The sequence below is a fragment of the Gorilla gorilla genome, chromosome 3 (assembly GCF_029281585.2).
Source record: "Gorilla gorilla gorilla isolate KB3781 chromosome 3, NHGRI_mGorGor1-v2.1_pri, whole genome shotgun sequence".
Lineage (NCBI taxonomy): Eukaryota > Metazoa > Chordata > Mammalia > Primates > Hominidae > Gorilla > Gorilla gorilla.
In genome coordinates this window covers 8,995,456-9,139,634 of record NC_073227.2, presented here as the reverse complement: position 1 = coordinate 9,139,634, position 144,179 = coordinate 8,995,456, and the positions used below count along the sequence as shown (strand labels likewise).

Genomic DNA, 144,179 nt, shown 5'->3' with positions numbered 1-144,179 from the left:
CTCCTTGGGGTGACAGCAGAAAGCCAGAGGGCTCCATGACGGAGCCTGGTCCATAGCAGCTCTCTTAAAACCTCCACGTTTACCAGAGAATCCACCTATTCATGTGCATTTCACACGGAGAGGCTTCAGCTGATACGAACTACATTTTGCCTTCTATCTGCTCTTGATCCTCAACAGAACACTTTCGGATCAATAAAAGCTGTTTTAAAATACAATATACTCCACAAAACAATCCTTCACCCCACCTGTGTGGTCATCGTCCTGTTTCTGGTGGACTATATGGTAGTAAGTGGCCAGACCACCTGGGGTGCGCTGAGAGCAGGGGGGCTTTTTGCCCCCCCACATGGGCTTGGCAGCGGCTTTGGGCAGCCCCCGCCCACACTTCCAATGGCACCTGGAGGGCTGTGCACCTCCACTGCCCTCCTCCCATCCTCCAGGGCCTGAGTTCAGCCTCTGTGCACCTGCCGTGGCCCCACCATGTTTTGCTAGTTTCCCTTTACACTGTCTGAACATCATTGCCTGATCTCTTTTCTTCATCTCCATTTTTTTTTTTGAGATGGAGTCTTGCTCTGTTGCCCAGGCTGGAGTGTAATGGCGTGATCTCTGCTGACTGCAACCTCCACCTCCCAGGTTCAAGCAATTCTAGTGCCTCAGCCTCCCAAGTAGCTGGGATTACAGGCGCCTGCCACCATGCCCGGCTAATTTTTGTATTTTTAGTAGAGACGGGGTTTCACCATGTTGGCCAGGCTGGTCTCAAACTTCTGACCTCAGGTGATCCACCCACCTCGGCTTCCCAGAGTGCTGGGATTACAGATGTGAGCCACCGCACCTGGCCTTCACCTCCATTCTTGATGCAACATTTTCATAGAACTCAGATCAGATCAGGTTACCCTAACCTTCAAGAGCTGTGCTTTTTCTGAAGAAGGAAAGTAAAACCTTGTGGGCTCTCAAGCCAACTTTTCAGCCTTTGCTTCAGGCACCTGGGAGCCAGGGAGGAAGTGGTAAATGGGTCCTGCCTCGTGGGTACCTGGGAAAATGGGTGTGACCACTGAAGCTGGTGGCCCCTGGGCAAACGCTGGGGGCACGAGGGGTGTGGTGGGGACGGCCCTGTGGAAGAGGGGATCCCTGAGATGGGCCTGGCCTTCTGGGACTGAGAAGGGGGATGAGGGATGGGACTGGACAGGTGGATGGGGACAGCAGGAAGGTGCTGAGGCTGAGGCCAAGGCCAGATGCACTTTGAGGGGATCATGTGTCTTTCTTGGAAGGTGACATGCACTGGGGAGGCAGGTGACTGACTGGAGGTGAATGCAGGGAGGCTGGGAAAGGGAACACAGCCAGTGCAGGCAGGACTTGTGGGAATGATGGAACAGTGGCAGCCACATGGCAGCCGACATGTCCGTGGCTCCAGTGCTCATGCCGTTGACCTGGTCTGTCCTCGCAAGGCCCGTGTTGCCTTATTTACAGAAGAGGAGACAGAGCTGCAAAGGGACTTACCCAAAGCATGTGTTCAGGTCCTCTGGCCTCCCAGCCCCACCCTGCACCAGACACAGCTGGCCCTCAGGGGAAGCAGGACCACAGGCCCAGCCTCATCCCCACCTGGTCGTGCATTTCTGTGCATTTTACAATAGTAGGACACTCTCAACTCTTTTCCTCAGAGGAGCATCCAGATGCTGTAAATGTCTGGTCCACACAGCTGTGCCTGACTCCTCCTCCTGGGTCTGGGCTTGCAGGCTCCGCAGCTTGGTAAAGGGGCATTAGATGCTTTCTCAAGGGGCTCCCAGAGGCCACACAGGACCATGCGTCGTCCCCTCCCCAGGGGCTTGGGAAAGAGACATCAGAAAGACAGAAGACAGTGCAGTGCCTGCATGCCTGCATCTTCAGCCTGCTGCCAGCCCCAGTGTCTCTCCCCCAGGAGTGGCAAAGCCTCACACCATATGCCTGGGAGAGGCTCCTTTGGGGCAGCCAGGTTGCCTGTGAGTATTTCTCCACAACTGGCCACGTACCCAGCAGTGTTGGGCAGGACATAAACTAGGCAGGAGGCCCTGTCCTCCAGGCCCACCAAGAACTCCCCAGGCCCCTCAGGTCACAGACAGCTTCACTCACCGGGCCTTGCTGTAGTCATCCTCAGCCACACACTGCACTCCAGCTCCAAGACCTGCCTGGGCACCATGTCCAGCCTCTAAGCCCTCCTAGGCTGTCCCTCCACGCACAGCATCATTTTCTGCCTTTTTATCTGGAAAATGCCAACATTTTATTCAACGTAAGGCCTGAGAGTAGCCTCCCCATGGAGTTGTCTGGACCTCATGTGCACACATTCCCCTGCACAGGAGCCTGTGGCAACCAGATCAGCCACTCCCTGAGAGGGAGAAGTGCCTAAGCTCCCAGCCTAACCCCTGGTCAGCCCCTGAGCTTCTGAAGGCAGGACTAGAATCTTCTTAACATTCTATCAACAGAACCAGCCATGCACATAAGATGCAGTTCATAGGATGCAGGGGGTAGGATGTACATGGTGGCACACAGGTGCTAAGATGTACCTGGCAAGATGCAGGTAGCGGGAGGTACATGGCAAGATGCAGGTAGCGGGAGGTACATGGCAAGATGCAGGTGGTGGATACATGTTGTAGGATGCAGGTGGTTAGATGCAGGGGGTGGGATGCAGTGGGTGAGACACAGGGGCTCAGATTCAGGGGGTGAGATGCAAGGGATGAGATGCAGGGGATGGGATGCAGGGGGTGGGATACAGGAGGTGGGAGGCAGGCGGTGGGATGCAGGGGGATGAGATGCAGGGGGTGAGATGCAGGGGGTGGGATGTAGGGGGTGGGATGTAGGGGGTGGGATGCAGAGGGTGGGATGCAGGGGGTGAGATGCAGGGGGTGGGATGTAGGGGGTGGGATGCAGGGGGTGGGATGTAGGGGGTGGGATGCAGGGGGTGGGATGCAGGGGGTGAGATGCAGGGGGTGGGATGTAGGGGGTGGGATGCAGGGGTGGGATGCAGGATGTGGGATGAAGGGGGTGGGACGCAGGATGTGGGATGAAGGGGGTGGGATGCAGGGGGTGGGATGCAGAGGGTGGGATGCAGGGGGTGGGATGCAGGGGGTGAGATGCAGGGGGTGGGATGCAGGATGTGGGATGAAGGGGGTGGGATGCAGGATGTGGGATGAAGGGGGTGGGATGCAGGGGGTGGGATGCAGGGGGTGGGATGCAGAGGGTGGGATGCAGGGGGTGGGATGCAGGGGGTGAGATGCAGGGGGTGGGATGCAGGATGTGGGATGAAGGGGGTGAGATGCAGGGGGTGGGATGCAGGGGTGGGATGCAGGGGGTGAGATGCAGGGGGTGGGATGCAGGGGGTGGGATGCAGGGGTGGGATGCAGGGGGTGAGATGCAGGATATGGGATGAAGGGGGTGAGATGCAGGGGGTGAGATGCAGGGGGTGGGATGAAGGGGGTGGGATGCAGGGGGTGGGACGCAGGATGTGGGACGAAGGGGGTGGGATGCAGGGGGTGGGATGCAGGGGGTGGGATGCAGGGGTGGGATGCAGGGGGTGAGATGCAGGGGGTGGGATGCAGGGGGTGGGATGCAGGGGGTGGGATGCAGGGGTGGGATGCAGGGGGTGGGATGCAGGGGGTGAGATGCAGGGGGTGGGATGCAGGGGGTGGGATGCAGGGGGTGGAATGCAGGGGGTGGGATGCAGGGGGTGAGATGCAGGGGGTGGGATGCAGGGGGTGGGATGCAGGGGTGGGATGCAGGGGGTGGGATGGAGAGGGTGGGATGCAGGGGATGAGATGCAGGGGTCAGATGCAGGGGGTGGGTGCAGGTGATGAGTGTAGTTGGTAGGGTACAGTTGATGTAATGCAGGTTGTGGGTGCAGCTGGTGGCTGCAAGCTTTTGTTGTAAGGGATGGGTGGGATGGACAGACCAGCTCTGACAAGGTAAGAGCTTTCTAAGAGCTCTCGATTGCCTCGTGAACTTGGAGACTTTCAACACTGGTACTGCCTCCTCGTATTCATTCACTGAGGGCACTAAGGAGGCACCTACTGTGTGTAGACCCAGCTTTGTTAGGTGACGAAGGACAACCTGGTCTGGCACAGGAGACTGACTTCGGCTCCTGCCGTTGTTGCAAATGTGCTTAATGCCCCAGTCCAGCACCCAGGTGATAGGATGGCAGCAAATGGGGGATGCTCCAGGGAGGGTGGGGATTCTAGGGAGGAGTGCGTGCACACCTGGGTACCAGACCGTGGCAGGTATAAAGGCAGTGAGGGGACAGAGCCCTGGCAGAGGAAGGGGAGAACCTCTGAGGGATGAGATGCCTCCAAGGGTCACTGAAGCTGCAGGGAGGAGAGGGAGGTGGAGGGTCCAAGAGATTTGTAGGAGCAAAAATGACTGTGATGTTGATTGGACAAGGCAGTGAGGACGTGTCAGGTGTCTGGGGTGACGTGATGGAACTAGAAGCAAGAATCACGACAACTCACGGTTCCATACCAACTCAGGGCTCCATACCAACTCAGGACTCCATACCAACTCAAGGTTCCATACCAACTCAGGGTTCCATACCAACTCAGGGTTCCATACCAACAACTCAGGGTTCCATACCAACTCAGGACTCCATACCAACTCAGGGCTCCATACCAACTCAGGGTTCCATACCAACTCAGGGCTCCATACCAACAACTCAGGGTTCCATACCAACAACTCAGGGTTCCATACCAACTCAGGGCTCCATACCAACTCAGGACTCCATACCAACTCAGTGCTCCATACCAACTCAGGGTTCCATACCAACTCAGGGCTCCATACCAACTCAGGGTTCCATACCAACTCAGGGCTCCATACCAACAACTCAGGGTTCCATACCAACTCAGGGTTCCATACCAACTCAGAGTTCCATACCAACTCAGGGTTCCATACCAACTCAGAGTTCCATACCAACTCAGGGCTCCATACCAACTCAGGACTCCATACGAACTCAGGGTTCCATACCAACTCAAGGTTCCATACCAACAACTCAGGGTTCCACACCAACTCAGGGTTCCATACCAACTCAGAGTTCCATACCAACTCAAGGCTCCATACCAATGCAGGATTCCATACCAACTCAGGGTTCCATACCAGCAACTCAGGGTTCCATACCAACTCAGGGTTCCATACCAACTCAGGGTTCCATAGCAACAACTCAGGGTTCCATACCAACTCAGTGCTCCATATCAACTCAGGGCTGCATACCAACGCAAGGTTCCATACCAACTCAGGACTCCATACCAACTCAGGGTTCCATACCAACTCAGGACTCCATACCAACTCAGTGCTCCATATCAACTCAGGGCTGCATACCAACGCAAGGTTCCATACCAACTCAGGGCTCCATACCAACAACTCAGGGTTCCATACCAACTCAGGGCTCCATATCAACTCAGGACTCCATACCAACTCAGGGCTCCATACCAACTCAGGACTCCATACCAACTCAGGGTTGCATACCAACTCAGGGTTCCATACCAACAACTCAGGGTTCCATACCAACTCAGGGTTCCATACCAACTCAGGGTTCCATACCAACTCAGAGTTCCATACCAACTCAAGGCTCCATAGCAATGCAGGGTTCCATACCAACTCAGGGTTCCATACCAACAACTCAGGGTTCCATACCAACTCAGGGTTCCATACCAACTCAGGGTTCCATAGCAACAACTCAGGGTTCCATACCAACTCAGGACTCCATACCAACTCAGTGCTCCATATCAACTCAGGGTTCCATACAAACTCAGGGCTCCATACCAACTCAGGGTTCCATTCCAACTCAGGGCTCCATAGCAACAACTCAGGGTTCCATACCAACTCAGGACTCCATACCAACTCAGTGCTCCATATCAACTCAGGGTTCCATACCAACTCAGGGTTCCATACCAACTCAGGGTTCCACATCAACTCAGGGTTCCATACCAACAACTCAAGTTTCCATACCAACTCAGGGTTCCATACCAACAACTCAGGGTTCCATACCAACAACTCAGGGTTCCATACCAACTCAGGACTCCATACCAACTCAGTGCTCCATATCAACTCAGGGTTCCATACAAACTCAGGGCTCCATACCAACTCAGGGTTCCATACCAACCCAGGGCTCCATACCAAGTCAGGGTTCCATAGCAACTCAGGGCTCCATATCAACTCAGGGCTCCATACCAACAACTCAGGGTTCCATACCAACTCAGGGCTCCATACCAACTCAGGGTTCCATACCAACAACTCAGGGTGCCATACCAACTCAGGACTCCATACCAACTCAGTGGTCCATATCAACTCATGGTTCCATACCAACTCAGGGCTCCATACCAACTCAGGGTTCCATACCAACCCAGGGCTCCATACCAAGTCAGGGTTCCATAGCAACTCAGGGCTCCATATCAACTCAGGGCTCCATACCAACAACTCAGGGTCCCATACCAACTCAGGGCTCCATACCAACAACTCAGGGTTCCATACCAACTCAGGGTTCCATACCAACTCAGAGTTCCATACCAACTCAAGGCTACATACCAACTCAGAGTTCCATACCAACTCAAGGCTACATACCAACTCAGGGTTCCATACCAACTCAGGGCTCTGCACTCCATCAGGGGCCTGGAGTATCTCAGGGGCCTGTACTACCTCAGGGGTTCGTATTGCTTTAGGGCCTGGCACTGCCTCAGGGATCTGTTCTGCCTCAGGGGTCTGTACTGCCTCAGAGGCCTTGACATTTTAGGACCTGTATTAATTTCCTGGGGCGCTGTAACAAACTACCACACCCTGGGTGTCTTAGAACAGTAACTATGGATTCTCAGCTGGAAGTCCGAGATCATGGCGTCAGCCAGGCTGGCCCCTTCTAGAGGCTCTGAGGGAGAATCTGTCCCAGGCCTCTGGCTCCTGATGGCTGCTGGCACCCTGGGCTTCCGTGGCTGGTAGCCACATTGTGCCAGCCTCTGCTGCCTTCTTGGGGGCTCTCTGCCGTGTGTCCGTGTGCCCTTCTCAGTCTCCTACAAAGACGCTCTTGTTGGATTTATGCCCATCTAATCCAGTGTGATCTGTGAAGACCCCATTTCCAAATAAGGCCATATTCTGAAGTTCTGGATCAAGAATTTGGGGGGACACCATTCAACCTGGTGCAGAGCTGAGTGGAAGCTCGAGGTTGGCATCTCCCTCATGCAATGCGGGTGCCAGGCTGGCTGATGTGGAGCTCAGGCGGCTGGTGGCAAGGACGCTGCCCTGTGGCTGGTCAAAGGCCCAGTCCATGGCAGACCACGGGTATTCACAAACCTGAATAGATCTGTCAGATGAAAAAAAAAAAAAAAAAAAAAAAGCTGAATCATTAAAAGTAGTTGCCTAAGGGGAAATACTTTCTGAAAATACATTTGGCTTATTTGCAAATATTTTCATATAACAGCCACAAATAACTGAATTATTTTGCAAATCCAGATGGGTGCTGTCACTCCCCCTCCAAACTGGCCGCTGTGCCACCTTCCAGGGGACTCCTCTCTCTCTGGGGGCCCCTCTCTTCCTGGGGGTCTCCCTGCCTCAGAGCAGCTGCAGGAGCTTCAGGGCTGGCCTCAATCCTGTTCATTTTAGGAGCTTTCTTTCTGCCTGCTCCTACCACCCCTAAAGTCTGTCCCCTCCCTACTGTCCTGGGCCAGCCAGAGGCCACCATTGCTGGGAGCCTCCCTGGAGCTGCCCCCTTGCTGCAGAGTTTCCCACAGCTGTCTCAGGCCCTCCAGGTGCCTGCACCTCCCCCAGCCCCCGTGGGAACAGGAATGATACTCCCAGAGAGTCTGTGGGGGCCTGCCCAGGAGGGCCCCTCCTGCCTTTTTAAGCGTAACTCGGGTTATTTTTTCCTTAAGTGCGTGACTTTGCGTTCTCCCACATTGAAGCTCATCTGCCACTGTGCCACCCACACACGCTGCTGCTGGAAGGAACCGCTCCGTGTGGAATTTGCTCCGAGCTCCTGTGGAGCCCACCCCACTCTCCCTGTCTGGCCCATCCCCACCCATTTCTCAAGGCTTCGCTGGGAACAGAAGGCTCCAAGGACTTTCTAGGCTCCAGGCGGCCATGCCTCTTGGTGCCTGTCACCTGCTGAAGGTTATGATACCGCATTTAACAAGCATTCATGGAAGGTTCTGTGTGAGCCTCTGGGATTCTGCAGTGAACCAGACAACACTGCCCGCACGCCGAGTGCACACCGACTTCATTGGCATCAGCACCACCTCATCAAAGCTAATTGTCCTGTGAGCATATCTCAGGGCAGACCCTGTTTGCCAAGGCTGTGGGTTAACTGCCTCCCTTATCCTGAAAACAATCGCTTTATAGGTGGGAAAATGGAGGCTTGGAAAACATGCTTCTGTGATCAAGGATGGAGCTGACAGCAGCTGTTGATTCAGGCGCTCTCCTGGAATCTGAACCCGGCCCTATTCCAGCTGCAAGGCAGGACCCAGGTTCTGTTCCCAGGTGGCGTTTGTGGGAGTTTGATAAGCCCAGGTAGTGGGTGAGCAGTGTGAAAACCACGACCTACCTCCAGACCTCTGGGTGCTTACATCTGCCTGCTCACCACCCCTTCAGGGTCCCCCAAGATGCCAGACTCAGACTTTCCCCCAAACCCGACAGCTTTCCCTTCTCTGCTAGCGGCTCCACCCTCCACCCATCCATCCTCAATCTGTCTCACACGCACTACACACACCTGTCCCTAAGACCTTCAACTCAGCGCTGTCTACTAACGAGTCTTTTTCATTTTCTTCATTCAACACCCATCAAACAGGTCGAGGACGCCAGGTGCTGGGACTCTAGGTGCTGGGACGCCAGGTGCTGGGACTCTAGGTGCTGGGACTCCAGGTGCTGGGACTCTAGGTGCTGGGACTCTGGGTGCTGGGACTCTAGGTGCTGGGACGCCGGGTGCTGGGACTCTAGGTGCTGGGACGCCGGGTGCTGGGACACCAGGTGCTGGGACTCCAGGTGCTGGGACTCTGGGTGCTGGGATGCCAGGTGCCAGTTATATAGGCGTTAAGAAGGAATTGCTTAGGCATATAGCAAGGGCATGGGAGTCCTTGGTAAGGCTTTTCTTTGTAATGAAAAGCAGCCCCAAATCATTTTCTTTTTTGGGGGGGTTGGGGGGGGGTTGAGACAGAGTCTCTGTCACCCAGGCTAGCTCAAAGCTAGTGGTTGCTGACTAGTCTAACTTAGAGTAGTCTCTTTTCCCCACAAGCTTCTTTAATTTTGAATTAGGAAAAATGTTGAGCATGTAGTACTGGACATAATATACACAGATGTACCTATCATTGAGATTCAGTTTGCATTGATATCAAAATTAAAATGCAAAAAATTTAAGTTATAATAGTTAAAATTTTCCCCCATATTTGATCCACATTTCCCTTTTATTTTTAAAGACGTAAACTTACAGGAGTAGCTAGAGCTTCCCCTTATCCTCCCCTGACCCTGTGGTCACCTCACGCCTGCGGCTGGCCAGGTGTTGGCTGTGGCCATGTTTCTGTGTTTGTGCCATCACTGTGTGCCTGTACGCACGATATTGTATTGTTTTGTATATTTGAAAACTTCAGATAAATGATGTCATATTGTATTTAATCTTTATGCAATATGCTTTTTTGCATTCAACATCACGTTTTTGAGATTCATTCCCGGTGATGCCTATGAATCTGGTTCATTCACTCTAATCAATACATCGTATCCCACCATGCACAGAAACTGCAGTTTATTTAGGATCCCGCTTCTGAGGCTCTCCGCGTATTTCCTTTTTCACGACTCTAATCAGCGCTGCAGTGGAAATCCTTTGACCTGCCTTCTGCTCACAGACGGGACTTTTCTCTTTTTTTTGAGACGGAGTCTCGCTCTGTCACCCAGCCTGGGGTGCAGTGGCACCATCTCGGCTCACTGCAAGCTCCGCCTCCCGGGTTCACGCCATTCTCCTGCCTCAGCCTCCCGAGTAGCTGGGACTACAGGCGCCCGCCACCACACCCGGCTAATTTTTTTGTATTTTTAGTAGAGACGAGGTTTCACCGTGTTAGCCAGAATGGTCTCGATCTCCTGACCTCGTGATCCGTCCGTCTTGGCCTCCCACAGTGCTGGGATGACAGGCGTGAGCCACCGCACCCGGCCCAGAGATGGGACTTTCTTCAGGTCCCACACCCAGGCGTGTGTCAGAGGGCATGTCTGCCAGGCACTGCAGGGTTGCTGTGCTCCGTGAAGGTCCCAACATACAACATCTGTGAGTCACACCAGCAGCACAGGGAACCCATCTCCTCCGCCTTGCTGAGCACTTGGTGTGATTTTGTCATTTGCTGGTGTGAGGTCAACCTTGCTGACCTCATCTGCGTTTCCACAGTTACTAGTGAGGCGTCTTTACTGATGGCTCAGTGTCTTCCTCTGTGTTCCTGTTCCTTAGCTTTAAAAACTGGTTTTCGGCCAGGAGCGGTGGCTCACACCTGTCATCCCAGCACTTTGGGAGGATGACGTGGGCGGATCACAAGTTCAGGAGATCGAGACCATCCTGGCTAACACAGTGAAACCCCGTCTCTACTAAAAATACAAAAAATTAGCCAGGCGTGGTGGTGGGCGCCTGTAGTCCCAGCTACTTGGGAGGCTGAGGCGGGAGAACGGCGTGAACCCGGGAGGCGGAGCTTGGAGTGAGCTGAGATCGCACCACTGCACTCCAGCCTGGGCGACAGAGCAAGATTCCATCTCAAAAAAAAAAAAAAAACAAAAAACAAAGAAAAAACTGGTTTTCTTTTTATTTTTGATTGACTTTTAGGAGTCCATGTCACATAATTTGGATACCACTCCTCTGGGTTTGCAAATACCTTATCCTGCAATGTAGTTGTCTTTTCATTTGGCAAAAAATAGATCACATTTTTTATTATTCCCTTTAAGGCCACACTTCCTGTTTCTTGCTTAGAAAATTCTCCCTTATCCTGATGTTTCCTTTTCTTGTAAAAGTTTTACAGTTTTGCTTTCATATTTAGGCCTTTAATCCATCTGGGAATTTATTTTTGTTTGTATTGTGAGGCAGAGATCTCATTTTATCATTCTCATTATATGTGTGTGTATCTACATCTATAGATATCCATATATGGGTCTTTTATAACTTTGTCCTTTATTGTATGACTGTATTGGGGTTTTCTAGAGGGACAGAATTAATAGGATAGATGTATATATAAAGGGAGTTTATTAAGGAGTCTTACTCACACAATCGTGAGGTTCCACAATAGGCCATCTGCAAGCTGAGGAGCAAAGAAGCCAGTCCGAGTCCCAAAGCTGAAGAACTTGGAGTCCCTGTTCGAGGGCGGGTAGCATCCAGCACGGGACAAACATGGAGGCCAGAAGACTAAACCAGTCGAGTCTTTCCATGTTCTTCTGTCTGCTTTTATTCTGGCCACGCTGGCAGCTGATTAGACGGTGCCCACCCAGATTGAGGGTGGGACTGCCTTTCCCCATCCACTGACTCAAATGTTAATTTCCTTTGGCAACATCCTCACAGACACACCCAGGAACAATACTTTGCTTGCTTGTTTATTTGAGACTGAGTCTCACTCTATCGCCCAGGCTGAGTGCAGTGGTGCGATCTCAGCTCACTGTGACCTCCGCCTCCCAGGTTCAAGCGATTCTCCTGCTTCAGCCTCCCGATGAGATGGGATTCCAGGCATGCGCCACCACACCCAACCAATTTCTGTATTTTTAGTAGAGACGGGGTTTCACCATGTTGGCCAGGCCAGTCTCGAACTCCTGACCTCAAGTGATCCACCCGCCTTGGCCTCCCAAAGTGCTGAGATTACAGGCCTGAGCCATGGCTCCCGGCCAGGAACAGTACTTTGCATCCTTCAGTCCAACCAAATTGACACTCAGTATTAACAGTCACAGTGAAGAACCAATTGTTCCCGCACCTCTTCTCTTTTATCACGTGTTGAGCTGATTATTTTGGCGCCTTTATTAAACCTATTATTTCTAAGCTGTGACCTCGTCTGTCACGTAGACGGAGAGTCCACATTTGTGCCGTTCTCCTCATGTGGCTTCATTGTCTCCTATGACTCCCACGTCTTTCTTCCTCACTCCCACGGCTCCTCCCACTCCCCACCTGCATTTAGGTAAGACAGTCAAGTGCCACACAGCGCCCTCCAGGACTCAGACTGGAACTGCATTGGGTTTGGGGTTGATTTGGGAGAATTCCATCTTGACAATTTTTAGTCCTTGCATGTTTGAATAGGCTTCTCTGTCCACTTATGAAGGTCGTCTTTGATGCTTTTCAATCAGGTTTGATAATTTTTCTCTGTCAAGGCCTTGCATGATCTTTGTTAGATCTTCCCTGAGATGCACCTTAGTTGTAAATCTTGTCTTTTTGTTTGTTTGTTTGTTTTTGAGACAGAGTTTCGTTCTGTTGCCCAGGCTGGAGTGCAATGGCGCGATCTCAGCTCACTGCAACCTCTGTCTCCCAGGCTTAAGTGATTCTCCTGCCTCAGCCTCCCGAGTAGCTGGGATTACAGGAATGCGTCACCACGCCCGGCTAGTTTTTGTATTTTTTTAGTAGAGACGGGGTTTTGCCACGTTGGCCAGGATGGTCTCAAACGCCTGATCTCGTGATCTGCCCACCTTGGCCTCCCAAAGTGCTGGGATTACAGGCGTGAGCCACCGCACCCGGCCTAAATGTTGTCTTTTTAAAAACCACATTTTGTATTTGCTTGTTCCTGGTTTATAGACTATTACTGATCTGGTTTGACTAATTTTGTACCCAGCAACATTGCTAAAATTTATTCTCAGTTCTAACAGGTTGTTTATTTTAATATCATCTGTGTTTGTTTCTTGCTTTCCAAACCCTCTGCATGTTTCTGGTCTAATTGTTCTTGCCAGGGTCTCCGACCTTGAAGAGAGGCAGGACGCAGGCTAGGTCGCTTCTGAGTTCAGTCGTTAGGATGGGGCTTGCCGGGGACTGTGGTAGATCTCTTTTAACAAATTAAGAAAATTTCTTTTTTTTTTTTTTGCTTTTCTTTTTTTAAATTTTTTAATTTTTTAATTTTTTTTTATTGATCATTCTTGGGTGTTTCTCAGACAGGGGGGATTTGGCAGGGTCATAGGACAATAGTGGAGGGAAGGTCAGCAGATAAACAAGTGAACAAAGGTCTCTGGTTTTCCTAGGCAGAGGACCCTGCGGCCTTCCGCAGTGTTTGTGTCCCTGGGTACTTGAGATTAGGGAGTGGTGATGACTCTTAACGAGCATGCTGCCTTCAAGCATCTGTTTAACAAAGCACATCTTGCACCGCCCTTAATCCATTTAACCCTGAGTGGACACAGCACATGTTTCAGAGAGCACGGGGTTGGGGTGAGGTCATAGATCAACAGAATCCCAAGGCAGAATAATTTTTCTTAGTACAGAACAAAGTGAAGTCTCCCATGTCTACTTCTTTCTACACAGACACAGCAACAATCTGATTTCTCTATCTTTTCCCCACCTTTCCCCCTTTTCTATTCGACAAAACCACCATCGTCATCATGGCCCGTTCTCAATGAGCTGTTGTGTACACCTCCCAGACGGGGTGGTGGCTGGGCAGAGGGGCTCCTCACTTCCCAGAAGGGGCGGCTGGGCGGAGGCGCCCCCCACCTCCCTCCTGGACGGGGCGGCTGCCGGGCGGAGACGCTCCTGGCTTCCCAGACGGGGTGGCTGCCGGGCGGAGGGGCTCCTCACATCCCAGACGGGGTCGTGGCCGGGCAGAGGGGCTCCCCACATCTCAGACGGGGCGGCCGGGCAGAGGCTGCAATCTCGGCACTTTGGGAGGCCAAGGCAGGCGGCTGGGAGGTGGAGGTTGTAGCGAGCCGAGATCACGCCACTGCACTCCAGCCTGGGCACCATTGAGCACTGAGTGAACGAGACTCCGTCTGCAATCCCGGCACCTCGGGAGGCCGAGGCTGGCGGATCACTCGCGGTTAGGAGCTGGAGACCAGCCCAGCCAACACGGCGAAACCCCGTCCCCACCAAAAAAGTACGAAAGCCAGTCAGGCGTGGCGGCGCGCGCCTGCAATGGCAGGCACTCAGCAGGCTGAGGCAGGAGAATCAGGCAGGGAGGTTGCAGTGAGCCGAGATGGCAGCAGCACAGTCCAGCTTCGGCTCGGCATCAGAGGGAGACCGTGGAAAGAGAGGGAGAGGGAGACCTGCGTTAACCTCAGCCTTGGAAATGGCTGTTTCCGGCTCCTGCCCTGGACTGCCCCGTCTCCTGCGTTAACCTCAGCCTTGGAAATGGCTGTCTCCAGAGCATCTTGTCTCACCAGAAACCCAGAAAAGTTTCCAGGACAATGAGGGCCGGGCAAAGGGCACAGAGGCCTCCTCACAGAGTCTGAAGGGGCTCTTGCTTCCTTTCCCAGGGCCAGCTGTGCTGCGGGTCAGGAGCAGGATGTGGCCGTGAGGCTGGAGAACTGAAGACGGCTGAATCTCGGCCTCAGCATAGCTCCCAGGGGCAGGCCCCAAGAGGGAAGAAAGGGCCTCAGCTTGTCCGAAGCATGGGCGGGTGGGACTCATCCCTCCTTTCTGGAAACACCAGCCCCCCTACTCAAAGCCCATGAGGAGCCCCACTCAGGGCCCATGCCTAGCAAAACTACACTTGCCCTCTTAAGAACGGCCCTTCTGTCTGCCAAGCGCTTAACTCGTGTCCAGTCTCAGCCTGGGCAACCTGGGAAGGGAGAGCCCTGCTCATGGAGGGGGTGAGTTACTGCCGGTGGGGCTGAGACATGGCGAACAGAAACCAGCAGGAATGAGGATACTATGCCTGGGGATGGATCTTGAGAGCGCTCGACCCTGTGTGTAGATGGGATGGAGATGGTGTGTGGATATGTGTGTGGATGTGTGTAGATAGGATGGAGGTGGTGTGTGGATATGTGTGTGCATGTGTGTAGATGGGATGGAGCTGGCATGTGGATATGTGTGTGCATGTGTGTAGATGGGATGGAGATGGTGTGTGGATATGTGTGTGGATGTGTGTAGATGGGATGGAGATGGTGTGTGGATATGTGTGTGCATGTGTGTAGATGGGATGGAGCTGGCATGTGGATATGTGTGTGCATGTGTGTAGATGGGATGGAGATGGTGTGTGGATATGTGTGTGCATGTGTGTAGATGGGATGGAGCTGGCGTGTGGATATGTGTGTGCATGTGTGTAGATGGGATGGAGATGGTGTGTGGATATGTGTGTGGATGTGTGTAGATGGGATGGAGATGGTGTGTGGATATGTGGGTGGATGTGTGTAGATAGGATGGAGGTGGTGTGTGGATATGTGTGTGGATGTGTGTAGATAGGATGGAGGTGGTGTGTGGATATGTGTGTGGATGTGTGTAGATAGGATGGAGGTGGTGTGTGGATATGTGTGTGGATGTGTGTAGATAGGATGGAGGTGGTGTGTGGATATGTGTGTGGATGTGTGTAGATAGGATGGAGATGGTGTGTGGATATGTGTGTGGATGTGTGTAGATGGGATGGAGGTGGTGTGTGGATATGTGTGTGGATGTGTGTAGATGGGATGGAGATGGCGTGTGGATATGTGTGTGGATGTGTGTAGATGGGATGGAGCTGGCATGTGGATATGTGGGTGGATGTGTGTAGATGGGATGGAGGTGGTGTGTGGATATGTGTGTGGATGTGTGTAGATGGGATGGAGATGGTGTGTGGATATGTGTGTGCATGTGTGTAGATAGGATGGAGATGGTGTGTGGATATGTGTGTGCATGTGTGTAGATGGGATGGAGATGGTGTGTGGATATGTGTGTGCATGTGTGTAGATGGGATGGAGCTGGCATGTGGATATGTGTGTGGATGTGTGTAGATGGGATGGAGATGGTGTGTGGATATGTGTGTGCATGTGTGTAGATGGGATGGAGATGGCGTGTGGATATGTGGGTGGATGTGTGTAGATGGGATGGAGATGGCATGTGGATATGTGTGTGGATGTGTGTAGATGGGATGGAGATGGTACATGCACATGTGTGCACGTGTGTAGATGGGATGGAGATGGTGTGCATGCATGCGTGTGTATGTGTGTGTGCATGCAAAATATGAGGCAAGATAAGGGAAAGTTTGTCTCTTTGGGGGAATTCACCCATGACTCAGGGTTTCTCAGCCCTGGCAAGGGTTACTGGAGTCATTACTGGGGCAGCTCCTGGAACCCTAGGAAATAGGCAGACCACCTGTACTGCCCAGTGCTACCAGAATTGCCCAGGCAACTTCCAGGGTGCCAGGAAAGGACTTGAAAGGCTCAGTGAGGCGGGCATGTTAGAATGAATCTAATATATGAGACCTGGGAACCCACCAGCTAACTCTGCACGTGGGGCCTAGAGGGCACTCCCTTCATGAACACAGGAGGGATGCTCCAGTTGTTGGGGGGCACTGGTTTTGCAGGGGTTGCTGTCCCCTCTATGGGCCAGAACTGGTGATAGGAGATGCTGCCCTAAGACGGGCCTCCCTGCATCACTGAGGTTAGTTTAATTCCAGAATTCTGGCTGAGCAGAGGCCAGGTGGACAACATTGTCATGAAAAGTAGCAAGAATGAAGTGCTCTGTAGGGAATGAAATGAACTGTGTGGCTTGTTCCCACCGCCTAGTGAGACAGATGGGTAGTCAACACACAGCTGTTGGCTGTTTCCCTGCTGTTGACGGGGAAAACAGGATGAAGCACGTGCATGGGCCGGCGGTCATGTGCCCCAAGTGTGCAACTCCCTGCACTGCACATTAATGCCCAGCTGTAAACATCCACTGTGGAGGACGCACAGAATCTGCTGGACGGGATGGGTCATTCTGTAAGTGTCAGCTAGCCACCCCAGTGCTCACCCAGTGGGCCCATGAACATGGCAGCCTCGATGGCAAAGAGGCCGTGCTTAAGCCTGACGTGGGCCCCTCTCACCCGTGCTGACGTGGCTCCTGTTGCAGAAGGTCCCATTCGTTAGCAGCAGACACTGAAGCTGGGCCCATATATATAATGTTTAAAGCAAAAATTATAAAACTGTATGGTGGGGTTTATGATGTATGTAGATAAAATATATATGATAATAATAGAAAAAGGGTGAGAGGAGGTTAAACAGAAACATACCATTCCAAGATTCCTTTATTTTACATGAAATAGCACAACATTAAGTGGGTTCTGGTAAATTGCATTAGATGTATAATATAATCTCCACAGCAGACACAAGAAATTAATGCAGAGTTTAGCTAAGAAGAAAATAGCAGAGGGACTTCTGATTTCTTTCCCAACATATAAGGAGCTTGGAAGTCGTCACTCCCATCCTCACAGAATAAAAAGGCTGGGCAGACTGAAAATCAGTGTTTCTCCTTAGATCCATCAGAGAATTGAGGTAACAGAGAAAACTGCTCCCCCGCAAATTAGAGACAGATGAATACAGGTATAAATTTAACAAAATAAGTACAAGTCTTATGTGAAAAATAAACAAAAGCATAAAGATTGAAAAGGAAGGAGTGAAACTGTGCCTATTCATAGATGACATGATTGTTTATGTAGAAAATCCTAAAAAATCATCAAAACTATCAGTGAAACTATGAGTTTAGCAAGGTCTCAGGATACAAGGCCAACATACACAAAAATCAATTGCGTTTTTATGTTCTGTCAACAAACTACTGGAAAATAAGAGATAACTGCATTTAAAACACCATCAAAAAATAGCAGAAACAATATCAGTAACAAACTTAACATAAGACTTGCAAATCTTAGGACTGAAAACTATAAAACATATATTGAGATAAATTACCAAAAACCCCACAACTAGATAAATAAATTGTGTTCACAGATTGAAAGACTCCAGGTTAAGTGCATTGTTTTCTCCAAGTTTACCTGTAGATTTAATGCAACCCCACTCATAATCCAGCATGTTTTTAAAGATAGAAATGGATAAGCTGATTGTAAAATTTACATGAAAACCCAAAGAACCTAGAAAAGTTGAAACAATCTTGAAAAAGAAGACTACAGCTAGAGGACTTTACTATCTAACTTCAAGACAGTCCAAAGCCACAGTAATCCAAATGGTCTGGTTCTGGCATAAGAAGAGACAAAAAGACTCCTGGAACATACCACAGAGTCCAGAAATAGACCCCACACTTTTTCCATCAATTGATTTTTGACAAAGAAGCCAGAATAATTCAATGAGGAAGGAAAAGTGTTTTCAACTGGTAGTGCTGAAATGGATGGCTATCTGCACTACAGTGAGAGGTGGGTGCGGAAAGGAAGAAAGAAAAAAAAGAACCTGAACATCCGTATCACATTATACACAAAAATTATTTTGAGATGCATTGCAAACCTAAATATAAAAGCTAAAACTGTAAAAATTTTAGAAAAACATCATGGGAATATCTTTGTGACCTGAACAAAGGTTTCTTAGATAAGACACAGAAGGCAATAACTACACGAGAAATAACAGATACATTAGCTTTAATTCAAAGGAAAACCTCTGTCATCAACAGACACCATTTTAGAAAGGAATACACAAGCAATAGATTGGGGAGAAACATTCACAAGAAAACCTCTGATGAAGAACTGGTATTCTGAATGTATAAAGAACTTTCATTACTCAGCAAGGAAAAGATCAACAAGCCAACTTTTAAAATGGTCAAAAAACTTGAACAGACACGTCACAGAAAAAGATGTACAAATGGACAATAAGCACACAGAAAAAAGTTCTCAACGTCATTAGTCATCAGAAAAATGCAAATAAAAACCAAGGGATAACATTATGCGCCCATCAGAATGAATAAAATTAAAAAGACGCAATGTTGGCTGTGACGTCGGCACTGAGAACTCCCACAGCCTGCTGTGAATATAGGCTGGCAAACCTGCTTTGGAAAGGCGCTTGGCAGTGCTCTCAGAATCTGGGCATACATTTACTACATGACCTAGCAATCCCAGTCCCAGAGAGTCTTCCAAGAAATGGGAAAACATATGTCCACAACAAGATGTGTATAAGAAAATTCACAGTGGCTTTATTCCTAACAGCCAAAAAACTGGAAAGAATCCAAATGCCCACCAGCAGCAGAATGAATAAACAAGTCGTGGTGTGTCACACAATGGAGTCTCACTTAGCTCTCGAAAGGAATGGAATTAGATTCACCTCACATGGTGAGAACCCACAGACACTATTCTGAGTGAAAGAAGCTAGAAGAGGAAGAGTACACATTGTCTGCATGAATTCACTTAAGTTCTAGAATGGGCAAAAGTACAGACGGTCCCCAACTTATGATGGCCGACTTAATTTTTCGACTTTATGATGGTGCAAAGGTGACATGCATTCAGTAGTAACTGTACCCACGCGACCATACTTTTTCACTTTCAGTACAGTATTTGACACTTAAAAATTTTTCTTTCCAACTAGTGTCAACACTTTGTTATAAAATAGGCTTTGTGTTAATTTTGTCCAACTGTAGGCTAATGTAAGTGTTCTGAGAATGTTTAAGGTAGGCGAGGCTAAGCTATGTTTGGTAGGTTAGGTAGGTTAAATGCATTTTCAACTTAGGATATTTTCAACTGACAATGGGTGTATTGGAACATAACCCCACTGTAAGTCATGGAGCATCTGTAATGTAATTAAAACAGTGGTTGTCTCTCGGAAAGACCATGATGGAATTTTCTGGAAGAGTGAAATATTCTACATCTGGAGAGAGGTATGAATTACATGGATGTATCCACTTGTTGAAATTGTCTGGGTTTGCTTTTTGCATTTCAATGTATATAAATTTTACCTCAAAAACTAAAAACTGTAAAAGAAATAATTGACTGGGAGGGAGGGAGTCAAAGGTGATACAAGAATGTCCACGTGTCGATTGCTGAAGGTGAGTAGTGGGTGCCAGGGTCTCATCACACTACTCTGTTTACTTTGTATATACTTCAAACATTTCCAGGATATAACTTTAAAAAAAAAGGATAAATACAGGTATGCCCTTTAAGAATGTCTCCTGGTTAACGTTTTCCTAGGATAATGCTTCTTTATTTTTAATACCTAAATTCTTAGGCTATATGCACCTCTCTATGCAACATTTCCCAGGCTTCTTTCTATAGAAAATTTAATTTATATCCTTAAAACTCAATAAATACCAACCTCAACATAACAATACGTGGGAAACATCCCTTGTTGCGTTCCAAATATAATTGTCAACACATCTGAATCTCTGTAGAAGCTGTGGGAGGTGCTGGTGCTGTGGGGATGCCCGGCCCCCGCTGGCAGACACAGAGCAATGATGTCATAGGCATATTAACCGTTTAGTGACCTGGAAGTGATGTTTTAAGCACTTTGCACCCTAACGTGATGTCGTGTTCCTTCCACGTGGGTATCTCACTTCTCAGTTACCCTTCAGGAAACTGGGAGCCTGCGTAGGATATATAAGCTAAGGCATTATCATAATTTTCCATTGAAGATAATGGGAAATAGATCCCCCACTGACATTTCAGCATGAAACAGTGGATTTTCAGAATGAATTACTGGTGCTAAGTGGGAGATGTCCTGTAAATAGAAAAAGATTTAGAAAGTGATAAAAATCTTAAGTATTTGGCTCAGGCATGGTAGTTCATGCCTATAATCACAGCACTTTGTGAGGCCAAAGCAGGTGGATCACTTAAGCCCAGCAGTTCGACACCAACCTGGGCAACATGGTGAAACCTCGTCTATACAAAAAAAAAAAAAAAAAAAACACAAAAATTAGCCAGGTGTGGTGGCGTGCGCTTATAGTCCCAGCTGCTTGGGAGACTGGGAGGTGGGAGGATTGCTTGAGACCAGGAGGCTGAGGCTTCAGGGAACCGACATCACACCACTGCATTCCAGCCTGGGTGACACAGCAAAACCTGTCTCAAAAAAAAAAAAAAATCTTAAATATTTGTAAAGTAAACACTAAATATTTGTACATTAAGAAACAATCTCCTAGAAAACTTTTGGAATGGAAAGAAAATCATGAACTATATAGAGAAAAATGAAAAGGAAACGTAAACTCAAAAAAAGACAAAGGCAAAAAACCAGAAGGGAGGAAGGAAAGCAGAAAGGAAAGAGGAAGGAGAAAAAAAGAAAGAAAGTACCAGGAAAAGCAAGTTAAGCACAAGGGGAGAAAATCAGTTTGGTTTTAGATTAGGTGCAACCTCAGGTAACACCAAGGCACGGCAATTTCTATCATGTCTTGAGGGAAGAAACTGCTGCACGAGAATCCTACAGCAAACCATGAAGATAGCCGACGGACATGACAGAGACGCAAACATGTAGGAGTCCAACATCCTTGAATGCTTCTTGAAAGAATTACTAGACAATAAAATCCATCCTGCAAATTGTCTTAATAGGAATTTAGCCGGGGAAAAGGACTAGGGGTGAGCAGTGAATCGTTTATTACAGAATTAAAACTGATCAATTGTGTAAATTACAGGACAAAATACACAATTTTACCAATTATAACTCTACAGAAAATTTGGAAAGTGGGTGAATGAAGGAAGAATGTGTGATAACTGTCATCTTTTATAGCAGGGAGTGAATTGATAGAAATTAAAGTAAGAAACAGTAATTTTCGGAATCAACATTACTCCAGTTTCTTAATTCGTGTGTGTGTGTGTGTGTGTGTGTGTGTGTGTGTGTGTGTGCGCGTGTGTGTGTAGCAGGGAAAGCTCTTATTGGCATCTTAAAGATCATTTAGTTGGCCAGGAGTGGTGGCTCACACCTGTAATCCCAGCACTTTGGGAGGCTGAGGTGGGCAGATCACGAGGTCAGGAGTTCAAGACCAGCCTCGCCAATACGGTGAAACCCTGTCTCTATTAAAAACACAAAAATTAGCTGGGCATGGTGACATGCGCCTGTAGTCCCAGCTACTCAGGAGGCTGAGGCAAAAGAATCACTTGAATCTGGGAGGTGGAGGTTTGCAGTGAGCCGAGATCGTACCACTGGACTCCAGCCTGGGCGACAGAGCGAGACTTCATCTCCAAAAAAAAAAAAAAGATCATTTAGTTATATATTTTGTTATCATTTGCAGAGAAGGGGTTGAGCTGACAGAGTCTTTAATGCAGATATTGTCCCAGAGATTAGATCTTGTAACACCCAGTAGTTTAAGTATATCCTAATGATAATGAAACTGCATTTTGTAATATTTCTTGAATAATAGGAGGAAAAATAAATTCTCAAGTCTTTGATTCTGGTGTTGCAAAGAGAAATAGCCATTTCATTATACGAGGATTCATGCACTGAATTCTTTCCAAACAAGATTATAATTCATTATATCAACATATACCAAATGCGGTTTATAGTGACCTTATAATATTTCCTAACTGAATAACTATCATTTCTTTATCATTAGAATTTTAATAGTCAACTTCCTTTTCTAAACAAACAAATACCTATAATTGGAAATGTGATAAAATTTGAGACTATCTGGGTGCCTTAGATGTAAAGGGCTTTTGGTTGTGATTGGAAAAAAGTGAATGGGCTGGGCGCGGTGGCTCACGTCTGTAATTCCAGCACTTTCGGAGGCCGAGGCGGGCAGATGGCCTGAGCCCAGGGGTTCAAGACAAGCCTGGGCAACACGGTGAAACCTCATCTCTACAAAAAAAACCCTAAATATTTAGCTGGGTGTGGTGGTGTGAGCCTGTAATCCCAGCTACTCAGGAGACTGAAGTGAAAGGATCATTTGAGCCCCAGGAGGTCGGAGGCTGCAGTGAGCCAAGACTCCACCACGCACTTTAGCCTGGGCAACAGAGTGAGACTGTCTAAAAACAAAAACAGTGAACAGCAGTACATCCTAGAGAAAGTGTGGAGGGGTGTGAAATAGGATACCCGGGTTGAAATCCGGACTCTAGCAGTCACTATCTGCGTAACTTTGATGCTCAAAGATATTTAAAAAGTTTCTCATTCTCTAAAAAATAATCTGCAGTTCTACTTTATTCAATGATTATTGTTAATTTACATAAGTATCAACATGCCTGATCCAAAGAAATATATCATCTGAATGTCTTCTCCAAGCACTTTTCCTATAATGAGCTTTATAGTTAGTATCAGAAAATTTATCACATCAAAAACCAACTATTCAATTCAATCTGTAATTTTCCACGGAAGACACTGATTTTTGCAAAAGGGAGAGGAAATAGTTGAATGGGACACCACTGAGTGGTCCGATGAGCATTTGAAAACGGGCATCACAACCACTGTGCTGGGGCTCCCAGTGACTCAGTATTTTGTTTCTGTGTATTGCCGTGTTTTTATTTATATGAATGTCTCTTTGTGGTCCTGCGAAAGTTGGAGGGTGATGTTTGGGTGGGGAATCCCCAAACTTGGAAATACGGGAACTACATTTACTTATGCTCAATTTTATCATGGGGAGGCAGAGAAAGATGGCAGAACAGACGGCTCTGCCGATCCCCCACCCCCACCCCCACGACGACACCAATCTAACAACTATCTACACAGAAAAAACACCTTCATGAGAACCAAAAATCAGGTGAGCCCTCATAGTACCTGGTCTTAACTCTGTATTGCTGAAAGAGGCACTGAAGAGATAGAGAAAACAGTCCTGAATTGCAGACGCCACCCGTCCCCACCCCCAGCAGGGGTGGCATGGTGCAGAGTCTGTGGGCACTGGGGGAGGAGAACACAGCAGTTGAGAGACATAGAACTCAGTGCCAGACCAAGCTCAGCTGACACCTGCCCACCGAGGGAGCATTTAAGCCATGCCTAGCCAGAGGGGATCGCTGATCACAGTGGTGGGGAACTTGAGTTCCTGCAAACCTTTAGCAACAAGAGCTACAGTGCTCTGGGTCTGTAAAGAAATTTGAAAGGCAGTCTAGGCCATAAGGACTGCAACTCATAGGTGAGTCTTAGTGCTGAACTGGGCCCACAGATAGTAGACTGAAGGGGCATGCAACTTACGGAGAAACCAGCTGGGGAAGCCAAGGAAGTGCTGGCCTCACCCCTCCCCTAATCCCAGGCTGCAGAGCTCAAAGCTCCAAAAGAGCCTCCTTCCTTCTGCTTGATGAGAGAAGAGGGAAGAGTGGGGAGGACGTTGTCTGGCATCTCGGATACCAGCTCAGCCACAGCAGGACAGGGCACTGGTCAGATTTGTGAGGCCCTGTTCTAGGACCTAGCTCCTGGATGACATTTCTAGACACACCCTGGGTGAGAAGGGAACCCATTTCATTTAAGGGAAAGACCCAGTCCTGGAAGCATTCATCACCTGCTAACTGAAGAGCCCTTGGGCCCTGAATAACCAGCAGCGACACCCAGGTACTACATTGAGGGCCTTGGTGAGCCTCTGAGAATTGCTGGCTTCAGGTGAGACTTGGCACATTCCCACCTGTGCTGCAGGGCGAAGCTCCTTCCGCTTGCGAAAAGCGGAGGGAAAAGTAGAGGACCTTGTCTTGTCCTTTAGGTACCAGCATCACCACAGAGGGGCAGAGCACCAGGTGGGCTCTCGGGGTCCCCAGTTCCAGAACTTGACTCTTGGATGGCATCTCTGGACCTGCTCTGGGCCAGAATGGAGCCCCCTGCCTTGAAGGGTGAGTCCCAGGCCAGGCAGCGTTCACCACAAACTGACCGAAGAGCCCTCAGGCCTTAAGGGAACGTGAGTGGTGGTCCGGCGGTACTCCCCAGGGCCTGTGGTGGTGGTGGCTAAGGGGTGAGGCTCCCCTGCTTTTGGAAAGGGGAGAAAAGAGTGGGGAGAACTGTGTCTTGTGGTTCAGTGCCAGCTCAGCTTGAGTACAATAGAACACCAGGTAGGCTTCCAAGGTTTTTGACCCTAGTTCCTGACAGCACCTCTGGACCATCCAGAGTCTGGGGGAACTCGCCACCCTGAGGAGAAAGACACAGGCCTGGCTGGCTTTGCCAACAGCAGATGGCAGAGCCCCAGGGCGTTGAGTGAACATAGGCAGCAGCCAGGGAGTGGTTACAGACCCAGTGCTGTGCTGCCTTCAGGTCTGACCCAGTGCCGTCAGTGATGTGGCCACAGGGGTGCTTGTGTCACTCCACCCCAGCTTTAGGTGGCTCAGGACAGAGAGACTCCATTTGTTTGGGAGAAAGTAAGGGAAGAAAACAAGAGCTTCTGCCGGGTAATCCAGAGAGTTCTCCTGGATCTTATTCAAGACCATCAAGGTGGTGGACAGTGTTACTGGGCTTGGGGTGCTCCCTAAGGCAGATAGAGCATAGATCACAACACCAAGTCCTTTCAGATACCTGGAAGCCTTCCAAAGGAGGGGTACAAACAAGCTCAGACAGTGAAGACTATAATAAATGTCTACCTCTTCAATGGCCAGACACTGAAGAACATCTACTAGGTTAGTGCAAAAGTAACTGTACTAGGTTAGTGCAAAAGTAACTGTGGTCTTTACTAGCATCAATACCATCCAGGAAAACAGGACCTCACCAAACGACCTAAAGAAGGCACCAGGAAGCAATCATGGAGAAACGAGATATGTCACCTTCCCGACAAAGAATTCAAAATAGCTGAGGAAACCCAATGCATTTAAGATGACACAGAGAAGGAATTCAGCATTGTATCAGATCAATTTAACACAGAGATTGAAATAATTAAAAAGATTCAAGCAGAGACTCTGGAGCTCAAAAATGCAACTGGCATACTGAAGAATGCATCAGAGTCCTTTAATAACAGACCTGATCAAGAAGAAGGAAGAATTAATAAACTTGAAGACAGGCTATTTGAAAATACACGGTCAGAGGAGACAAAAGAAAAAAGAATAAAAAAAAAATGAAGCATGTCTACAGGGTCTAGAAAATAGCCTCAAATGGGCAAATCTAAGAGTTATTGGCCTTTAAGAGGAGGTACAGACAGGGGCAGAAAGTTTATTCAAAGGGATAATAACAGAGAACTTCCCAAACATGGAGAAATATATCAATATCCAAGTACCAGCAGGCTATAGAACACCAAGCAGATTTAACCCAAAGAAGACTACCTCAAGGCATTTAATAATCAAACTCCCAAAGATCAAGGATAAAGAAAGCATCCTAAAAGCAGCAAGACAAAAGAAACAAATATCCTATAATGGAACTCCAATATGTCTGGTAGCAGACTTTTCAGTGGAAACCTTACAGACCAGGAGAGTGGCATGACATACTCAAAGTGCTGAAAGAAAAAAAGTTTTACCCTAGAATAGTATATCTGGTGAAAATATCCTTCAAACATGGGGGAAAAATAAACTTTCCCAGACAAAAGCTGAGGGATTTCATCAACACTAGACCTGTACTACAAGAAACGCTGAAGGGAATATTTCAGTCAGAAAGAAAAGGGTGTCAATAAGCAATAAGTAATCACTTTGAAGGTACAAAACTCACTGGTGATAGTAAGTACATAGAAAAACACAGAATATCATAACACTCCAACTGTGGTGTGTAATACCCTTATCCTAAGTAGAAAGACTAAACAATGAACCAATAAAAAATAATTTTTCAATACATAGACAGTACAATTAACATATAAATAGAAACAACAAAAAGCTAAAAAGCAGGGGGACAAAGTTAAGGGGGACAAAGGCAGCTCCAGAATTTCTGCTTGGTGCTTTTTAATTAAGTTAGTTAAGGGGACTAATAAAAACTAGAGTTTTTTATTAGTTTTCTTTTTGTGTGTTTATGCAAACAGTGCTAACTTGTGACCAGCTTAAAATAATGGGTTATAAGATAGTATCTGCAAGCCTCATGGTAGCCTCAAACCAGAAAACATACAATGGATACACAAAAAATAAAAAGTGAGAAACTAAATCATATCACCAGAGAAAATCACCTTCACTAAAGGAAGACAGGAAGGCAAGAAAGAAGGCCACAAAACAACCAGAAAACAAGTAATATGGCAGGAGTAAGTCCTTACTTATAAATAATAATGAATGTAAATGGATTGAACTTTCCAATCAAAAGACATAGAGTTGCAGAATGGATGAAAAATCACTTTACCATGTAATGATCCCTCTAGTGTTTTCCCCTCCAAACATCTTTTGATTGTATTGTCAAAGTTGATCAAGTTATTGGTGTTACAAAAAAAATCCACTTGGTCACAGGGCTCCACTGAGGATAAATGAATTAAAGTATAGCATAAACAATACTTTAAAACAGTATCAATCTTGTCATTGAATTGTCCTGTCAATATTCCATAGTTACAGGTATGAAGAGGCAGAAACTCTTCCTTTGATGTGGACAATCAGCCTTCCAATTGAAACAAGGCTTTGTGTATCCTCTGCCTGAGGAGCTGCCCTTTCTCTGTTAGCTACCAGCTCTCTTAATAGCTGTTATAAGAAATTAATTTTAATTTTATAAGAATATTGTATATTTCTTGTAGTGAAGAAACATTTATTCAAAATTCAGCCTTTTCTTTGGTTTCACTTTTCCTGTTAAATTAAAAACTTATATAACTACTTTGGATTAAAAAGTTATATATAATATGTATATATAATTTGTATAAATATATATTTATATATTATTTGTATATATTTATATAAATATTTGCATAAATATATTTATATAAAATATTATTTGCATATATTTATATAAAATATTTGCATAAACATATTTATATATTTGCATATATTATCTGTATAAATATATATTTATATAAATATTATCTGTATAAACATATATTTATATAAAATATTTATAATATATTTATATAAAATATTTATAAATATATATTTATATAAAATATTTATATATATTTATATAAAATATTTATAAATATATAGTATGATTTTCATGTATGCATCTATGCATCCTCCCTGCTTCTTCCATTTAGTGAACTGTATTCACTAACTGTTAGTGACTGTTTCTTCTGGATGGTGAGATTTTTTTTCTTCACATTTTTATTTTTTTAGAGATGGGCCCTGGCTCTGTTGCCCAGGCTGGAGTGCAATGGTGCAATCCTAACTCACTGCAGCCTTGAACTCTTGGGCTCAAGTGGTCCTCCTGCCTCAGCCTCCTGAGTAGTTGGGACTACAGGCACATACCACTACACCTGGCTAATTTTCAAATTTTTTTTTTAGAGATGGGGTCTCACTACATTGCCCAGGCTGGTCACAAACTCCAGGCTTCAAGCGATCCTCCTGCTTCCCCAACCTCCCAAAGTGCTGGGATTACAAGTGTGAGCCACCATTCACTCTTTAAAGACTTTTCTGATGAGCTCGGTTGTGATATATAAATAAGTGATTTTGGTATGGAATAATGAACAACATTTGGAAATTTCTATCATCCAGTGAACTGTTATTTTCCAAACAACAATGCAGATGTTAAGAATCACATCTGGGTAAAAGTTCCATTCAGGGTGCAAGACAGGTCAATGTGTCGTAATGCATCAGGACATGAAAGTTCATTGATATGATTTCAGATTCCACATGGCAGCTAACCTTTTCTTTTTCAAAATAACTTTTATTTTGAAATAGTTGAAGACTCACAAGTTGCAAAAATAGTATAGAGAGTTCTACGTATCCTTCACCCAGCTCCCCCCAATGATGGTATCTTACACAACCAGATAAATACCAGGAAAATGATGTGGGCACAATTCTATTAATTCGAATACAGCCCTCAGTAGCATTTCACCAGTTTTTATATGCACTCGTTTCTTTTCTTTGTGTCCAACTAACCTTCAGCAAACTAACATTTGTTGAGTTTTGGTGTTGGCATCAAAAAAGATTTGGTGTCGGTATCAAAAAAGAATATCCACAATAATCAGAAAAAGGACATTAAAATATGCCTCCTCTTTCCAACTACTGATCTGAGGCTGGATTTTCTTCATATATATATAATAATTATTATTTTTTGAGATGGAGTCTCGCTCTGTCACCCAGGCTGGAGTGCAATGGCACAATCTTGTCTCACTGCAACCTCTGCCTCCCCGGTTCAAGCGATTCCTCCACCTCAGCCTCCCAAGTAGCTGGGATTACAGGCACCTGTCATCATGCCTGGCTAATTTTTGTATTTTTGTAAAGACAGGGTTTCACCATGTTGGCCAGGCTGGTCTTGAACTCCCGACCTCAGGTGATCTGCCCCCCGCCTCAGCCTCCCAAAGTGCTGAGATTACAGGTGTGAGCCACTCTGCCCAGCCGATTTTCTTCTTATATTGTAACCAAACACACATCACAACAAGTCAAACACAAAATCCAACTAGCTTCAATTAGGCCAGGCATTAAAGAGGTTTGTAAAAATGTAAAACATTATCACTTTTCTCATTAAACATTTATTTTTCATTTTAAAGACAAGAGTCTCACTCTGTTGTCCTGGCTGGAGTACAGTGGTGCAATCATGGCTCACTGCAGCCTTGAACTTCTGGGCTGAAACAATACTCTTTCCTCAGCCACCTGAGTAGCTGGGACCACAGGTGTGTGCCATCATGCCCAGCTAATTTTTGAAGTTTTTGGAGAGATGAGGGTCTCACTATGTTTCCCAGGCTGATCTCAAACACCTGGGCTCAAGTGATCCCCCCACTCTGGCCTCCCAAAGTGCTGGGTCTCACTGAATTTTTTTGTTTTGGAAAATATAGTTACTTTTCCTTCAAGTGTTATATTAATATGCAATAGATTCCTTATAAATGAATACTTTTTTAATCTTAGTTTTCATCTCAAATGCCATAAACACTGATACATGTAACCCTCATAAACCAAAGCGCCTTGGGGCCCTCAGTGGTTTGTAGGATTCTAAGAGCTCCGTGCTCCCTAAGGTAATCCAGGTGCCTCCTCCCACAGAGCTCCTGGACTCTAACAAAGTCCAGAACCTTTTCATTCATTGATTTAAACACACATATTTGGGTCATACCATAGCTTATTCAGAGGGAATTAAAAGTTCAGAAGCTTCTAGGGTGATTGTCAATGGGGGAAAATATGATACAAACTGTATATTAAAGTGATCTTTTATTAAACTATTTACTGCTTAGTCTAAATTCAGGTACAGCAGTCAAAGAAATTAAAGTTATCCATCAACTTTGTTGAATTCATATCTTTCATTTTAGAATAACAGCAGACTTTAAGCATGTATTATTTTTCCAGTGTTCAGCTTAGTCTAAGACTGTGTGAGTTTGGTTTGATCCATTGCCGTGAAGAATACACAGACAGCAGCTGTAATGAGCAGATGCATTCCCTCGTAGAGAAGTTTTGGAGAAAATACACTCCATATAAATAAATGATAGCGCAGAGATGTCACCAAAACGATATATGTGGAAACTGGAATAGAACAAATCAGTGCGTAGCAGAAGCAAGCATGACTCAGTGCTGAACCGCTGTTAATAAGAAAGAAAATGTGTATTAGCACATGCCACTTACGTATCACACATGTAACAACACTTTTATTTTCAAAGACTCCAGTAGCTCTTGCCCTTGGACTAGAGGGCACCGCATTCCTTCTTCCGCACACACATCCAGTCACCATGGTGCTGGGACAGGTGCCTCTCCAGATGCGCTGGAGACGGGAAAACCCATCCTGCCCCCTTGGAGGCTGTGTTCTAGTGAAGGAGGCAGGAGAAACCAGACATGTAACATGTCAGGAAGAGACAAATTCATGAAGAAAAATGAAGCAGAGTAAACAGAAGAAGGATGGGTGAGGGCCACCATGTCCCCCCCTACACACACCTTGAGCTCTCCAGAAATGCTTCTGAAACTTGACTATGTAAAAATCACCTACAGTATGTGCTGAAGTGCCACTCTGGAGCCCCCCACCCAACAGAAATCTGGATGTGGTTGGTCTGGGGTGGGCAGAGGTCTGAGTCTCCACAAGGCACGGAGGTGCCCGAGGGGACATGAGCTGCAGCCCCAACTGCTCAGCCATTGTCTGCCACCGTCATCTGTAAAACAGCTCTGAAAAACGCACCCCCAGACTTTGCAGTTATTTAAAAATTATATATGCATGTGCTACTATATCACATGCATTATAAAATACAAACAATGAATAGAAAATCACAAAAGGGTGAGATACAAATAAACATAAATACAAGTTCTGAGCTTTTCTCCCTGCTGTGGTGTGGAGGACCGTCTGGTCTGGGGACACTGGCCCAGCGGGGTTTGCTGAGCAAATGCTCGGAATAAGAGCCACCCCTCGAAGTATGTTAATGTACCCCCCTAGTTTTCAAACCACCAACACACTACATAAATCTCTTCCTCAAAGCAACTTCCCGTGAGTCTGTGATTATTGAAAAATGATAAATTACATTATTTGGGCACTTTCCATGCCTCATCCATGACCTCTGATCAAGTTCTGTTAGAAAGGGCCTGGGGGCAGCCCCCAGATCCTCAGTCCTGTTGGCACGTGTGTGTGTCTGGGTGTGTGGGTCCCGCTGCATGTCCTGTAAAGGGCCCCTCAGTCCTGTCAGCACGTGTGTGTGTCTGGGTGTGTGGGTCCCGCTGCATGTCCTGTAAAGGGCCCCTCAGTCCTGTCAGCACGTGTGTGTGTCTGGGTGTGTGGGTCCTGCTGCATGTCCTGTAAAGGGCCCCTCAGTCCTGTCAGCACGTGTGTGTGTCTGGGTGTGTGGGTCCCGCTGCATGTCCTGTAAAGGGCTCCTCAGTCCTGTCGGCACGTGTGTGTGTCTGGACCCCACATGCATGTCCTGTAAAGGGCTCCTCAGTCCTGTTGGCACGTGTGTGTGTCTGGGTGTGTGGGTCCCGCTGCATGTCCTGTAAAGGGCTCCTCAGTCCTGTCAGCACGTGTGTGTGTCTGGGTGTCTGGACCCCACATGCATGTCCTGTAAAGGGCTCCTCAGTTCTGTCGGCATGTGTGTGTGTCTGGGTGTGTGGGTCCCGCTGCATGTCCTGTAAAGGACTCCTCAGTCCTGTCAGCACGTGTGTGTGTCTGGGTGTGTGGGTCCCGCTGCATGTCCTGTAAAGGGCCCCTCAGTCCTGTCAGCACGTGTGTGTGTCTGGACCCCACATGCATGTCCTGTAAAGGGCTCCTCAGTCCTGTCAGCACGTGTGTGTGTCTGGACCCCACATGCATGTCCTGTAAAGGGCTCCTCAGTCCTGTCGGCACGTGTGTGTGTCTGGACCCCACATGCATGTCCTGTAAAGGGCTCCTCAGTTCTGTCAGCACGTGTGTGTGTCTGGGTGTGTGGGTCCCGCTGCATGTCCTGTAAAGGGCTCCTCAGTCCTGTCGGCACGTGTGTGTGTCTGGACCCCACATGCATGTCCTGTAAAGGACTCCTCAGTTCTGTCAACCCAGCAGCTCCACCAGGTGTTACTTGAGGGTGTCCTGTATGTGGCTCCTGCTTCAGTGCTCACTGCTCAGGAAAGGGTGTCAACAGCCACGAAGGGCCAAGGACGGGGCTGTCTCTGGCGGGAGGTGCCCGGTACCTCGTGCCCCCAGCGACTGTCTCTGGTCCCTCCACAGCCTCACCTCAGCCCCCCACCAGCTCCCCATCTCAGGCCTTGGAGGGGCCCTTCCTCCTCCTGGCTTCTCCAAACACTCCTTCACCTCAGCCCGCCATGTGCTCCAGTCAAATACTCAGACCCTGGGATCTCCTGGTGGGCAGCCGGTGCCTCTGGTCCTTTCACTGCTTTCCTTGCCAGGCCCTGGCTCCTTAGGCGGGTCCCCCAAACCCGTACCGCTGGTCACCACTTGGTATCCAGCCCCACAGGCCGGGGACCCCACAGGGAGGTGGACCCCAAAGGTATCCTCAATACACCTGGTGACAGCAACACCCGGGAAAAGGTGAACATACTGGGCAGAAAGCTTCGTGGCTAAGTGGGCTGTGGCCCCATCCTACCCAGACAGCGCGCGGGAAGCTGTGGCTTAGACATGGCACCACTTTGACTTCAGTTTAACACTTTATAGCGTTACCCACCTAGAAGATGGCGGCTTGCTGTTCCCACCACTTTAGCAAAGAGCCATTTGCGCTGCAGGGGAGCAGGCAGCCCGGGGTGCCAGCCCCTGGAACAGAGGGTCGCCAACCACTCAAGGCCACGTTTTTGATCTTTTGGAAACATATTTTCTCTGTCTACAATTTAGACCTGGTTATAGTTTTCCTATTCTAGTGAAACAAAATAGAAACCATGAGTAAAACTTGATGCTTTAAGCTTTTAAAAGGGAAGAAGAAAACCCTATAAAATGAAGAAGAAATGCTCCTTGACTAGGAAAACTATCATATGTACTCTCCAGTTGATCAAAATGCTTTCACCTCACTTAATATTTGTCTTTTTCCCTCCCAAATACAAACGTGCCTGGCTATGTAAGAGATGAAAAGTGCCTGGTCCATCAAACTGCAATCTGCAAGCACCAGGGCAGCTGCAAGGCCGAAGACCAAACCTACAGAGAGAGGAGCTGGGCAAGTACTTCCAGCCCTCCGTCTCCAGCTGGCCACTGGGAGGTGTGCCGTCCACCCAATAGATGGCTTGATCACGCCGCGCACAGCTGTAGCACATCCGTTCTCCAGGGCAGAGGCGGATGCACCTCCACGCGCTCACGCCCGCTTGTCCTGACACCTGACCACACGACGTGCTGACAGCCCACCCCAGACGGCCGAGGACGGGGTCTCCTGTTTCTGTAAGCCCAGTGTGAGCACGCAGCTGGCCTCAAAACCAAGTCAGAGAAAGATGTCCCAGGGCAGCTGCTGAGACAGGCAGGCGCCGAGCAGGGGTCTCGTGGCAGACGTTTGTTTTTATGCAGAATCGAAGTCTGGAAGGACGTCTCCACACAGCGCCACCACAGTGGGTGTCTCCCAGGCTGGTCTGTTGGTGGCTTCCGCCCGCAAAGCCTCAGCTTTCTGCTGTGATGACAAGCTCAGCGGTGACTGTAAATTACGGAGGTCTGTCCACAGACTGCCCCAAAGTGGGCGTCTCAAGCGTCCACAGGCACCTGAAGAAAAGGCAGGTGGATCTCAGGCATTCCTGTCCCCGGGAAGCTTGCAGTCTGGCCAGGGAGCGATTCTCCCCTTGGAAAGGCTCCATGTCCGCTGTGGGAAGGCACGTGCCTATCACTGCTGAAGCAAGGCCAATGCTCCCCCGACCCCTTACGGAAACCTGTGAGCGACTGAGGGGTCCAGCCCGGGCCCGCCGAGTCTGCGGGACGTGAGCACTTCCACCATGGTGGACGGTTCCTTTGGCTCCGAAGCACTCATGCTGTGAGAGCCTCAATACAGGACGTGAGCGGCGAGGGGCTCCTTTCAGAGTGGAAAAAGCTCAAAGGCAGGCACGGGTGTGCGTGCCTGGGTGCGTGGGCCCTGCCCGCATGTCCTGTACAGGGCTCCTCAGTCCTGTCAGCCCGAGGACATCTCTGCGGAATGTCGACAGGGGGCTGGGCATCTGGGTCTGGAGGCAAGGCCAAGGGTCCCTGTGGCCTGGGTCTCGGGAGCTGGTCTGGGGAGGGGAGTGAGGCGGGGAGAGGACCTGGGTGGAGCTGAGAGGATGACCTGGCGAAGGAGGCTGTGGAGCAGAAGCCAGAGGGCGGAGCGGGGCCACAGAAACGTGCAGATGCTCTGTGGAGTCGCCGGGAGCTCGGCAGGAGAAGCCTCCAAGTGTCCTGGGAGGGCTGGCACGGGGGCTCAGCAGTCAGCACCGCGAGAGCAACTGTTCAGTCATGGGAGGACGTAGGAGCCCTCCAGCCTCACTGCTCAGCGGAGAGGCCACAGTGCGCTCCCTGGGGCTCCCGGCAGGACTGGGGCCTCCGGTCACCACAGGACACACGCAAAGCTCTGGCTGACCTGCCCAAAGCCACCCAGCAAGTGCGGGAGGCTGGTCCAGTCAGTGTCCCAGACGCTCGCCTGCCCGGGAGGAGGCCGGGCCGCGGTGCGCGGTTTCAGCACACGCAGAAACGCATAGGTGCTGCGGGGATTCGTGACTGTGGCTGGCAGCAGGGACTCGTGACTGTGGCTGGCAGCAGGGACAAGCGTGGAGCACGGGGCACTCTGGCAGATGCCGCAGGGGCCACTAGCCCCTCCAAGGCTGTGAACGCTTCCAAGTGTCCCCCATTGAGCTCCCAGCAACTCCCATTTTACAGATGGGAAAACCAGGCACATGTGAGTCGAATAACTTTGCAGGCCCTGGGGTCTCTACCAGACCAAGTTGGGAGGTACAGAATCACCACCCCCTCCGCACTCCACTCAGCACCTGACTCCGCCAGGCCAGGCACTGAGGCTGCTATGGTGAACAGAGCTGGTGAAGCCCCTGCCTCACAAAGCCTCCTTTCTTGGGGGAGCAAGAAACATACGATGAGGAAGCAGAGAGTGTGCTGCGGTGGGAACGCTGCAGAGAAGACGGGCGTGTGGATGGGGAGCTGCACCCTTGATCTGGGTTTCCCCGGGGGAACTTCTGCACAAAACCGCCAGGAGACGGGCATGTGGATGGGGGGGCTGCACCCTTGATCTGGGGTCCCCCGGGGACATCTGCACAAAGCTGCCAGGAGATGGGTGTGTGGATGGGGGGCTGCACCCTTGATCTGGGGTCCCCCGGGGACATCTGCACAAAGCTGCCAGGAGATGCGTGTGTGGATGGGGGGCTGCACCCTTGATCTGGGGTCCCCCAGGGGGAACTTCTGCACAAAACCGCCAGGAAACGGGTGTGTGGATGGGGGGCTGCACCCTTGATCTGGGGTCCCCCAGGGGAACTTCTGCACAAAGCTGCCAGGAGACGGGTGGGTGTTGGCGAGGAGACCTCAGGCTCACTGGAGGGAACGAGGCGGACCAGGCAGGAGAGCATGGAGGGCAGGCCAGACGCAGCTTGAAGGGACTTCTCAGCGACAGGGGACAGGGCTCACGTCTCTGAACTTCCCTGTGCCCCCCACCCTGTTTTTCCAACCCAAATCATCAGCGTATGTGTGGAAGGGACATGCCCCCAGCTACTCAAGGACGACTCAGAACAGCCACGGCCCTGGCCAGGAGCCTTCTCCAGGGTCCTGCGCGCTCCAGCAGGGTCTCTGGGGGCCGAGAGCCGTCTTTTATCTTCATGTCCCCAAAGGGGAAGGACGACCCGCCCTCCATTTGGCCACCAGCAAACAGAAAAACCTGGAGTGGCGGGAAAAGGAATTTTCCTCCCTGTGTCTCTAGAAACCATGCGCTGGTGTGACCTGGGCAGCCCAGCGAGGCCCTGTCAGACCCAACCCTGGGGAGCCCGGCGAGGCCCCGTCAGACCCGACCCTGGCCCTACATGGACGCCTCAGGCCGGCTTCTGGCCCTTGAGCTTTGGACCGTTCCCTATTTAAGGAAAAGAAAACTGTTGAAAAGACTGTTGGACCCATGGAGCTTAGACCCCCTTGCCTCTGGAACAAAGTACAACCCTTAAAACCAGGCAGCTGGCCCCCAGAACTGTGCTGATGGCAGAGAGGCGCCTCACCTGCGTGTTTCTGAGCTCATGAAGTGCACTAAGTGGCTGGCCCACAGCACAGGCCCTGCGTACGTCCCAAACGCTGTCAGGAGCACGGCTGGGATTTCCACGTAGGTGTCTAAGCCCACGAAGCCTGCGGAGATGTCCACGGTGGCAATGTTGTTGGAGTTGCCCTGGAATACACAAGAAGAGCTGACACAGGCCTCACAACACGTGGCATCAACAGCCACGATGTTAGCGTGAGCCACGATGTTAGCGTGAACCGTGTAGGCATCCCAGATAACCATGCCGGCACGGACACACGTGTGGTCAGAGGTGGCTGCCCAGCCGTTCCTTCAGACTGCTGAGCTGGCCTTGCCTGGGTGGCACCCCCTCCCCCTGCCTGCAGTGCCCAGGCTGCGGAGGGGCGGGCACGTGAGCAGACCGTGCAGAAGCTGGGGCCCCCTCTGAGGAGGGACGCACACACAGACCGGCTGGCTGACTGTCACACATCTAAGACCCTTGTCCAGACCCATCGACTTTTCTTAAGACAGGCACATGAAGCTCCCCTCAAGGACCCCCATCCGAGGGGCGCATAGGGCCCTGAGAAGTACAGCTGCTGGGCCCAGCCAAGGTGGGAGCTGGGCTGAAGACTAGAACGGGCGCCCAGCCAGGTCCCATCTACGGTGAGGTGCTGCCAGTGGGTTACATGGTGGAGGGCAGGCCAGCCGCTGGGGGCGCACAGCCCCTGGTGCAAATTGGTAACTCACATCTGGCTTACATATCAGACCATGAGGACTCACTTGGTCTGGTCAAACTTCATCTGTCAAGGTTCTGGCCAGTCCCGGCCCAGCCCTGGTAGGTAACTCCCTGCAGGATGCAAGCGCTGATGCCACACAGCTTACCCTGCTCCTAGTGATTCTGGATCCCAAAAAGGGGTCTTCTGAGAGACCCTGCCTCTCCGCGCAGGCCCCGCCTCTCCACTCCAAGACCACACCCTTCCACTCCTAGGCCCCACCTCTCCATTCCTAGGCCCCTCCTCTCTGCTCCCAGGCCCCGCCTCTCCACTCCAAGACCACACCCTTCCACTCCTAGGCCCCACCTCTCTATTCCTAGGCCCCTCCTCTCTGCTCCCAGGCCCCGCCTCTCCACTCCCAGGCCCTGCCTCTCCACACTCCATCTTTACTTACTCTGATGTCTGTCACTTGCCTGTCATGCTGACCTTTCCTCAGAAACTCATGACATCTACAGTCCGACAGCACATGTCTCTATCAAGCCCAACGAAGATCCCTCTCCAGAACCAGAACTGTTCATGTCCACAAAACACTGGCTGGGTGCTCACCAGCTTGGCTCCTTCCTCCCCTTCCATGCAGAGAGCTGTGGGCCCAGGGGGTCCCCAAGTCATGTTGATGCTGCTTCCCCAGCATCTCACAGATGTGTGTTGACTCCTATCCCTGTTGTCTTAGGCCCCAGCCCTTTGACTTGGCTTGCCCTGAGACCCACTGGACTCGCGGCTACTGCCTCTCCTGGACAGTGCCGCCCCAGTCATGTGACTCCTCCACTTGGAAGCTCTTCTGCAGGGAGACTGAGGAGAGAGCAAACAGGCAGAAGCAGCAGGAGACCCTGGAGGGTGGCAGGCGGACAGAGTCCCAGATGCCACGACGGGAGCAGGGGAGGAGGACACCTGGGAGGTCACTGTGGCTCTGAGCAGGCTCAGCCAGGCACAGAGACTGCCAGCCATGCTGACATGTCTGCAGCTGCACAGCAGCTTTACCTGCATGACTTCAACTAACCCAACAGTCCTGATGTGCTTCGTGATTATCCTCATCAAACAGGGAGGAAACGGAGGCAGAGAGACCCAGGGACTGGGCGAATGTGGAGGGCCAGCAGATGAGCAAGGGCAGTCACGTTCCTGATCCCTGATCTGTTAAGGAACTGCCCAGTCGAGGGCAGGAAGCAGGGATGGGCAGCAAAGCCACAGGTTCCTCTCCGAGGAGATCTAACACTGAGGGGCAGCGGACTCAGCCTCAAAACAGGGGCCATGGGGAGGTGGGGAGACCAGGGAGGTCCTGGGGAGGCCGGGAGACCACTATCCCTGATTTACAGATAAGGAAACGAAGGTGTGGCAAGAGCCCGCCGGAGGCCGCCTGGCTTGAATGTGCTGGATACCAGCATCCAGGCCTGCAGTTCTGCTGGGGACACCCTTGTGCCTTGTGTGGACATGGCAGGGAGAGCTGCAGCTGTGTACAAGGAGGACAGGGGCCTGAGCGGATCAGAAGGGTCGGGCAAGCACCAGGACGGGGCTAAGAAGCTGGCCATTGGCCACCTACTCATTGTACCTGAAGACACAGACTTCTGTAACTTCACGTCTACCACCTTTGGGCTTCAGGATCAGGGGGACAGACATACAGACAGAAAATCCTGCAACTGTGGGCTGTTCCATGGGAAAGGCTGGGAGCACCAGGAAAGGAGAAGAGGATGGAGGAGAGGCCCTGTAGGGACACAAAGAACTGCACAAGCCTCCTGGGTACGAGACAGTGGACAGGCAGACACTGGTGCACACCAAGAAAATACAGACCTCACGGTAGAGACCAAAATGCAACCACGATGTTCAGCTGGTGCAAAGTGACTCAGCCTGGGAGTCGGGGCTGGAAGGGAACCAGCAGGGCTGTGCCTGCTCTCCTGAGGTTGCCAGGAGGCTGGATGAGGCTGGATCCCTCTGAGGCCCCGTCTGCCTGTCCCTCTATGTCTCTTCAAACTGAGGTGGTTTGGGCTTGTCTGGGATGGGTCTTTAAACACCGGACAGAAGCCCTGACGACCCACCAGGCTTCAGGGAGCTAATAATCATGGGGGCACCAACGGTCCCCAGTGTGGACAGCCCTGACACCAGGGGCAAAGGGCATGAACGAGAACAATTATTACATTCATCAATGAAGCAAGTGAACAACGTGATGTCTGTGCTTCCTGAACTGCTTGTAATCAATAAACCCAGGCCTGGCCCAGCAAAGCAGCAATCTGCTGTGTTAAGCACCCACACATCCACACCTGGGACGTCTGTCTTAAACAACCGGCTGTACTTTGTCTTATAAAATACACACGGAAGTTCAGCATAATTCACCATGCCACACTGACAGTCACTTTCCAACTTACGGTAACATTTTCTCAAAGAAAAATTTAAAATAAATATGTAAAAAATGAAGTCTACTACCCATGATAATAATGAAAACCTACCTGAAAATAGAAGAATGCTTGACCAAACCAATAATGCATCACAGTAATCTCAGCTGCATCGTGTCTCAGGGGCTTCCAGATGAATTTAGTCATTAGAGTCTGAATCAAGAGGCTAAATGCTAAGACCGGAAGATTATGTGGTCTAAAGAGCAAGGCTGCCAGAAGAACTAATCCACTATATATCTCCCATAAACCTACAGTCTTGAGTTTGAAGTCTGCAGCAATGACTTGAGATTTAAGTAAGTCTTTGGTGCCCGTGAACAGAATGCCAAGGACAAAGACATAAACAAAACGAGCTTCAATAATACCCCTAAAAAAGAGCAAAACAAGTTAGATTCATTAGCACCAGTGAGAAAAATTCAAAAACATTTTCCCATGAAAAACACACCTATCTACCCACGGAACCAGTAAATGTCCCAGCACTGCTGACTAAAGGAGCCGCGGCACCCTCCCTACCCCCAGGTCCTATCACAGCAGTGGGCATGTCTCCTCCGCAGAGCAGCCCTGAGGAGCCGCCGCCAAAGGCCCACAGGTGTGTCCTTGTGCAGACTCTTCTGCTGGGGTTGGCTTCGGGGAGATCTTGCTCATTTGACTTATCTGGTGGCCCGCCTGCTTTGCAGTTAATGAAAAAAAACCCAACACACTAGTATAAGAGTCAACTCTAAGAAACTGCTGTAAGTTCATAAATGTTCATTGCACAACTGGGCAGATTTAAAGAAGGATTTGCACATTTACAGGTACACATACATGCAGCTATAGGTAAATAAGCACCCGCACATTCACAGGCACACACGCGTGCAATGGTGCAGTCATCCAACCCGCGGGCTTTGAGAAAAGGCAGAGCTCTGCTCAGTCCGAGCCCTGCTGCTCACCAGCTCTCCTACTCGGGCGTGTCAATCAAGACTTCCGACCCTCAGCTTTGCTATTTGTGACTCACTAGCTCTCCTACTCGGGCGTGTCAATCAAGACTTCTGACCCTCAGCTTTGCTATTTGTGAAATGGAGAGAAAATGGTTCTACACTTCACAAAGTCATCCTAGGAATTAAGCAAGGGAATGCAGTGAGTGCTTGGCACACAGTAAGCTCAGTAAAATTAAGTACTCTTATGATAGTTATCTGTAAAGGATACAATTACCAAAAAATTTCACCTTACAAAACACGTATGTTCCTAAAACATAATATTTTAAATAAATTTTGTAAATGGAATGCTTCACACAGCCTGCAAATCTGATCATTTAAAATAATCATAATTTTTAATATCATCATAATATTGTGAAAACTGAATTTTCCTATATTAGATTTTCTTAGAAAGCTTTGTACATTAAGAAAGTAAACTTTGATCAGTTTAGTTCAAACAGCCTGAGCACTGTATACCATGTGTCTGGCAGTGTGGCTGCCAGGAGGGGCCCACATCTTGGCTGAGGAGCTGGGGTCAGGTACCTGGCAACCCCCACAGGCCAAGGTGTGTGCTAAGTTGAGAGTGAATTATAGGCCCATCTGCATTCAAATAAGGGAGAAATCAGCAAAGGTCACAATCACTGGAGAAGTTTCATAGAAGAAAAGGGACTGGGTTTCTGTGTCGAGAGGATGCTAGGGCAGGCAGGGTGATGAGCAGGAGGGGCATCATCCAGGGCCTTTGGTGGGTTCTCCTCCCGCCCCGGCCAGGCAGTGCCTGATCCTGTTCATCCAGGGCCTTTGGTGGGTCCTCCTCCTCCTCCCCTGGCCGGGCAGAGTCTGATCCTGCTCAACCAGGCCCACCCCGCTTCCACCTCCACTCCAGCCATCCCTGGGCTTCTGAGTGGAGGACAGTCAGGAACTGAGTGCAAAGGATTTCAGACTCTCAGTGGATGGCAGGGCCCGGGGGACTGACAGGAGAGAGGCAGCTGTTACAATGATCTAGAGCCAGGATGCCTCTGTAGCCAGGACCTATTTATGATCGGGACAGATGGGGACAAAGGACGGAGGCACTTTACAGGAAGAAGGTGAACCAGGCAGTGTGTGTGGAAAGAAAAGGCACACTGGCTAGTTCTGGACACTAGCAAATTACATGCTGCAGGAAGCAGGCCAGGAAAGGGAAGAGGGCCAAGGTCTTGAGATGAGTGATGCTGAAATTCAGTGTATAGATCTGTGAGGAAATGAATTTATTCATACGCTGCACCTTAAACACACACCCGCAAATGTAACATCCATTTGGATGAGCCCAAAGTCTCAGATTCCAAAGTCAACAGCCTTTGAGACATCTCCACAGAACACCGCTGGTACCTGCCCGTCAGCATCCTCTCTGCACCAGGCCCCGGCCCCAGATGACGGCCTGCTACACTCTCACTGCCTCAGCCAGGCCTCAGGTCCCCCTAACTCCCACCCCTTACTCCCCACTCAGCCAGGAAGTATTTCCAGGGGTGCCCCTGGAGCCCCATGGCCACCCCTCAGGCTGGCCACAGCCCTCAGCAGTCACCTTGACTTGCTGTGATTAGAAAAGCAACACTTATTAACTCTAGACATCGCTAAGATACAAAAATAAATAAAAAGCAAGACCACAATCTTATGATTTCAGGTCCTAAATATAATCACCAGTATTTTAAGTATGTAGTCTTTCATATAAGTATGAAAAAAAAAAAAACAGGTACACAATTAGTAAGCTGGGGTCATACTACCATTTTACAGCCCACTGTTCCACAACATGCTTCTCTGTTCTGTGCAAATAGGCTGCCTAACAGCCAGAAGACCCGTCTGCAGAGCACCGACCTCACTGGGAGGGTCACTGTCAGAGCCCCGACCTCACTGGGAGGGTCACTGTCAGAGCACCGACCTCACTGGGAGGGTCACTGTCAGAGCACCGACCTCACTGGGAGGGTCACTGTCAGAGCACCGACCTCACTGGGACGGTCACTGTCAGAGCATCGACCTCACTGGGACGGTCACTGTCAGAGCACCGACCTCACTGGGAGGGTCACTGTCAGAGCACCGACCTCACTGGGAGGGTCACTGTCAGAGCACCGACCTCACTGGGAGGGTCACTGTATTGCTGCTGGATAATTACCCTGGTTGTTCCTTTTTGCAAGGACACTTTGTGAAGGACACTTCAGTGGACATGCCTCTGTCCCATCCCAGGCTCCTGCCTCTGCTTATATTCTTGAGATAAATGGAAACAGCTATTTAAATTTAAATAGAGGGTCACCCAATGTTACAAGCTGCCCTCCAGAACGGCTTCTGCTCATCCCACTCCTGTGTTCACCACCACAACACAATTAAAATCAGAAACACAGTTGCTTTGACACAAAGAAAATAAACTGGTCCTCCTGCCTGAGCCCTCCCGCCAATCAACAGGAGCTCCTGGCCCCTTATGGGGGCTCGTTATAAATTACGAGGAAGGTCTGATTTTCCAGCAAGCTTCATTTCCCAGCTGCTGGGAAACATCCACTCATCATCCTCATCACCAATTACACCCTGACCAGGAAAACAGAACCCTGGCCATCACGTGCTGCCACTAACTTAGAAACCGATTCACGCTCATCTGTCTGTCCCATCACACACCCTGAAGGTTTTATTTTAAATTAAAAAAATCTTACTTCCAAGTGATTTCTCTCCTAAAAGTAACACATAAAACATAAAAAGTGCTAACAACGCAGCTGGCTGAGGTTTTCTTAGTTACACTCCAGTAGCTGTTGACACAGTCACAACTCACAAACACCAAACTCCAATGCTCTGAAGACTGGCTTGGTCGTCTCAGTTCATCAAACAGTAAAGTGGTTCCACGCGCCCCGTGTCTGCCAGTTCATCAGAGTAAAGTGGTTCCACGTGCCCTGTGTCTGCCAGTTCATCAAAGAGCAAAGTGGCTCTATGCACCCCGTGTCCACCACGCACTTACTTGGAAATGTCCTTGCTGTCCGGCCGCCACGGGAACCGGACACTCCCGATGGCCGCCCGGTAGCAGTAGACGCCCAGCAGCCCCAACGCCAGGGCAGCCTTGGACACAGGGGAGCACCCCCTCTGCACCAGCACAAAAACTACGAGGAGGGAGAGGGCAGCCAGGACAGAGAGCTCGGCTTTGTGGTCAGAGCTGAAATGAGATGGAAAATGCCAGCATTACGTAAACAAACAGCGACAAGATCAATCTACACCAAGTGGCTTTCAAAGAACTGTATTAAAAAATAGCTGATTTTCCCAAAAACCAAAGATTACATGAAATTGTTGGTTTTTATTTTCAAACAAAGGTTCTTAAAGTGTAACAAATAAAAGATGGTCAACCTCAGTGGGGTGTGGTGGCTCACACCAGCAATCCCAGCACTTTAGGATGCCAATGCGGAAGGATCGCTTGAGGCCAGGAATTTGAGACCAGTCTGGGCCACATGGTGAGAAGTCATTAAAAAAAAAAAAAAAAAAAGACAGTTAACTTGAACTCTCACTTCTCATTCACAAACGGGTCTCCCACCATCAGATGTGGATGCCCAGAGGCCAGGCGGTGACAAATAGAAACCGTCCTCTTGTTCCCTGGTACCCTCTCGGGCTCAGCCCTGCACCTACCAGCTCACCTCCCCTCTCCTGCCTTCTCCCATTAACTCAGTAACGCACGATATGTCCTGACCCACATGGCCTCACAGGGTCTGCCGTCACCCGCTCCTGGGTGAGGACATGGTGCAGAGGTTGACGGCTTGTCAGAGAGCAGAGCCCGGAGTCCCGACTGCGATGGGGTGGTGCAGCACCAGCCAGCCCTGGCCTGTGTGAGGGTGGGGAAGGCCGGGCTCCCTTCTGTTTCTTTCACTGCAGCTTCCGCTTCAAAGCCTCCCAGGATGACAGGGGGAGACTGGGGCCACACGGGGGCCTGGGCCTCACCCCGGGAAGGGGTACCTGGGTGTCTGTGTATTGTTGCTTTTTAAATGGCACGTGTTTTTACACAATCTTCAGGATTGTTATAATAATAAAATAGAACATTTATAACAATATAATTGTTACTGTCATCGAAATTATATGAATGTGGGCTGCCTCAAAATAACTGTAATATTTTCAGACTATGGTTGACCTCGCGTAAGCAAAACCGCGGATAATGCGGTTGGGGGTGGCTCTTGCATGTGGGGTGGAAAGCCAGCCGATTCTCTCCTAATGCTTTAATTTTCCAGGTGTCACAGTGCTATTCCGGGACACGGAGCTCCCTGACACACCCGGCTGCTCTACATGCCTGGGATCCCACCCCTATGCAGGCGTGCCCCACACAACCTCCCAGCAGCCCGTCCCCCCTCCGCTTCCTCACCTCTGGAGTGGGGACCAACCAAAGTCCCCTCTCCGGGGTTTCTCTGGAAAGGAAACGTGTAGGCACACGGCAGGCAGATAGAAGGACCCATCTGCGATGACTTGGCTAACCGAGGTTTTCGTAATTTAGTTAATGCTTAGCCTCCCACAAGAATTACTTAATCAGAAGAATCTGTAATTTCACAACTTCTGATGTAAACTTACAAGTATCTTCCAAAAGAACTGTGCCACTAACGTGGCCCCAGGAATCCTCACGTGCTCACCAAGACTGAGTCTCGTCATTCAATTCTGCTTCTCTGCCTCAGCAGGTATAAAGTCACACCCTGTCATTTAACTGGAAGTGCCCTCATTACTAGGACTGGGCATTTCCCTTTTCCTTCTGCTGCCATTTCTTACAGGAGTTCTCTGCAGTGACGGGACCGCAACCCTTGCTGTTACTCTCGCCGCAGATACTCTCATTGTGCTGCTTCTTTTGCTTTAGTTTCCTAAGTCTTCACTGCCAGACAATTAAAATTTAAGTCTCGGCAAATCTTAATTATTTTTCTGTCCTGGTTTCTTCTACTTATTTCGAGCCTTGCTTGAAATGATTTGCTATACTTCCTAGGTGGTTTTCCAGTCGCCAATGAAAGGCTCAGGAAGTGGCTGAATTCCCCCACACGGCTCTGTCCCTTCAGGATGAGGAGAGAGAAAAGGGAGGATGGAGAGGAGAAAGCAGCTTTGCTAAGGGCAAAGCTGGCCCACAGAGGCTGCGCCTGCCTTGCCTGGCTGACCCCGTCCTTCTTGCTGCCCTGGGGATCATCAGCAGCAGGATAGGGGTCTGGGGGAATGACATGGCTTAGATGTTTGTCCACTGCAAATCTCACATTGAACTTGGAGCTTCAGGCTGGGCACAGTGGCTCACGCCTGTAATCCCAGCACTTTGGGAGGCCGAGGTGGGTGGATCACTTGAGGTCAGGAGTTCAAGGCCAGCCCAGCCAACATGGTGACGCCCCATCTCCACTAAAAACACAAAAATTAGCCAGGCATTGTAGCGGGCGCCTGTAATCCCAGCTACTCAGGGGGCTGAGACAGGAGAATCTCTTGAACCTGGGGGGCAGAGAATGCAGTAAGCCAAGATCGTGTCACTGCACTCCAGCATGGGCGACAGAGTGAAACTCCGTTTCAAAAAAAAAAAAAAAAGACACTGGACCTCCAGTGTTGGAAGTGAGCCTTGTGGGAGATGTCTGGGTCATGGGGGCAGATTCCTCACGAATGGCTTGGTGCCATCTTCGCAGTAATGAGCGCATTCTCGCTGTGGCTGTTCACAAGAGAGCTGATGTTTAAAAGCGCCGGACACCCCCCTCATCCCTGTCTTTCTCCTGCTCTCGCCACATGAAGTGCTGGCTCCTGCTTTGCCCTCGCCATGACTGCCAGTTTCCTGAGGCCTCTCCAGGAGCAGATGCCGACACCACGCCTCCTGTGCAGCCCGCAGAGCTGAGAGCCAAGATGAACCTCCTTCCTTACATGTGACCCGGCCTCAGGTGTTTCTCTATAGCAACACACGAATGGCCTGACACAGGCAGACGCTGAGTGATGGGCGGGAGGCACACAGCCCGGGCATGGACGAGGCGTCCAGAACAAGCCACTAGCAAGCTTGACCCCCACATAGCATCTTTACTATATAATGATCACTGAAACACAAGTTTTCAATCATGAACAGTTACAGTGGTTCAGCACTAATAAATGAAACCTGTTAGGCTAGCCCCCAAATAAATTCACTTCTCAACACTGATTCTAGTATCCAGTAAAACACTGGTTTTAGTGTATTTTCCCAGTTCTTCAGATCTCAAATACTATCCCATTCTTAATATGAAAAATGGTCTCCATTTAGAAAAAGAAGAGCTTGGCAGGTGACCAATCGGCCGTAGAAAGTCTGGCCTGTGGCCATGGGCCCACGCTCTCACCTGGTGAGCCAGTGGCCGAGGTCAGGCCGGTGAGCCCACTGCACACCTGTCTGGTTTAGGGAGCGCAGCAGCCGGCAGCAGGCCAGTATTAGCCACGGACTGGCCAGCGCCATCCACTTCTCGCGGCCTCTGAGCACTTCGGAGGTAGAGGGGCTTCTGTGGCCTTTGTCTCGCTCCAGCACATCACAGCCAGGCCCGTCCTGCCACGCTGCTGTGGCTCCGTCATGCCCTTGTTCCACACGGAGGCCACACGGAAGCTCACCGTCATCTCCCAGAAAGCAGTTTCTGTAGGCTTCTTGGCTCAGAGCTAGACACAGGGTGTTCACGAGGAAGTACCAGGTCTGGTGCTCCTCCTCCACGAAGCTGCTGGCGCCCAGGCTCAAGACGTGGCCCGCCGTCCCCAACAGAAGAAGAAGGTCTAGCTCTGACCACCTTGAGCTGGGATGCACGGGGTTCTGTGAAAAGGAAAGTGCACTTTGTAAGAGACGTTCTGATAACGACACACATCTCGCTGCGTGTCAAGTCCTCGCTCACAGCAGAGAATGCCCTGGACACACACCGTTGTTCCTCACACCCAGCACCTGGGCCCCTACTCTGGAACAGCCCCCTTCTGCTCCAACGGCAGGAACCTTCCTCTTGGGACGCAGCCTGCAGGAGTGGAGACGCCCTCAGCCCAGGCAGGGGAGCAGGACACCGCACAGCCAGCCAGCTGTTCTCACACTGGACTCCAAGTCCCAAGCTGAGTGACAAAGACTGAAAATGGTCAGAACCCTCTGGGCAGTGGTGCAGCCCAAAGAGCTTGCCTAGAGGCTCCTGGACCCGGCCCTCCACGCTCCCGCTTCCAGGCTCTGGAAGAGCTTAGGTCTTCAGATGCACGTCGCCAGTGCCTGCTTCTTGAAACCAAAGAACCTCAACAATACATCCCACCAAACCAGACCTCGAATTTCTCCAGGAATATTCTAGAAATCCAGAACGTTTCCACTAAAATGGTTAATTCTGTTGAAATGACAAAGTTGGCGTCACAGTACTGTCTCTTAAATATACTAACTTAAAGGAGTCAAAACTAAAGATGAGGACTCAATTATTGCCGTTTATTCTTTTGATAACTACATATTGCGTGCAGCTAGGTACTAATTCAATAGCAGGAGAGACAGCATGAGCCCAGATGGGCCCGAGGTGCAAGCGTGGCGCAGATCATCCTGGCTCCAAGGAAGCCTGTGCCCTGATGACAACGCTGTGAGTGTCTCGGTCAGACACTCAGCACAGGGCCTCTGACGGCTCAAGCCAAGAGGGGATGAGGGCTGCGCAGGGTTGGGGTGGGGGCCCAACAGTCCTGCTGCCACTGCAGTGGGTCCCTTGATCTTGGGCTCTGTGGATCTGAGTGCGACCATCCGCCTCTTCCTCACTGCCTCACCACCACTCCCCAGCTAACGAATGAAGGCGTCCGAGGCCAAGGACTAAGAATTCCAACAGAAAACGTCCGCCTTGGAAAGAAATCTGGACCTGATGAGGCAGGATGCATTCTGGGGGTGGCAGGATGAGTGGTGCAACCAAGTCTCCTTTTGACCCTCCTGAGTGTCCAGGCCGATTGTCTCTTCTTCCCTTAGCTGCAGCTCCCACACCTCTGCTGGGAGGCTGTCTGATTCACATACCCCCTCAGCGGGGGGCTCGTTCCTCTGTGACCGCCAGCTCTTTACAATCACCTTGGTAACAGTTGCAGGAACCTAGCTTTCCAAGAACTCAGGCATCTGACCTGACAGCACAGATGTGAACACCTGTGTCAGGACACCCAGAGGCCTGGGATAAGGCTGCTCCACGTCCTTCCCTGAGGCCCCCTGTCCAGGGCACTGCCAGCACTTGGCACACACCAGGTGTTCAACCAGAGACTGGTAAACGAAAGGCAGCCTGAAATAACAAGAACAACCTGAGCAGAAGGACCACGTCACACTCCCAGGAACCAGCCGTACGTACCTTCCTTGGGGTGTTTCCATGCACGAGCACGTTGGTCAGAACAGACACAATCACACACAGCAGCGACGAGGCCAGCACCATCACCCCACCTGCCGCCAGCCACGAGAGGCCACAGAAGTAGCACGAACTTTCAGCTGAGGTGCACACAATGACGTGAACGGCCGAAAGAACCAGGATCACCAAATAAAAGAGCAGAGAAAACCCAGGAGATGACAGTGGGACTTCCAGCTCAGCCTTTCTGCGCAGTGCCTGTGGGACGCTTAGCAGGAGCAGGGTGAGAACCTGGAACAGAGAAACAGCAGCATCCACAGACTGCTGGGCTTGGAGAAACCCACTTAAAAATAAGCCAAGCTCCCGCTCTCGTGTCAGCTGTCCACACAGTAAAAACAGAAAAGCAAGCTCAGGAAAAGATGATTCCTAATTAACTGCCCCAAAATGCATGGCATGATTTTTTTTTATCACCTGCAGCAATACTGAGTGAGGCCAATTGACACTGATGATACTCTGGGTCTTGTCACAAATCAGGACACACCACGAAAGAGTTAAACAAGAAAATTAATATTTTCCCATTTTTAATAACACCTATATATATATTTAAAACTATAAATATTTGGCTGAGTTATCAAATCAATGCAACACCTGAGCCATGACTGTGTGAGCATCTGTACCTCCAAAACCACGACAGTCCCCACCATCATCGAATAGATGTCGTACTGGGCCACTTGTGCGCTCAGGGACAAGCTCAGAGTCTTCAGAGCATCCAGGTACTGCCTGAGAACCTTGGAGCCCAGGTTGAACAGGACTTCTGAATGCTTTTCCTCCAAGTACAGTCTGATCCAGTTCCCATGCAATCTTTCTGACATTTTAAACTGCTCAAACCCAGGATCTATTAAGAAGACAGAAAGGTTACATGCGCGCACACACTGTGAACATACATTTATATACATAAACTCAAAGTATTCGGTTATGCATGGCACACGGCAAAGGCTTCACTTTTTTAGAACTGACGCTTAATGAAGATCAATCATTCCTTTGGGTGGGGGGTCTGCAACGCCTTCTGTAAAGCTGGGAAAGCTGCCAGTGTGCATCCATCTGCCCTCCGGCGATGCAGGCCTTGGTCCTTGGCATACACCCCGCGGATGGCAGTGACTGACCCCTGTGCTGCCTGGCCTCTTTCTCTGCCTCCCTCATCGCTTACTTCCTTCTCCCTGTTCTGTCTCTTTCCACTCTCTCCTTCTTGTCAACGTGCAATATAAAAACAATCCTGAAATGCATTATGTCAACAGTCAGGTTTTAGAGTCTTTCTAACCCTTACAGCATTGTATGGGGACTGGGCAGGCAGCGGCCTGACCCTTCTCTGCCACACCCACTTCCCCAGTGCAGACTGGCCCTTCCCTACCTCTAACATCCCCCGTTCTGCAGCCTGGGTTACCTCCTTACATCCTCTTTGGAAAGAGAGAGCAGCTTCCAGCCCTCTCTGCTCACAAGGGTGAGCTCTGCTGGGCGCATGGATGCCCTGCCTCTGGATGGAGCCCTGCCCCTCTGCTATGGCACCCTCTTTTAGACCACAGTGCCATGCTGCTCACGGCACAGCTGATGTCCTTTCTTTCCCGAGCTGGCTGATGCGTGAGCCTCTGCCGGGACCACACTCACTTGTGATTAGACTGGTCTGCAAAGCAACAACTTCCTTCCCGAGACCCCCTCGGTATTTGACATGAGCTTCCTACTCCAGAAGAGCCATGCCAAGGAGGGTCTCAGCTGTGCCTCTTGGCAGGCTCACCCCACCCTGTGGCTCTGCATGCCCCAGGCCTGCTATCACAGCAGTGAAAGAGCCGCCACAGGCACTCAAGCCACTGAGGTCCACGGTGCTGTGGCACAAGTCCCTGAGCATGAACTCATACGCCTGCAGGCCCACCCCACTGCTGCCGGCACCAGGTCCCTGAGCGTGAACCCACACGCCTGCAGGCCCACCCCACTGCTGCCGGCACCAGGTCCCTGAGCGTGAACCCACACGCCTGCAGGCCCACCCCACTGCTGCCGGCACCAGGTCCCTGAGCGTGAACCCACACGCCTGCAGGCCCACCCCACTGCTGCCGGCACCAGGTCCCTGAGCGTGAACCCACACGCCTGCAGGCCCACCCCACTGCTGCCGGCACCAGGTCCCTGAGCGTGAACCCACACGCCTGCAGGCCCACCCCACTGCTGCCGGCACCAAGTCCCTGAGCGTGAACCCACACGCCTGCAGGCCCACCCCACTGCTGCCGGCACCAGGTACTCTGCACTAAGTGCCAGTAGCCAGCAACACTAGGCGGCTCGCTCGTTTCACCTCCCTAATGACCCTATGAGGCAGGGATGAGCATCAGAACTGTTATCCAGAGGAGGCAACTGAGACACAGAGGGTGAATCACGCACCTGGGCCACAGTGCCAGTGGGTAAAAGCTGCAAATGAAACTCAGGCAGTCTGGTTCCAGGGCTGGCATCCTTCATTGCTACACCCACTACCCTGGATGGGGGGATGCCTGTGTCCACACCCCACCGCCTATCAGAGAGTCACAGAGCTATGGGGGTGCACCTGTGCATGCACCGAAACAAATATCCATGGAGCGTGGACGACGTGCCAGGCGCTGTGCCAGGGGAGACACAGCATGGCGAGCAAGCAGGTGCAATCCTTGCCTGCTGGGGCTTGGATCCAGTAGGGCTCACAGACACGCACACACACACACACACACACACGAGCGTAATTACAAACTGTGACTGCATTACGGCTGTAATTACAAGTTTCCCAGGAAGGAAAAGTAGAGAGTATCAACGAGGGATTTTTGGTAATGGGGAGGAACTGATTTTGGATTCGGAGTGGGCGCTGGACCAGGAAGGTCTGATGTTTACGCTGAAATGTAAACAGTGCCCAGGAATTCGCCAGGCAAAAAACTGCAGGAAGAGCATCAAGCTGATGGGAACAGCATGTGCAAAAGTCCAGAGGCGAGAAAAAGCCGGTCCCACTACACTGAGAGAGCCGGGTGGGCACAACGCCTCCAACAGACTGGACGCCACCGAGGGACTGCATGGGCCTGGCTGTGGGTTCTAAAACATATTTCAGTGTCAGAACACATACCCCATTTTGTTTTAGGAAAAATGATCCCCGACGGTGTAGACAATGGGCCGCCAGGGGGGGTCCCAGATGCTGTGGCTGTGTTTTCAGTCAAGGGAGGCTCCTGCATTCCTTTAACAGGCTGGTTTCCTCTCATATCCACTGTGGTTCCCATCTTCCCCCAGCCACTACTTCTGGAACAGGCAAATAACCCTTCCATTGTTGTTTTGATTTTGTTGGTATCTTTTTTGTTTTGTTTTTTGAGATGGAGTCTTGCTCTGTCACCCAGGCTGGAGTGCAGTGTCGCCATCTCGGCTCACTGCAAGCTCCGCTTCCCGGGTTCACACCATTCTCCTGCCTCAGCCTCCCGAGTAGCTGGGACTACAGGCACCCGCCACCACGCCCGACTAATTTTTTGTATTTTTAGTAGAGATGGGGTTTCACTGTGTTAGCCAGGACGGTCTCAATCTCCTGACCTCGTGATCCCCCCGCCTCAGCCTCCCAAAGTGCTGGGATGACAGGCGTGAGCCACCATGCCTGGCCAATTTTGTTGGTGTTTTTATCATTCTTAGCATAGAAAAAAGGACACAGTAACAAAACAAGCAATATGCAAAAGCTACCAAACTTATACCATTTTTTAAAAAACGAAAAGCACAAGTCACTGTTGTCCCTGGTCTTGACTAAAATGTCTCCATGGCCAAAGTCCTCCACCTCACAGGGTGAGAGCTGGTGCTCGGTGGGGCCTCCAGACACTCATCACATCCGGTTCCCAAGCACTCCTTGGCTGGTCAGGTTTGTCTTCCACACGTGACTCTAGGAGGCCGGTTTACATCTCAGCGCAAGCTTGTGGACGTTCACTCTTATCTGGTAGTAATAGTATCCCTCTACTTCAAGTAGGGAAATCTGCCAACACCGCATTAACTGCTGCCCCCAAATAGGAGTCGACTTCCTCCGGGCTCTCAAAGGAGCCCCAGTATCAAACATGATTCCTGATGAACGCGGCTGCGTCAGAGTCGATTGTCTGAAGACATCCCAGGGAGATAAACGTTCCTCTCCTGGACCCTTCCTGTAGCTGTCTCCTGGCACCTCCCTTGGCCCCACACCTGGCTCAGGCAACTCCACCTCCTACTCCCATTAGAGTCGCAGTGTCTGCTGCCTAGGGCTCTCGCCTGCCCAGTACCAGCCAGGCCTTCCCCCACTCTCCATCTGACAAAGCCACTCATCACCCTCCATGGCCAGATCCAAAGCTCAGTTCTCAATTCCTGATTTTATTCAATACCAACCTTTGACGCAGCTGCCCACTCCCTGCTTCCTGAAATTACTTCTTTACATGGCTTCCTGGACACCAACACCCCCACCCACAAGCACCGGCCTTGCAGAACTGTTCCTCCTAAGTCGTGCCCTCCTGAGGAAATTATTACTCTCTTCCTTTGCTTTCAGCTGAAAGCCCCGGAGTCGTACCTAACGCCTCTGGTCTGCTCGTACCCAATATCGCAGCACATGAGCAAATTCTGTCTTCATGACCTTCAAAATCTTTCCAGAATGCAACCACTTCTCCACCACCCCTGCCTGGGCCCTGGCCACCCTCACCTCTCACAGAAGTACAGCCACTGCCTCCTGACTGGTCTCCTCCTACAGCACAAAGCAGAATCCTCCACGAGGGTGCCTGAGACAGCCTTTGAAAATGCAAGTGGAAGACTCTGGCTCTCACCAAACCCTGCAGCAGCTCCCCATTTAACTCAGAATACAAGTGAAAGCCCCTCCAGTGCCCAGTGGCCCTCACCCCTTAATGCCATCTCCTCTGCCCTGCCCTTGCCACTCTGGCCCCTGCTCTGACCATCCCCTGAATGTGTGCCCCATGGAGGACCCTGTCTGCTGCCCCCACAGCCTGTAATGTGCCCTCCCAGATGGCCAGCGGCCCACCTGCCCCAGCGGCTCCCCCACCTGCTTCACTTCCCACCCCACGCCTGTTTATTCCTTCTTTTTTTTTTTTTTGAGGCAGAGTCTCGCTCTGTTGCCAGGCTGGAGTGCAGTGGCGCGATCTCAGTTCACTGCAACCTCCACCTCCAGGGTTCAAGCGATTCTCCTGCCTCAGCCTCCTGCCCGCCACCATGCCTGGCTAATTTTTGTATTTTTAGTAGAGACGGGGTTTCACTGTGTTAGTCAGGCTGGTCTTGAATTCCTGACTTCATGATCCGCCTGCCTCGGCCTCCCAAAGTGCTGGGATTACAGGCGTAAGCCACTGCGCCCAGCCCTGTTTATTCTTTTCCTAAGGTACTCATCACCATCGGCCATCGATCACTTCCTTTTCTCTCCTCCCTCTGGAAGGTTCCATGAGGGCAGAGCCTCGTACCTGCTCTGTCTCCAGTGCCTGTAACAGCCTCTCATTCATAACAAGATCCTGGTAAATAGTTGTTGAATGAATAAATTTATGAAAGAACTTTAGATAACTGCATCTGAGGGTGCTGCCAATGGTGATAGTTCAAAGTTCTAAGAAAACAGAAACACAATCTGTATCATCAAAGAGTAGTGATGAAAAAATACTCCTGTGACAAACTGCATACCACAGAAACACATCGGAGAAACCTGAGCTCAGTGGAAACACACAGCTCTGACAGAGCTCGAAACGGTGAGTTGACTGACCTTTTTCATATGATGGCACATTCTCTTGCAACAGTTTACTAAGCTGCACTGTATTGAGATGTAAAAATCTCAACTGCTCTCTCATTGGTCTTCCTTCCACAACTGGGAATAGGAGGCTCCCTACGCTGTCTTTTGGAATCGGTAAGCCAAGTGCTATCGCCAGTGTCGCGGCCACATCCGTCTGTTGGACGTGCTTTGGAAGTCGGATATCACCTAGAAAAAAGAAAACATTTTAAGTAACAGACTTCTAGAAAGTGTAAGATGGTAGTCCTTCTTGAATTAGACCTTCTACAACTAACATGAGCCAAATGATCCGTCTCTTCACACCATTCAACACAGGATCGTACAGGAATCACCTGCTGTGCTTGCTGCGTTGACAGTTACCGAACCCGTTCTATGCCAGGGACGGTGTCTTTCCTTCAGTAGCCTGCAACAGGCTGCGAGAGAGGCTCATGTGAGGAATGCCATACAGTGAGCGCTACGGAGCACGGGCTGAACACAGAGGAAGCAGGTGGTCCCGCAGACACGGAGGGACTGTCACTTTGGCAAGGTCAACAGCCAACCCGAGAATGAAGTGAGGCTGGGATCGCTGACAGCCCGGACCCTCTGGATTTGGAGCATCCCATGCTCTGCCCTCTACGAGCACACATGCCATTGCTCATGGAGAAAATAAACCCTTCACGGCTCCTGGGCAGCTGTGGGTGCTTCTATAGGGGAGCGCAGAATGAGGCAGGTTCAGCTGGGCCAGGTGCTCTAATCAACTTGGACACGCTGGACATCTGTCTGTTGGCTAAAGCTCAAGCCTGAACAGTGAGTGGCTATCCTACCATCTCCTTGCAAGAATGGCTGTGATGTCAGCACAATGGGCCTAGGCCACTGCTCTGCCACCATCCACTATGATTTCGGAGGAGAAACTCAACTTCGTCGGAGTGTTTTCATCTGTAAAGACAGCAAGCAGCTCCACACCCTGGAATTCAACGTACACCGGCAGGGCGCCAAGAGGCCACAGGGACGGCTACTCAGGATAGGTGGTGGGTGAGGTGTCTTTAGATACTCAGGTGTGAGTCTGTGGAGGTTTTACTTTGTGATAATTTTTTTGTAGCGAGTTTTTAATTTGGTCAAATTTATTAATCAGGTCTTGGCCAACTCTCTAATGACGGCTTCTAGGTCATGCTTAGAAAGAACCTTCCACTCCAGTGTGGCCGTTTTCTTCCAGTACTTCTTTCTTCTAGTATTTTCTTACATTAAGTGCTTTGAGCTGACACAAAAAATAAAACACAAAGACAAAAACAAACCCACCTTAAATTGCTTTTGACCCTCATACTGGTAGTGGCAGCGCTGGCATTGTTATTCTGAGACTGTTGCGTGTCTATTGCGGGATAAAGCCAATGAGTCATTATGTGATATGCTAATTCTATCATATCTGGAGTTGCTGACAACCAAGATTCTAAACTTAGGAAGAAGAAAGTACAGATGTAAGACCTAAGAAGTCAATTTTACAGTTTTGAAGGTGAATCGATACAAACAGAAGATCATTTTATCTTAAAACAATTTCTTCTTTCTGTCTAGAGACAATGACCAACCACTCAGAGCTAGCACTGGAAGCTCTGAGACAGTGATCTTGAAACACCACCTTCCACTAAAAAGAAGCAGGGCATCCTGGAGAAATCGCTGACTGTAGGTCTCAAGAAGGAAATGTGCACGAGTAAACTGTAGTAAAGCAAAGAGTTTTGGGGCTGGGGACCTACAGATTTACAGAGACTTAAGCGACACATAAACCAATCACAGTGTATGGTCTTATTTGTGGCCTGATTCAAACAAGCTGAAACACCTAAAGAGAGAGAAACAGATATTAGAGATATGAACACTACTCGGTGATATTAAGGAATTAACACTATTTTTTAAATGTGATAAGGGTATCAAGATTTTGGGGGTAAAGAGCACGTATCTTTTAGAGGTCCGCTTCCAAATAGTAAAGGAGAAGGGAAATGAGTGTGGGCACGGATGAAAGAAGATCGGCTGTAACTGGCCAGTAACTGGTGAAGCTGGACTTGGGGGTTTATTATACGACTGTGACTACCGTTCTACATCCAGAATTTTCCGTACTGTAGTCTTTTAAAGACGTTAACATGCTTTGACCTGGATTGATATTGTTGTAAAGAATAAGGCAGAGAGTCTGCATTACCTTTTTCCAAAAGGTCAGCCAGGGGTACCAGCATCATTTATTGAGCACCATGTCTTCTCTGCACTAATCTGAGATGCCACCTTTGTCACCAAGTCCCCAGATACACTGAGGTCTATTTCTGGCCTCTTGATTTTGCATCTTTGATTGGTTTGTGACCAGTTCTTGCCTGCACAAACTATTTTAATAACTGTAATTCTGAAATACAAACACAGGGTAGGCCTGTGGATTGCGCCCCACTGACGATGAGGGGCCATGAAAGAAGTTCCAGCACTTCAGAAAACCATTCCCACAGCCCAGCAGCATCCTTTCACCACCGGTCTCTACCTCCACTGGCTCGCCTGCTGAGTCTTCAACATTCAATCCACAAATGATAAAACATCCACTAGGTGCCAGGCACCAGGGGAACAGAACAACAAACAGGGTCAAACATTCTAGTAGCAAGAGGCTGAAAATAAAACAGACCTGCTCTGCCCTCTGTGGAAGTCCAGGTACAGGGACGCTCTCCTTCCCACACCCGTTGACTCTGGAGTGGCCAGACCTCTACTGCCCACACAGGGAGGTCAGCACTCTAGGGGTGGGCGGCGGTGGGCTGAAGGTCTCTGAAGTCACTCACTACACAATCCAAAACTGCTTATTTTCAAAATAATAAACATTTTAACATTTCTTTTTATTAACATAACAAAACAAAAATTTCCGTGCATTTTTAAGATAAAAATCCTTCAGAACTATAGGGAATAGTGTTAAGAGTAGCTCCATGAACTTGCTTATCAATAAAACAAGCATAAATGGTAAACATTTTAAAAACCACCACTACCACCATTCACAGTCTCTGGAAATTGTCTAGGGATACAGAACAAAGAAATCTTTATTCAAGAAAATCCACTAGGCCTTGTTAAGAAGCGTAAGAGTCTGCAGCCCTTGAACCGTGGCCTGCTCCCTCCCTCCCCCTCCTAGCCCAGTGGGGCAGAAACTCTCCTGTGGTGGGTGCAGCCCAGAACACAGAGCTCCCTTTCCCCCAGCTCCGGAAGGAGGGTTGGTTATACGATCTCCCTCTCATCCCCCTAGCTCCCGATAGAGGATTATGCAATCTCCTTCCCATCTCCCCATGCTCTTCTTTTCCTCATCAAATAGAGAATATCAATAAAGAGATAAAAATTATTATTATTATTATTACTATTTTTAGATGGAGTCTCACTCTGTTGCCAGGCTGGAGTGCAGTGGTGAGATCTCAGCTCACTGCAACCTCTGCCTCCCGGGTTCAAGTGATTCTCCTGCCTCAGCGTCCTGAGTAGCTGGGATTACAGGCACCCATCACCATATCTGGCTAATTTTTGTACTTTTAGTAGGGACGGGGTTTCACCATGTTGGTCAGGCTGGTCTCGAACTTCTGCCCTCGTGATCCGCCCACCGTGGCCTCCCAAAGTGCTGGGATTACAAGCATAAGCCACCGTGCCCGGCCAGAAATTATTTTTTAAAAAGCATCAAATGAAACTCTGGAGTTAAAAAAATATGATAACTGTTGGGAGGCCGAGGTGGGCAGATCACAAGGTCAAGAGTTTGAGATCAGCCTGGCCAATAAGGTGAAACCCTGTCTCTACTAAAAATACAAAAATTAACCAGGCGTGGTGGTGGGTGCCTGTAATCCCAGCTACTTGGGAGGCTGAGGCAGGAGAATAGCTTGAACCTGGGAGGCGGAGGTGGCAGTGAGCCGAGATCGTGCCACTGCACTCCAGCCTGGGTGACAGAGAAAGACTCCGTCTCAAAAAACAAACAAAAAAAAAGTATAATAACTGAAACAGAAAATTCACTAAAGGAGTTTAACAATAGATTTGAACTGGCAGAAGAAAGAACGAGCAATTTAAAGATAGATCAATAGAGATCAAGCAATTTAAACAACTGAAAATTTTCCAAATTTGATGAAACACATCAACCTACACATGCGAGAAGCTCAATGAACTCCAAGTTGAGTAAACATAAAATACAGATACATTATAGCAAAAATGGTAAAAGACAAAGAAATGGGAAACCCAGTTAGATTAAGAGTTGACTTTTCATCAGAAACCATGGAGGCCAGAAGGCGGTGCGACAGCACATTCAAAGTGCTGAAAGAAAAAACAGCCAACCCAGTCTTACAGTCAGCAAAACTCTTTCCAAAAAGAAGACAAAATAGACATCCCGGATATTTTCTAAAACAAAAAATTCTTTGCTAGCAAATCTGCCTTACAAGAAATACTAAAAGAAATTCTTCATGCTGAAAGCCAGTGACTCCAGATCAAATTTCAGGTACATAAAAAAGCAAAGAGCATCAGTAAAGGTAATCATATAATTATGAAAGACACTACAAAAGCATTTTCTTCTTTCCTCTCCTGATTTAAAAGCAATTATATAAAACCATATCTATATAACTATGCCATCAGTTTATAACATACAGAAAAGTGACATATTTGACAATAACAGCACAGAGGTGGCGGGTGGGGGCACAGCTATACTGGGTAAGAAAATGACAACATAGGAAATATACATCCACACAAAAAGCTACACACAGATGATCACAGCGTCATTATTCATCACAGCCAGAAAGTGGAAACAACCCAAATGTCCATCAACTCATGAATGGTCAATGAATGTGTTAAATCCATGCAATGGAAGACTATTTAATAACAAAAGAAATGAAGTCTTCTTTTTTTTTTTTTTTTTTTTTAAGATGGGGAGTTTCACTCCTGTTGCCCAGGCTGGAATGCAATGGCACGATCTCGGCTCACTGCAACCTCCGCCTCCTGGGCTCAAGTGATTCTCCTGCCTCAGCCTCCCAAGTAGCTGGGGTTACAGGCATGTGCCACCACACCCAGCCAATTTTGTGTTGTTAGTAGAGACGGGGTTTCTCCATGTTGGTCAGGCTGGTCTCGAACTCCCGACCTCAGGTGATCCACCCGCCTCAGTCTCCCAAAGTGCTGGGATTACAGGCGAGAGCCACAGTGCCTGGCCTAGAAATGAAGTCTTGATACATGCTATAACTATGAACCCGGAAGAACACTATCCTACATGAAAGAAGCCAGGCACACGAGACCATATGGTTTCATTTACACAAAACATGCAGAAGAGGCAAATCTACAGACAATGATGCTGATTACCTAGGGTTGGGGGAGGGAGAGAAGACGGCTGGGGAAGAGGAAGGTGGCTGCAGAAGAGTATAGGGTTTCTTTCTGAGGTGAGGAAAATGATGTAAAATTGACTGTGATGATGGTGGCCCAACGCTGTGAGTACACCAGAGTACAGTCCTGGCTCATGAAACAGGTATGATGAGAATAAAGAAAACAAAACAGAACCATCTCTCAGGACTGAAGCTGGTGATGAGTCCGGCACTTGCAGGCAGCCTGCACGCATGCAGCTGCCCCCACCATTCCTAGCTCTGCTCAGGTCAGACATTCAAGATGAAGTGTTGGGAACAAGCCTCCCAAAATCTGGCCATAAACTGGCCCTAAAACTGGCCATAAACAAAATCTCTGCAGCACTGTGACATGTTCATGATGGCCATGACGCCCACGCTGGAAGGTTGTGGGTTTACCAGAATGAGGGCAAGGAACACCTGGTCCGCCCAGGGCGGAAAACCGCTTAAAGGCATTCTTAAGCCACAAACAATAGCATGAGTGATCTGTGCCTTAAGGACATGCTCCTGCTGCGGTTAACTAGCCCAACCTATTCCTTTAATTCAGCCCATCCCTTCGTTTCCCATAAGGGATACTTTTAGTTAATTCAGTATCTATAGAAACAATGCTAACGACTGGTTTGCTGTTAATAAATATGTGGGTAAATCTCTCTTCAGGGCTGTCAGCTCTGAAGGCTGTGAGACCCCTGATTTCCCACTTCACACCTCTATATTTCTGTGGGTGTGTCTTTAATTCCTCTAGCGCCGCTGGGTTAGGGTCTCCCGGACTAAGCTGGTCTCGGCAAAGAAGCTTCATAAAAAGATATAAGAGGTCAGGTGGAGATGCTTCCCCAACTAACCCTCACTTAAGTGAAAGGGCCATTCATTCAGCAAATATTTCTTGGCAACTATCATGTGGCAGGCAATGTTTCAGGCTCATGGTGGGCAAAACAGACATGGTCCTGTCCTCATCTGGCTTAAAGTGTAATGTGGAGGCAGATGTTACATGAATCCCATAAATAAACAAAATCCATCAATAAGTCTGCAATGATAAATTATGCCAAGAATGATGAATGGGGACACTTAGAGAGATCAATCTGACCGGTGTGGGGCCTATCCACGGCATTTACAGCCACAGAGGCAGATGAGACTGTATCTCCAGGGCGAATGCAGAACGAAACAAGAAGGCAGTCCAGTAAAAAAGACCAGGGAAAGGAAACTAGGCTGGCAAAGGAGAGAAAAGGAGGAAAACCAGAAAGATGTGAGGTCCCAGAAGCTACGGGACCAGCAGCGCTAAGGGTGCTGAAGGGTCAGGGAGAGCAGCGCCCGAAAGCGTCTGCTGTGCCTGACGGCAGAAATAACCGCTGAGCTCACCGCGAGTGAGTCAGCGAGGCAGCAGAAGCCAGGCGCAAGTGGAAGGCAGCTGCCGACAGGACAGCAAGGCCGACGGCCGTGAGGGCAGAGTGCGTAGCTGGCGGCTGAGTCAGGGCACAGGTCAGAGTGGGGTGTGTGTGTGTTTGGGGCGTGTCTGAATACTGACAGACGGGGCCTCTGTCTGTCCTGCTCTGGCTGGGTCCCTTGACTCTTGTTGACACTGCTATTCAATAGATGGTTTACAATAATGCAAACTTTTAAAAAAGCCGAGGTATTCACGTTTCCTTCAGTTCACACATGCTGTCCAGATGTCTCTGAGCTACTGGCAATTTTTCTCAACAGTTCCAGATATCCAGGCAGCAACATTCATACAACAAAATTCTGACAAAGAATAACTGTATTTTAAGGATTCGGGAAGGAATGTAACTTCAGATCCCGAAAGCCTTTTGCCCAATTACTTTTCATGCTCACATTGCTCGGGGACTTCAACCTTATGGAGCTTCTAAAAAATAGGTTTTCAAAATTAAAACCAGACTATAGAAAACAAATGCAATACAATCTCCAACTGTTAACATTCCTAAATTCTCACCGGGTTTCCTTTCAAATGCAGAACTGATTAAAATCAGAGGTGTATTCACCTCCTCGGTGGAGGAGGCCCCGTGACTTCCTGTTTCAGACATGCCATGGTCACCACAAAGAACCAGCAAATTGGGTAAAGGCGTCTCTCTCTCCTATAAGGCAAACAAAAAACATTTCAACTGCGTTCAGACTGAAGACAGCACATCATCTTAAGAAGACAACTTTCGGTTTTAGCTTTACTTTATAGAGTTGTAGCTCTTTCTCAATGAATTAGATTTTTTTTTTTCCTATGAGCTCATAGCCAGATCACAGGGTCACAGTCAAATAATGCCATAAATGAAGTTCACAGAATTGTACACAGCTCATGGAGCACAGCAGGCTGCATTTCTGCCCTCTGATGGCAGACGGTTTGTATCTGGTTTCTGTCTTTGCCACTGCCAAGCTGTGAGACTCTGGACGCATTCTACTCTGTGCCTTGGTCGCCTCATCTGTCAAATAGAATCTTTCACAGGACTCTGGTGAGAACACAACACACAGCACAAGGCAAGAGCTCTGAGCCATGCAGGGGCACCCACCAGGCTTCTCTGCCCCTGGGGTTGCAGCCACACAGCCTTTGCTGCTCCAGGACAAGCCAGGCAGGCTGTGCCTGACCCTCGCTGCTGCTCCTCCTGGAACACTCGTGCACAGACCACATGGTCTGCCCCTCCCTCCCTTCAAGTCTCTGCTCACCCTGCACACGTCTTCAGGGAAGGCTTCTCTCAACACGCTGTTGAAAGCCCCTCCTCCTGCCCTCTGAGTTTCTGCAGCACCCATCACTTCCTCACATACTTATTTAGTCATCTTTCTCATTTCTCCTGGCTAGAACGTGAGCTTCACGAGGGATTATTGACTGTTTCACTGATGCACCCAAATGCATGGACAAAAAGTGACATAGAACAGAAACAGTGACACAGAACAGAAAGAGTGACACAGAACAGAGAGAGTGACACAGAACAGAGACAGTGACACAGAACAGAGTGACACAGAACAGAGAGTGACACAGAACAGAGTGGCACAGAACAGAGAGAGTGATACAGAACAGAGAGAGTGGCACAAAAGGTCTTCAGGAGGTATTACTTGAATGAATGCATACACGGGTAGGAGTGAGAGCTGCTGTTCTGCAGGGCTGCTGGAAGACGGAGTCAGTGCAGTGGACGCTGAGACAGTGCTGCCCGTGTGGCATGCGGCCCCTGGCTAGCAGACTGATGGTGGACGTTCACACAGGCACCCTGAATAACTCAGGCGGTTGCATTTATTCTAGGGAACATCCACGTGAAACCACATCAGCACACAGTGCGCGACGGCGAGCCTCACCTTCGACTGCAGTGAGGTGTGGATCTTCATCAGCACGCTGTCCATCTCGCTCAGCTTCTGCCCAATCAGGGGGCTGTTGGGCCCTGAAATGTGGCCAATGTGGTCCAGCCCCAGGTAGTGGAGGATTAATATGTCCCAATCTCCTCTTTTTAATACTTTATCCAAATGCCTCGTGACATTATTATCCACCTTTGAAGGGGAAACACACGTATAAACAGCTCACCTAATTTCCCTGGATCTTCACTCCCCGGGGAAAAACGCAACAGTCATCTCAAAATCTAGGAGTTTATTCAGGTAACAGGATTTGGGGGAGTGGAAACACAACAAAATCTATGTCATTAAAAATAAATAAATAGGCTGGACACAGCAGCTCATGCCTATCATCTCAACACTTGAGGAGGCTGAAGCGGGAAGACTGCTTGAGGCCAAGAGTTCAGGACCCACCTGGGCAACATAGCAAGACCCCATGTCTATAATAAATAAATGAACATTAGCATTGGATTAAACTTTTGCTAATATTGTTTTTATGTTTCTGGGCTATGGATCGAATATATTCTACAGATAATTTAAATGAGCAAGGGTTGTTCTGACAAAAATATTTTTCTGTGGGATCACTGCTGGGCTTAATGGGCATAACTGAAGGTGAGCAAATGGGCAAGTTAAATAGATCCCAAGTTGTCATGAGGTAACTAAGGGTAAAGGCCAGTTAATTAAAGACAGGACAGTACCCAGCGTTAAAGTAACCAGCAGGACGGTGAAGCTGAGGGCATCTACATGTGTCCTACAAGAAGGCTGTTCTGAAAAAGACACAGCACTCAATGATCACATTTATTTCTGAAATAAACACATCACGGAGGAGAGATGAGCAGTTGATCAGCCCCCAATAGAGCTGTCAGCCTGGTGAGCCCTGACCCCTCAGCTAGCTCATCTCCCTCCCACTAAAAAAATCTCCTATGAAGAGAAGTGTTTCTCAGTGATGCCATATATAGTCAGGAAAACTCAGTCATTACTGAAAAGTAACTGTTGAAAAGTGCCCCACTTTGGAACAGGATAGGACTACAGATGCTCCATAAGGCCCAGCCATCTAGGAGGTGAAGCTGGCTAGACCCCAGGCCAGGCAGGTGTGCTGGTGTGCTCCTGCCTCAGCCCCAGGTCTGCTTTCTAACATGCGGGTCTAATTTTTGTTGGAAAAGCTCCAGGAAAACCCCCTCAGGACCAGGCCCCACCCAGTCGGCCACCTGCCCTCAGGGCACGATGAGGCTCCGCTTGCAGCAGAACCAACAGGCTGTGGAGTCCTACAGCTCTGCCATGTGCAGAGGCTACCAGCCTGTTCTGCCCACCTGGGGAGTCCCCACTCACCCATCATATCTCGGCTCAGATGGTCCCTCGGCTGTGTCACCCTTCCTGATCCTCTCTGCCCCTCAATGGCACTCAGCTGTTCTAAGCTTTGGGTTCCATAAAACTCTGCTCACACCTGCTTCAGGTTTGTATTTCTGGGTTGTTAACTAATTATGTGAGTGAATAATTTTTATACCTGTCCATAGTACTCCCTATAAATTAATAAAACCAAATATAAAATGGTATCATCTCTCGCTAAGTAATGGTGATGCCAGGCTCTATCTAGTATGATATTCTAGTATGACATATTTTCTTATTTTAAAAACTGACCTCTGTGTAATCTGACACGAAAAATGAGGTTGTTCCATCATATTCCACAAAATGCTTTGGGAATAATTTAACCCAGGTTTCATCTCCATAAAAGACTATTCTTTTTCCAGCTGCTTTTGCTTGTCGTATCACACTGTCTTCCAGCAGCGCAGGAGAATTGAGGTTCCTGATGACGTCGACAAAGCCAGGAAGGCTCCCCGTCATCAATGCCTGCAGTCAGAAAATGCAAGAATTAGGCCACTGAATCCAAAACCGGACCATGAAAAGGGCACTGAAGATTTTTTTTTTTTTTTTGAGACAGGGTCCCTCTCTGTTGCTCAGGATGGAGTGCAGTCATGCAATCAGGGATCACTGCAGCTTTGAACTCCTGGGCCCAAGCGATCCTCCCACCTTGGCCTCCCAAGTAGCTGGAACTACAGGTGTGTGGCACCACACCCGCCTTTTTTTTTTTTTTTTTTTTGGTAGATACAGGGTCCCGCTATGTTGCCCAGGCTGGTCTGAAGATTTTTTATGGATAAAATAGGTGAGCAAAAAGCTAGGGCATCCCTAGTACTGGTGGCTGGGTCAATATTAGGACAGTAATTAGGGTTAAGAAGGGAAAGAAGCACATAGATTCTGGTGAAAAACTGTAAACTCAATAGTAACAAAGATAACCACATTAAAGGACATTCATGGCTCCTAATAATCTTTCCAGCTGACAAGAGGTTAAAGGAGGCGGCTAGGGATAGCGAGACAACGGCAACAGCCAGAGAAGCAGCTATGGGTTTGCGATGTAGCGGAAGCAAACGGCAAAGTGAGGTATACATTAGAAACATTAACCTGTGTATTCAAAGCCTCTGCCAGGTTCCCAATTAAGATTCAAATCTCCACGTGACAAGCAAAGTCCATACAACTCCTAACAATCCAGCAATTCCAATGTCTACCTTTGAGTGGAAAACCAGGATGAAAGCAGTCCTAAAGCGTGAACTTTCAGCAATTTGCAAAGTGAACTGGGGGCCAGAGAGGCCAGTGGGATAGTCTCTTCTGCTCCCACCCTCAATGTTGCCCCATATTTTCTGGGAGGGGTGGGAGGTGACTTGCCCTTATACCCTTCTGATAATAGAATTGAGTCAAGAATTTCCTTGAGTTTAGCATAGAACCTAAGAGGCCATGGTAATGGGTAACAGATCTCTGTGATTTAGAGTTATACAGCCACCCCAGCCAGCACTGGCATCCTGGAACCTGTGCAATGAAAATAAACGGGAACCTGGATAACATCAGCAGGTGAAATAATTTTACCAAGACATCTTTAAGGGTAAATAAATGCAAGTATGAATTATCCAGATTTCTGGAATGCCACAGGGAGGAGCTCGGCAAAATCTCTCTCCCAGGAGCAACAATAAAACTGGATGAAACTGTCAAAAGCAACCATTTTAGTACTTTGGAAATTCACCAAAATTATAGAACAGATTGAGAAGTGCTTATTTAAGAAAAAACACGGAATCTCAGTAAGAACAGCAAGTGCCCATGGTGTTTCTACACAGGGCAGCTCCCACCTCCCTCCTTTCCAGCTCCACGCTGCAGCAGCCACCGAGAAGCCCCACACCCAGGGAGGTTATGAAAACACATCAGGGGTGCTGAAGCACAACCTCTGACCAATCAGTGGCTGACCACTAAGCTATGCGGAGCCAGGGCCAGCACTCAGGAAGACAGACTTAAAGATAAAAACAAGAACTTAAAAACCAAAAGAACCAAAAGACCTAAGTCAAAACATCAGTTGCCGCACGCTCCCAGGGAGACAGACTGCAGAAGTCATTTAGGAAGTCACTATACAAACAACCAAAATAACCCTAACAGCCACCAACATTCCTAGGGTGGGGCCAGAATTGAGCTGAGGTGGGGTTTGCCTGGATATACACATTTGTTAAATGCTGTACATGCAAAAATGTAATTGTATAAAAATTATATTTCGATAAAGTTATTTTTTAAAATGTGAGCCTCACCCCAAAATTCTACTCCTTAAAAGGCAGCCAATTACTCTTGGTGAGTATCCTTTTGGACTTTTTTCTGTGTGTGTGTGTGTGTGTGTGTGTGTGTGTATAAAATAACAAATATATGAAGGTACACATTTTTTACCAAAATGGTAGCAAACTACACAAATTACTCTCAAACTTCTTCAATTAATAACATATCATGAACGTCTTTACCTAGGGAAAATACAAGCATTTTATCTTTGTTCCAAACAGCTACGGAGCATTCCAGTGTGTAGCTGTACAATAACGTATTTAACCAAGACCATTTTACTGGGCATTTATTTTAAACAGCTTCCTATGGAAGTGCCACTTGAGCTGAGACCTGAAGGTTGAAAAGTTGTGGAGGTGAGGTGGGACTTTCCAGAGTAAAACACCTGCAAACTGCAAAGGCTCCAGGCAGAAAAGACAGCAGCACCCGGGAGGAACTGAGCTGCGTGTGACCTGTGTGGATGAAGGGCAAGGGAACACGGAAGGGGGCCTATATGAGGATGAAGAGGTAAACGGGAGTGAGGCCACGCAGAGCCTTGAGGCACGGGTGATGGGGTTCAGTGTTCAAACCGGGCAGAGCGTAAACTACTGAAGGGTTTTAAAGAGTAGTGTAGCAGGGTCTGATTTGTGTCCAGATGGGATTTGGGCCAAGAAAAGGTGCTACGGCATTTATAACAGTTCAGACTGGAGCCCACAGCAGCCTGGACGACGGTAGTGGCAGTGGAGATACCAGCTCAGTCAACCTGTATTCACATCCACAGTATTTCAAGAGCACCTGTTCACCTCGTTTCTTGTGCGGGGTAGAGATCATCAATCTTTAAATTTTTACAATATCATAAACAAAAACTGGCGTATGGGTTGTTTTGTTTGCCCTGCTCTGATTACTAGTCAACAATCTCTGCATATGCTTATTGGCCATTCCGCTTTCTTCCTTGGTGGATTCCGTTATATACTCGGCCCAGTTTCCATAGGACTGTCCCTCCTTGATCTGAACCTCTTTATACATCACGGACTTAACATCTTGTATGTCATGTCCACTGTCAATAATCTTTTCAGTTTATCATGTTAGTTGACTTTGTTTACAACATTTGACAATATAAAAGTCTTCTGTTTTCATCCCTTCTTTTGTGGCTTTTACAAGGCACCTCCCTCATCCTCACACTAGCTTGGGTTCCCACCGATATTTTTAAAGAGGGTAGGGACTACTCGGCATCCCCTCATCCCAGAAAGCGTGCAGACAGCGAGTGGGCTGCACTCACAGTCCTAAGAAATCTAAGGGAAAGCTCAGGTCTGTCAATCAATGCCAGCTATTATTATGACTAGAAAGTTCTTTAAGAATGAAAAGGCATTCAAAAATGAGTTACATGACTTTAAAACAAAGCTGCTGCAGGGTCTTAGCAAGTGAAAGCACACTGGACATGTCAGGGTTGGCGTCTGGTTACAAATGTATAAACACCAGGAGATGCTCTGAGCCCTTTCTCAGACTGGAGGCAGGGCAGAGGACACTTTCCTCAACCAACACTGCCCAACCCCAACCTACCAAACTCCAGAGCTGTACAATCCTAACTCCATTATGGGCTTTCTGTTCTAGCTCCTCCCTGATGGGGAAATAAGGAGCAAGAATCCTCAAGGACTGAAAATGAAACAAAACACTAGCTCTGGGGTGAGGCTCCCCAGCAAAGGTGAAATAAAACCAATAAGCTGGAGACAGAGGCCCCAAGAACCACGGACTGGTCTGAATAGAACCTAGAACCTGCACAATCACTTATACATTTTCTCAAATCTGCCTGTTAAATCTTAAAAAAAAAAAGGAGAAAAGGGTTCCTTCCACACTTCTGATAGAGCAGATAAATCGGTGTTCCTGAAGATCAGGGGCCTGGATGTCTTTCTTCCAGATTCCCACAGCTAGTTTCAGCAGAACGGCAGAAACTCTGAGTGCTGTGATCAAAGGTGCCTGCCCCTCTCCCCTTCATTCTCTCTCACCTCCCTCTCCATTCCTTCCAGAGCAGTTGTCACTGTCTGAAACGATCTTCATTGATTCATATTTTACCGATTTTCTATCCCTCCAATTAGAAAGTAAGCTCCATGAGGACAACGCTGTCTTGTTCTTCACTGCCTCCCTCCTGTCTAGAATAGTGTGGCACAAAGTAGATGCTCAATAAATATTGCTGAAGAAGGTCACATCACATTGAAATGCGGCAGAGAGAGTAAGAAATTCAAGGAAAAAGTCAGTGAGTGATATGGCACTGTGCTTCCTTCAGTCTCAGACTGCTTTCATCCAGTGAACATCTGCCAAGCATCTACAAATGGGGCTGCCCCCAAGCCTTAAATCAATAAGTAGCTCCTTCTCACCAAATAATGTTTCACATGATCAACGACACAGCTAAGGCTCCGTCAGAGACTTTATGCCACGCCCACATGCGATACACTCACACACTTCAACCCCTCTGCTCCTTTCTCTCCCCACCTTTATTCATCCTTCCAGTCTCAGTTTAAATGCAATTTCCTCAGCGACGCTTTCTCACCCACTAATCATCACATCCTGTTCTTTCTCATCATGCATTAACCACACTTTACAACTGCATGTTTTCATATGCTCCTTTGTTGAGTGGCTGTATATCTAAAGACTAAAAGCTACATGAAGGCAGAGATACTATTTTTTCCCCAATTGCATACCCATTAAAGTATCACCACATAGTAGTTGCTTAAAAGTTTTTGAGCCAATCAATAAAGGTTTACTTTTTTCTTTACCCACGGTTCTTGGGAAACGCACTATGTACTTCAAAGCTGCTGTCAGTAGGCTGGACACCTGAAGGATGTGGTGGAAACAGTGGTAATTGTTGAGGCCGGAACATACTGATTTGATCATTATGTATACTGGTGGATAATTTTGGAGAAGTCACATTTAACTTATCTGAGTTTCCTTTCCTATCTATAAAGTCTAGAGACTGAACTAGATTAACTCTAAAGGCTCCTTCTAAGATTGTAAATGACCCAGTGACGATTAAAGAAAGCAGGTTACCAAGAATGGCATATCTTGGGGTAGGTTAGCCAGGATGATCTTGCTCTAAATCTTTTATATTTCCCGTGAAGCATGAGCTTTGGCTACTTGACAAGGGGCACAAATGATGGGTCTCAGTTCCATCCTGTGTGAGGCTCCTTCAACATTCTATTGCCCCAGCCAACTGACAACACAACATTTCCACTTTCTTAAAATTGCAACTCCAAGCGAAAGACTACAGAGTCCCCCTCTAAATCTTCAAAACAGCCAAACCATGATTCATAAAACATTAAGGCAAACTTACCTTGATTCGAGGCATAGTAACTGTAGGTGGCTTTGCTTCAGCCACGAAACTGTGAGATGCTCCTTTTTCCACAAGGTAAGTTGTGTAGGGCATAAATTTCACACCCTTTGACCCAAACACAAAATCATCTCTCAAGGCATCTATCAGAACAATAACAACTTTACTGAAGAGAGGTGGTGGCAGCGTGGTCCAGTTAGAACTGGCTCCTAAGTGTTTGAAAGAAAAAAAAGGAAATTGAACTCTAAACTTTCCTTAGCATTCAAGCACCTTCACAATCTAGCTTCTACCTACTTCTCCAGCACATACCCTGCGATATCTACATAACCCAACCCAAAAGGAGGCGACTTGTACTTGGTAGGTAGTGCTGGGGGGAAAGGACGGGGGTTAACAGGAGTAATCTTAGGGACCCACAGTAGCAAGCAGTGAATTATCCTCAGTATGGTGAGGAGTACTGGGGTAGGAGAATCCCTACGTAAGGGTCCTGGAATGGGACATTTAGGGAGCTTGACCTAAAACGCAGAGCTGCAGCTACGGGATGGCTGGGCCTTTATATTCTGCGTTTACATGGTCAGCGGCTGGCGATGTGTGCAAGTGGTCCAGAACCAGGGCACCTTTACTTGCTGTATATGGCTGGGTAGGTGAAGCCTAGGAAGAGGCCTAACGCAGAGAGGCCTTAGCCCCTAGGCAGGGAAAACATCTTGGAGGAATGTAAGAGACCAAAACGCGAGGGGATCGGCAGGGGTCTTATCTGTTGTGTGCTAGGGGGCAAAAAGGGCGCCTATAACAGGGAGTGACCCAAAGGCTGCTCAGGAAAGGGGCGGGGGCTCTGGACGAGTAGAAGTGGAGAGGCCGGATCCCAGGTATGGACACAGCTTACTTTGTGGTGATCAGGAAGGAAGGTCGAAGTGGGGCCAGTAGAGGTGGTTGCCACAAAGTTGTAAGAATACAGAAAAGAGATGCTGGAGCGGTTAAAAAAAAATTTCTGAGGTGGGGACCATAATGGAAGAGACCACCGGGGAGCGCCGAGAAGAAATCCGAGCAGCGAGGCTCAGAAAAAAGGTCTTCTAGGGGATGTGGGGTCAGGGGAGCGGAGACGCCGGGGAGGGGTCCGTACCAGCCGAGGGTTCGGGCGCTGGGGGCTCCGCTCCGTGTTCCGCTCTGGCAGAGGAACGAACGGGAGCCGGGAAGAATCCCCGAAGGAAGACCGCGATCCCTAGCACCTCGATCGCTACGCAACAGGTAGCGAAAGTCCCGGAGCCAAGCCGCATCGTGGACACGCTAGGCTGGATGCGGAACCGACCCCACCTGGAGCCTCGCCCTGCTACAGCCCCGCTTCCGGCTCCAGGTAGCCGCCTCTAAGCAATAACGCCAGGCCTTATCGTCGCAGCTACAGTGGCGTCACGTCCGCCGGCGCGCCACAGCGGCGCGTCACTTCCGCCAGCCCGCCACAGCGGGGCGTCACCTCGGAAATACGCACAGCGGGCGGTGCTCCCGGCTCCGTGGGGTCGCCTTCCCTGCGAGTCCGCGACGGTCGCCGCCCACGGCGAGGTACGAGGTTTTAAAAATTTTTTAATTTGGAAGGCAGGGTGCAGTGGCTCACGCCTTTAATCCCAGTACTTTGGGAGGCCGAGGCGGGCGGATCACGAGGTCAGGAGATCGAGACTATCCTGGCCAACATGGTGAAACCCCGTCTCTACTAAAAATACAAAAAATTAGCGGGGCGTGATGGCGGGTGCCTATCGTCCCAGCTACTCGGGAGGCCGAGGCAGGAGAATCGCTTGAACGTGGGAGGCGGAGGTTGCAGTGAGCCGAGATCGCGCCACTGCACTTCAGCCTGGCAACAGAGCGAGACTCCGTCTCAAAAAAAAAAAAAAAAAAATTCAACCCAATACCTCAGACAACTGGTAAATATCTTAATGATTAACTTCGTTTTAAAGATGCCACATGAGTGAGATCATGAGGTATTTGTCTTTCTGTGTCTTATTTTACTTACATGATAACCTCAGGTTTATCCGTGTTGTGGCAAATGATAGGGTTTCATTCTTTTATTAGAGCTGAATAGTACTCCATTGTGTATATATACCACATTTTCTTTGTTCTGAAAGGAAAATCTTGGGGCCCCAAAATTACTAAACTAAGGGAAAAGACAAGCTCGGAACTGCTCAGGACAAACCTGTCTCCCATTCTATTCAATGTCATTCCTCTGCTCACTGAGATAAATGCATATTGATAGCCTCCTTTGGAGAGGCTTATAGAAACTCAGAAACTGCAACCATTTGTCTGTCACCTACCTGTGACCTGGAAGACCCCTCCCTGTTCCAAGTTGCCCCCGCCTTTCTGGACAGAACCAATGTCCTTCTTTTTTTTTTTTTTTTTCTTTTTCTTTTCAGATGAAATCTCACTCTGTCGCCCAGGCTGGAATACAGTGGCGTGATCTCAGATCACTGCAACCTCTGCCTCCCGGGTTCAAGCAGTTCTCCTGCCTCAGCCTCCTGAGTAGCTGGGATTACAGGTGCGTGCCACCACGCACGGCTAATTTTTGTATTTTTAGTTGAGACGGGGTTTCACCTTGTTGGTCAGGCTGTTCTTGAACTCCTGACCTCGTGATCCGCCCGCCTCGGCCTCCCAGAGTGCTGGGATTACAGGCATGAGCCACCGCGCCCGGCCTGTTTTTTTTTTTGTTGGTTTGTTTTTGAGACGGAGTCTCGGTCTGTCGCCCAGCCTGGAGTGCAGTGGCACCATCTCGGCTCACTGCAAGCTCCGCCTCCCGGGTTCACGCCATTTTCCTGCCGCAGCCTCTCGTGTAGCTGGGACTACAGGCGCCCGCCGCCACGCCCGTCAAATTTTTTTTTTTTTTTTTTTTTTTTGTATTTTTTAGTAGTGACGGGTTTCACCATGTTAGCCAGGATGGTCTCAATCTCCTGACCTCGTGATCCGCCCGCGTCGGTCTCCCAAAGAGCTGGGATTACAGGCGTGAGCCACCGCGCCCTGTCCGGCCTGTTATTATACATATGATTGATATCTCATGACTCCCTAAAATGAATACAGCCAAGCTGTGCCCCGACCACCTTGAACCCAAGTCGTCAGGGTCTCCGGAGGCTGTGTCATGGGCGTGCGTCCTTTGCGAAATAAACCTCCTGAAATGATTAAGACTTGTCATTTTTCTCGATTGACATCTGGTAAGCACTGAGAGATCCTCAGTGAAGGTAACCCGGCCTGCAGTAGTTCGCCTATTGATCCTCCGTATTGGCTTGGCACCTTACTGCCCAAACTGGTAGGATGATTGCTGAAATTTGGGACCTTGTTCCTCCAGGGATCCCTGATCTTCCAACGTTTTTCGGTGGGGGATCTGAGGTTTATTTGCTGTTAAAAAACTCCTTTTTTGGGCGTTCCCACTCGCTTCATCAAGGAAGGCAAGCCTGCCTGCTTCTGCATCGACAGATAGCCGTCTTCAGCTTGAGCCCCATCACTAGGTAAGAAAATTGATTTGGAATTTTGTCTTGCAAATTCTTTTTAAATGACTAAAGATAACATTAACAACCAGCTGGTGTTTATTTCTGCTTAAACTTAGAGCATTCAGAAGTCATATATTTTGTGTGATAATTGTTAGTTTTGCTTACCTGTTCTGTTGTTTCTGTCTTGTTGGGGTTTTTTTTGTGTGTTTTGGTCCTTTCCCTTATCGGATTTGACCAACTCCAAACCCTCTAGCTCATGAGTGTAGAATCTTCCCCTCTGAAGAAATAAGAGCACCTGCCTCCCCTCAGCTTTTCGGGGCATTCTCAGACAACTGAGAATCACGTGAGGGTGTCTGGGAGGAATGCTGCCTAAGACATGCAGTGGCTCTAAATAGGTTTCCCCCTCAGAAGAACATACTTAGAGTCTAATCTCAGCTGGCAGGTGCATATAAGGAGCTGACCCCTCCCGCACCTTGAGCCTCTGACACTGTGCCAGGTGGCCACCACACGGGTGGACCCAGCCAGTTACGGGGGTAACAGCCCTGAAAAGCTAGGTCTGCAAGCAGCACGTTTTGGGTCCGACACACATTCTGACTTGGCGAAATCCGAAGGGGAACTCTAAATTATGGGAACAAGGCCTCTGAAGCGGCTAAATACCCAACCCTCTAGCCCCCACACACAAAAAAGCGGTATGGTTGGGGGAGGAAAACGGCCAGCAAAAGGAAAAAACAGAGAAAAGATTTTTAAATTTTCACTGCTAAAGGGATTTTATTTACATAACAACGCCACCTTTTTGCCAGCCACACCAAACTGAAAGAGCAATGGCTGTATTTCTGAAAGTAGCATTCTGTCCGGCCGAAATATGGTAATGAGATTTAAAAAGATTTTTTTAAAGGAGCTCGATGGTTAAAAGTCAGCTTAATTTAGCCATGCGCAGTGGCTCACGCCTGTAATCCCAGCATTTTGGGAGGCCGAGGTGGGCAGATCATGAGGTCAAGAGATCAAGACCATCCTGGCCAACATGGGGAAACCCCGTCTCCACTAAAAATACAAAAAATTAGCCGGGCGTGGTGGCAGGCACCTATAATCCCAGTTACTTGGGAGGCTGAGGCAGGAGAATGGTATGAACCCGGGAGGCGGAGGTTGCAGTGAGCCGAGATCACTTCACTGCACGCCAGCCTGGTAACAGAGTGAGATTCCGTCTCAAAAAAAAGAAGAAGAAATGGCAAACTTCCTCTAAAACTTTCCACACAAAGATTATTTTTCCTTCTCTGTCTGCACCTGAGATCTCACACTCAATTTATCCATTGCTGAAATCTGTGGCAAAGCTACCCTTGATCGAGAGATTCCATCTCAAAAAAAAAAAAAGTCAGCTGAATTAAAGGCTAACATCCAAGAATTGGGTGTGTATGTGTGCATGTTTATATTTAGAAGGTTTCATGTTTTTGGTTTTTGGTTTTCTCTCCTAGGACCTTGTCTTTTTTTTTTTTGAGCAAAAGTTTTTTTTTGTTTTTTGTTCAGTTGACTGAATTCTGTTTTCACCTGATTTTTTGACTAAAATAGTTACTGTAACAGGCTGCTATTGAGTTTTTAAGGAAGAATGTAGTTTAGACACACAAAAATGTCTTTGTTAAAAAAAAATTTAGGCCGGGCACGGTGGCTCATGTCTGTAATCCCAGCACTTTGGCAGGCCAAGGTGGGCGGATCACGAGGTCAGGATATCGAGACCATCCTGGCTAACACAGTGAAACCCCGTCTCTATTAAAAATACAAAAAATTAGCTGGGCATGGTGGCCTGGCGCCTGTAGTGCAAGCTACTCCGGAGGCTGAGGCAGGAGAATGGCGTGAACCCGGAGCTTGCAGTGAGCCGAGATGGCGCCACTGCACTCCAGCCTGGGCGACAGTGAGACTCCGTCTCAAAAAAAAAAAAAAAAAAAAAAAAAATTAAGTGCACTATGAAAGCATCACATGGTCTAACCTCAAAATAATTCTCCCTTTTTCTGGAGACCCAGGACTCAGTGTGGGCTTTCCCCAGAGCTCTGAGATCCAGTAGTGCCTATCTAAATAAAACTGGTCTCCTTATACAATCCTATGATAGATTTCTATAATTTATATTTGATTTGGCTCAAAGAAAAATAAAGCTGTCTCCCTCTAGCACCAGCAGACTTTTTCTCTCTATACCTTATGATGAAAATTTTGCTATTTGATTTTCACCTGAGTTGTTTCCTTTCTTATGCAAATTTAAGACTACTTAGCTGACAACTGCCTGGGGTTGTGAAGCCAGTTATTAATAATCTGAAAGTCTAAAATAGGAAAAAAATGGAATCTTTATGAATATATAAGATGTACTTCCAGCCGGGTGCGGTGGTTCACGACTGTAATCCCAGCATTCTGGGAGGCCGAGGTGGGTGGATCACGAGGTCAGGAGATCGAGACCATCCTGGCTAACATGGTGAAACCCCATCTCTACTAAACATACAGAAAAAAAATTAGATGGGCATGGTGGCGGGCGCCTGTAGTCCCAGCTACTCGGGAGGTTGCAGCAGGAGAATGGCGTGAACCTGGGAGGCGGAGCTTGCAGTGAGCCGACATGGCGCCACTGCACTCCAGCCTGGGTGACAGCGAGATTCCGTCTCAAAAAAAAAAAAAAAAAAAAAAAAAGATGTACTTCCATCGGCATGCCTAATATGTCTATGTGTTTATGTATTGTCTATATAGTGTTTCACTACTGAAAATATATAAAAGAACTCTAATTAATTGGCTTAAAGAAAAATAAAAGCACTTAAATACTTTATCAGGAAAAAAGAAAAGACTAGTCAAATGCTTTTTGAAGTTTATGTAACTTAAGTAAATTCTTCAATAAATAAGCTAGCTTTAAAATTATTGGCAAAGTAATATTAGAAATGTCTTAAGAATTGCCAGCAGACATTTTTTGTTTGCATTTATTAATCAAGCAATTTTATAATTATCCCTGCCAAATACTATAAGTTGTCAAAATTTGGTATAGAAGTTACAAAACTATAAACCCAGCCCCAAACAGAATGATCTTTTGATCTTTGCTTGTGTAAGTTTTAATAAATGAGACACTGATATTGGTTTAATGAAAATAGCTGCATATGGAATTTAGTAAGATTACCATAACCTTTTTTTTTTTTTTTTGGGCGGGGGATGGAATCTTCCTCTGTTGCCCAGACTGGAGTGCAATGGCATGAGCTCGGCTCACTGCAACCTCCACCTCCTGAGTTTAAGAAATTCTCCTGCCTCAGCCTCCTGAGTAGCTGGGACTATAGGTGTGCACCACCATGCCCCGCTAATTTTTGTATTTTTAGTAAAGAAAGGGTTTCGCCATGTTGGCCAGGCTGGTCTTGAACCCCTGACCTTAGGTGATCCACCTGCCTTGGCCTCCCAAAGCTCTGGGATTATAGGCATGAGCCACTGCACCTGGCCTAGATTACCATACCTTCTAATCCTGTGGCTTTAGGCAGTGTAGTACACAGGGAGTAGACAGGTTTGTTTTGAGAAAGGACTGTTACCATCTTTGTTTTAAAGTTAAACTATAAACTAAGTTCCTCCCAAAGTTAGTTTAGCCTATGCCTAGGAATGAACAAGGACAGTTTGGAGGTTAAAAGCAAAATGGAATCAGTTAGGCCATATTTTTTTTTTTTATGACTACCACAGTTATCATAAATAATCTAGGTAAACAATTAAAATAGGTAAATGTAATGTGATAAATACTTGTGGACAAACTGGTCATAATTTAGAATATAAAGCTATATTAAATAATAAATATTTCATTATTTGGGTATTTTCCAATAAAAATGTATTGGAGGAAAACCTTTCCCCAAAAAAAGTGTAACCTTTTTAAAAAGGTGAATAAGTTTTGTCTAATTCAAGGCTTATTTAAAGGTTATGTGTAAAACAAGGTAAAAGAACCATGAAATAAGAAAGATGTAAATAAAGTTACAAAAATAAAGTGAGGTTTTTTTGTTTTTTTTTTTTGGTAAGAAGGCTTAAAGAAAAATAATTTTATATGAGAAAGAATCTTGTATAGTAAATTTAGACCTAGAATAAAATGACTGTTTAAGAAAGAGGGATGTTCAGGACAAACCAGAAAATCCAAACATGTCATGAATGTTCTGTGTAAGTCACAATAAAAGGATTTATGAAAAAAAAAACCCAAAACTTTTACATGATCAAGTTGTCTTTAAAGGGAAATTATAATGCTCTTTCTAGAGATTGGGCTTGATGTAAAAAAAACACTTATACACTAAATTATTTGTTAGAAAAATGAAATTTTCTTAAGGGATTGATTTACTCTTAATAAATTATAAGAGATTTTAATTTTTTTTAACCTGAAGTTCAACTTTTATTGCATCTTGCCATTTTTTGGCTTTCTCTACCCTTTGAAAAGATACATTTTCTTAGAGGTCTAAAGGGAATGTTTTTTTCCAACATAATATTCTGTGCACTGCAGAAGGTCTTTTTCTTTTGCCTTTTGGTAACTGGCCTGACAGATTTTATGTTTTATTGAAATAATTTCTATTCAGTTATAAAGTTTGATTTTGCTTAGGAAAAAACTGAAATTTAAGGGTTTTTTTTTGAGAAGGAATCTCCCTCTGTCACCCAGACTGGAGTGCAGTGGTGTGATGTCGGCTCACTGCAAGCTCTGCCTCCTTGGTTCACACCATTCTCCTGCCTCAGCCTCCCGAGTAGCTGGGACTACAGGCGCCCGCCGGCCACGCCCGACTAATTTTTTGTATTTTTTTTTTTTTAGTAGAGATGGGGTTTCACCGTGTTAGCCAGGATGGACTCGATCTCCTGACCTCGTGATCTGCCTGCCTCAGCCTCCCAAAGTGCTGGGATTACAGGTGTGAGCCACTGCATCTGGCCCAAGTTTTTTTTTAAATTAAGTTATTACATCCGTTTATCTTTCTGTATGTGCTTTTAAAGTACTTGTGACATTAAGTTGCAGGGCTTTCACTCCTGGGTCTAAAAAGGACACCAAGTCCTGCTAAATCTTAAACACAATGTTCCTTTGTCATGACGTAGTCTGAAGCCAATTGTCTTTGATAGAGATTATGGGAACCTCTCATACATGTTGGAAGGATGTGTCTTGTCTGGAATTTTGTGTTTATTTTTTAGTTAAAAGGGTTTGTTCATGTTTCCTCTTAAGAGTCTCTAATTACTTGCTCTACCTGTTGCCTGTATTTAACATTTCAGTCTGCTCTTGAAACATTTACATTTGGTCTTAGCAGAGCCAAGCTGTCCTTCCAAAGTGTATCACCATTTGTTTCAGCACTCTTTGTTACTGGAGGCAAAAATCAGTTTTTGTTTTGTTTTGTTTTGAGATGGAGTCTCACTCTGTTGCCCAGGCTGGAGTGCAATGGCACGATCTTGGCTCACTGCAACCTCCGCCTCCCGGATTCAAGCCATTCTCCTGCCTCAGCCTCCCGAGTAGCTAGGACTACAGGCGCCTGCCACCACACTTGTCTAATTTTTTGTAGACACGGGCTTTAACTATGTTGGCCAGGCCGGCCTCGAACTTCTGACCTCGGGATCTACCCGCCTTGGCCTCCCAAAGTGCTGGGGTTACATGTGTGAGCCACCATGCCCAGCCCAAAAATCAGTTTTTGTAAAGCCCCCAAAAGTCAGAAGTAAGGATGCACGTGTCAGTATTTTTCTTCTCTTTTAAGGAAGAACACAGGAGTTGGCAGTTTACTCCTAATGGCACAGTGCTATACTGAGGAGGAGGAAGAGCTGTGGTGGGTGGATGTAACAAACATTCCTTCCTGTTCTTTTTTTTTTTTTTTGAGATGTAGTCTCGCACTGCCCGCCAGGCTAGAGCACAGTGGCTCCATGTTGGCTCACTGCAACCTCCACCTCCCGGCTTCAAGAGATTCTCCTGCCTCAGCCTCCCAAGTAGCTGGGATTACAGGCATGAGCCACCGCGCCCAGCCTGCACAGGGTTCATTTTTAACCTTCTGCTGTATAAGGTTACATCCACTTATAAACTGTGCACGCATGCACGCGTGCACACACACACACACTTGTTCACAAATGGAAACAATATAATGACAGTTATTTTAATGTTTTACATTTCATAACCTTTCTGGCCTGTGGTGTTTTGAGTAGGACACCTGAGATTTGAAGAGGAAAGCAAACCTCTAAAAAATAAAATGTTAGCTATTTGTGAATTTTCCATTTTTTATTAGCCACATCAAAACTAATAAAAAGAAACAAGTGAAATTGTTTGTGATAACTTTATTTTTTTATTTTTTATTTTTATTTTTATTTTTTTTTGAGACGGGTCTCACTCTATTGCCCAGGCTGGAGTGCAGTGGCACAATCTCGGCTCACTGCAAGCTCCGCCTCCTGGGTTCACGCCATTCTCAACCTCCTGAGTAGCTGGGACTACAGGCGCCTGCCACCACACCTGGCTAATTTTTTGTATTTTTAGTAGAGACGGGGTTTCACCGTGTTAGCCAGGATGGTCTCGATCTCCTGACCTCGTGATCCGCCCGCCTCAGAGTCCCAAAGTGCTGGGATTACAGGCGTGAGCCACCGCACCTGGCTGTTTGTGATAATTTTAACCTATTGTATCCAAAATGTTGGCTGGGCACGGTGTCTCACTCTTGTAATCCCAGCACTTTGGGAGGTCGAGGTGGGTGGATCGTGAGGTCAGGGGATCGAAACCATCCTGGCCAACACAGTGAAACCTCATCTCTACTAAAATACAAAAAATTAGCCAGGCATGGTGGCATGTGCCTGTAGTCCCAGCCACTTGGGAGGCTGAGGCAGGAGAATTGCTTGAATCCTGGAGGCAGAGGTTGCAGTTAGCCGAGGTCACACTGCTGCACTCCAGCCTGGCGACAGAGCAAGACTCTGTCTCAATAAATAAATACAATTAAATTTAAAAACCCAAAATATTATTGTTTTAATACGTGATCAATATATAATTAGAAATAAGGTATATTTCTGATCTGATTCTTCTAAACTCACTATTTTACATTTGCAGCACATTTTACTTCAAACCAGCTACGTTCCTCCCCAGTAGCTACACATGTCAGGTGGCCGCCACATTGAGTGCCGCCATGAGGGCTCTGACCTCAAGAAAGTGAGGGCCTGAACACGTCTTTTCTGCTGGAAGTGAGGGAACAGCCTCTCTACCAACTTTTCTCCTCAGGCTCAAGGGTGGGTGGGACAGTGCCCCTAGAGAGAGCAGGGGCTGCAAGCTGAGAGTGTCCACGTGAAGACCACGGTCTCCCAGTCACTGTTTGGTGCCAGTGTGGTGGTCTCAGTTCAGCCAGGTCTGGGCTCTCTTCCCATGACCAGGAAGAATAAGACATACAGACACCAGAGAGTGAGTAAAGCAGAGTAGGATTTATTAAGCAAAAGGAAACCTCTCAGCAGTAAGAGGGGACATGAAAGCAGGTTGCCAGAAGTGGGGCTGAGTTCTGGGTCTTTTATGTGGCAAGAACAAGGAAGTCTTCTGTGGGTTCTGCCCAAATGGGAGGGGTCAATTTCTCCCCTAAGGGTGTTGCATCTGAGCATGCATGGGGTTGACCACAGTGACTCCATCTTGGTTATTACCTATGAGTGCCCAAGGGAAACCCACGGCGGGTGGAAAGGGTGAAGCTAAAACCAAAATACATAGGTCAGTAACATTATAAGGAGCCAGGTCAAGTTAATGACATTTAGGTTCATTTATTACACCTAGGCCTAAGTTGCGACAGTCCCTTCTGATCAACATCCTGGCATAAGAGGAAGTTCTTAATCACATTTCTTCCTGCTAGCTACTGGGGTAGTGCAGGTGTGGTCCCTTGGGTGTTTTTCCTCTCCTGAGACCCTCCCTCCCTATCTTCCTAACCAGCCTCTGACTGCCTCCTCTCTCAGGGGTTCCTCTTCCTTTTATTTTATTTTATTTATTTTATTTTTTTTTGAGATGGAGTATCGCTCTGTTGCCAGGCTGGAATGCAGTGGCGTCATCTCGGCTCACTGCAACATCCACCTACTGGGTTCAAGTGATTCTCCTGCCTCAGCCTCCTGAGTAGCTGGGATTATGGGTGTGTACCACCACACCCAGCTAATTTTTGTATTTTTAGTAGAGATGCGGTTTCACAGTGTTGGCCAGGATGGTCTCAATCTCTTCACCTTGTGATCCGCCTGCCTCGGCCTCCCAAAGTGCTGGGATCACAGGTGTGAGCTACTGCGCCCGGTTTCCTCTTCCTTTTAAATATCAGACAGTAAACAAGGAATGATGGGTCCACAGGAAGAGAGACCACCATGTCTTCAGGTCTCTTCATAGCCTTGCCCTCCAGAGTTTAGATGTGGAGGGAATAGATTAAAGGCAAACTTCTTGTTTTGCTCTTTATCTTTGGACCTGTCAGGCTGTAACTGTGTGTTTTTCTCCTGTGGTGTGGGGCACTGCGTGAGTTTAAGCACCAATCACATGCATCCACATGTACCTGCACTTCTGTTCCCAGAAGGAAGACCGTGAGTGTGAGTTGTCCAGGTCCTTGATATTTTGAACAAATAATTGAACAAAAAGCACAAAGGAATGAAAAACGGGAAGGAAGCAGCAAAAGCAAGAATTTATTAAAGTGAGAAAGCACTCCACAGGGTGAGTGTGGGCCCCAGCAAGCAGCCCGAGGACCCGGTTATAATGTTTTCTGGGTTTTAAGTACTCCTTTTGAGGTTCCTATCAGCTACTCCATTATTTGGATGAAAGATTTGGTCCGTGGCTAATCAGAGGCTGAGGCGAATTGGTACCCCATGCAGATGAAGGCATGGCCTGTGCTTGGCCCACGGCCACTCCAAGGCACTCTCCTTTTCTATCAGAGAACTGGTGCAAGGGGGAGGGTTGTAGCAACAGTCGCCTTCGATCCTTTGCTACTCGGGTGTAGATGAGGTTTTTCCTTTTGGTTTAGATGTAGGAAGTTCACATTAACTGGCTTTAGGTTCCCTGCTCCCAGACCTTGGTGTTTTTTCTTTTAGGAAGTCAGCACGAATTGGCCTTAAGTTCCCTGCCTCCAGACCCTATTCTCCTGCCTCACTTCTGTATAAGTCAATACCATCTTACAACAAATCTAACTTTAAATAAAAGAAAAAAGAAAATCAATACTTACAGGGTGCCAAGCATTTGTAGGTTATTTGTAATCAATCTGTCCTGGAATACTGGAATCCTGTCTTTAATGGGTGTATATATTACTAAGCTATAACTGCATAACAAACAATCCCGAAACATACTAGCTCAGGATTGAGCTGGTTAGAAATTTAGGCTGGGCTTAGCTGGGCCATTCTTCTGGGCTCAGTTTGGCTCCTTCAGGTGTGAGTGGTCAGATGCTGGTGAATTAGGTGGCTCTGCTTCTGGGAGTGAGCTGTCTGTAAACTGGCGCACTTTGGCTTTCCTCAGCATGCTACTTTATTCTCCAGAAAGTTAAATTGGGCTTGTTGTCATAGAGAAGGAAGAATTCTGAAAAAGATAACAGAAGCATTTAGGAACTTTAAACCTGGGCCCCAAACTGGCACCCTGTGCCAGTGCAAATAAGTCAAGAGATTCAAGTTTGGGAAACAGAATCTGTCTCTTGATAGGAACGACTATAAAAGCCATTTCCAAGGACATGAATACAATAAGAAATTTTTCAAATTACTGTTTTTGCAATCAATTTGATCATGACTTTTCTTGTAGATGTGTCTTGTATAACTATCCCACAGCTACCAAGCAGCTGGCTGGGACTCAGGATCAACAGTGGCCTGATTCTGAAGCCCATCCACCTCCATAGACCACACTACTCAGCCAGGTTTCCTGGACCTTCAAGGGGCTGGAGTGACACTTCTGAAATAGGAGCAAGATTTTTTTGAGAATCTCGTGCCATCCATCCATTACTCTTCACCATTGGAAATAATTCACTCCAGGGAATGGTTCTGAAGTCTCTTGGAAAAACTGTAAACAATTTGAGAAAATTGCTGAGCATTGGGTTTAGGAAATTAATGCCCAACATTACATTTTTAATTTATCATAGGAGAAATTTGAAAACACCTATAATGCACTGATCGTATCTGCAGACTCTTTGTATTTTTTGTATTTGTTGACTGTTTATGATTTTTAATATAGACAAAGTCAAATTACTGTTCCTGAATCAACTTTTGCTCTGTAGACAAATGACATAGCAATAGGGCTGCTGCTTTTTTTTCCCAGTGCAATTTAGCCAACCAGCAGAGTATGCTTTGAAGAGCCAAGATGTTTTATAAGACCCCCACATTTAGGAGCAGCTATAGGGCAAGTGCCTAGAGCACACATAGAAATCACACACAACTAAGGCCGGGCGCGGTGGCCCATGCCTATAATCCCAGCACTTTGGTAGGCCGAGGCGGGCGGATCACGAGGTCAGGAGATCAAGACCATGCTGGCTAACATGGTGAAACCCTGTCTCTACTAAAAATACAAAAAATTAGCCGGACATGGTGGCGGACGCCTGTAGTCCCAGCTACTCGGGAGGCGGAGGCAGGAGAATCACGTGAACCCAGGAGGCAGAAGTTGCAGTGAGCCAAGATCGCGCCACTGCATGCAGCCTGGGCGACAGAGCGAGGCTCCGTCTCAAAAAAAAAAGAAAAGAAAAAAAATCACACTCAACCAATGCATTTCTCACCCTGAATCAATGCTTCTTACCCTTGGATGCATATTAGAATAGCCTGCTGTGCATGTGGGTGGTGGTATTTAAGGTTCCCAAATCTAAGTTGCAAGGGAATAATTAAGCCAGAATCTATCTATCTATTTATTTGTTTATTTATTTATTTATTTATTTTTTAGATGGAGTCTTGCTCTGTCGCCAGGCTGGAGTGCAGTGGCACAGTCTCAGCTCACTGCAGCCTCTACCTCCTAGGTTCAAGCAATTCTCCTGCCTCAGCCTCCCAAGTAGCTGGGACTATAGGCACGCACCAGCATGCCCGGCTAGTTTTTGTTATTTTTAGTAGAGACGGGGTTTCACCATGTTGGCCAGGATGGTCTCGATCTCTTGACCTCATGATCCGCCCGCCTCGGCCTCCCAAAGTGCTGGGATTACAGGCGTGCGCCAGTTAAGCCAGAATCTTTCGAGTGAGACCCAGGCAACGGCGATTTTAGGCTCTCCAGGTGATTACAATATGCAACCACGCTCCCAGATGTCTGCTGTAAACCAATATCTTTCGGAGGACCAGTTGAAAATAATATTTCTCAAATTAATGTGAAAAGTGTTTGCTGTTGAGTTGTGGCCTTTCAGTCCCGCCTGTGTTCTCTACTCACCTCTACTGCTTGTTTTGCTCCTGATTCAAACCAGTTCCACACATACTAAGCCCACTGTGCTAGGTGGCCTGACCGTGGTGAATATTATTGTGGAGGAAGGACTTTGCTGTAAGAAATTGCATTCCCCAAAACTAAAACCATGATATTTACTCAACTGAAGTAAAAAATGAAAGACTAAGGGGGACTCCCAAGGGTCAGGGCAAGAATAAATACCCTGGAATATTAATATCCATCTCATGATGCCTGAGTGTAAATGCTCCCTTTCAAGCAAAACAATACTCACTGGGTGTGGTAGCTCACACCTGTAATCCCAGCCATTTGGGAGGCTGGGGCAGGCAGATCACAAGGTCAAGAGATTGTGACCATCCTGACCTATTGGGGAATCTGCCCTGATACTCACATAGGTTCTTTTCTATTTTCCCTAAGTGTCAGCCGGCTTGAGAAATAAAGGGACAGAGTACAAAAGAGAGAAATTTTAAAGCCGGGTGTCCGGGGGAGACATCACATGTCAGTAGGTTCTGTGATGCCCCACAAGCCGCAAAAACCAGCAAGTTTTTATTCGAGATTTTCAAAAGGGGAGGGAGTGTGCGAATAGGTGTGGGTGACAGACTTCAAGTACTTAACAGGGTAATAGAATATCACAAGGCAAGTGGAGGCAGGGCGAGATCACAGGACCACAGGACCAGGGTGAAATTAAAATTGCTAATGAAGTTTCGGGCACCACTGTCATTGATAACATCTTATCAGGAGACAGGGTTTTGAGATCAACCGGTCTGACCAAAATTTATTAGGTGGGAATTTCCTCTTCCTAATAAGCCTGGGAGCGCTATGGGAGACTGGAGTCTATTTCATCTCTGCAGCCTCGACCATAAGAGACGGCCATGCCTGGGGGGGCTGTTTATAAGCCTATACCTCCAGGCGTGTATTCTCCTTCTCAGGGACGTTCCGTGCTGAGGTAAAGAATTCAGCGATATTTCTCCCATTTGCTTTTGAAAGAAGAGAAACATGGCTGTGTTCCGCCCGGCTCACCAGTGGTCAGAGTTTAAGGTTATCTCTCTTATTCCGTGAACAACTGCTGTTATCCTGTTCTGTTTTCAAGGTGCCCACATTTCATATTGCTCAAACACACATGCTGTACAATTTGTGCAGTTAATGCAATTATTACAGAGTCCTGAGGTGACATACATCCTCCTCAGCTGACAGGATTAAGAGATTAAAGTAAAGACAGGCATAGGAAGTCACAAGGGTATTGATTGGGGTAGTGATAAGTGTCCATGAAATCTTTACAATTTATGTTTAGAGATTGCAGTAAAGACAGGCATAAGAAATTATAAAAGTGTTAATTTAGGGAACTAATAAATGTCCATAAAATCTTCACAATCCATGTTCTTCTGCCATGGCTTCAGCTGGTCCCTCCGTTTGGGGTCCCTGACTTCCCATAACACTGACCAACATGGTGAAACCCCGTCTCTACTAAAAATACAAAAATTAGCTGAGTGTGCTGGCATATCCCTGGAGTCCCAGCTACTCGGGAGGCTGAGGCAGGAGAATCGCTTGAATCCAGGAGGCTGAGGTTGCAGTGAGCCGAGATCGTGCCACTGCACTCCAGCCTGGCGACAGAGCAAGACTCCTTTTCAAACAAACAAACAAATGAACATTGCTATTATTCTGAAATATTATGTTAGGATTAAATATGTAATATTTCGATTTTTATTGATGTATAACATGCATACAGAAATACATCCACAGTAAAGGATTAATGTAATGCTCAATAAATTATAACAAAGCTAATACATTTGTGTAGCTATAGACTAGAACTATCCTTGTTTTTGCCCACAAACTACTTCCTCTTCTCTTTTCCTCCTCCCCAAATGTAACCACAATCTTAAGAGCTAATTTTTTTTTCTTTTTTTTTTTTGAGATGGAGACTTGCCCTGTCACCCAGGCTGGAGTGCAGTGGCGCGATCTCGGCTCACTGCAACCTCTGCCTCCTGGGTTCAAGCAATTCTCCTGCCTCAGCCTCCCAAGTAGCTGGGATTACAAGCACTCGCCACCATGCCCAGCTAAATTTTTTTTGTATTTTTAGTAGAGACGGGGTTTCACCATATTGGCCAGGCTGGTCATGAACTCCTGACCTCAGGTGATCCACCTGCCTCAGCCTCCCAAAGTGCTGGGATTACAGGCGTGAGCCACCGTGCCCAGCCAAGAGGCAATGTTATAGATTGTTTGTCTTTTTATACAAGTGTTTTATTAGAGAATATTTTTAACTTATACACAGTAACCAAAATAGTATAATAGGCTGATGCTCTGCCTGAACATCTGCTAATTATGTCTCATTTCTGTTTAATTTCTACTTCAACTCCTTCCCCATCCCCACTTTATTATTTTCATTTTCTGTAAGATAAGATGTATATGCATCGAAACATACAGTCATTACTGTACCTTTCTGACAAATCAGTACATCCGTATAAGCTTTTCCCTTTCAATTACAGAATTACTACCAGTTAACAATTATTAATGTGCATGTGAATCACCTGGAAATATTTGAAATACAGATTTTGATACAATATATCTGGGTTTTTGCCTGAAAATGTGTATTTCTAACAAAGTACAGATCCATAGAGCACATGGTAACTACAAGCTCTCTTTGTCTAAAGTGTATAAAACTTGATGAATAAGGCCAAGCACGGTGGCTCACACCTGTAATCCCAGCACTTTGGGAGGCTGAGGCGGGTAGATCCCGAGGTCAAGAGATCGAGACCAGCCGGGCCAACATAGTGAAACCCCATCTGTAATAAAAATACAAAAATTAGCTGGGCATGGTGGTGTGTGCCTGTAATCCCAGCTACTCAGGAGGCGGAGGTGGGAGACTCACTTCAACCGGGGAGGCAGAGGTTGCAGTGAGCCGAGATTGCACCCCTGCACTCCAGCCTGGGCGACAGAGTATAAGACTACATCTCAAAAAAAAAAAAAAAAAAAAAAAAGCCAAGTGCGGCGGTGGCTCACGTCTGTAATCCCAGCACTTTGGGAGGCTGAGGCGGGTAGATCCCAAGGTCAAGAGATCGAGACCAGCCTGGCCAACATGGTGAAACCCCGTCTCTACTAAAAATACAAAAATTAGCTGGGCATGGTGGCGGGCGCTTGTAGTCCCAGCCACTCAGGAGGCTGAGGCAGGAGAATCATATGAACCTGGGAGGCAGAGGTTGCAGTGAGCCGAGATCACGCCACTTCACTTCAACCTGGGTGACAGAGTGAGACTCCCTCTCAAAAAAAAACAAAAACAAAAACAACTTGATGAATAAAATTAAGAAAAATTGGGCCGGGCACGGTGGCTCATGCTGGTAATCCCAGCACTTAGGGAGGCCGAGGTGGGCCGATCACCTGAGGTCAGGAGTTTGAGGCCAGCCTGACCAACATGGAGAAACCTCCTCTCTACTAAAAATACAAAAAATTAGCCAGGTGTGGTGGCGCATGCCTATAATCCTAGCGGCTCAGGAGGTTGAGGCAGGAGAATCGTTTGAACCTGGAAGATGGAGGTTGCAGTGAGCTGGGATCGCGCCATTGCACTCCAGCCAAGGCCGCAAGACCAGAACTCCATTTCAAAAAAGGAAAACCGACCTCAGATAAAATAACAAATCAAAATGCATGTGCAGTATGCGACCTGTGGGAGCATTTCATCAACAATGTCTCACAGTCGTATGTGACCTTTACTGACTCGCCCAAAATTCGGTCATTTATACACCAAGTGCACATAAATTTCATAGTTTCCTATTAAAATTATATTTAATGCCTTTATAAAATCTAACTCAGTTTTCTGATCAAATTAAGTAACATTTTATATGACGTTTTAAGTTCCGTTTATATTAAACTTACATAATTTTATTAGGCAGTGTATGCATATCTACTACCAAATATTCTTTTGAGTTCCAGCATTTGCACAGGCACCACAGCTGAGAAGCACAGATTCTGGGTCTTTGTCTGTGAGCCAAAGGTGGACGCTGTGTTCAACTGCTGAAGGGCATTTTTACTGCCTTCCTGACTTGACAGTGAAACACTTAAAAAGATAATGGAATGGATGTTAACTCCTGTCAAATAGATCACTTGCAATTTCTTCCTTATGTGGAGGTTGCAATGAGCTGAGATCATGCCACTGGACTCCAGCCTTGGCGACAGAGGGAGACTGTCAAAAAAAAAAAAAAAAAAGAAAGAAAAGAACAAAGATGTGTCTTCTGAAACACAACAGCCAGAAGTGAATAACTTGATTTTTAATAAACGGACCAAGGTCTTCAAAGACATTTCCCAGAGGAAGCTATGCAAATGGCCAAGAGACATTTGAAAAAATAATCAAAATTACTTTTTGAGAGAAATGCAAAGCACAATCCCAGTGAGCTCTTACCTCTTACCCATTAGGATGGCCACTATTCAACACACAAAGGGAGTCAATGTTGTCAAGGATACAGAGCATTTAGAACCCCCATGCACTGTTGGTGGAAGAGAATAATGCAGCCCCCAAGAAAATTGGGATGGAGATTTCTCAAAATATTAAAAATAAAATGCCTCTGGGTGTGGTGGCTCTGGCCTGTAATTCCAACACTTTGGAAGGTTGAGATAGGATAATTACTTGAGCTCAGGAGTTTGAGTCCAGCCTGAGCAACATAGTGAGACCCCATCTCTACAAAAAATACAAAAATCAGCCAGGTGTGGTGGCCTGTGTCTGTAGTCCCAGTTATTTGGATGGCTGAGTTGGGAGGATTGTTTGAGCCCAGGATGCAGTGACCATTATCACACCACTGCACTCCAGCCTGTGTGAAAAAGTAAGATGCTATCAGAAAAATGAAATTGTCATACAATCCAGCAATTCCATTTCTGGGTATCTATCTATGTATGCAAAGCAGGAGCTGGAATGGACATTTGCACACACATGTGTATAACAGCATTTCCCTCCCCCCCCCCACAAAAGGTGAAAGCTACTTAAAAGTTTCTTGATAGATAAATGGATAAAGAAGATGTGGCATATGCATGCAGTGGAATACGGCTCTACCTTCTGAAAGCAAATTATGCACATGCTACAGGAAGTATAAAACTTTAGGACATTCAGTGAAACATGCCAGAAACAAAGTGACAAAGCTCATATAATTCCATTTATAAGCGCTATCTCAAGTAGTCAAACTTACAGAAACAGGAAGTAGAATGATGTATTTCATAAGCTGGAGAGAGAGTAAAAGGGGCAGTTAATGCTTCAGGGGTATTTAGTTTCAGCTTTGTAAGATGTGAAAGTGCTAGAGGTTTGTTGCAATGTAAATATACTTAGCACTACTAAACTGTACACATTAAAAAATAAAAGATGGCCAATGTTTTGAGTTTTTCTGACAGTTAAAAATTTGTGAAATAAGTACTTAAGATTCAGCATAAGAAAGTGTTCCTAAATTCAAATTACAAAAGTGTTTTGCTCCCACAAAATCACTTAGATTCATCCAAAAGCACATAGTGAAATTAATATTCTTTTTATGACTACTTGACTCAACAGGGTAAAACAACCTTCAGCACAAGCCAAGAACAGAAATAGACAAGATAAGCCATGCAGAAAGTTGGGGTTATGTTTTTAGAGGAAGACAAATACATGCATAATGTGATTGGTGATGAATATGGCATATTCCTATTTTAATTGAGCCCCACATTGACTTAAAGTGTTTCTACAGAGTTCCAAATTGACATCCTGAATCACTGACATCCAAAATCACCATACCCAGTTGAAACCAAACACACAATACACTGACACCAAGAAACCTACCATAAAAAAAGTACTAAATTACCAAACAAGAATGAGAAAAGCATTCACCCAAACAATCCTGTATACAACCTAGACCTACTACTGAAAAAGAATCCCCATAGATTTCCAAATGGATATGTGCACACATTGAAGGGCAGATGTTTTAAATCAGAACTGTTTGGAAAAAGGTGCCGCAGAGAGCAAGCACCTCCACTCTCAGGAAGACACTGGCACAATCCTCTGGCTTCACAGACCACAAGGCCACATGGAGCATTGGTGGCACATGGGGTGGGACAGCAGGAGCACTGCTTCTGGAGTTTTGGAGGGCAACTGCAGGCTCCGGTGTAGGCCCCAGCCTCTGGCACACTGGTGCATGCCAACAAAGGAGCCCTCAGGCCATCACCCCTCTCATCAGGGCCCTTGCATCTGTCACTGTTGTAATCTGTGCCTGCAGCCTCCTGGTTCCTGAACGTCCTGTTCTCCAGGAGGCACATAGCTTTGCTTCCAGCCTCCACACCTTCTTATTTCACCTGTGCAGGATATAGGGATCTGTGCTGTTTCTGTGCCTCTCAGGATCCATGTGCCCAACCATGAGAATAAGGAGGAGGTGTTCTGGGGGAGCCAGAGGCAGTGGCTGGCTGAGGGGGGGGTGACAGGACCACCACGTGCATGATGTCATGGGTGGTAGGGCAGGCAGGGCTGGCTGCTCCCCGGGCAAGGAAGTCAGAAGATCCAATGGTTTCCACCATCCCCACACTCTAACCAGGGTTGCCAGGGGAGATCTAAACACATTGATGACTGTGTGCTACAGAAATGGAAGAAGCAGCAGCTTCATCTTGGAGTTGCATGGCTGTTATCATGACCAAACAATGGGGAAAGGGCTGACTCTCCAACAAAAGGTATTTAAAAACTCAATATTGAAATTTTTAAAAATTAACTTGGGCCGGGCGCGGTGGTTCACACCTGTAATCCCAGCACTTTGGGAGGCCGAGGTGGGCAGATCACCTTAGGAGTTTGGGACCAGCCTGGCCAACACGGTGAAACCCTGTCTCTACTAAAAATACAAAAAAATTAGCCTGGCATGGTGGTGGGTGCCTGTAATCCCAGCTACTCGGGAGGCTGAGGCAGGAGAATCGCTTGAACCTGGGAGGCAGAGGTTGCAGCGAGCTGAGATCGCGCCACTGCACTCCAGCCTGGGCGACAAAGTGAGACTCCCATCTCAAAAAAAAAAAAAAAAATTAGACCTTTCCTTTGCACAATGTACAAAACATTACTTACCTAATTATGTATGCGTAGCAGGAACTGGAAATGACATTTGCACACCCATGTTCATAAACAGTATTATTCCAAAATCAAAAGTTGGAAGCTACTTATATAACCCTTGACATATAAATGGATTTTTAAAATGGAATGTACATGCAATGGAAAATAATTCTATTTTATAAAAGGAAATTATGTCACATGCTATTATAAAGATAAACCTTGAGGGCTAGGTGTGATGACTCATGCCTGTAATCCACATAACTGGGAAAGTTAAAATGAGAGAGGAGAGAGAATCTCTTGAGGCAAACAGTTCAAGATCAACCTGGACAACACAGGGAGAGTGCATCTCTACAGAAAAGGGGTAAATCTTTACAACATGTAAAGAGAAATATGCAAAAAACAAAGTAACAGCGAGTATATACTTTCATTTATGTGAAATATTTTTAGTAGTCTACTCATAAAAACAGAAAGTAGAATGGTGTTTGTCAAGAGCTGAGGGAGGAGGAACACGTTACCAAGAAGTGCAAGGTCCTTAATTTTTGTCTTCTTGAGAGAAATAATTCAGCCAAGAGGCAATTTAATGAAACAAGCAGAGAGTTTATTAAAGGAAAATAAAGTACACTACAAGAGGAGTTGGCTGGTCCAATTGAAAACTGCCCTGAGAGTTCCGTGTTGCAGTTTTTATTATCTTGCATTTTTAAAAAAATTTCCACATCGGTCTTAAGTGTCTGCCTTTGTCTTTGTTTAGCTTCCTGCTTCTGTGGTAAATCTTTGCCTTTGTCCCCACTTAGTTTCTGCCCAGGTCTGTGAGATGCTTCCTTATTGTCAGCTGACATACATGCATGTGTTCCTGTGATCTATAAGAGTCCTATCTAATGGCAGCATTGCTTATTACTATCACCCCAGGAAGGTCATATAGCGGTCAAATCCATATTTATTGTGCCCGCATATCTCTTAGGGGTGTATCAGGGTGTTCTTTCTTTATAGGTATTTCCCCTCCTCTCTGCTCAAATTTAGCATGCATGTTTTGGTTGGTCTTTGGAGCATGAAATTTTCTTTCCCCAGGGGCTCTTTTTTCTGCTCATTTCTAACTATCGGCCTACTCTAACATTCCCTCCTCAATAGGTTGAGACTAAAAATCTTCGAGTCTAGGGGCACTGTGGGTCTTCTGTATCTACTTCCTGGTGATATGAGATAAAGAACTCATCAATGCGCCGGGCACGGTGGCTCATGCCTGTAATCCCAGCACTTTGGGAGGCCGAGGCTGGCGGATCACGAGGTCAGGGGATCAAGACCATCCTGGCTAACACGGTGAGACCCCGTCTCTACTAAAAATACAAAAAAATCAGCTGGGCCTGTTGGCTGGCGCCTGTAGTCCCAGCTACTTGGGAGGCTGAGGCAGGAGAATGGCGTGAACCCAGGAGGCGGAGCTTGCAATGAGCCCATACAGAGTGAGATGAGACTCCGTCTCCAAAAAAAAAAAAAAAGAACTCACCAGTGTCTCATTCTCTTGCTCTTTGTCAGGGAAAGATACTTTCCATGTTTTCCCAGAAGGTTTGACTTGCAGTGTCAGAGGAAATGTGGAGGAACATGGTTGTCCAGAAGGGAGGAAAATAGATTAACATTCCTGTTGCAGGACCACTTGTAGTCTGAGGTCAGAGAAAACAAACCTGGTTAGTAGATTTAGTGAACAAGGCCCAAAAAGGAGGGAGGAAAAACAAACAAGAAAAAGGCCAGAGATCCCAAGAAAATGAGATGCCATGAGAATTGGAACCAGGTGGCACCCTGGGAGAACTAGCTCTCAGTGGCGTGTTTAGGATGGCTTAGTTTATAAGATCTCTAACTTAATTCTGGACTTTCCCTAAGCTGTTAACCCAGAAACAGCATTTTTCTCCTAAAATAAGGCAAATTCCTTTGTGAGCTGCAGCCAGTGTGTCAAGACCTCTACAATTTTGGAGAACTACAACCATGAGAGAATCAAATTGCTGCTGTAACTTAGAGTTGGAGCAGTGGTTTCTATTTTGTGAGTCAGTTCCTGAGACAGGTTGTGGTAAGCTGAGGAGGCAATAATAATGCCAGCTATTTCTGTGGTGGCACTTGTGGTGCCAAGCTCATTGTGGAAAGAAATCAGATCAACTGCTCAGTCGATCTGGTGTGGGTAAATAAGTGTTAAATATTCTTAAATGGTGTGGTAAATAAGGGTAATAGCAGAGAAGCATCACCTGGGACAATGGAAACTTAAGGGGTGAGGTAAGCCAGAATGTATGTTCTGGTCCAGTTTGCAGGGAGGCAGAGATAAGCCTGCATTTCCCAGAGGAAGTAAAGTTCTGCAGTTGAAAAACAAGAATGAATGCAGGAGGTAAGGTCAGATCCAAACACTGACCAGTGTCCTTTCTGGCTACCCAATATATGATATTCTGCCAATATAGTTGCTGCTATCAGGGGAGCCAGACATGGGTGATTAGTTTGAGTAGGACAGTGGGTCCTATTTTCTTGGAAGACCATGTGTCTAGTAGTATCAAGGAGAAGGGTTTTCTGGAAGGAATTAAAGACTTGAAACTTATTGCATAATCCGTACTGGCTTGGTCAATACCATGAGTTGGATTGACTGCAAGAAGGGTGACTGAAGCAGAATTCAGTGGCATCATTTTGGATGAATGGTCCAGGATTTAAAATATTTGAAGGGCCCAGAGAATCTCATTTGGTATTGGGAATATTTCATGAAAGTAAAAAAAAGTTTGAGAAGCATCAATAATGGTGCTGTTTGTGTTGCATTGTGCTCAGTCAAATACACCCACATGGATTCTGGAATTTATGGTAGCATAGATGTATAGAGGAGTCAGGTCAATAAGGGTAACAGGGGAGAACAAGGGGCTTAAAACGGTGGGGGTGGGCTTAAGAAAATCTTTAAAGGCTGCTTTAGCTTGTGTTAGAAATAGCACGTTAGTAGGAGGAAGCTTTGGTATAGTGAGGTCTCGATGGTAGTTGAAGCTATGTTGGGACTAAGAGGTTGGCCATTCTTGTACTATGACCAAGTAGGACATTCCTACCCTGAATGAAGAGGAATTCATGCATAGCTAACAGGTTGAGGCATAGGAAGAATTTGTAGAGTTTAGTAGTTGTGGAGCTGCCTATAGAGTGCTAAAAAAAGGTTGTTGACAATTAGTGCATATGAAGGTGATTTTAGCCAGAAGTATGAGTAATGACCATAGAGCATTAGGTTGCATAGTTCCACAGAAAGTAGATTAGGACCAAAGTGAGATGCTTGCTGATTAAGAGATACTGTGAACACAATGAGTATTAGAGAGAGAGATCAATACTCAGATGATGACTTTGAGGTTTAAATCTAGGAGGGGCATAGCAAACACTTCCCTGTAGAGGGTGATGGTTTACAGTAAAAAAAAATATTAGTAAGTCTGCAAAGAGTATTATGACTTGTAATATAAAGGCCAAAATATGACTAACAATTGCTGATGAACTAAGGCAGTCGAAAGTAAAATAACTAAATAATTAGGCTAAAAAAATTCATATTAGATAAAGCTAGTTTTTTTTTTTTTTTTTTTTTTTTTTGAGACGGAGTCTGGCTCTGTCACCCAGCCTGGAGAGCAGTGGCGCCATCTCAACTAACAAGAAGCTCCGTCTCCTGGGTTCACGCCATTCTCCTGCCTCAGCCTCCCGAGTAGCTGGGACTACAGGCGCCCCCCACCACGCCTGGCTAATTTTTGTATTTTGAATAGAGACGGGGTTTCACCGTGTTAGCCAGGATGGTCTCGATCTCCGGACCTCGTGATCCACCCGCCCCGGCCTCCCAAAGTGCTGGGATTACAGGCGTGAGCCACTGCGCCCGGCCAACATTTTATTCATTTATTTGTTTATTTTTTGAGACGGAGTCTCACTCTGTCGCCCAGGCTGGAGTGCAGTGGCGCGATCTCAGCTCACTGCAACCTCCACCCCCCAGGTTCAAGCGATTCTCCTGCCTCAGCCTCATGAGTAGCTGGGATTACAGGCGCCCACCACCATGCCTGGCTAATTTTTATATTTTTTAGTAGAGACGGGGTTTCACCATCTTGGCCAGGCTGGTCTTGAACTCCTCACCCCGTGATCGCCCCACCTCGGCCTCCCAAAGCTTTGGGATTACTGGCGTGAGCAACCGTGCTCAGCCTGCTAACATTTTTTTAGAGGTTTGCTTTCCTCTTCAAATCTCAGGTGTCCTACTCAAAACACCACAGGCCAGAAAGGTTATGAAATGTAAAATATTAAAATAATTGTCACTATATTGTTTCCATTTGTGAACAAGTGTGTCTGTGTGTGTGCGCGCGCGCGCGTGCACAATTTATGAATTGACGTAACGTTACACACCAGAAGGTTAAAATGAACCCTGTGCAGAGCCAAGCCTAGCACAGAGATTAAGCGCCGCCTGAAAGTGCCTGGAGGTACTAGTCTGTCACTCTTGCCTCATTCAGTGCACTGTATGGTCACAATTTCTGTCATTCAAAGCCTGAGGGCGTGAAGCCTGGACCCATATCCAATCAGAGCGCTTGGCTGAGAACTGCCCAATCAGGCGCGCAGTCTGAGAAGAGGGGGCGGCATCCGGGATCTTCGGCGGCCTTAGCCTCTTGCTTCAGCCTGAGCTTGGTTAGAGCCTCACTTCCCTGCTTCCACACCTCAGGGAGGCCTCGGTGATTTTGCCAGAGCCTCAGCCTCCGTCGTTCTGTAACCTGCGGGTATTGGATGATTCGTAGCTAAGACTTCGCGACACCCTTGAAGCTAAGAAATGGTGAGTGTGCGGGACAGGGCGTCCCAAGGCTGGGGAGGCCTCATCAGAGCCGGCGGCAAATGGCGGCGGCGGGACTGAGTCTGCGAACGGAGTCCCGGCTGCCGCCGCTCAGCCCTCGGCCCTCAGTCCCCTCCGATGAGGGACCTGGGCTCCTGTCGGTCCCCGCACGGCTGCTCTGGCCCAGCCTGCAGCCCTCCTTGTGCAGCTCTGCGCCGCAGCCCCGCACCTTCCCCGGGCTGTGGGGTGAGGAGAAGCTCATCGGGAAGACGCCAGGTGCGGCGTGCGCAGGCACCGCGTGGAAGGAGCTGTGGTCCAGGGGTCCTGTCCCTACTTTATGGAATGAGATCGAGGCCCCATCAAAACATAGAGTTCATGTGAGCAAACGGGGACTCATTAATGGGGCAGCGCCGGCTGTGGCTCGTGGCTTGGGGGCTGCCAGCGGGTCTTGAAAAAAAGACTTTTGTGAGGTGTGTGAGGAAGTGAAGCGAATCACCAGCCCGCCCCAACTTTCCCACCAGTCCCCTTGCCCTGTGCGCCTCCTCCGCGTGGCTGCTCCCGAGTGGCATCAGGATGATGATTAGTGGTCTTGTTTTGGGATGAAAAGCATTTGTGTTGGGGTAAGGGACTCTGTGCTGTGTCTGCTTTCTCTAGCCGAGTAGTACTGTAATGGGTCCAGGTGGAGGAGCATCACCGTTACCAGGAGACTTGATAAAAGACGCTAACTCATGGACTCTTTTCAAACCTGCAAAATTTTGGTACAGTGAGGCCTTTAACATCAAATAATTGATATGCGCATTGAAGCTTGAGAGACAGTGCTTAGCTAAGTGACTCTCAGCCCAGTCTTCCCGTAGGATCACAAGGACAATTTGAAGTGAAATCATCACCTGTGCCCTCCCCTCACATCCTGTCTATTGTTCTGGGTGGAAACATTTCTGTTTTTTAAATTAAGTTCCTCGCATATTATAGCAAGGCCAAAGTCAAGCATGAGGACTTCCAGATATTTTCATGAGAGGTGAGTTCAACCTGTTTTCCAGGAGGTCACAGGGCCTACTCTGCTTGGTTTTGGTAGGGGCAGGTCAGTGTAGCCCATTATTTGTATTGCAGGAACAGAAACTGTTGGAATGCCTTCCCTTTTCCGCAGAGCTATAGAATACTTTAGAGAACATTACTGTGTTGAAAGTTGTTTTATCAGATAATCCCAGTCACATGTCAGAACTGGTTCTCTTAACACATTTCACCTGTAGTCAAATTAAGAACTCTGTCACTTGATACATATGTATTTTCAGGAACCCTTAACATTCAGGGATGTGGCCATAGAATTCTCTCCAGAAGAGTGGAAATGCCTGGACCCTGCCCAGCAGAATTTGTATAGAGATGTGATGTTGGAGAACTACAGAAACCTGGTCTCCCTAGGTGAGGATAACTTTAATGCATAATTCCTAATACTCTCTCTGAGTTTCATTTTCTATTTTTGTAGAATGTCTTTTGAGATATATCTAGATCTATATAAAAATGTGTGTCTCACACACACACCTATGTAAGTTATATATGTGTATAGTAAATTCTTAACGTTGTTGATAGATTCTCAGAAACTGTAAGTGAAGCAACATATCATTTAGGAAAATGAATTTTAGGGCTGGGTGCAGTGGCTCACGCCTGTAATCCCAGCACTTTGGGAGGCTGAGGTGGGCAGATCAGGAGGTCAGGAGTTTGAGACCAGCCTTGCCAACATGGCAAAACCCTGTCTCTACTAAAAATACAAAAAACTAGCTGGGCATGGTGGCAGGTGCCTGTAATCCAGCTACTTGGGAGGCTTAGGCGGAGAATCACTTGAACCTGGGAGGCAGAGGTTGCAGTGAGCCGAGATTGCGCCATTGAACTCCTGTCTGGGCGACAAGAGCAAAACTCCGTCTCTAAAAAACCAAAAAACAAAAAAAAATAATTTTAGCAAAGTTAATTGATACAAACGAGTTATATTTGGTATATAGCAACATTGCTTCATATAAAGTTGCAGTTTTCAAGAACCTGTTTTGAACATTAAGTGAGGACTTACTCTTCATCTGTGTTTGTGTGACATGGATTTTTCTGTTAAATAAAAATTGTTTAACTATATTTAATGTGTACAATGTAATGATTTGATATGCATATATTTTGTAATATATGCATATATTTTATTGTAAAATAAAATATAATCAAGTTGATCAACATATCTATTACCTCATATAGATCATGATTTTTTTTAGTAATAAGAACACTTAAGGCCTAGTGTCCTAGCAAATTGTAAGCATACATTACAGTATTATTAATTATAAATGGAATACTGTTTTGCTAATCTAATGCTAATGTACATTAGCATTAGGTTTCTCCTTAGGTTTCTCCTTATTCAACTTATTCAACTTATAACTAAAAATTTATACTCTTTGAACATCTCATATTCCCACCCTTAGGCACTAACAATCGCCATTCTACTTTCTGCTTTTATGAGTTTACATTTTTAGATTTACCCATCTATGTAAAAAGAAGCAGTTTCTTTGTCTGTCTGTGTTTGGCTAATTTCATTTAGCATCATGTCCTCCAAGTCTATCCATGTTGTAAATGACTAGATTTTCTTTTCTCTTATGGCTGAATAATATTCTACTGTATATATATACACTCTATATTTTGGCTATTGTAAAAATACTACAATGAACATGGGGCTGAAGATATTTCTTCAAGGTGTTAATTTAATTTCCTTTGGTAGTATGACCAGAAGTGGTATTGCTGGATTATATGATATGTCCATTTTTATTTTTTACTGGTTTTTATGATGATTTTATCAATTTACATCTCACTAACAGCATACAGCATATACCTTGTATGTATGTCTTTGAGAAAAAAAATCTAACCTTTTGCCCATTTTTGAATGGGTTATCATCATTATTATTGTTTTGCTTTGAATTGCAGAAGTTTCTTAAACATTTTGGATATGGATATTAACTTCTTTTTTTTTTTTTGAGACAGAGTCTTCCTCTGTCACCAGGCTACAGTGCAGTGGCATGATCTCAGCTCACTGCTAACTCTGCCTCCTGGGTTCAAGCAATTCTCCTGCCTTAGCCTCCCGAGTAGCTGTGATTCCTGGTGCACACCACCACACCCAGCTAAGTTTTGTATTTCTTAGTAGAGATGGGGTTTCACCATGTTGGCCAGGATGGTCTTGATCTCTTGACCTTGTGATCCGCCCACCTTGGCCTCCCAAATTGCTGGAATTACAGGTGTGAGCTGCTGCGCCCAGCCTTCTATTTTATTTTATTTTATTTTTTGAGACAAAGTTTTGCTCTTGTTGCCCGGGCTGGAGTACAGTAGCACGATCTTGGCTCACTGCAATCTCTGCCTCCCGGGTTCAAGCGATTCTTCTGCCTCAGCCTCCCAAGTAGCTGGGAATTACAGGCATGCACCACCAGACTTGGCTTATTTTGTATTTTTAGTAGAGATGGGGTTTCTCTATGTTGGTCAGGCTGGTCTCGATCTCCTGACCTCAAGTGATCCTCCCGCCTTGTTCTCCCAAAATTAACTTGTTATCAGGTATATTGCTTGCAAATATTTCTATCCTGTAGAGGTTTTAGAAATTTTGTTTCCCTTTGCTGTGAAGAAGCAGTTTACTTTGATACAATCCCACTTGTTTGTATTTTTTGTTGTTGCTTTGCTTTTGATGGCATATCAAAAAATTATTGCCAAGACCAGTATCAAGGTTTTTCCATATGTTTTCTTCAGGAGTTCTAAGGTTTTTGTCTTACATGTAAGTGTTTCGTTTTGAGTTAATTTTGGGGTATGGTATAAGACAATGATCTACTTTTGCCAGGCACAGTGGCTCACGCCTGTAATCCCAGCACTTTGGGAGGCAGAGGCAGGTGGATCACGAGGTCGGGAGATGGAGACCATCCTGGCTAACGTGGTGAAACCCTGTCTCTACTAAAAATACAAAAAATCAGCTGGGCATGGTGGCGGATGCCTGTAGTCCTAGCTACTCGGGAGGCTGAGGCAGGAGAATGGCGTGAACCCAGGAGGCGGGAGCTTGCAGTGAGCCTAGATGGCGCCACTGCACTCCAGCCTGGGCAACAGAGCGAGACCATCTCAAAAAAAAGGATGTACTTTTATTCTTTTGCTTGTGGCTCTCCAGTTTTTCTAGCACCATGTATTGACAAGACTATAATTTCTGAATTGTATATTCATGATCCCCTTGCCAAAATTCGTTGACCTTGTATGCATGGATTTGTTTCTGGGCTCTCTATTCTGTTCATTGGTTTTTGTATGTGTGTTCATGCACATGCCATACTCTTTTGCTTACTACAACCTTTACATAAAGTTTAAAATTAAGAAGTATGATGCCCCTAGCTTTGTTCTTTCTCACGATGGCTCAGGTTATTTAAAGTTGTTTAAGGTTACACTTAAATTTTACAATTGTGTTTTCTATTACTGTGAAAAATGACACTAAAATTTTGATAGGGATCACGTTTGAATCTACAAATCACTTTCGATAATATACTTTGACAATATTAGTGATCCTAATGAAATATGAGTTTGTGTCTGCTTCAATTTCTGTCATTATTGTATTTAGTGTATACATTTATTGTTATACACTAGATTTTGTGCTTTATTGTATTTAGTGTATAAATTTTTTATTTCATTTGTTAAATTTATTTTGAATTTTTTATTTTTATAGTGTAAATTGAATTTTTTTCTTTTTTTTGGGAAATTTTGTTGTTACTTTATGCAAATGAAACAAATATTTGTATGTTGGGGCAGGTGTAGTGGTTCATTTTTGTAATCCCAGCACTTTCAGACGCCAAGGCATGTGGATCACTTGAGCACAGGAGTTTGAGATGAGCCTGGGCCTCAGAGTGAGACCATGTTTCAAAAACACACAAAAAAACAACCCGCAAGTATTTACATGTTGGTTATGTATCCTGATACCTTAATGAATGCATTTATTAGTTCAGTTTTTGTTATTCTACTCTAGGGTTTCATATATATGCATGATCATATTATCTACAAACAGTAACTTTTTTTCTTCTTTTGCATGCAGGAGAGCATTGTTCTCCTTTTTATTGCCTAATTGTTGTGATACAAACTTTTGGTAATAATGTTAAGATAGAAGCTGTGGTCCTGGAGGCATGCTTGCAGATCTTGGCTTCAGCTGTGGTCCCTGAAGCAGCCCTGTGTCTGTATATTTTAAGGATTTAACAATGATTACAGTTTGTATAATCTGTTTTTTGACAGGTAAACATCTCCTTTTGTTGGGTCCCCAGGCTGATGAGATTACCTCTGGGGTTGCAGAGGAGAAGGGTTGTAGCTGAGTCACAAGGGTGCTGCTGGGTCTGCTGTGTGGCCTGCCTTTGAGGGTTGTGTTACCAGAGATTTAGACAGTCATAGATTCTTTCTGGGCCCTGGAAAGATTAGATTTCCTTGAGGACATTAATCTATATGGCAGGCAGTAGGATTGGGTTTTGAAATTTGTCTGCATATGATGGCCCAAATACCAGGTGTATAAATGGGTTTAGCTTTTACTGACTACCTGGGAACAGTTTTTTTTTTCTTTTTTTTGTGACGGAGTCTGGTTCTGTCGCCCAGGCTGGAGTGCAGTGCCATGAACTTGGCTCACTGCAACCTCCGCCTCCCAGGTTCAAGCGATTCTCCTGCCTCAGCCTCCCAACTAGCTGGGACTACAGGCGCTTCCATCACACCCAGCTGATTTTTTTTTTTTTTTTGAGTCGGAGTCTCACTCTGTCACCCAGGCTGGAGTGCAGTGGCGCTATCTCAGCTCACTGCAAGCTCCGCCTGCCGGGTTCATGCCATTCTCCTGCCTCAGCCCCCCAAGTAGCTGGGACTACAGGCGCCCGTCACCGCGCCAGGCTAATTTTTTTGTATTTTTAATAGAGACGGGGTTTCACCGCGGTCTCGATCTCCTGACCTCGTGATCCGCCCGCCTCGGCCTCCCAAAGTGCTGGGATTACAGGTGTGAGCCACTGCACCCGGCACGCTCGGCTAATTTTTTGTATTTTTAGTAGAGACGGGGTTTCACTGTGTTAGCCAGGCTGGTCTTGATCTCCTGACCTCCTGATTTGCCCGCCTTGGCCTCCCAAAGTGCTGGGCTTACAGGCGTGAGCCACCGCGCCCAGCCCCTGGGAACAGTTTTCATAGGTCTCTCTGTGGGCCTCTGAGTGTGTACGAGTGGCCACGGACTGTGACTACAAATGGCTTGAACTGAGTTACAGGGCTGCTTCAAGGAGCACAACTGAGGCCAGGATCTGCAGGCCTGCCTCCAGGGTCATGGCTGGGTGTGTCTTCCTGCAGGTCTCTTGATGGGAAGGATCATTTCTGGACTATAGCTGAGATTGAGAACTGCTTCATAATCCTCAGTAAGACCAAGCTGCATGCACCATTTTCTTGTCTGTAGCCATGTCTATGGGCTCTGGAGTTGGCCACCTGGGTGAGGGCCTGCTTTTTCCAAATAACCCTTCCTTGGTCTTTGACTCCACTGAGGTTTCACAACCCTAACTATAGGCAAGCACCATTCTACTTATGTTTTCTAGGAATTTACTACTTAAAATATCTTATGTAAGTGGAATTATACACTGTCACTTTGTTAGTGTCTTATTAAATAATGGTGTCTAAATAGTGTCTTATTAAAATAATGGCTTTAAGATTTATCCTTATTGTATGATCCGACTAGATATTTCATTTGATTCTAAAGAATTTTTCATTGTATGTGTAAGCCATGTAAGCCACATCCTTTTGTTTTTTTTTTGTTGTTTTTTTTTTTTTGAGATGGAGTCTTGCCCTGTCACCCAGGCTGGAGTGCAGTGGCGCAATCTTGGCTCACTGCAAGCTCCACCGCCTGGGTTCACACCATTCTCCTTCGTCAGCCTCCAGCTGGGACTACAGGTGCCTGCCACCACGCCCGGCTAATTCTTTTTTTGTATTTTTAGTAGAGACGGGGTTTCACCGTGTTAGCCAGGATGATCTCTATCTCCTGACCTTGTGATCTGCCTGCCTTGGCCTCCCAAAGTGCTGGGATTACAGGCGTGAGCCACCGCGCCCAGCCAAGCCGCATCCTTTTAAATTATTCATCTGTTGAAGGATGTTTGAGGTTTTTCACTTTTTGGCTTTTGTAAGTAATATGGTTTGGATCTGTGGCGCCATTCAAATCTCACATCAAATTGTAAGCCTGAATGTTGTAGGTGGGGCCTGGTGGGAGGTGACTGGATTATATGGTTGGATTCTCATGAATCATTTAATACCATTGCCTTTGGTACTCTCTTTGCCATAATGAGTGATTTCTCCTGAGATGTCACTTTCTTTCTTTGTTTTTTTGATATCTCATCCATCGCAGTTTAATCTACAAATGAAATTTCTACAGAAACAGGAACTATTTTAACAAAGAAAAAAATCCCTCATTCAGACTTCTTTGGTAGTGGTAATGGCTGCAAATTTGCAGCATTTAGGAAACTACACTATCAACAAGCTTTCCTTTATGAACTGAGATGTACAAAATCTAGAAAGCAGATGAAAGTGAATTATTTCTTCAACATTTTAGTAAAACTTCTGATAATCAGAGTTCAAAGCACATAACAACTCAAGCATAAATGCAGATGGAGAGCCTGGGGAGTTTGATTTCTTAAATTTTCCAAAAAGGTATTATTGCAAACATATAGGATTTCCCCCCATTTTAACCTTACCAGTTTCAAAGGAAAGTAAAGGTACTGGATTACATGAAGACAGCATGTGTGCGAGTGCACACGCATGCAGGGTGGCAGGTAGAGTGTCTAATTCCTTTTTCTTACTACCCAAGTCTCACTTCACAGAAATCATTAGGTAAAGGAAAACCAACGAGGAGTTCTGCAGTTTTCTTTTAATAACTGAGGCTGAGGCAGGAGAATCGCTTCAACCCTGGAGGCGGAGGTTGCAGTGAGCCAAGATCATGCCACTGCATTCCAGCCTGAGCGACAGAGTGAGACTCCACCTCAAAAAAAAAAAAAAAAGAAAAGAAAAACGACAACAAAAAAGATAAAAGGCAGAGAAATAACTTATGACTACCATTTTGTTCATTGTTTTCTGACCATGTAGTAGTTTCTGTTTTTTAATTCTTTCATGCTGTCTTCCCTTGTGTAGTGTTGAGTTTTTGTTTTGTTTCTATTGTTACATGCTTTGATTTCCTTTTTTGTGTGTGTATCTACTACAGTTTTTTTTTTTTTTTTTTTGTAATTTCCAAGAGACATAAAATATCTCATCATTATAAAAGCGTAGCTTGGCCAGGCACAGTGGCTCATGCCTGTAATCCCAGCACTTTGGGAGGCCGATCACGAGGGCGATCATGAGGTCAGGAGATTGAGACCATCCTGGCTAACATGGTGGAAACCCATCTCTACTAAAAATACAAAAAAATTAGCCGGGCGTGGTGGTGGATGCCTGTAGTCCCAGCTACTTGGGAGGCTGAGGCAGGAGAATGGCGTGAACCCAGGGCGCGGAGCTTGCAGTAAGCCGGGATGGCACCACTGCACTCCAGTCTGGGCGACAGAGTGAGACTCCATCTCAAAAAAAAAAAAAAAGCCTAGCTTAAGATAACAATCTAACTTCTTTTTTATTCACATAGGGTCTTGCTTTGTTTCCCAGGCTGTAGTGCAGTGGTGCATTCACAGCTCAGTTCGGCCTCAACTCTCCAATATCAAACAATTTTCCCATCTCAGCCTCCCAAGTAGCTGGGAATACAAGTACACGCCACCAGGTCCAGCTAAGTTTTTTGGTATTTTTTTTGTAGAGACAGGGTTTTGCTATGTTGCTCAGGCTGGTCTTGAATTCCTGGGCTCCAGAAATCCACCTGCCATGGCCTCCCAAAGTGCTAGGTTTACAGGCATGTATCATCAGGCCCAGCTGCTGTTTTTTTTTTTTTTTTTTTTAATGGAATCTTGCTCTATCACCCAGGCGGGAGTCCAGTGGCACGATCTTGGCTCACCACAACCTCCGTCTCCTGGGTTCAAGCAATTCTTCTGCCTCAGCCTCCTGAGTAGCTGAGACTGCAGGCACCTGCCACCACACCTGGCTAATTTTTTTTTTGTATTTTTAGTAGAGACAGGGTTTCACCGTGTTAGCCATGATGGTCTCGATCTCCTGACCTCGTGATCCTCCCGCCTCGGCCTCCCGAAGTGCTGGGATTACAGGCGTGAGCCACCGCACCCAGCCCCAGCTGCTGCTTTTTAAAAAAAGACTAAATAGCATTCTGAAATCTTTATTTTATTTTATTCCTGTATTTATTTTAGAGACAGGGTCCTGCTATATTGACCAACTGGTTTTGAACTCCTGGCCTCAAGCAAAAGTTAACCTCTATGTATAAAAATATTAAACAGTTTTACTCCCTTCAACACACTATTTATGTCACACTTTACATCTTTTTATATTATTATATACCATTAACAGATTATTGAAGCTATATGCTTTATTCACTCTTTCATTTTTTTCTTTTTTAATTAGGAACTTTCAAATGACTTTTTTTTTTTTTTTTTTTTTTTTTTTTTGAGGTGGAGTCTCGCTCTGTAGCCCAGGCTGGAGTGCAGTGGTGTGATCTCGGCTCACTGCAATCTCTGCCTCCCAAGTTCAAGCGATTCTCCTGCCTCAGCCCCCAAGTAGCTAGGATTACAGGCACCTGCCACCATGTCCAGCCAATTTTTGTATTTTTAGTAGAGATGGGTTTCACCATGTTGGCCAGGCTGGTCTTGAACTCCTGACCTCAGGTGATCCACCCGCCTTGGCCTCCCAAAGTGCTGGGATTACAGGTGTGCGCAACCGCACCCAGCCTCAAATGACTTTAAAGTTTGCTGATTTTATCCTCTGTATAACTGAGTCTCCTTGTTAAAGCTTTCTGTTAAAACTTTTTAGTTCTACTATTGTGTGCTTCAGCATATCTCCTTGGTTCCTTCTTAATGATTTCTCTTTATTATAATTGATTTTCTTCATACATGGTTGCAAAAAATTTAGTAATCTTTGTACTTTTGCATCTTATCGAGATTTTTTAAGATAATTATTTTGAATTCTCTGTTAGCCATTTTTTTCATCTGTATTAGCAATTTATTTTTTATTATTATGCTCTAAGTTCTGAGGTATATGTGTAGAATGTGCAGGTTTGTTACATAGGTATACACATGCCATGGTGGTTTGCTGCACCCATCAACCCGTCATCTACATTAGGTATTTCTCCTAATGCTATCCCTCCCCTAGCCCCACCATTCCCTTACAAGTCCCGGTGTGTGATGTTTCCCTTGGTGTGTCCATGTGTTCTCATTGTTCAACTCCCACTTAGGAGTGAGAACATGCGGTGTTTGGTTTCCTGTCTTTGTGTTAGTTTGCTGAGAATGATGGTTTCCAGCTTCATCCATGTCCCTGCATAGGACATGAACTCATCCTTTTTTATGGCTCCATAGCATTCCATGGTGTATATGTGCCACATTTTCTTTATCCAGTCTACCATTGATGGGCATTTGGGTTGGTTCCAAATCTTTGCTACTGTAAACAGTGCTGCAGTAAAAATACGTGTTCATGTGTCTTTGTAGTAGAATGATTTATAATCCTTTGGGTATATATCCAATAATGGGATTATGGGGTCAAATGGTATTTCTGGGTCTAGATCCTTGAGGAGTCGCCACACTGTCTTCCACAATGATTGAACTAACTTACACTCCCACCAACAGTGTAAAAGCATTCCTATTTCTCCACATCCTCTCCAGCACCTGTTGTTTCCTGACTTCTTAATGATTGCCATTCTAACTGGCATAAGATGGTATCTTATTGTAGTTTTGATTTGCATTTCTCTAACGACTAGTGATGATGAGCTTTTTCTCATATGTTTGTTGGCCACATAAATGTCTTCTTTTGAGAACTGTCTGTTCATATCCTTTGCCCACTTTTTGATGGGGTGGTTTGGTTTTCTCTTGTAAATTTGTTTAAGTTCTTTGTAGTTTCTGGATATTATTCCTTTGTTAGATGGGTAGATTGCAAAAAAATTTTCTCCCATTCTGTAGGTTGCCTGTTCACTCTGATGATAATTTCTTTTGCTGTGCAGAAGCTCTTTAGTTTAATTAGGTCCCATTTGTCAATTTTGGCTTTTGTTGCCATTGCGTTTGGTGTTTTAGTCATGAAGTCTTTGCCCATGCCCGTGTCCTGAATGGTATTGCCTAGGTTTTCTTCTAGGGTTTTTATGATTTTAGGCCTTACATTTACGTCTTTAATCCATCTTGAGTTAATTTTTGTATAAGGTGTAAGGAAGGGGTCCAGTTTCAGTTTTCTGCATATGGCTAGCCAGTTTTCCCAACACCATTTATTAAATAGGGAATCCTTTCCCTGTTGCTTGTTTTTGTCAGGTTTGTCGAAGATCAGATGGTTGTAGATGTGTGGTGTTATTTCTGAGGCATCTGTTCTGTTCCATTGGTCTGTATCTCTGTTTTGGTATCAGTACCTGCTGTTTTGGTTCCTGTAGCCTTGTAGTATAGTTTGAAGTCAGGTAGCTTGATGCCTCCAGCTTTGTTCTTTCTGCTTAGGATTGTCTTGACTATATGGGCTATTTTTGATTCCATATGAAATTTAAAGTAGTTTTCTCCAATTCTGTGAAGAAAGTCAGTGGTAGCTTGATGGGAATAGCATTGAAGCTATGAATTACTTTGGGCAGTATGGCCATTTCATGGTAATTGATTCTTCCTATCCATGAGCATGGAATGTTTTTCCATTTGTTTGTGTCCTCTTATTTCCTTGAGCAGTGGTTTGTAGTTCTCCTTGAAGAGGTCTTTTACATCCCTTGTAAATTGTATTCCTAGGTATTTTATTCTTTTTGTAGCAGTTGTGAATGGGAGTTCACTCATGATTTGGCTCTCTGTCTATTATTGGTATATAGGAATGTTGTGATTTTTACAAATCAGTTTTGTATCCTGAGACTGCTGAAGTTGCATATCAGCTTAAGGAGATTTTGGGCTGAGACGATTGGGTTTTCTAAATATACAATCATGTCATCTGCAAACAGAGACAATTTGATTTCCTGTCTTCCTATTTGAATACCCTTTCTTTCTTTCTCTTGCCTAATTGCCTTGGCCAGAATTTCCAATACTATTTTTTTTTTTTTTTTGAGATGGAGTCTTGCTTTGTCACCTAGGTTGGAGTGCAGTGGCGCGATCTTGGCTCACTGCAACCTCCATCTCCTGGGTTCATGCAATTCTCCTGCCTCAGCCTCCCAAGTAGCTGGGATTACAGGCATGTGCCGCCACACCTGGCTAATTTTTGTATTTTTGGTAGAGACAGGGTTTCACCATATTGGTCAGGCTGGTCTTGAACTCCTGACCTCCAGTGATCCACCCACCTCAGCCTCCCAAAGTGCTGGGATTACAGGCATGAGCCACCACACCCGGCTTTCCAATACTATTTTGAGTAGGAGTGGTGAGAGAGGGCATCCTTGTCTTGTCCCGGTTTTCAAAGGGAATGCTTCCAGCTTTTGCCCATTCAGTATAATATTGGCTGTGTTTGTCATAAATAGCTCTTATTATTTTGAGATACATTCCATCAGTACCTAGTTGATTGAGAGTTTTTAGCATGAAGGGGTGATGAATTTTATTGAAGGCCCTTTCTGCATCTATTGAGATAATCATGTGGTTTTTGTCATGGGTTCTGTTTATGTAATTGATTACATTTATTGATTGGCGTATGTTGAACTAGTGTTTCATGCTAGGGATGAAGCCGAGTTGATCATGGCGGATAAGCTTTTTGTTGCGCTGCTGGATTCCTTTGGTTTGCCAGTATTTTATTGAGGATTTTCACATCGATGTTCATCGGGGATATTGGCCTGAAATTTTTTCTTTTGTTGTGTCTCTGCCAGGCTTTGTTATCAGGATGATGCTGGCCTCATAAAATGAGTTAGGGAGGAGTCCCTCTTTTTCTATTATTTGGAATAGTTTCAGAAGGCATGGTACCAGCTCCCCTTTGTACCGTTAGTAGAATTTGGCTGTGAATCCATCTGGTCCTGGCTTTTTTTGGTTGGTAGGCTATTAATTACTGCCTCAATTTCAGAACTTGTTACTGGTCTATTCAGGGGTTCAACTTCTTCCTGGTTAAGTCTTGGGAGGGTGTATGTGTCCAGGTATTTATCCATTTCTTCTGGATTTTCTAGTTTATTTGCGTAGAGTTGTTTATCGTATTCTCTGATGGTAGTTTGTTGCTGTGGGATCAGTGTTGATATCCCCTTTATCATTTTTTATTGTGTCTATTTGATTCTTCTCTCTTTTCTTCTTTGGTAGTGTTGCTAGTGGTCTATCTATTTGGTTGATCTTTTCAAAAAACCACCTCCTGGATTTGTTGATTTTTTTTTTTTTTTGAAAGGGTCTTTCGTGTCTCTATTTCCTCCAGTTCTGCTCTGATCTTAGTTATTTCTTGTCTTCTGCTAGCTTTTGAATTTGTTTGCACCTACTTCTCTAGTTCTTTTAATTGTGATGATAAGGTGTCAATTTTAGGTCTTTTCTGCTTTCTTTTGTGGGCATTTAGTGGTATAGATTTCCCTCCAAAGACTGCTTTGGCTGTGTACCAGAGATTCTAGCAGGTTGTGTCTTTCTCAAAGTGCTGGGAGTTACAGGTGTGAGCCACTGCACCTGACCCCTTCTGTTTTTTATCTTTGTTGGTTTAAAGTCTGTTTTATCAGAGACTAGGATTGCAACTGCTGCTTTTTTTTTTTGCTTTCCATTTGCTTGGTAAATATTCCTCCCTCCCTTTATTTTGAGCCTGTGTTTGTCTTTGCACATGAGATGGGTCTCCTCAATACAGCACACTGATGGGTCTTGACTCTAATTTTCCAGTCTGTGTCTTTTAATTGGGGCATTTAGCCGTTTTACATTTAAGATTAATATTGTTACATGTAAATTTGATACTGTCATTATGATGCTAGCTGGTTATTTTGCCCATTAGTTGGTGCAGTTTCTTCATAGTGTCGATGGTCTTTACAGTTTGGTATGTTTTTGCAGTGGGTGGTACAGGTTTTTCTTTTTCATATGTCCATCCTTCAAGAGCTCTTCTAAGGCAGGCCTGGTGGTGACAAAATCTCTCAGCATTTGCTTGTTTGTAAAGGATTTTATTTTTCCTTCGCTTATGAAGCTTGGTTTGGCTGGATATGAAATTCTGGGTTGAAAATTATTTTCTTTAAGAATGTTGAATATTGGCCCCCACTTTCTTCTGGCTTGTAGGGTTTCTGCAGAGAGATCTGCTGTTAGTCTGATGGGCTTCCCTTTGTGGGTAACCTGACCTTTCTCTCTGGCTGCCCTGAACATTTTCTGTTAGCCATTTTTTAGATCTGTTTTTTTTTTCTTTAGACGGAGTCTTGCTCTGTCACCCAGGCTGGAGTGCAGTGGCGCAATCTCAGCTCACTGCAGCCTCTGCCCCCTGGGTTCCAGCGATTTTCCTGCCTCAGCCTCCTGGGTGGCTGGGACTACAGGCACATGCCACCACGCCCTGCTAATTTTTGTATTTTTAGTAGAGATGGGGTCTTGCCATGTTGGCCAGGCTGGTCTCGAACTCCTGACCTTGGGTGATATGCCCGCCTTGGCCTCCAAAGTGCTGGGATTACAGGCGTGAGCTACCACGCCTGGCCTAGATCTGTGTGTTATTGTTAGTGGTTCCTGGAGCATTTTTAGTTTCCTTTAGTGGTGTTATGTTTGCCTGATCCTTCATAAGTCATGAAGCCTTGTTTTGATGTCCTTGCATCTGAAGGAGTAAATACCTCTTTCAGTCATTATAGACTAGTTTGGGGAGGTAAATATCTTCTGTTGGATTCTGGGCTGATGAGATTTCCACTGAGATTGTAATAAAGTGTTTCAGATCCAGGTCACATAAGTCCTACTGGGTCTGCAGTGAAATTCATGCTTGGGAGATCTGTTATCTGGGCATCAGACAGTTGTGGATTCTATCTATTTTCTGAGAAGACTGAACTTTCTTCAAGATGTTGATCAATATGACTGGCACTGAGGAAAAAAGCCTCCAGTTATATCTGCAGATTAAGGTGCTGATACAAATCAATGTGAGCAGGTGTGGCTCCCGCTGTGTCGCTCTTGCGAGGTATTTGGAAATGCTCTAACCTAGTCATTGGACAGGTTCCTAAATGAGCAGTACTGACACAGCTAAGAGGGTGTGGAACTGATTCATAGGGCTGCTTCAGGATACACAGCTGAGACCAAAGTCTTCAGGTCTGTTTTTGGGTTCATGGCATTTCTCCCTCCAGATTTCTGGGTTGGCAGGACTTCTTTCAGACTCTAGGTGACAGAGACCAGAGCTTGGTTATAGGACTGCTTCACGATTCACAGTGGGAATAAAGTCAGCATGCCTACAGGGGCACATACAGGTGTGTCTTTTGGCAGGTCCCAGGTTAGGAAAAAATTCTTCTGGACTTTGGTTGCATGGACTTGGAATCAGGTTATAGTGCCATGTCAAGATCCACCATAAATAAATATTGGCAAGCCTACATCCAGGGGCACAGATGGATGTTTCTCTCTGTGGGTGCCTGGGCAGGATTTCTTCCACACCATGACTGATATGTGCAAAGGGTGGATTTTGGGCTAATTCAGAGATCACAGATAGAACCAACTTCTAAAGGCCTTTCACCTGAGGCATAGGTGTCTTGGTTTAGGTGTCTTCACAGATGGTGCTAGTAGCAGGAACAAAACCAAATGGTCTACAGCTAAGTCTACAATGAAAATTGGACATATTTTATTCTGTAGCTGGGACTGTGATGGGCAAGCATGCCACTCAAGCAAGGGCATGCCTTTTCAATACAGCCCTCCTCAGTCTTGGGTTCACAACCCTTGACATGGATTCCAAAGCTCCCATAAAGTTCCTTTTTTCAGGACATAACTGCTGCTTTTTTATAACTGTAGAAGTTGTGGGTAGAGAACCTCCTGCCATCTTACTGTGTTTTCAGTTTCTGATATATTCTATGTCAAATTTATCTGATTTCAAATTCAAAATTTCTGAAATAAAATGCTCACATTTACTCATTGTGTAATAAATAAATGTATTGAAATGCTTCATTCTTATTAGAGCATTTTTTAATTGAGATGCATTTTCTTTGCATGTAAGGATTCAAAATGCCAGATCTTCATTAAGTACACAGTCAGAATTGAAAACTGTAGTTAAAGGATTGTTTTTATGATACATCTATATTATATTCAGTGTTTTATAGATCAGAATTTTTTATTCTTTCAACTCTATTTTACTGGGGAGTGTTTTCACGTAGGTTCTCCTCCATCATTTATTTATTAATTAATTTATTAATTATGGAGTCTCGCTCTGTTGCTAGGCAGGAGTGCAGTGGCACAGTCTCGGCTCACTGCAACCTCCGCCTCCCGGATTCAAGTGATTCTTCTGCCTCAGGCTCCCAAGTAGCTGGTACTACAGGTGTGCGCTACCACGCCCAGCTAATTTTTGTATTTTTAGTAGAGACAGGGTTTCACCATGTTAGCCAGAATGGTTTCGATCTCTTGACCTCATGATCCGCCCACATTGGCCTCCCAAAGTGTTGGGATTACAGGCATGAGCCACTGTGCCTGGCCTATTTTTAATCTTCATATTTGTATGGTAATTTTCAACTCTGTACCTTTTATGACCATGTGGTGTTTAATTCAAATAAAAATCATTGGGTTTTACTCGAAGTAATTTAAAATATATGTATAATTCAGAGATTTCTATTGCCTATAAAAGTTATCTATGTGGTGTTTGCCTTTGTAAATATTGCCCTTACCTGATTTATAAATTATTTTTTTGATAGGCCGGGCATGGTGGCTCACGCCTGTAATCCCAGCACTTTGGGAGGCCAAGGTGGGTGGATCACCTGAGGTCAGGAGTTCAAGACCAGCCTGACCAACATGGAGAAACCCTGTCTCTACTAAAAATAGAAAATTAGCCAGGTGTGGTGGCGCATGCCTGTAATCCCAGCTACTCAGGAGGCTGAGGCAGGAGAATCACTTGAACCTGGGAGGCGGAGTTTGCAGTGAGCCGACATTGTGCCACTGCACTCCAGCCTGGGTGACAGAGCGAGACTCCATTTCAATAAATAAATAAATAGATAGATAAATAAAAATTTTTTTGGTGATCATCACTGTTTTCTTTTGTAGGTGAGTAGCCAAAGAAACAGTGGAATATTCCACCTATTTATTGTTTGATTATGTTTTGTGAGAGAAACACTTGTTATTCGAAGGTGATTTTTGAAAAATGGAACCTTTTTAGGTAGATGTAAATATTTAGTTGTGATGAAAAACATAAAATTGCCTAAAGGTTTTCAAGTGTACAGTCTAGTGGAGTTAAGTACATTTACATTATTTTGAAATGGATCTCTACATTTTGTCTTACAAAAGTAAAGTTTAATACTCTATGAACTATAAACTGCCATTTTTTTCTTTTTCTTCAGCTCCTGAAGAACACCATTTTACTGTTTCTGTAATTTTGACTGATTTTTATATTGTCATTGGTGTAATATTTTCTTTTCTTTTTTTTTTTTTTTTTACTGTCTTCACATAATGTTCTTAGGCTTTGTTTTTGGTTGGTTGGTTGGTTGTTTTGAGATGGAGTCTTGCTCTGTTGCCAGGCTAGAGCGCAGTGGCACGATCTCGGTTTACTGCAACCTCTGCCTCCCAGATTCAAACGATTCTCCTGCCTCAGCCTCCTAAGTAGCTGGGACCACAGGTGTGCACTACCATGCCCAGCTAATTTTGTATTTTTAGTAGAGACAGGGTTTCACCGTGTTGGCCAGGATGGTCTCGATCGCTTGACCTCAGCTGATCCGCCCGCCTCGGCCTCCCAAAGTGCTAGGATTACAGGTGTGAGCCAGGACAACTGGCCTCAGGCTTTTGTTTTTGTAAGATTGTTGTGTGCTGCGGGGTGAATGGAGAAGGAAAGACACACACACAATATCTTTAAGGGTAAACAACCTTTATCCCATGTAAATGGCAATGTAGGTATATAAGCAAATGACATAATAAGCAGATTGCAGTGGGAAGGGGAGAAGGGAAAAGAGATACATATATTTACATTCACCAGACTATGGAGGATTCACCACCAGACCGGGAAGCAAAACAGCCTGGGCTCTAGAGTCCACCATTCATCCGTGCACAGATGAGGAGAGGTCTTGTGAAGCTTTGGTGCAGTGTGGGACCCTAGCTCTTTTTGTAGTGAGTTGTTTGGTGTGAGGCCCAGTCACGAGGGGCTTTTGCACCTGAGCTCAAGGAACACAAAAAGATCAACTTGTTTTTGCAATTGTCTATTGTTTTTCAATAACTAACATATAGGAATAGATTGAAATAGAGATTTCTCCAAAACGGCACTGGATGAACGTGTCAAGGGGCTCACACAGCCCATTCCGGGATTTGGTGACCATTGTTTGTGTCTATGTTCAATTGAGTTCAAATTTAATATTTAACTTTTCCTCCACATTCAGCCTCAGTTTGATCCTCAATTGTAGGAAAATACCCTTACAGATACATGGGGAAGGCATAGTTGATATAGATTACAGATACAGGTAAGCACAGGAGAACTAAAAGCAGAGTTAATAAAAACCACACCCACCATGGCTTTGCAAGGAGAGTGATTGTGAGAATTGTCAGGGATATACACGTAACATTCAGTATGCAGTAAGGCTCAAACCCCTCCTTGGGCTGTGGTAAGCATATCTAATGCCATTCAGTTTTGCAACACAACAGTACACAGCTGAGCAAATTCCTCTGACAACAACATAAGTCCAGTGCTACTATCATTAAGAGCTTTGTCTACATGTAAGCTTAATATTTTAATTTGCTGCTGAAGCAGGATTGTACCAGCAGCAGGGGAGAATACTGTAGTAGGCTATCACCACCAGGGAGTCCAGCGCATTTGTATTGATTTGGAGTATGTGTTGACAGTTGTCTGGTGGGAGAAACCCAGAGTAACATTAGAGGAGCTATTTAAGGCCTCCAGACAAAGTGGCGGGTCGGGGGGGCTATATGGAATCCGGCCACCAGCACAGCAGGTTCCCAATATATACCGTTCCAGGCATATTGGGCAGGATACCAAGGCTTTTGATGCACGGTGAGGGTGGAGTTCACCTTTCACCTGACTTGGGCATAAATAGATTGCTTGATTTGGTCATAGGAAGTCCAGGTTGGATTGCAAGTGTTGTTGTTGTGGCCCCATTGATAGTGACATAGCCATTCAGAAATGTTGTCATGGACGATTCTTCAAGGCAGCTCATTCCTGGCGGCCTCTGGCAGCTGGACGCATAGCCGACATTGATTGTGGTTGGCTTCTTCTATAGTGGTGGCTACCCAGTTGATGAATTTATCCTTGGCCTCAGACACAAAGACACATATGCTGACCATTAGTAGATAGGTTATTCCATTATAATGCCTCTCATTACAAGGCTTGAACATGTAATCCATTCATCCACATTCAAGTTTGCAGTTGTCATGGAAATTTTGGCCTGTTGATCTGCCAGCTGATTAAATAGTCTGTCAAGAGAAAACAGAGATGCATGAGCATCAACATGGAGAACAGTGATAATGGTGGCGTGTGCCAGGATTCAGGTATCTTCCCAGTATTTTTTTCCCCAAACCTCTTTATTCCCAATTAACCATTTGTTTCGTTGCCATTGGGGCAACCAGATAGTAAGACCATCTGCTACTGACCAAGAGTTGGTATACAACTGACAAATCCCTCTGGCCTCCTCCTAAATAGCTCAGAGGACCGTTACTGGTTCAAGCAGCTAGCTGCTTCCCTTTTCCTTCATCAGAAATGCTTATGTTTTCTAACAGGACTGTAAGCCGTGGCCTTCTAGCGTCTAGTGCCACCAGTGTATTTGGTGGTCCATTAGTAAACCAGGCATGTTTCTGGTCCTCTGGGCTTAGTTTTTTAAAGGATTTGTCCCATTGGATGGGGGAGGTTTCCTTCCCTATCTGAAGGGCTTGCTCAGTGGTTTTCTGAGCTGGCAAGTTTTGTACATCCTTATGCAAAAGCAGTATCCCCTTTGGTCCTGGCTTAGCCCTATCTTGTGTATACCATTTCCATTTTATAATGCTGCTTTCTTGAGTGTGCCCTATCTGGTGAGTATTGGGGAAACTCATGACCCAAGTCATAATAGGAATTTCAGGCCTCATAAAGACCTCATGGTTGAAGCAGAGGTCCTCTGTTTCCAGCAAAACCCAATAAAAAGCTAACAATTGCTTCTTGGAAGGGGTATAAGCTTTGCCAGCCTATGGCAGTTTCTGGGTCCAAAACCCCAAAGGTACCCTCTTCCCACCTTGTTTCTGCCTAAGACTCCAATTAGCATGTTGATCTAGGACAGCTACTTGCAGTTCTACTGGCCTGTTTAGTATGGGCCATAGATCCGGGGTCAGTTGCACTGCTTGTTCAGCTTGTTGAAAAGCCACGGCTCTCTTTCTGTCCCCAGTGAAAGTCATAGCGTTTTCTAGTGACTGCATGCAGAGGTTGTAAAATGTTACCCATGTGGGGCATATGATGTCTCCACAATCCAAACAAGCCAATAAATTTCTGGGCCTCCTTTTTAGTGGTAGGGGTTGCAAATTCTAGTATTTTAGCCTTAGCCTTTTGTAAAATGGACTATTACTGTGTATTTCAGAGGATGCCAAGGAATTTTACAGTTTTTGCAGGTTCTTGGATTTTCCTAGGGTTAATTTCCCATCCTTGAGATAGGAGCTGGGTTTTTACCTGCTCCAAGCCCCAGCCAACTAGTTCTTCAGTTTTACCCTGACCGGCTATTTGGACAGTTGCTTTTTTCAGCAATAGGCTGATAGCTTTGAGCCTGGTCAGTCAAGACACAGGCCTGGCCAGGGCCAGTCAGGATGTCAGATTAGCATTTTTTTTCCAGCTTACATTTCTCGTGTAGCAACCAGTCCCTATCTTGACACATTAACTTACAAGCAGTAAGCAAGCACCATCTACACCAGGAAATTACCTCAGCATTCCCTTTACCAACTGGGATTCCCTGCAGCACCTCACAGACAGCCAACGGTTCAAAATGCACTAATTTAGATTCCCAATTTTCAAAAAGGCCAGTTCCCTTGGACCACTCAATGGCCAAGGGAGAGAACTAGGGGAGTTCCCATCCCACGATATGGGAAGCCCCCAACCTCCCAGCCCAGTCCTCGTGGCTGAAAAATGGCACGTTTTCGCTTTTGGATCCTGTTCCTGACACCCAAAATGTTCTGTGCAGGAAATGCGTTAGGGGAGAAGACACACACATAATACCTTTAAGGATAAACAACCTTTATTTCACGTAAATAGCAATGCAGAATAAGAATAAAATAAGCAAATGTAATAACCAAATTGCAGTGGGAAGGGGAGAAGGGAGAAAGGGTATATATATTTACATTCACCAGACTATGGAGAATTCACCACCAGACTGGGAAGCAACAGCCTGGGCTCCAGAGTCAGCCACCATCCGTGCACAGACAAGGAGGGGTCTCATGAAGCTTCGTCATGCTATGAGACCCTAGCTATTTTTGTAATGAGTTGTTTGGCACGAGGTCCCATCACTAGGGCATTTCGTGAACTGGGCTCAAGGAACACAAAATGGTCAACTTGTTTTTGTGATTGTCTGTTCTTTTTCAATAACTAACGTATAGGAATAGATTGAAATAGAGATTTCTTCAAAAACAGTGCTGGCTGAAGACGGCAAGGGGCTCACACAACCTGTTCGGGGACTTGATGACCATTGTTTGTGTCCATGTTCAATTGAGTTCAAATGTAATATTTAACTTTTTCTCCACAGAGATGTGTCAGAATATCTTTGTTTTAAAATAAAATATTGTATGTATATGTCACATTTTAAAAATCTGATGTTTATCTCTAAAGGGACATTTGTGTTTCCAGGAATTGTCTTTTGTAAATAATAATGAACATGCGTGTGTAAACATGTATTTAAAGCCCTGCCTTGAATATTTTTGGGATATATATATGTATATATATATATATATATATATATATATATATATATATATATGTATTTTTTTTTTTTTTTGGAGACAGAGTCTCGCTCTGTCGCCCAGGCTGGAGTTCAGTGGTGCAATCTCGGCTCACTGCAAGCTCCGCCTCCTGGGTTCACGCCATTCTCCTTCCTCAGCCTCCCAAGTAGTTGGGACTACAGGCACCTGCCACCATGCCCATCTAATTTTTTATATTTTTAGTAGAGATGGGGTTTCACCGTGTTAGCCAGGATGGTCTCGATCTCCTGACGTCATGATGTGCCTGCCTCAGCCTCCCAAAGTGCTGGGATTACAGGCATGAGCCACCACGCCTGGCTTTTTTGGGATATTTTAAATAGATGTGTAAGCATGTAATTAAAGCCCTGCCTTGAATATTTTTCAGTTATTTTTTATACAGTGATGTGGTACCATGTGTATGTGCATATTTTTTTTCCTGAGCCTTTGATGTTATATTCAAAAACTGATTGCCGAGACTAGTTGCATAAAGCCTTCATCATAAATGTTTATATTAGATTTCACATATGTGTAAGATCATGTGGTATTTGTCTCAGTGTATCTGTTTTATTTCACTTCACATAATGGCCTCCACATTCATCTGTGTTTTGGCAAATATCAAAATTGTATTCTGTATTGTAGATGCATAGTATTTTATTGTGTATATATACTACATTTTCTTTATTCATCCAAGTTCTGGACACTTGGATTGATTCCATATCTTGGCCATTGTAAACAGTGCTGTAATAAACATGGGAGTGTAGATTTCTCTTTGACATACTGATTTTGTTTAGCTGCAATGAAAATAGAACTTACATATGTTCCAGCAATCCCATTTAATTAAAAAATTAAAAATAGAACATGTGATCCAGCAATTTCAATTATTTTTTCTGTGTGTGTGTGGTCGTCCACAGTTTATTTGTGTAGGCAAGGAGTCAAAGAAACAGTGTTAAAATACCATTTGTTGATGGTTTAAACATATGTTATCCTGTGATACTTATTTTTTTCTATAATGGCTCTACTAACTTACAATTTTACCGACTGTATGTGTTTCCTTTTCTATTCATTCTCACTAACATATTTTTGTCTTTCTAATTACAGTCATTCTAATTGGAGTGAAGTGGTATCTTGTGATTTTGATTTGCATTTCTCTGACAATTAGTGATGTTGAGCATCTTTGCATGTACTTTTTGGCTATTTGTATTTCTTTTGAAAAAGGTCTCTTAAAGTCTCTTACCTATATTCAAATTGTGGTATTTTTGTTAAGTTTGTTATATATTCTGTAAATTTATCTTTTGTCATATGTATATTTTGCAAATATTTTCCTTCATTCTGTAGATTCTCTCTTCACTCTGCTGTCTTTGCTATGCAAAGCATTTTTACTTTGTTGTAATCCCATTTGCATATTTTTGCTTCTTCTGCCTGTGCTTTTGAGGTCTTAAGATTCTTTGCTCTGTACTGTGTGGTAAAGCATTCCTGTATGTTTACTTCAAATAGCTTTATTTGGGTTTCCCATTTAAATCTTTATTTGTGATTGACTTTTTTATATCATAAGAGGTAGGAGCCTAGTTTTATTTTTTTTATTATCTTGTAGATAATTTTCCTAGCACCATTTATTGAAAATATTGTCTTTTTCCAATAACAAAAATGTTATTGGAAAATCTATACTTTGTGTGTGTGGGAGAAACACTTTCGTGATTTGAAGATAATTTCCAAAACTGTCATACCTCTATCTCTTTTAGGTATTATTTTTAATTGTTTTCAAAAATGCGTAAACTTTACAATCTTATATTTTTAAATATTCAGCTTAGTCATATTAACATTGTTATGCACTCTATCTTTAGAATATGTTTATCTTGCAAAGCTAACACTCAGTACACATTAAACAACTACCTACTTTTTCTATTTTCTGGCCCTTTACAAAAACAATTCTGCTTTTTACTTTAAAGTCAGACCGCTTTAGATATCTGATGTAAGTTGATTCATACAGTTTCTGTCTCTTCGTGACTTATTTTGTGTTAATGTCATCAAGGTTTATCTTTACTGTACTTAATTTTTGCTTTTTACAAACTGAGTAATATTTCATTTTAATATTTCAAATTTATCAGTTTGGTGAGAGAAATCTGTGTTGCATTTATTTGCTTTCAGTAACAATGCTGCAGTAATTATGAGTGTCTAAAACTCTTCATGTGACCGTATGTGAGTTTGTATTTTTGGCAGATTTTATTGATCTAGCTGTTCAGCTTTATATCTATCCCAAATTATTTTATTTCTTTAGCTTTGTATGTGTTTTGAAATCAGGAGCTGTGAAGCCTCTGAGATTGCTTCTCTTTTTGAAGATTGTTGGGTACTTCACTGTTTCTTAATTTGATATAATATGGGGCTTGCTGTTTCTATTACTACAATAATTTAATTACAAATTTGACAGGGATTGCATTTAATCTGTAGATTACATTGAGCAGTCTAGATATCTTTATTATTTCAATCTTTAGTTTGTATTGTTTAATTTCTATAAGTATGTAATTTTTTTTTTTTTTTTTTTTTTTGGGGATACGGATTCCTGCTCTGTCACCCAGGCTGGAGTGCAGTGGCGGGATCTCAGCTTACTGCAAGCTCCACCTCCCAGATTCACGCCATTCTCCTCCCTCAGCCTGTCCAGTAGCTGGGACTACAGTCACCCACCACCATGCCTGGCTAATTTTTTGTATTTTTAGTAGAGACGGGGTTTATAGTTTTCTTTCTTTTATTCTACATTCATTCCAGTTTGGTCATTAAAAGAAATCTGTAAAATTTGAATTTTAAAAACTTCTGTTAAGACTTTTTTTGTGCCCTAATATGTAGTTTATCAAGGAGAATATTGTATGAGCTATTCAGGAAGGTGTGTATTCTCGTTGAGCAGTGTTCTTTACAATTCTGTTAGGCATAATTGTTTAATACTGCTTTCAAGTCTCCTGTTTCCTTATGAATATTTTATCTTGTTTCATTATTCTTTACAGAAATTGGGGTATTTAAATATCCTAGTATAATTATATTGCTTTTTTTGTCTTGCTTTAATTCTGTCAGTATTGGCTTTGTATATTTGGAACTCAATGTGGGACACACACAGACAGACACATTAACATATGTATACACACATTTGTCGTGAGTTCCCAGTAAAGGAACGTTATTATTATTGTTTAATGGCCTTTCTTATGAACTTTTAGTTAAAGTATATTTTATGAAATAGGACAGTTTTGACTTAAGATGTACTTTGTATTATATAATTTGGTTATTTGCATCAAATGTCTTCTTTCCTTTTTCAGTCTTTTTTAATTATTACATCTGAAGTGACTCCTGTAGAAAAGCAAGCTGGATCATGTTAATTTTTGCAATCAATCCCTTCATTTGGTGCATGTATTTCAAATGGAAACTTCATAAATATTTGAATAATTTGCTGAAATAGACTTACACATTTTATTGATTTTTTTGCTGGATTATTTCATTTTTGCCCCTTATTTTCTTTTTCTGTCTTCCTTAGTGTCTTTTTGATTTTTGTACTGATACACCTTTACTTCTTATTTTTTGGCGTATCTATAGAGATACTTTTTTCTGGTATCTTGGGAAGTACATAAAATTTCTTAAAATAATATATTTTTTGTTTTATTTTATTTATTTATTTTGAGACGGAGTCTTGCTTAGTCACCCAGGATGGAGTGCAGTGGCATGATCTCGGCTCACTGCAAGCTCTGCCTCCTGGGTTCATGCCATTCTCCTTCCTCAGCCTCCCCAGTAGCTGGGAGTACGGTGCCTGCCACCACACCTGGCTAGATCTTTTTGTATTTTTAGTAGAGACGGGGTTTATCCATGTTAGCTAGGATGGTCTCAATCTCCTGACCTTGTGATCCACCCGCCTCGGCCTCCCAAAGTGCTGGGATTACAGGTGTGAGCCACCGTGCCCTGCAAAATAATATATTTTAAACTGGTAAAAACGAGTTGCATTTGAAAAATTCTTCCTCAGCCAGGCGCAGTGACTCACGTGTGTAATCCCAGCAATTTGGGAGGCTGAGGCAGGCGGATTACGAAAAAAGATCGAGACCATCCTGGTCAACATGTTGAAACCCCATCTTCACCAGAAATGCAAAAATTTGCTGGGCGTGGTGGCGCGCCTGTAGTCCCAGCTACTTGGGAGGCTGAGGCAGGAGAATTGCTTGAACCCAGGAGGGGAGGTTGCAGTGAGCCAAGATTGCGCTGCTGCACTCCAGCCTGGCAACAGAGTGAGACTCTGTCTTAAAAAAAAAAAAAAAAAGAAAATTCGAGGTTGAGTGTGGTGGCTCACGCCTGCAATCCCAGCACTTTTGGAGGCTGAGGCAGGCAGATAATGAGGTCAGGAGTTCGAGACCAGCCTGGCCAGTATGATGAAACCCCGTCTCTATTAAAAATACAAAAAGTAGAAGAGCATGGTGGTGTGTACCTGTAGTTCTAGCTACTCAGGAGGCTGAGGCAGAAGAATTGCTTGAACTGGGCAGGCAGAGGTTGCAGTGAGCCAAGATAGTGCCACTGCACTCCAGTCTGGGTGACAGAGTGAGACTCTGTCTCAAAAAAAAAAAAAAAAGAAAACTTCCTTATTACATCTGTCCTCGTTTGTTATTGATGTCAGTAATCATATTTTTTATGTGGTATATTATTACCAGATAATGATCAACAGTTTGTGATCATTTTTATGCTTTTAACTTTAAAATTTTAGAGAATAATTAAAATGTTTTCTGCACTATTATGATAGTGGTACAGAACTTTGTGTACGTGCATATATTTTTCAGAAAGTTACGTATTTTTGTATGATTATGTTTGGTTTTCTTGCATTATGTTATTTTCACTGGAAGACACTTCAGCATTTTTTTGGTAAGACAGGTGTTGTGCTAATATACTTTTTCAGCATGTGCTTAACTTGAAAGGTCTTTACTTTTTCTTCATTTTTAGGACAGTTTTGCTGGTTATATTATTCCCATGTAGAATTTTTTTTTCTCCAGCATCTTAATTATATTGCAGTTCCTTCTGGTGTGAAATAGTTTTGTTGACAGATTCACTGGTAATCTTATAAGACCACACTTATAAATGACACATCACTTTTATTCTGTAGTTCCTAAGATGCCCTTCTTGTGTTTGATTTTTCAAACTTTGCTCATGTATATATATGTGCCTTGCGATAAATCTGTGTGTGTATCCTAGTTGAAGTTTGTTGAGCTGCTTCATTTATTACATCCTTTTTTTAACTTTTGAAAATTTCTGAGTCATTATTTTATATTTTTCACCTCCTTTTTTAATGTTTTTAATGTTTTCATTGATGTTCTGATTTTTCTGATTACATTTAGTTATATGTGTTTTCAGTTAACCGATTCAGCATTATTCAGATTACATTTAAAAAATTAGTACATCTTTTTTTATGGTTTTCTGAAAATTTTAAAATCATTCATTATAATGTGTTCTAATATTTTGTATACATTGTAATATTTGCTTGTTATTTGAACATTAACAAAAAGCTGTTTGTCACAATCTTTATTATGTTGCTTTGTCATGATGTAGTCTGAAGCCAGTTGTCTTTGGTAGAGATTATGGGAACCTGTCATACATGTTGGAAGGATGTCTCTTGTCTGGAATTTTGTGTTTATTTTTTAGTTAAAAGGGTTTCTTCATGTTTCCTGTTAAGAGTCTCTAATTGGCCGGGCATGGTGGCTCACTCCTGTAATCCCAGCACTTTAGGAGGCTGAGGCAGGCGGATCACGAGGTCAGGAGATTGAGACCATCCTGGCTAACATAGTGAAACCCCATCTGTACTAAAAATACAAAAATTAGCCGGGCATGGTGGTAGGTGCCTGTAGTCCCAGCTATTGGGGAGGCTGAGGCAGGAGAATGGCATGAACCCAGGAGGTGGAGCTTGCAGTGAGCCAAGATCCCGCCACTGCACTCCAGCCTGGGCGACAGAGTGAGACTCCATCTCAAAAAAAAAAAAAAAAAGTCTCTCATCACTTGCTGTACCTGTTGCCTGTATTCAGCACTTCAGTCTGCTTTTGAAATATTTATATTTTGTCTTTGAATACCCAAGTTGTTCTTCCAAAGTATCACCATTTCTTTCAGCACTGTTTTATTGGAGGCAGAAATCAGTTTTTGTAAAGACCCCAAAAGCCAGAAATAAGGATATGTGTGTCAGTATTTTTCTTCTCTTTTAAGGAAAAAGGAGTTGAGAGTTTTCTTCTAATGGCATAGTGCTGTATTGGGGAGGAAGAGCTGTTGGTGGGTAAATTGAACAAACATTCCTTCCTGTTCTATGTGGCTCTTGGCATTGTGCTTACCTGAGGGATTGCATACAATTAACTCATTTATAGATTTCACACAAAGGCATTTTGATCACCATATGTTTGTTACATGTATATGTGAAGAAGTTATGACTTGTGGTATTTTGTTATGTGATCTTACTAGCGTACTTTGTATAATCTTATGATTTGTAAAGTATATGCATATGAATCTAGTAACTGGGATAATTTGTTATTTTTGTTTCTTTCAGCTATGTGTTCTCATTTCACCCAAGACTTTTTGCCAGTGCAGGGGATAGAAGATTCATTCCACAAACTTATACTGAGAAGATATGAGAAATGTGGGCATGATAATTTACAATTAAGGAAAGGCTGTAAAAGTATGAATGTGTGTAAAGTGCAGAAAGGAGTTTATAATGGAATTAATCAATGCTTGTCAAATACTCAGAGCAAAATATTTCAATGTAATGCACGTGTCAAAGTTTTTAGTAAATTTGCAAATTCAAACAAAGATAAGACAAGACGTACTGGAGAGAAACACTTTAAATGTAACGAATGTGGCAAGTCATTTCAGAAGTTCTCAGACCTAACTCAACATAAAGGAATTCATGCTAGAGAGAAACCCTACACTTGTGAAGAACGTGGCAAAGACTTTGGATGGTACACAGACCTGCATCAACACAAGAAAATTCATACTGGAGAGAAACCTTACAAATGTGAAGAATGTGGCAAAACCTTTAATAGGTCAACAAACCTTACTGCACATAAGAGAATTCACAACAGAGAGAAAGCCTACACAGGTGAAGATCGTGACAGAGCCTTTGGATGGTCCACAAACCTGAATGAATATAAGAAAATTCATACTGGAGATAAACCCTACAAATGTAAAGAATGTGGGAAAGCCTTTATACATTCCTCACACCTGAATAAACATGAGAAAATTCATACTGGAGAGAAACCCTACAAATGTAAGGAATGTGGCAAAGTCATTTCCTCATCCTCAAGCTTTGCTAAACATAAGAGGATTCATACTGGCGAGAAACCCTTTAAATGTTTAGAATGTGGTAAAGCCTTTAATATTTCCACAACCCTTACTAAACATAGGAGAATTCATACTGGAGAGAAACCCTACACATGTGAAGTATGTGGCAAAGCCTTTAGACAGTCCGCAAACCTTTATGTACATAGGAGAATTCATACTGGAGAGAAACCCTACACATGTGAAGAATGTGGCAAAACCTTTAGACAGTCCGCAAACCTTTACGTACATAGGAGAATTCATACTGGAGAGAAACCTTACAAATGTGAAGACTGTGGCAAAGCCTTTGGACGGTACACAGCCCTGAATCAACACAAGAAAATTCATACTGGAGAGAAACCTTACAAATGTGAAGAGTGTGGCAAAGCCTTTAATAGTTCAACAAACCTTACTGCACATAAGAGAATTCACACCAGAGAGAAACCCTACACATGTGAAGATCGTGGCAGAGCCTTTGGATTGTCCACAAACCTGAATGAATATAAGAAAATTCATACTGGAGATAAACCCTACAAATGTAAAGAATGTGGGAAAGCCTTTATACATTCCTTGCACCTGAATAAACATGAGAAAATTCATACTGGAAAGAAACCCTACAAATGTAAGCAATGTGGCAAAGTCATTACCTCATCCTCAAGCTTTGCTAAACATAAGAGGATTCATACTGGCGAGAAACCCTTTGAATGTTTAGAATGTGGTAAAGCGTTTACTAGTTCCACAACCCTTACTAAACATAGGAGAATTCATACTGGAGAGAAACCCTACACATGTGAAGTATGTGGCAAAGCCTTTAGACAGTCCGCAATCCTTTATGTACATAGGAGAATTCATACTGGAGAGAAACCCTACACATGTGAAGAATGTGGCAAAACCTTTAGACAGTCTGCAAACCTTTATGTACATAGGAGAATTCATACTGGAGAGAAACCTTACAAATGTGAAGAGTGTGGCAAAGCCTTTGGACGGTACACAGACCTGAATCAACACAAGAAAATTCATACTGGAGAGAAACCTTACAAATGTGAAGAGTGTGGCAAAGACTTTGTATGGTACACGGACCTGAGTCAACAGAAGAAAATTTACACTGGGGAGAAACCTTACAAATGTGAAGAGTGTGGCAAAGACTTTGTATGGTACACGGACCTGAGTCAACAGAAGAAAATTTACACTGGGGAGAAACCTTACAAATGTGAAGAGTGTGGCAAAGCCTTTGCCCCATCAACAGACCTGAATCAACACACGAAAATTCTTACTGGAGAGAAAAGTTACAAATGTGAAGAGTGTGGCAAAGCCTTTGGATGGTCCATAGCCCTGAATCAACACAAGAAAATTCATACTGGAGAGAAACCTTACAAATGTGAAGAGTGTGGCAAAGCCTTTAGTAGGTCAAGAAACCTTACTACACATAGGAGAGTTCACACTAGGGAGAAACCCTACAAATGTGAAGATCGTGGCGGAGCCTTTGGATGGTCCACAAACCTGAATGAATATAAGAAAATTCATACTGGAGATAAACTCTACAAATGTAAAGAATGTGGGAAAGTGTTTAAACAATCCTCACACCTGAATAGACATGAGAAAATTCATACTGGAAAGAAACCCTACAAATGTAAGGAATGTGGCAAAGTCATTACCTCATCCTCAAGCTTTGCTAAACATAAGAGGATTCATACTGGCGAGAAACCCTTTAAATGTTTAGAATGTGGTAAAGCGTTTACTAGTTCCACAACCCTTACTAAACATAAGAGAATTCATACTGGAGAGAAACCCTACACGTGTGAAGAATGTGGCAAAGCCTTTAGACAGTCCGCAATCCTTTATGTACATAGGAGAATTCATACTGGAGAGAAACCCTACACATGTGGAGAATGTGGCAAAACCTTTAGACAGTCTGCAAATCTTTATGCGCATAAGAAAATTCATACTGGAGAGAAACCCTACACGTGTGGAGACTGTGGCAAAACCTTTAGACAGTCTGCAAATCTTTATGCACATAAGAAAATTCATACTGGAGATAAAACCATACAAGTGTAAAGAATGTGGCAAAGCCTTTAAGTCATACTCCAGCATTCTTAAACATAAGAGAACTCCTACCGGGGGAATATCTTACAAAGGTGAAGAATGTCGCAGTCTTTCAATGCTCCTCAATCCTTTCTAATCATAAGATAATTCATAATGGAGAGAAACTCTAAAATGTGAAAAATGTGAGAAAGCTTTTAATCACACCTCAATCTGTTGTAGACATAAGAGTAATTATATTGATGAGAAGCCAAATTAAAATTAAAAATGTGGCAAAGACTTCCAATTCTAGTCACTTCTTAGTGTAATTCCTACTGAAGAAAACACCTGGAAATACAAAAAATGTGGCAAAACTTGTAACCAATGCTTAGTATTTTTGCACGATAGTATTTATATGTGAGACTACCTGTACAAACATAAAAATATACAAAAGCTATTAATGTCTACTTGAAATTTATAGTTAATAAAAGCATTATAAATGCAATTTCTGTTGAAAGACCTTTTAGAAAATATAGGCCATTAAAGTGAAGAATAGTCTTAAGACAGAGAATACAAAGATAAAGAGGGCTCTAGTACCTGTACTTGTATCCCAGAACTTACTATATGCATTTTGTACTAGAGGAAAACTCTGAAGCAGTTGCTTAAACTTTGTTCAACATCAGAGAATTTATATTCGAGAGAAATCCTACAAATGTAATAAATGTGGAAAAACCTCTGTTCAGAAACTGCAGGTTAAGAAACCAGAGGCCAGGCGCAGTGGCTCACGCCTGTAATCCCAACACTTTGGGAGGCCAAGGAGGGTGGATCACCTGAGGTCGGGAGTTCAAGGACAGCCTGACCAATATGGAGAAACCTCGTCTGTACTAAAAATACAAAAATTAGCAGGACATAGTGGTGCATGGCTGTAATCCCAGCTACTCAGGAGGCTGAGACAGGAGAATGGCTTGAACCCAGGAGGTGGAGGTTGCGGTGAGCCGAGATCGTGCCATTGCACTCCAGCCTGGGTAACAAGAGTGAAACTCTGTCTCAAAACAAGAAAAAAAGAAAAGAAACACCAGAGAATTTTTACTAGAATATAATTTGTAGATGCAGTAAATGTGAAGAAATATTTAGGCTAAAATTAAGACTATGTAAACATCAGAGGATTTACAGTAGAAAGAACTAAGGAACTAACACTTCAGACTTTGAAATAAATCAGAGTATTAAGTATAACAAAAGTTGAACCTGTTAGAAAATTTCTTTTTATATAAGTTGAAAAGTAGGTTTTTGAAGAGATATATTCAAAATATATTTTTTCACTTGAAAAAAGTAAAAATTTTTTTCAAAAGCAAATAATTCAACTCTAAAATTATACTATTTCAACATTCTCATTTATGTGAAAGCATGTGATGAATTGTTGCTGCATCAGAGATATGAGAAATTCCTTTGCATTAGGTGGGCATTATTCATAGACTTCTACATGAAAGAGAAGAGAAATAAAAGATGCACCAGGAAAATCTGAGCAGAGAGGCTTTTAGTGGTTGACTTACTGAGTGATACCTGAAGTAGGTGTTCAGAGTAATACTTTGCGTTATACTGAGAGAGAATCTGAATTTTAGTACTAAATTGTTTTGCCAACTGTATATTTATGTAATAAGTGCAATAAAATGCAGTAAATTTAAAAATTCTCTTAAGATAATGTGTGAACTTAATTTTTGAAATAAAAATTGTTATTGTGTTAAAATTTTTGTGCCGTGAATGAAGTGTTTTATTATGCCACCAACTTTCACCTATCCAACCTTACTCAAGGGTGTACATTAAAGATGGTAACAATGTACTATCTGGTAATATGATATCTCTAGTCTTTTTTAGTGGCTTTCAACAGCAAATAAATTGAAGAATATTGTTTGCATGTTACATTTTTATTCTTATTGAAATTTTTCAAAAGGTTTTGTGAGTACATAGTATGTGTATATATTTATGGTATATGTGGGTTATTTTGATACAGGCATACAGTATGTAATAATCACACTACAGTAAATGAGTTATCACCTCAAGCATTTATCCTTTGTATTACACACAATCCAGTTACACACTTTAATTTTTAACTACAGGTCATTTTATGTTTGTAATAAACATATTCATACATTCCTGAGTCTTGAATACTTTTAAAAAATGTTTCATATATATCTTTGAACATGTGGCATGTCCTCCTGCAAACACATACAGACATTTAATTTACTTGGAGTTAAATATATAAATTTTGTGCTCTAAAGATAAACCTTGGGCACAAGGAAATTATGGAGCAAGCAGTTGTGTTTGCATGAGAGTTTATACCTATTTTCCAAAGAAAATAGCAATATTGGAACAAAGAAGGTTCTATTAATACTGTGGATAGGTAATTTACTAGAAATCTAGAAATATAAAACATTTTGAAATCAAATCTATATTTTCTTCTTTTCATTTAATTACTGTACAATCTAATGGATCATTGTTGAGAATCTCCCCATGCCAATCAATTCTGGTTTTATGTGGTCCTCATGCTCTAGCTATAAATTTCTCATTTTTTTTTTCACTTCATAAAGTATGTGAGCTTGTCAGAAATTGTAAGAATCATTTTTATAAAATTTAGTGCACCAAAAATACTTTTTAGATGTAATTTCACAATGTGTGTATTTATGTTTTATTTAATTAGAACATTTCATTTTATTGGACAACCTTATATAAGCTGTTTTCTTTAGTTATTGTTCTTTTCACTTTTTATAATTGATATAAATAAGTTTATTGGGCCAATTTGTTCAGGCAAGTACTGGGAAAACATAAGTATTGGGGATGTTTTGATAGATAATTGTAGTGAACAAACACAAAGTGCTGGGTGTGTAATAGGTGCTCCATAACTAGCCATAAATATTCCTGGAGTTAGTTAGTAGCTCCAAGTAAAAGATTAAAAATATCTATGGTGAAGAAATGTCATTAATTGTGCATGTGGAGAGGACATGTGTTCCCAGGCTGCAAAACTGACTCAGTCTGAATTTAAAGAGGATTTCTGTTTTTATTTTCTAATTATCTTTAGTTTTGTGATGTCTTCGTTTCCTTTGTGTTTTGGCTACAGTTTCCTCGCTGGTCTCTTCATGCCGTGTAATTTCACATGGACTTTCAAGGTTCAGATGAGAAGTTTAGAATTTTTAATGTGGTAAATTATTGTTTTTAACTGGGTTGAGATTATTTATAATTTATCAATACAACATTCAGATCACGAGATAAGAGTCACTGTTCACAGGTAAGAGGATTAAGTCAGCATTGCTTCTCTGTATTGGTAAAGGAAAAATTGTATGAGATTCTAACAAAAAGTGTGTTAAACATAAGTTAGAATAGGTAAAACATTAATATAAGTGGGTTGCATATTGTAAGCACCATATGAAGAAACTCATCAGAATTTTGAAATCTCTTAAGATAAAATATATCTTAGAAATTTTTTTTTTTTTTGAGACAGAATCTTGCTCTGTCGCCAAGGCTAACCTGCAGTGGCACGATCTCAGCTCACTGCAACCTCTGCCTCCTGGGTTCACGCCATTCCCTTGCCTAAGCCTCCCGGGTAGCTGGGACTACAGGCGCCCACTCCCACGCCTGGCTAATTTTTTGTATTTTTAGTAGAGATGGGGTTTCACCATGTTAGCCAGGATGGTCTCGATCTCCTGACCTCATGATCCACCTGCCTCGGCCTCCCCAAGGTGCTGGGATTACAGGCGGGAGCCACCACACCCGGCCCTCTTGAAATTTTTAAGAGACTTAATGGTAGGTGAAGGATTTTACATATCATTTTCTATGACATAGCAAAACTATTTTTTTAACCTGAATCTTTTGAGTGTAAATGTTAAGTGTTGGAAAAATAGAATGATCTGTGTAGATTCAAGATTCAAAATCTGCAGTGATCTTTTCTGTTGAGATTCATGTTACAATCTTGAAATTTGTCTGTTACGATTTTTTTGTTTTAGTGGATGCAGTTCATGAGGTACGGTTTTCATTTTTAGTCACTTTATCCAAGTCCATCGTCACCTCTGGAAAATCAGATTATGGCAGCTATTGAATTCAAACGTTCATTAATTAATGTAATTCAGCATATACATAATAATATATACCAAATACCATAATCCTGTATATGTATTAATTTTCACAGAAACTCAATGCATAGATATTATTATTATCCTTATTTTACAGAGGAAGGAACAGAGCCACAGAGAAAAATGACTTGCTCACAACAGAAGAGCCAGTAGTAAAACACAGGCAAGTTTGACTCCAGAGATAAGTTTTAACTACTACAGTAAACAACCTCTTCAAACAGAAAATACATGATTATCTTCAACACCCATTTTTTTTTTGAGACGGAGTCTCGCTCTGTCGTCCAGGCCGGAGTGCAGTGGCGTGATCTCTGCTCACTGCAAGCTCCACCTCGCGGGTTCACGCCATTCTCCTGCCTCAGCCTCCCGAGTAGCTGGGACTACAGGTGCCCGCCACTGCGCCCGGCTAATTTTTTTGTGTTTTTAATAGAGATGGGGTTTCACTGTATTAGCCAGGATGGTCTCGATCTCCTGACCTTGTGATCCGCCCACCTCGACCTCCCAAAGTGCGGGTATTATAGGCGTGAGCCACCGTGCCCGGCCTCAACACCCATTCTTAATAAGAAATGAGCAAACATTGGGCTGGGCACGGTGGCTCAACGCCTGTAATCTCAGCACTTTGGGAGGCAAAGGTCTCGAACTCGAGACCGTCCTGGCTAACATGGTGAAACCCCGTCTCTACTAAAAATACAAAAAATTAGCTGGGCATGGTGACAGCACCTGTAGTCCCAGCTACTTGGGAGGCTGAGGCAGGAGAATGGCGTGAACCCAGGAGGTGGAGCTTGCAGTGAGCCAAGATTGCGCTGCTGCACTCCAGCCTGGGCAACACAGCGAGACTCCGTCTCAAAAAAAAAAATTATAATTTCATTTATGTGAGATATTTTTAGTAGTCAGCTCATAAAAACAAAGTACAATGGTGTTTGTCAAGAGGTGGGGGAGAGTGAAAGTGTTACCAGGAAGTGCAAAGTCCTTAGTTCTTGTTTTCTTGAGAGAAACAATTCAGCCCAGACGCAAAAAACACACCAGAAGAGGAGTAGGTTGGCCCAGCTGGAAACAGTCATGATAGTTACATGTTGCAGTTTTTATTATCATAGACTTAAAAAAAAATTTCCCACCTCTGTCTTAAGTGTCTGCCTTTGTTTAGTATCCTGCTTCCTGGTAAATCTCTTTTGTCCTCATCGAGTTTCTGCCCAGGTCTGTGAGATGCTTCCTTACTGTCAGCTGATATACATGTGTGAGTTCCAGTGATCAATGAATCTTAATGGCAGCACTGCTTATTACCGCCATCTTAGGAAAATAATATAGCAGTCAAATGTGTACTTACTATGCCTGCATATCTCTTAGGAATTTTCCTTTAGCCCTTTTTATCAGCATGTAGCTAGCTACATTCTGACAGTTTAATCACAGTATGAGCAATTACTGGGTGTCCTAAGTGGTGTTTCAGGGTGTTCTTCATAGGTATTTCTGCTCCTCTCTGCTCAAATTTAGCATACATGTTTTGGGTTGTCTTTGGAGCATGAGGCTTTTTCCTCTGGGGCTCTTTTTTTCTGTTCGTGTCTAACTGCGTACTCAAACATTCCCTCAATAGATTGTGACTCTAAAAATCTTTGAGACAGTGCACTGTGGGTCTTCTGTAACTACTTTCTGGTGACATAAGATAACTCATCAGCGTCTTATTATCTTGCTCTTTGTCAGAAAAACATTCCCTCCATGTTTTCCCAGGTTTGACTTGCAGTGTCCAGAGGAAATGTGGAGAAACATGGTTGTACAGAAGGGAAGAAAACAGGTTGATACTCCTGTTGCAGGACCATTTGAAGTCTGAGAGTTTCCAGGTGAGAGGAAACAAACCTGGTTACTTGATTTAGTGAGTAAAGTTCACAAAAGAGAAAAAGGAAGACAAAAGCTAGGGATCCCCCAAAAAGGGATGTGATGAGAATTTGAACCAGTTGGCACCCCAGGAGAACTAGCCCTCAGTGGCATGTTTCTGATGGTGACAGGCTTGGTTTATAAAATCTCTAACATGGTCCTGGACTTTCCCTAATCTGTTAACCCAGATACAGCATTTTTCTCCTAGCATAAGGCAAATTCTTTCGTGAGCTGCAGCTAGTGTGGCAAGACCTCTACAATTTTGAACTACAGCCACGAGATAATCGACTTGTTGCTGTCACTCTGTAAGAGTCTGAGCAGTGGTTTCTGTTTTTTGAGTCAGTTCTAGAGACAGGTTGTGGTAAGTTGAGAAGGCAATAATTATGCCAGCTATTCCTGTAGTGGCACTTGTGATGCCAAGCTCATTGAGGAAAAAAAAAAAAGATAAACTGCACAGTTGATCTGGTGTGAGGTAGTAAAGGGTAACAGCAAAGAATCATCACCCAGGACAATGCAAATTTTAGGGGTGAAGGAAGCCAGAGTGCATGTGCTCGTCAAGTTTCCAGAGTGGCAGAGATAAGCCTGCATTTCACACAGGAAGTAAAGTTCTGTAGTCGATAAAAATGGATGCAGAAGGTGAGGTCCGTTCCAAACATTGACCAGGGTCCTTGTTGGCCACCCGATATGTGAGATTCTGCCACTAAAGCTGCTGCCAGGGGAGCCAGACATGGGTCCTATGTGTTTTTTTGTTTCGTTTTATCATGGGGATGTCTCTAGTGGTATCAAGGAGAAGGGTTTTCTGAAACGAAGACTTGAAACCTTTTGCATAATTTATACTGGCTTGGTTGACACCATGGGTTGGGTTGACTGCAAGAAGGGTGACCAACGCAGAATTCAGTGGCATCATTTTGGATGAATGCTCTAGGTGTTAAAACATATGGGAATAGAAAATCTCATTTGATATTGAGAATATTTAGTGAAACAAAATTTTGAGAAATATCAATAATGGTGCTTGTTGTGTTGCATTGTGCTGGGTCTAAAGCACCCACGATGGTTCTGGAATTTACAGTAGCACAGATGCATAGGAGTGCCTGGCCAATGAGGGTAGCAGGGGAGAACAAGGGGCTTGAAACAATAGGGGTGGGTTTAAGAAAATCTTAAAAGGCTGCTTTAGGTTTTGTCAAAAAGATTATACTAGCAGAGGGAAGGTTTTGTGTAGAGAGGTCCTGATGGTAGGTGAAGCTAAGTTGGGCTTGAGTAGATGTCCATTCTTGTATTGTGGCCAAGTAGGCCATTCCCACCCTGGATGAAGAGGAATTCATGACTAGCTAACAGGTTGAGGCATAGGAAGAATTGGTAGAGTTTAGTAGTTGTGGAGTTGCCTGCAAAGTGCTTAAAAAAAAAGGTTGTGGGCAGTTAGGGCATATGAGGGTGACTTTAGTCAGAAGTATGAGTAATGACCATAGAACATTAGGCTGCATGGCTCCAAGGGAAGTAGACTAGGGCCAAATTGAGATGCTTGATTAAGAAGAGAGACTGTTAACCCAATGAATATTAGAGAGATCACTACTCAGATTATGGCTTTGATGTTTAAATGTTAGGAGGGACATAGCAAACTCTTCCCTGGAGAGGGTGTTGGTTTACGGTAACAAAGGCATATTAGTAAATCTGCAGAGTATTATGACTTCTAATATAAACATGAAAATATTACATCGCTGATGGACTAAAGCAGTCAAAAGTAAAATAACTAGGTTAAAAAATTAATATTAGATAAAGCAAGCTCTTAATGGAACACCTGGTGGTGTGCAAGTTAGGGTTAAGGTAAGAATCAACAGTACCACTGCAAATAAGATTGCCAATATTGGGATTACCCTACTTTGAGATAAAATGAGGAAGAGCATTACTTAGCTTCTCATTTAGAGACAAATTTGTTAGTCCTCCTGTGGCTCACAGGAGTAGCTGAGTGTTGGTTCCATCTTTGGTTGCTTAACGTGTTTCCAGTTGTATTCAAAAGTAGTATGTCCAGCTAGAGATGCCAGGAAACTTGATAGCTATTGGGGTGAGAAGTATGATAGTAAAATTGTTCTTTTGTAATGTGGTTAGTTGAGATCTAGGAGATCCACCTCTCCAGATTTTAATGAGGACTTGTTACCCTGCCTGGTTATAAGGGTTGTTGGAGTGGGGGTCAAACTCAGAATTGTTTGTCCAAACTCCTGGATGGCCTCTTGAAATTGAGTCAGCGATTTTATGTACTGGGTTAATTTGGTAACCTCTGGGTATAATATTAGGTTTGCATGTAGAAAGGGTCTCTAATATAGGACTTCGAAGAAACTAAGGCATAGATGTAATTTAGGGGCTGTTCTAATCTGGAGAAGTGCCATGGGCAGAAGTTCTAGCCATGGTAAAGAGGCTTCCTGGCATCATTTGCTCAAGGTCCTTTTAATAGCTTGATTAGTCCTTTCTACCTTCCTGGGAGACTGTGGCTTTCAGGAGGAGTGTGAAAAGTATTTTACCCGTAGGGCTTTTGCCACTGCTTGGGTAGTTTGCAAAATAAATTATGGACCATTGTTACTTTGTGAAGACCGTGGAAACCCAAAGAGATAATTTCTTTCAGAATGATCCTGGCAAGTACCTGAATCTTTTCTAGTATGAGAGGCTTCAACCCAGGCAGTAAGGGGGTCCCCCAAAATCAGAAGGTATTTGTAGCCTAGATAGGTTGGCAATGAAGTCTACCTACCATTCTTCCCACTGGGTAGGTTTCTTGTTGCTGAACTGGCTGAATTAAGGAGAGTGGCTTAGGCCTGGAGGGTTATTATAGATGTCCAGACTTTACAAACTTGTCAAAAAGAGAGTTTTAGTTTTGTTTGTCTGTTGTTTACAGCTGATAGATATGCTGTCTCCCAAAGAGACAAGAATTATGGAGTGCCCTTTTTGCTTTCTGCTGGAGGACCTGGGGGAGAAGAAACTCTCTCAGGGCCAGGTACAGTGGCTTACACCTGTAATCCCAGCACTTTGGGAGGCTGAGGTGGGCGGATCCCGAGGTCAGGAGATCGAGACTATCCTGGCTGACACAGTGAAACCCCATCTCTACTAAAAATACAAAAAATTAGCCAGGCATGGTGGCGGGCGCCTGTAGTCCCAGCTACTCGAGAGGCTGAGGCAGGAGAATGGTGTGAACCTGGGAGGTAGAGCTTGCAGTGAGCTGAGATCGAGCCACTGCACTCCAGCCTGGGCAACAGAGCGAGACTCCTCAAAAAACAAAACAAAAAAACAAAACTCTCAATTTACACAATCTTTCAGGTCCTAGGGTATATTCACGTTTGATACCCCATTTCTTTTTCTCTTGAGCATATTGCAGGGGGGGCAGGTTGTTAGGCACAGTTGAGATAAGGGCCATAAGGAGTTCCCCAGAAAGGGTGGTGCCCCTAGCTGCTTGGCCAACCTGCCTGTTTCTCTAGATAATCTCATCTTGGCACTTCTGGTAGTCCCAGCAATGATCCACCTGCCTCAGCCTCCCAAAGTGCTGGGATTACAGGCTGGGATAACGAGCCACCATGCCCAGCCTTGCTCCACAGTCTTACAGTGTACACAGTTGAATATTGTCATACACAAGTATAATGTAAAATGAATACATCCTTGTCCGAGATCTCAGATAAAAAGTGCTCTGCTCTTTCCTGTTTAGTATGATATCAGTCATTGATTTGTCATACATGGCCTTTATTGCGCTGGGGTACATACCATCTATACCTAATTTGTTGAGTTTCTTAAAGCACAAAGGCATGTTGAATTTTGCCAGATACTCCTACATAGACCAGCAAAATAAAGATGTCTAGATGTCTAGTGGCAAACTTAATTAAAAAGGTAAACACGCTCTACACTGAGAATTATATAACATTGATAAAAAACTGAAAAAGACATGAAAAATTGAAAGATATTTTTTGCTCATGAATTGAAAAAATATAAAAGTGGCTATACTACCCAAGATGATCTACAGATTCAATGCAATCTCTATCAAAATGCCAATGACTTTTTTCACAGAAATTGGAAAAAAAAAAGATTAAAATGTATAGGGAACCACCAAAGACCCACGAACGGCAAAAGTAATCCTGAGCAAAAAGAACAAAGCTAGGAGCATCACACTTCCTGGCTGCAAAACATACTATGAAGCTATAATGAGCAAAACAGGATGATACTGACATAAAAACAGATCAAAGTATCCAGTGAGCCTAGTAATAAATTCATGAACCTAGAGCCAAGTGATTTTCAACAAAAATGTCCAGAACACACAGTTGGAAAAAGACAGTCTTTTCAATAAGTGTTGCTGGAAAAATTGATTATCTACATAATAAAAAAAAGAACCTAGGCCCCTACCTCTTATGATATAAAAAATTCAATCACAAATAAAGATTTAAATAGAAGCTGGGCACGGTGGCTCACGCCTTTAATCCCAGCACTTTGGGAGGCCGAGGCGGGCAGATCACGAGGTCAGAGGTTCGAGACCAGCCTGATCAACATGGTGAAACCCCACCTCTACTAAGAATGCAAAAATTAGCTGGGCATGGAGGTGTGTGCCTGTAATCCCAGCTACTCGGGAGGCTGGGGCAGGAGAATTGCTTGAACCCAGGAGGTGGAGGTTGCAGTGAGCCAAGATCACGCCACTGCACTCCAGCCTTGGTGTCAGGGCAAGACTCCGTCTCAAAAAAAAAAAAAAAAAAAAAGGAAACCCAAACCTATAGAGCTATTAGAAGTAAACACAGAGGAATGCTTTACCACATATTGCAGAACAAATAATTTTTAAGACCTCAAAAGACACACAAAAATATGCAAATGGGATTGCAACAAACTAAGAATGTTTTGCACAGTAAACAATGAGATAATCTATAGAATGAAAGAAAATATTTGCAAAATATACATATGATGAGATAAACTTGCAGAATATATAACAACATATATAACACATAATTTGAAAATAGGCAAGAGACTTACAGATACATTTTTCTTTTTCTGTCTTTTTTTTTTGAGACAGGTTCTTACTCTGTCACCCAGGCTGGAGTTCAGTGGCCTGATCTCAGCTCACTGCAACCTCCGCCTCCCGGGCTCAAGCGATTCTTCTGCCTCATCCTCCCGAGTAGCTGGAATTACGGGTGTGCACCATCACGCCTGGCTAATTTTTGTATTTTTAGTAGAGACGGGGTTTCACCATGTTGGCTAGGCTGGTCTCAAACTCTTGACCTCAGGTGATCCACCCGCATCAGCCTCCCAAACTGCTGGGATTACAGGCGTTAGCCACCACACTCGGCTAAGATACAATTTTCAAAAGAAGAAATACAAATGGCCAAAAAGAATATGCAAAGATGTTCAGCATCACTAATTATCAGATATGCAAATCAAAGCCACAACAAGATGCGACTTCACTGCAGTTAGAATGACTGTAATTAGAAAGACAAAAAAATTATGAGAAGGTATAGAAAAGTTAACATATTCAGCTGGTAAGACTAAGTTAGTACAGCCGTTATAGAAAAAATGTATCACAAAGTGACATATATTTAAACAATAAACATTGTAATTTAAGATGGTTCTTTTGATTGTAAGACAATAAACATTTGTGACCATGCAAGAAAAAAAAAATTCAAATTGCTGGATCATGTTACATAAAGAAACCAGATACACTGAGACAAATACTACATGACCTTACACATATGTGGAATCTAATAAAAACAGACAGTGAAGCCTTCATGCAACTGGTCTTAGCAATCAGTTTTTGGATATAACATCAAAGGCTTGGGAAATAAAAATACGAACATACACATAGTACTACAACACTGTATCCAAACTATTCCAAGAACATTTAAAGCAGGACTTTAGGCGGGCACGGTGGCTCACGCCTGTAATCCCAGCACTTTGGGAGGCCAAGGCAGGTGGATCACGAGATCAGGAGATCAAGAGCATCCTGCCTAACACTGTGAAACCCCATCTCTACTAAAAATCCAAAAAAAAAAATTAGCCGGGCGTGGCAGCAGGTGCCTGTAGTCCCAGCTACTGGGGAGGCTGAGGCAGGAGAATGGCATGAACCCGGGAGGCAGAGGTTGCAGTGAGCCGAAGTCGTGCAACTGCACTCCAGCCTGGATGACAATGAGACTCTGTCAAAAAAAAAAAAAAAAAAAGCAAGACTTTAAATAGATATTTACACATGCATGTTCTTCATTATTATTTACAAAAGATGATTCCTGGAAAGAATACAAATGTCCCTTTAGGGATCAGTATCAAATTTTTAAAATGTGACATATACATATAATAGAATATTGTTTCATTTTAAAACAAAGATATTCTGACATATCTTACAAAAACAAAGCCTGAGAATATTGTGTTACATATAATAGTCAAAATAGTTACATTATATAATTACACTGATAAGAATATGGAAACCAGTGAAAATAATAGAAACAGTAAATAAAATGGTATTCTTCAGGAGCTAAAGAAAAAGGAAAAAAGGGCAGTTTATTGTTTATAAGGTACTAAATTTTACTTTTGTAAGGTAAAATTAGAGCTCCATTGCAAAATAAAGTAAATGTACTTAATACCACTAGACTGTACACTTGAAAATATTTAAGATGGCAGTTACAGTTTTCATCACAACTAAATATTTACATCCACCTAAAAAGGTTACAGTCAGTAAAAATCGCCTTCAAATAAGTGTTTCTCTCACAGAATAACAATCAAACATAAATAGATGGTAATTTTACACTGTTTCTTTACTCACCCACACAAGAAAACAATGATGAACACCCAAGTAAATAAAACATTTATAAACACCTAGGGCAATATTTATACAGGCAAATACTACATAGATAACTTTCTTGCCAAGAGAAATGTCTGATTTATATATATATATTTTTAATTTGCTCCAAGTGAAACCCAGTGACATTTATTTGAATTAAACACCACGTGGTCATAAAAGGTACAGGTTAAAATTACCATACAAAGATGAAGATTAGGCCAGGTGCAGTGGCTGATACCTGTAATCCCAGCACTTTGGGAGGCCAAGGCAGGTGGATCACCTGAGGTCAGGAGTTCAAGACCAGACTAACCAATATGGAGAAACCCCATCTCTACTAAAAATACAAAAAATTAGCCGGGCATGGTGGTGCATACCTGTAATCCCAGCTTCTCGGGAGGCTGAGGCAGGAGAATCGCCCCCCCAGGAGGCAGAGGTTGTGGTGAGCCAAAATCATGCCATTGCTCTCCAGCCTGGGCAACAAGAGCAAAACCCTGTCTCAAAATTAAAAACAACAACAACAACAACAACAAAAATATAAAGATTAAAAACAAACCACTAAAATGGAGTTGAAAACTAGAATAAAAAATTCTGACCTATAAAATATTGAATCTAATATATATGTATCATAAAGACAATCTTTTAAATAACTACAGTTTTCAACTGTGACTATGTACTCACTAAGAGCTGGCATTTTGACTCTTTGGCATTCAAGGTACAGCAGCAAAAGAAAATTAAGTCAATAATTAATAAAATTCCCTGATGAGAATGAGGCATTTCAATAACATTTACTTATTCCACAATTTGAAAGTTTGAGCATTTCAGACATTTTGAATTCAAAATAAAAAACATTTGACATAGAACATATCAGAAAGTAAAATATACAAGGGGAATGACATAGCAAGATGGCAGAATAGGAGGTTCTCTACCCACATCTACGGTTATAAAAAAATGTGGCAACAATATGGCTTCACTGGGGGCTGAGAGTGCCCACAGGGTTCTTCCCACTTTTCTCTACCCCTGTATTTCTCTTGGCTTTCTAAATTCATCTTTGCTCCAGGATCAAATATTGAAGACTTTGTGCATTCACTGAAGCGTCAGGATATAGTTTTGGAAATAGATGACCTCAGAAACAGAAATGGCTCAGATGATCCCTCCTACAATGGAGCCATCATAGTGTCTGGTGACCAGAAGGATTAGATTTTCAGTTGCATGTAATACCAAGAAATCGAATTGTTTTCCTTTCTTATGGGAATTGTTAGCAATGCCCTTACTGGAATTTTTAACTTCACAGAGCTTATTCAAACGGAGAGCACCTTATTTTCTCGTGATGACGTAGTGCTGGATCTTGGTTTTATAGATGGGTCCATATTTTTGTTGTTGATCACAAACTGCATTTCTCCTTATATTGGCATAAGCAGCATCAGTGATTATTAAAAAAAGTTCAATCTCAGTTATGGATTTCAGGCCTCTGGCCTTCAGCATAATGGTGTGGACAGGCTCTGGTGGACATTCCATTACACTTCTTGATTCTCCTTTCAATACATTTAATTTACTACTTCTCATTTCTGGGATTCCAGCTTCCATGGGAACTCATGTTTGTTTTGGTGGTATGCATAATTGGTTGTGCAGCTTCTCTTATATTCCTCATGTACGTGCTTTCATTCATCTTTTGCAAGTGGAGAAAAAATAATGGCTTTTGGTCTTTTGGCTTTTTTATTGTCTTAATATGTGTATCCACAATTCTGGTATCAACTAAGTAAGAAAAACCCAACTTAATTTTGTGCATGATATTCATACCTTCCTTTACTTTCCTAGGATATGTCATGTTATTGATCCAGCTCGACTTTATGTATATGAGAAACTTGGACAGTCTGGACAATAGAATAAATGAAGTCAATAAAACCATTCTTTTAACAAACTTAATACCATACCTTCAGAGTGTTATTTTCCTTTTTGTCATAAGGTGTCTGGAAATGAAGTATGGAAATGAAATCATGAATAAAGACCCAGTTTTCAGAATCTCTCCACGAAGTAGAGAAACTCATACCAATCCAGAAGAGCCTGAAGAAGAAGATGTTCAAGCTGAAAGAGTCCAAGCAGCAAATGCACTCACTACTCCAAACTTGGAGGAGGAACCAGTCATAACTGCAAGCTGTTTACACAAGGAATATTATGAGACAAAGAAAGTTGCTTTTCAACAACAAAGAAGAAAGCAGCCATCAGAAATGTTTCCTTTTGTGTTAAAAAGTGAAGTTTTGGGATTACTAGGACACAATGGAGCTGGCAAAAGTACTTCCATTAAAATGATAACTGGGTGCACAGTGCCAACTGCAGGAGTGGTGGTGTTACAAGGCAACAGAGCATCAGTAAGGCAACAGCGTGACAACAGCCTCAAGTTCTTGGGTACTGCCCTCAGGAGAACTCACTGTGTCCCAAACTTACAATGAAAGAGCACCTGGAGTTGTATGCAGCCATGGAAGGACTGGGCAAAGATGCTGCTCTTAGTATTTCATGATTGGTGGAAGCTCTCAAGCTCCAGGAGCAACTTAAGGCTCCCGTGAAAACTCTATCAGAGGGAATAAAGAGAAAGCTATGCTTCGTGCTGAGCATACTGGGGAACCCATCAGTGGTGCTTCTAGACGAGCTGTTCACCGGGATGGACCCTGAGGGGCAGCAGCAAATGTGGCAGATACTTCAAGCTACCATTAAAAACAAGGAGAGGGGTGCCTTCTTGACCACCCATTACATGTCAGAGGCTAAGTCTCTGTGTGACCGTGTGGCCATCATGGTGTCAGGAACGCTAAGGTGTATTGGTTCCATTCAGCAGCTGAAAAGTTTGGTAAAGATTATTTACTAGAAATAAAAATGAAAGAACCTGCTCAGGTGGAAGCTCTCCACACAGAGATTTTGAAGCTTTTCCCACAGGCTGCTTGGCAGGAAAGATATTCCTCTTTAATGGCATATAAGTTACCTGTGGAGGATGTCCACCCTCTGTCTCAGGCCTTTTTCAAATTAGAGGCAGTGAAACAGACCTTCAACCTGGAGGAATACAGCCTCTCTCAGGCTACCTTGGAGCAGGTGTTCTTAGAACTCTGTAAAGAGCAGGCACTGGGAAATGTTGATGGTAAAATTGATATAACAGTTCGATGGAAACTTCTCCCACAGGAAGATTCTTAAAACGAAGAACCTCCTAACATTCAATTTTAAGTCCTACTGCATTATTAGTTTCCATAATTCTACAAGAATGTTTCCTTTTACTTCAGTTAACAAAAGAAAACATTCAATAGTTTAAACATGCAACAATGATTAAAGTTTTCATTTTTAAAACTTTTAGGATGAAGGAAACAAGGAAATACAGGGAAAAGTAGTAGACAAAATTAACAAAATCAGACATGTTATTCATCCCCAACATGGGTCTATTTTGTGCTTAAAAATAATTTTAAAATCATAAAATATTAGGTTTGTTTTTGGTTATTATCAATAAAGTTAACACTGAGCACATTTTACAAATAAAAATGAGGTTTTTGCCTAAATTTCAAATGTATCAGCTATTTTTAAACATTAGTTACTCAGATTCTAATTTAA

The 144,179-nt window shown here is 45.0% G+C and overlaps 2 protein-coding genes across 14 annotated transcripts; one reads left to right on the top strand and one right to left on the bottom strand.

Annotated features, from left to right (window-relative positions):
* Window positions 1–29,838: 29,838 nt before the first annotated feature.
* On the bottom strand, window positions 29,839–71,409 carry PIGG (phosphatidylinositol glycan anchor biosynthesis class G (EMM blood group)). Of its 7 annotated transcripts, none has more exons than XM_004038295.5 (13): window positions 71,067–71,409; window positions 69,953–70,158; window positions 64,648–64,857; window positions 62,980–63,168; window positions 61,637–61,778; window positions 54,344–54,556; window positions 49,281–49,498; window positions 48,613–48,894; window positions 46,642–47,096; window positions 43,320–43,511; window positions 39,453–39,762; window positions 36,252–36,415; window positions 29,839–30,220 (listed from the first exon to the last, which is right to left on the bottom strand). In XM_004038295.5, exons 1-13 carry the CDS (start codon window positions 71,218–71,220, stop codon window positions 30,004–30,006), a joined length of 2,952 nt encoding a protein of 983 aa, XP_004038343.1. In that variant the 5' UTR covers window positions 71,221–71,409; the 3' UTR covers window positions 29,839–30,003. The 7 variants fall into 7 exon arrangements, with proteins under 7 accessions (XP_004038343.1, XP_004038344.1, XP_055240218.1 ...); XM_004038296.5 differs by having other exon boundaries at window positions 49,305–49,498; window positions 71,067–71,374; XM_055384242.2 differs by lacking the exons at window positions 29,839–30,220; window positions 39,453–39,762 and having other exon boundaries at window positions 71,067–71,350.
* Window positions 71,360–129,576, top strand: ZNF721 (zinc finger protein 721). Of its 7 annotated transcripts, none has more exons than XM_063704898.1 (4): window positions 71,360–71,500; window positions 73,266–73,425; window positions 97,785–97,911; window positions 125,047–129,576. In XM_063704898.1, exons 3-4 carry the CDS (start codon window positions 97,878–97,880, stop codon window positions 127,866–127,868), a joined length of 2,856 nt encoding a protein of 951 aa, XP_063560968.1. In that variant the 5' UTR covers window positions 71,360–71,500; window positions 73,266–73,425; window positions 97,785–97,877; the 3' UTR covers window positions 127,869–129,576. The 7 variants fall into 7 exon arrangements, with proteins under 7 accessions (XP_063560968.1, XP_063560965.1, XP_063560969.1 ...); XM_063704895.1 differs by having other exon boundaries at window positions 71,364–71,500; window positions 72,343–73,425; XM_063704899.1 differs by lacking the exon at window positions 97,785–97,911 and having other exon boundaries at window positions 71,364–71,500; window positions 72,343–73,425.
* The last annotated feature ends 14,603 nt before the right edge of the window (window positions 129,577–144,179 follow it).

What these genes read in the sequence shown, in the direction of transcription:
- ZNF721 (XM_031010058.3), top strand. An exon ending in CAGAAACCTGGTCTCCCTAG is followed by an intron (nt 97,912 to 125,046) that starts GTGAGGATAACT and finishes TGTTTCTTTCAG; the next exon opens with CTATGTGTTCTCATTTCACC.
- PIGG (XM_004038295.5), bottom strand. Translation starts at nt 71,220, where the DNA reads ATGCGGCTTGGCTCCGGGACTTTCGCTACCTGTTGCGTAGCGATCGAG. An exon ending in TGTGCCATCATATGAAAAAG is followed by an intron (nt 49,499 to 54,343) that starts GTCAGTCAACTC and finishes TCTTCTTAATAG; the next exon opens with ATCCTGGGTTTGAGCAGTTT. An exon ending in CTCGGCCACTGGCTCACCAG is followed by an intron (nt 43,512 to 46,641) that starts GTGAGAGCGTGG and finishes ATCTCATTTCAG; the next exon opens with CTCTGACCACAAAGCCGAGC.